At 37.9% G+C, this 126,114-nt stretch overlaps 2 protein-coding genes across 2 annotated transcripts; one reads left to right on the plus strand and one right to left on the minus strand.

The window, feature by feature from the left end:
• Window positions 1-15,995: 15,995 nt before the first annotated feature.
• On the minus strand, window positions 15,996-34,767 carry LOC139731504 (uncharacterized). The gene is made up of 6 exons (XM_071642388.1): window positions 34,731-34,767; window positions 26,559-26,777; window positions 23,713-23,931; window positions 20,858-21,076; window positions 19,347-19,649; window positions 15,996-16,276 (listed from the first exon to the last, which is right to left on the minus strand). The coding sequence occupies exons 1-6, from the start codon at window positions 34,765-34,767 to the stop codon at window positions 16,149-16,151; spliced, it is 1,125 nt and encodes a 374-aa protein (XP_071498489.1). The 3' UTR covers window positions 15,996-16,148.
• A 16,393-nt stretch (window positions 34,768-51,160) lies between these two features.
• Window positions 51,161-89,122, plus strand: LOC139731491 (structural maintenance of chromosomes protein 2-like). Its single transcript, XM_071642375.1, has 24 exons — window positions 51,161-51,370; window positions 54,406-54,555; window positions 55,948-56,070; window positions 57,780-57,818; window positions 58,710-58,820; window positions 59,807-60,022; window positions 61,229-61,441; window positions 63,924-64,113; window positions 65,016-65,191; window positions 68,076-68,194; window positions 68,856-68,994; window positions 70,220-70,366; window positions 71,382-71,504; window positions 72,189-72,270; window positions 72,938-73,073; window positions 74,408-74,532; window positions 74,981-75,174; window positions 76,748-76,891; window positions 77,480-77,674; window positions 78,446-78,646; window positions 80,059-80,184; window positions 80,904-81,055; window positions 82,084-82,231; window positions 88,639-89,122. The coding sequence occupies exons 1-24, from the start codon at window positions 51,203-51,205 to the stop codon at window positions 88,861-88,863; spliced, it is 3,642 nt and encodes a 1,213-aa protein (XP_071498476.1). The 5' UTR covers window positions 51,161-51,202; the 3' UTR covers window positions 88,864-89,122.
• Window positions 89,123-126,114: the final 36,992 nt, after the last annotated feature.

Here is a 126,114-nt window from a genome sequence, read left to right on the forward strand (position 1 = left end):
TTGTGCACTGCGAACTCATCTTTGCATGAAACATATGGTCGTAGCTCTGGTTTTGTCCAGTTCTCATGCTTCTGTGTAGTGACTGCATGCATCAGAGCTTGCATTGTGTCATCGTTTGCTGTTGCTTCTCTGACTTCGTCTATGGTCATTGCTTTCGGCACGGCATTTTCACAGACATAGTTCAGGTACTCGTCTGTCTTCCTGGCGAATTCATCAGACCTTGGATGTCTGCTTAGGAAGTCAGCGGGGTTTTCGTCATCTCGCCCCCTCTGGTAGATCAGGGTGCTGTTGTAGGGCATCAATCTCAAACGCCATCTCTCTATCCTTGCTGACATGGGCGTCTGCTTCTGGAAGATTCTGAGTAGTGGTTTGTGATCTGTGATCACCTTGAACTGGGCCCCATAGAGATAGAGATGGAGTGTTCTACTCCCCAGACAACAGCTAGCATCTCTCGTTCTGTCTGTGAGTATCTGCTTTCTGTGTCAGACAATGATCTGCTGGCATATGCGATTGGCTGTTGTTTCTGACACAAGATTGCTCCAAGCCCAACCGGGCTTGCATCAACGATCAGTTCAGTGGGTTGGCTTGGGTCGAAGTACGGCATTATCTTTCAAGGTGTTTGTGAGAGCTCTCTTCAGTTTGTCAAATGCCTCTGATTCCTTTTCTTCCCATTTCCAGGCAGTGTCTTGATGTGTGAGTGGTCTCAGCGGTGCAGTGATTGTTGCATAGTCTGGTATGAATCGGGAGATGTACACCGCAAGACCAAGTAGGGACTTTACCTCCTTAGCATTTGTTGGTGCCTCAGCATTGACGATGGCTGCCACCTTCTTTGGATCTGGGCTTAGTCCTTTCTCACTGAACATGTGACCATAGAACTTGACTTCACTGTGTGAGAACCTGCATTTGTCTGGGTTCAGTCGAACATTGTATTTCTGGAGACGATCTAAGACTGCTTTCAGGTGTTTGTCATGGTCAGCTTGTGTTTTGCCATACACAATGATGTCGTCAGACACATTCTTAACTCCTTCCAGGCCTGAGAGGAGTTCTGCAACTGCGGATTGGAATATCTCTGAAGCTGCATTCACACCAAACATGAGGCGTTTGTATCTTCTTAGTCCCACATGTGTACTGAAGGTAGTGATGTACCTGCTTGACTCGTCCAGCTCAAACTGATGATAACCAGCAGTCAGGTCCAGTGTGCTGAACACGCAGGAGCCGTTCATGTCCTCGATCAATTCGTCTAGGGTAGGCATTGGATACCGTTCCCGCTTGATGGCTTTATTGGCTTCCCTCATGTCGACGCAGATCCTGACTTGGCCTGTTGATTTGGGGACAACCACGATGGGGCTCACCCACGGAGTTGGTCCATCAATCTTTTCAATGATGTCCAGCTGTTCAAGTCGAAGAAGTTCCTTCTCCACATCTTTCCGTGTGTGAAAAGGTATTCGTCTGTGCTTCTGTTGTTTGGGTTGAACAGATTCATCAATGTGCAGCTTGATTTTCCTGTCTTTCACCTTCCCTATACCCTCAAACATGTCAGGGTATTGTGACTGAATGTCATCGGTCGTCAAGTGATGATCTGAAACCTGGTGAATTGTGATTAGGTTCAGTTTATTCGCCGTTGCATAGCTGAGGAGATTCCCCTTGGCCTGGACGACATGGAAGTCTGCAAAACAGGACGCAGTTTCCGAGTGCAGTTCTACACGAATCACGCCTTTCACTGGCAAGGGTGTGTTTGAGCCGTAGGCATACAACTGGGATGTGGGTCTGGACATTGGCAAGGATTGCTTGCTTCCAAGCTTCTGATAAGTTTCTTCATCTAGGATGTTCACAGTCGTGCCAGAGTCGATTACAGCCTTTATCTTGGTTGGCCCAGCAAAAACCTCGGTCATAGGTAGATGATTCAGGTGATACGCTACCATCTGTCTGTCACCAACAGTGAACGTGTATTGGTCATCAGAAGATTCCGATTCCGCTACCTGATTGACCCTCTTAGACTTATGTTTGTTCACCTTCCTGTCTCCATATGTCCTCCTTGCATTGTTCTGCTTCCGTTTTGAGTGGCAGACTCGCTCAAAGTGACCAAACTTGTGACATAGCCTGCATTCTTGTCCTGTGGCTGGACAAGTATCCTTGTGCGGGTACGGGCCTCCACAAAAGTAGCATGTTGCATGCGAGTCCCTATTCCTGGACTGACTACGGCCCCTCGAATGAGATCTCTGCCCTTTCTTGCTTCGGAAATTAGAGCGAACAGCATTAACATCGTCTGCATGGTCACCTGCTTGCATCTGCTCGAGATTATTCCCATTGCTATGGAAGGTTGAATTGACAGTAGGCCTAGATCTACTCCCTTCTAGTATGTGTGCCTGCTGCTCACTGGCCTCAAGGGAACGACCGGTTTCGAGTAACTGTTGCAAGGTTAGGTCTTCTCCTTTGCAGAGGGCCTGTCGCCGTAACCGTGGAGATGAACCATTCATGATTATCTGGACCATGATTTCACGATCAGCATTGTGAAATTTGCAATTCTGGGCAAGTTGGCGGAGACGTGTGACAAAATGGTCTATCGATTCATTTGCTTCTTGCTTGGCCTGACGAAAAATGTATGCCTCATACAGAGAATTGGACTTGGGGCTGAAATATTTATTCAATGCAGCTACAGCTTTGTCATAGTCGGATTCTTGGCCAACGTCTTGCAAAGTGTCAAAAATCTCATCCACTTTCGGACCTGCATAGTGCAGAAGTGCTCTCTTTCTCTTAGGATCTGATACGCCCATAGCAACCATCAATCGCTCAAAACGGCCAAGCCACTTACCCCAGTCCCATTGTTGTGGCCCTGGATTCTGGTCGATTTCCACAAAGGGTGGGAAGGCAGGGAGTCCCAGCTGACTCATCGTGGTAGAGCTGCTGATGAACGACTATCACCTCACAGTGAAAACTCCATCTACACACCGCTGATAACGGGAATGCACGGTAGACTGTTTACATGTATGGCTATGGGTTGCGTACTGTACTATGTAGACCGTACGTAGCTACGCGGTGTAGGCCTACCGCAATACACGTACAACGTCAGGCACAGTTCAGTTGCATGTAACTACAGTAGGGCCTACTAGTGGGGTAGCTTAGTGAAATTATCGTGACACGGCGGACAAAAGCATGATTTTTTCACCAAAGGTACTTCATGATGTACCTTCTCAAAAAATAGGGTGCTCCAAAAAAATTGATGCCGGGAAGGAGGTCAGAGGTCAAAGGTCAATGACCTTTATTTGTGAAATAGGTTTTTTGGCTATTTCTCACGTCAGGAATATCCAATCTGGATAAAACTTGGCAGGTAGAATATTGAGAACAAGTAAAATGTTTTGACTGAATTTGGAGTGAATTTTCCTAAGGTCAAAGGTCAAAGGTCAATGAACTTTTTCTAAAAATAATGTTTTTGTTTAGTTCTCCAGGTAGGAAGATTCACTTTTCACAAAATTTGATATGAACGTTATATAGAAGGTACCAAGAGTATAAAGCACGGGTCAAATATAATTGTTGATTTGTACGTTGCCATGGCAACCAAAAACTAGGGTTTTTAGTTGAAGTTAGTTACAGGAGGCTATTTTTCAGTTTGGAAGAGATTCCATTTGAATAGGTACAACTGATCGACGGGATGTATAGAGGTTTGAAATACTTTTGATTAGTGTTAAGTGGTATGTTGCCATGGCAACTACATATATAGATTTTGGTTAAACTTAAAGAAAACTTTAGAACGTCCGTGAATTTGAAGAGATTTCCATCACGGTTGGTATAATTGATAAACAAAAAGTCGCCAGACAAAGATTTTTCACCTTCATAGCATGTGGGTTGAGTGAATGCAGCAACAATAAAAGAACACATCAGTGAGAGTTTGAGGAAAATTGGACAATCCGTTCTAAAGTTATGAATTTTTGAAGTTTCTGCTCAGTCGAGGCTGGATGAGAAGACTACTGTACCTTGTAATGTCACATGTGTACAACGATATAAAGAATGAATAAAGAAAATTCAACATATTTTCACTTTAAAAAGGATACTCGACTTCTTTTTCAGAAGGCAGGGGGATTAATATTACCCTTAATATATGTCAGTAGCAAGTCAAAGAAATGTGAACTTTATAAAAAAAAAGTATGGTTTTGTGAAATTCTCTTTTTATTTTCCTTACAATGTGCACATGTGACATCATACACTGCAGTAGTCTTTTCATCCAGCCGCGACTGTGCAGACATTTTAAAAAATCTTAACTTTTGAACGGATTGTACGATTTTTTCCAAGCTTTCTGTGATGTGTCCTACTTATATTGTTGTATTCACTCAATCCACGTGCGCATGAAGGTGGACTTGTCCTTGAAGGACAGATTCTGAAAGAGCAGACTCTAAGCTTTAAAATGATGTATCACTCAATTCAATGGATTCCCCTAACCTATCTGAATGATAATACCGGTTCTGAAAAGAAAGCACACACTCTGGATAAGTATGAACTGAGAAAAGAGGCTGCATTGTCTATTTTAGCGTTTAATCTTTACCAAGCTGTCTCATGTCATTATGTTCGTCTTTTCTTCCCCCCTCAAATTTTCATTCGAGTTTGTCATTATTAATTTTGATGATAAGAATGATGCCACAAGGCATTGTTTCGTAAAAATGCTTCAACTGCGCCTTCAGGTCCAAAATCTACATCAATATATATAATTTTCCTGATCTCCTCAACATTTTTCCAAAAATAAAGCATACACCTTTTATGCATTGAGTGCTCCTTTTTGTGGACAATTAAAGGCAAAAACCCAGAATTAGTGCTTGAAAATTATTCTTAAGTGTGAGTTACGGATAGAAAGAACCTCTGTAAAAAAAAAAAATGAATCTGTATAATCAATGTTAAGTATTGTTAATAACACAAAATGTGAACAATATTTTTTATAATAACATGTTTCCAGACTAAACTATCCGCATTTATGCTTTAATGAGAAAAATACTGATATCTCCTTATATGTTTGCTTTGATTGCAAAAACTGTATATGGTAGGATGTCTTGTGATACAACAGGGGGGGGGGGTATTTCATGAAGCAGTTTGGTCGGATATTTTTCTGACAAACTGTTACAAACTACAGAAATCCTTGCATCTGATTGGCAGAGAGCAAATTTGTCCGACAACTTGTCGGACAAAATGCTTCATGAAATGCCCCCAGACCTACACATATTATTCATGAAATGTGATATCCTGAAATTTTTTTTCAAGTCACTCTCCCAAAAGTATACATAGGACCTTTAAGTTTTTCTTGTGTTTGTTCCTGGCAGATTACTAGTACACTAACGCTCCAATCCATGGTGACCTAACGGGAATTAAGGAAATTAAAATAAATATACTGAAAACCAAAACTACAGATACCGATAACTTTCTTCTCTCCCCACCCCACCCCTTCTTTTTGGTTTCTTGATATACTAGTAGATCTAGCTGACTTTGATAATTGTCATTATGTAACATCATCTTCAATTGACAAGGCGATAAAACTTAACAATCATAATTATGCTGCTGGATTAATGGGGTTAGTTAAACTATTGTTGTTTTTAATGTACCATACTTTTTCCTCCTATCAATCACAATATGTATTTTGGGTGGAATGTATTTTGACATAAAGCATCATTGAATCAACCGCCTTTGGGGTCGGGAATTTTGTCATTATATTGTGATTTAGATTCTGCTCTATGCCGATTTTGTTTTATTTTTATCAACTTTGTAAACTTCCCATAGACTTCATTCACCAGCCAACTACATCCCACCCCCTTTGGATAATGTGCACCAATCAAACATTGCTTTTACTTTTGAAAAACATGTCTATACATAGCTATCAGACCAAAAATATTCAAACGCTTTGATTCTTTATGAGTGAAATTACAAATATTAACATATATTCAAAAATATTCAAATTGTCTAAATTCAACTTCATCTGTAAAAACAAACTTTTACCCTTTTTGAACATTTGAATAACCCCCATAAGAAATAAGAAACATATAGAGAGGAGAAGTGCGGACTATAAAAAAATTCTTACGGGATCCGGGTAATCCCTGCGCTAATATGGAATTCACACAATCTTGGAGGAAATGGGTTAAATTTGTTTGGAAATATGTAGGGCAATACCCAAAAAACCTAAGTTCTCAATGGAATGTGCAGCTCTTCTACTGGTAAACTAGTGGTACTGGGAGAAAAAATGAGCTGTGACATACGTCCTACACCTGGTTCAGTCATTACCCAAGATTTAAAGTATGTGAGCCAGAGTCACATTTCACTCTTTGCCATTTCTCTACAGGAGGTAGACAGTACTAAAAAAAATCCTTTACCAGAAATAATATCAAATCATTTAATGAAAAGATGCTTAAGAAAACTGGACTGTTCCAACACACCTCCCTCAGGTCTGCAACACAGACTAAACCACCTGTTACCATAGGAAAACCAGTAAAAACGGTGTATTATTGTAAACATGCACATAATATGTCGTATTAAGGGTCTGAATTTTAAGACTAGCAACCATGTACATTGCATTGCATTGTACAGAAACCTGGCGAATGCCCTGTGTATAGTCTTTGAATTCAGACATTATTGTTATGTACAAATTAAGGGTATTTTCTCATTTTTTCTGTGAGCAGATTTCTTGGAGCACCCCCTAATTTTGATCCTCATATATATTCAAATGTCTGAGGAAAAAATCACACTTTTGTCCGGCGTGTCACGATTATCAGTATATTTGTCATTAAGCCACCCCACTATACGTCCGAAGCAGATCAACATATCTCGCTCGAAACGATCGGTAGTTACACCAGTTCAGAATGACAGTAAATGGAATTCAGTGTCATTTTCCGTAATTTACCTCGTCGCCATTTGTAGCAATCACTCTCATTCACGCGACACAGTCACAGGAGAACACGATACACATCTTTTGGGGAATAACATCCACATCGGCCTGTCACTTTATTCCGGCCATGTTAATCCTTCTCTGCATGACCCCGTCTTGACATAGCTGGCGCTATAACAACACTACAGTAAGTAATTGAACCTGCAGACAAAATTAATGACGATTATTATTATAATACATGGTCATGACTACAAACCTCATGCACATACAAATACAAATGAAACATACACGGGACTTCTCTACATACAAAACTAGAGAGGGGCCGTCAAAGGCGGCAGACCCACGCCTGAAGTACAAAGTCGGGGTAAACATAATGTGCATTCGGTCATCTACCAGAATTCGGTCACTTAATTGCCAGTGTGCTTTATCACCAGCCAGTGAGTTCTACCAAAGATCGTACACTGAGGTGTACGATCTTTGGTTCTACAGTCACATCACACGCAAAGTCACATCATTTCACATACGGTAACACTCATTCACAATAGGAAAGTCCTTTAGTCTCCTCCAAAAATCCATCGAATATCCAAAATTCCACCGTCAAAAGTGCAGAATCGGAACTTTTCCAAGCGCACGCGAATTAAGTCCAGTTTTAAGAGTATTGTCTACGCGACGGGTCGCCGAAAAAGCGCTGAAAATCGAGAAATACGCCGTTTTCTTGCGGGATATTTTGATTATAGCAAGCCGAGAGTGTGATGATATCAAAGGTCGTATGAGTGTACGATCTTTGATGGTATCCACAAAAGTGCAAAAAAAAAAACAAAATTTACGTACCCCCCAGGCAATTACCCCTATGATTAGTGTCTACGGGAATTATTCAATGCAAGGGTTGAATGCAATGTCTAACTGCACCAGCATTCGGTCACTAACGAGCGCCGCAACGTCCCCGATGCAATTTTGCACCAACAGTGTAGAGCGCGATGCATTGTCAGCGGCCTTGCACACGCATTGACATTGAGCGCGCATATCGTGCAGTGTGACTGCGACCGAGCAAATGCTCCTCCAACGAAAAAAACAATCAATGTTAATTTGAAAAACCATCAAAATACGGGCCAGTTTGTGACGACGGAGAACGAACTTTCATAAACCTAGAAGGACATAGTCCCTCAAATAGGCCTAAACGTAAATTTCGGAATTCTTACGAACATTTGAGCAGCGAAGTCGGATCGTTTGGGAGTTTATGTGTTCGTATGGTAGCGCAAAATCGCAAAGTGAGAAACGGGAAATTTTCGGAGTGGTCACTATATCATGGGGTCAAAACTTCAAGGTCACACAGAATTTGCAAGGGTCAACCGATTATCACCAAAATCTAATCGATTCTTTCCTGCCATTATCCAAACATCCCCTGAACATTTCGTGCAAATCCGTTTACCCGTTCTCTTGTTATCTTGTACACAAACAAACAAACAAACAAACAAACAAACAAACAAACAAAAAAACAAACAAACAAAAACAAACAAACAAACAAACAAACAAACAAACAAACAAACATACGGAACCCTTTACATAACCCCCTGCCGATTTTCATCGGCGTGGGTAATAAAAATAGGATAAAGGTCGTTGAGTATAAGAGGAGAGAGGATAGGAAGCTTCACGCGTGTCTTTAGTGAGGAGCTATATTAATTCTTGAAGATTTTTTGGGAAGAATCAAACATATTGAATAGAAAATAAGATATGAATTATAAAAATATGAGTAAAAACAAATTAGCAAGTCTGTGTGAGGTGTTGAGCAGCTCTCCGTTGGGGTTGTTTATACACAAATTCATCTATGTTCATATTTCTTCCGAGAAAAAAAAATCTGTTCTTGACTTATAATTTACTATAAGAGTAACACGTTTTTGCGTGTCCTCCTCTATGGATAAGTTCTGTCTTTGCCAAAATATTTGATAAAAATGAAAAACGGGGATTTTTTTTTTTTGCCATACCACCAAAAAACACCCAAACAAACAAACACAACAACAACAACAACAACAACAAACAACTACACACTGTCATGACAGTCTAATCCGTTTTGCGTTATTACTTTTTTTTTTGTTCCATCACAGACGGCAGCCAAAATCAAGAGTATACTATCATTACTACGAAACAAAACTTCTCGAATGTGCTTACACCAAGAGGCGGGAAACTAAGGTGAAGGGCGGCCATAAATTTCTGACGGAGAGGAGAATGTACGCGAGATGGGCGGCAGAACGCAACGTCACTTTTCGTGCGCCGGAGTGGCCGAAAAGTGCCTTCAACGTCACAGCTAAATTCAGCTCCCCGTACCTCAGTGTCTACCGAAAAGCCAAAGCAGACGGGACGTTCGACACCGCCAATGCTGATTCAGAGAGGGACAATGAGCTCGACATAATGGTCCATGTTCGACAACCGATTTTCCGCAAAGGTGGGAAATTTAAGCACAAGATTCCGACGCGTCTGATAAAGAGAAAAACGCAACATTAGAAGGCGTTTGGACGTTGGGTTAGATACCTGACGATGAAAAACCTCAAACGCATGCTCCTCCCATGATTAGAATATACACAGCAGCAACTGGCTTTACGATTTACGTCTTCTCTGTAGAGGAAGGGAATCGAAGTAGCCCGTCGTCGTCGTTGTTGTCGTCGTCATCTGCGACGGCGGCGGCGTTGTTGCAGTTGGTGCTTTGCTTTGTGTTTCGGGTAACAGTGATGTCTCTGTTCTGGGAAACACCAAAGTGTATCAAATTACATATACATACATGTATCAAAGGCCACTGCGCTCTCAACGAGAGGATTCCGGATTCGAGCCCTGACACTTGGACACCACGACCGGTGTCCTTTGCGCATGACACTTCGTCTACTATGTTATACAATACAAGGTTCCTCTCTGTTCAGGTGTGTGAATGACGTACCCGACTTGGCGCACCACGCACCCGGCATAATTCGACGTGTTCAAATAATTCATTTGAGTATATCATGATATTGACAGCACAATAAGGATGGCGAAAGCACTATCAGCTGATACACTAACAATTTATAAAGTAAAGTTAGTTAATGCATTAAAAAGTTATTCTTTTTTTCTCATGAAGTAAAGTCTTTTGATACCTAAAACATGTTTAACCCGATATCACAATGTTCTTCTGGTTATCGTAAGTCCAGAATCAAGACCTACACTTTGGAAACACGTTTCTCACTTCATCGTGTATTTCGTTGTCATATTGACATAAGAGTCTGCAAGTCCTGGGGGGTGTTTCACAAAGCCGTTCTTACAGTTAAGGAGGACCGACTGGTGATCAGTTCTTTATGTGCTATACTTATGAGAATCGCAGTAATTTAGCACAAGAACTGATCACCAGTCGGTCTTAAGTCCTTCTTAACTTTAAAAACGGCTTTGTGAAACCCCCCCCCCCCCCCCCGAACCACGCGTGTGCGTAAAGAGCTGATAGATCTACTTGACCTAACACATCAAACAATGTATTTATTCGATGATTTGTGACTACTGGTTGAATTTGTGTGTACGAAGCATTCACTGTTCATATAATGCTCAGTCGTGTTGTGCAATATAAAATTTCGCACATAATAACGGGGAATCAATGTTCTACTTCTTCTATAATCTTCAAAGGGCTATAAATTAAATGCAGCCTATCAGCAGCTCTTGGCTACGAATTAAAGGGAGGAGCTACGGAATAATAAGAGCGTATAATATGTGCTTAATCAATTTCACGTACTAGTAAACCTGAATTATATGTTACTTATTGCCGTTTTCATTAATGTTATGCTATACCCGATTTATTTGAACATTCGTGATGCTTGGCATTTCATAGTGGATGACGTACATCTCGAAACAGAATGTCGCAATGTTGTATCACATGATTTAGTGAAAGTATTTTCATAGTAACACAAACCCCAATTTCTTTCTTTCTTTTTTGGTATCTTTTCACGAAAGTTATTTGGAAGCATCTCCATTCAATTCATTGCATGATCTGCTCGGGAAGTGTTGCTGCGTCTTATGTATTTCCAGCAATGCGTACAAAAACATGCTCTGCTTTATGAAACATGTTGTTTCGGTGCTAACATGTCACAAATTACTAGACTTAAATCTACAACAATGGTTATTCATCTTTTTTCGTAGTCTAAAATGTTAATTATATTGCGAGGAAACTTCCACTCTATGAGTGGATGTATCATTTGCCAAAGGTTGGTAACACGAAAGTGTTTTCCCAGAGGAGACCATGATATTTTCATATACATGTGAGAAAAGGGGGGGGGGATGGATATGGTCCTAAATTCGACTATCCGATATAATATTATACAGATTGCCTTTAAGATGATGAAATGTAACTCTTGACATCCCCGCGGGAGTTATATGTTTTCCCCAAAATATTGTCTCGAGAGGAAAATGTAACTCCCAAGGGACTCGACTGTCTAGTGTTATATTACTGTGATATCCAAAGCAATATGTTATACCATGTGCATGGTATACATAAAAACATGCACATAATTTCATCTAGCCCCGTTGGCAGCAGGTCAAGTTCCTGAAGAATATTGCCAGATGTGATGTCGCTGCTTCCAGTACAATTAACGACTTCGATCCTCACTGCATTGGTCACGTGATTGCATCAGTACTGATCATCGACCATGTATTATGTACAGACCAGATACTATACAATCTAATACATGTGATGTGTATAGGGCCTACATAATGAGAGCTCGCTTATGGTGATTTTATGATATTATTGGTATGCAAACTTATTGTTTTGGTACAATCTATATATTGGATCATACTGTAAATGGCTTGTATATTATGTACTTTGTTTGACTGTAAAATTATTTTGCTATGTTGAAGAATTCTGAAAGGAAAGGATCGAGACAAAAGTTATGAACTTGTTCCAAGGGCCTGTGATAATTTTCCACCACGTGAGGTGTGAGAGGTCTTTGTATAACTGCATGTTGATCTAGAAAGAGGTGGGCTGGTTGACAAATCCCTTATGGAACAGACACAGGTTCACACATTGTGATTTATGTGAAAATTTCAGAATTTCACATTATCTATATATGGAATTCGGACATTTTCACGTAAACCACATCGTGTGAACCTGTGTTAGTACGGGATAATTAAGAGAGAAACAATGTATGTATGTATATCATCGTGAGATTGGTACAGAAATTTTGTATGACATTGTATTTTTCCCCCATAGGGCTTTTTGTTATAAAACCAAAATGATACTTCTATACATATTTGTGTATAGCATTATAATAAAATTATTATTCATTACGTGCGCTCAGCAAAAAACAAAAAAACAAAAAACCAAAACAGAAAAAAGAAAGAAAGAAAGTAAATAATTATTCGAGTTCATAATTTTCATAAAAGATTTTGATGAAAATCAATGTATGATATAATATATTAAAGGTCATTTAATTGGCTATCAACCTAGTTATTCAATATTAAGGAAAACTTTACGCATGAGTGAACACATTTGTTTTTGTACTCCAAGGTACAAAAGTAAAAATAGCAGAAAGTGACATATCGTCTTTCATCTGCAATAATCATAACAAAAGACCAATTAAACACAATGAGAGACACATGAATGAAATAGCAAAAATAAGTTTTCGTTCTCTTTATCTCTTTATAACCTCAAACAAAACCAAAGTTGGAAACTTAAGGGGGGAAACTAAGAATTTTCTGTCAACTCAAGCTTCAAATGACATAGGGAGTAAGGGCACAAAGCTGTTTATTTCATTCATTCAATTTAGTAATTGAAGAATTCATGAGACAAACTCAAGAGCCAAATATAACTTACAATTTTCCTAATTTGAGAAATTAATTCAAAATCCTATCATTTTTGTTAATATTGCTTCTTCTCTCGTTTCATTTGAATTGGATTTGACAGAAAATTCTTCATTTTCCTCCATTTTTTAAGCCTTTATTGATCTTTAGAGCTTCAAAGGTATTATAAAGATCATAGGTATATTTTTGCCACTGAATTCATGTTTTTTAATTGTGTTAAATTTGTTTTTTTTTCCCTATTGTTACATGGAAGAGTATTCACGCATGAGTGACAACTTTTTTTTTTTACTTTTGTGGCTTGGAAGAGAAAAAGAAAAGTATTCACTCATGCGTAAAGTTTCTCTTTTTATCGACTTACGAAGCTGATAGTCAATCAAATTACCTTTCATGTGGTATATAACATAATACATTGATATTTAGCCAAAAAAGTTATGAGAAATATAAACTCGAAAAAGTGTTTTCTTTCTATTTCTATTTATTCAATTTTTTTTTTTTTGCTGAGTGTATAACAGAAAAACCCTCTTTCTGGACTCCAAGTTGTAGTACATGGTTAATAATCAAATGCAAACATGATGTCACTGATTATACAGTTTTCACTGATACACAAACACACACACACACATACACACACGTATACATAATATCACAGTCATCTGCAATCTATCACACACTAACGTGCACTAAGATATGCAAAGATACTTCTCTCCCTCTGCTCTATATACTATTAGTTATTGATATTTCTCTGAAGTTCAAATGTCGATTAATTTTTAACCTCAAGCCATGCACCAGCTCGTTTGCAGTTTTCTAACTGACTTTGTGCATTTCAGTGATCTGTAGGTAAAGTGACTATGTATAGCTGCTACATCAGTTCAACATCCAATATAAACAACGACGATCTCATCGCTTAAAGTGCAATTCCACTCAGAACAAAGTTTATTGCTGTGCATCACCCAAACGCTGACGTTGTTGCTCAACGTTAACGAAACTGAAGAGAATGTTTTTAAAGCGATAGATGTGAAGAGTTTGTTTGCAAAAACTGATATAAGTCCATTTTTGAAGATTTTGAAGTACCGTCTCAGTCATAAAGTACAAAATACATGTAATACCTTTTAAATGCTATATTGGTCACTACATATTATAAAGGTACATTTTTAAGTTATGGTCAAAAGAAGCAAAAAATTTCTTATTTTCTTTATTTTTCTTGACCTTTAATCGCAAATAAGATTATCCCCATTTGGCAAATATGGACTTATCGGTTTTTGCGAACAAACACTTCATGTATACACAGAACATCACCTTTTATTGTGGACAGATGGGCAGAGCTATGTCTACAATATGAATTAAAAAAAAAAACTATACCTTTTTTTTTGTTTTAACGGAAGGCAGATTCGCTTCTTACGAAAATTTAGCTAGTCTCAGAATGTCAAAGACGGTATTGCAACTCACAAACTACATGTAGGCCCTACTACCAAACAAAGAGACAAGTGTTCTTATTTCTTCCTTGAGATAAGTGAATGAACCATAAATCTTGTAAACACGGTACAAACGATTCTTATGATAACAATGATTCTAAAAGTGACATCCTTTGCCATCTTTGTTAATTCTTTTTTTCTTTTTTTTTTGAATTATGCAGTTCAAAGTTCATCACAATACTTAAAAAAGGAATAACATCACTCTTTAATTCTCTTTTCATGATTTGCGATTTTTTTTTCTAGTTCGTCAAAATAGATTTTCAAGAGCAAAGAAAAAGTGCAAGAATGTCATATTATAATGTGCTTGAAACTACTGTGTACTAGATATAAAAAAGATGTGCTATGCATCCAGTAACATTTATATCATTTTAAAACTGCAAATATTTTCTTCAAAAGTTCTTACGCACACCAAACAAATGTAGTCGGTATGATCTGAAGTCCTACACATTTCATCGAATGTACAATTAACACAAACATAACCTGTCATCAGGTTTGTTTGTTTTTCTGAATGATTCTCAAAAAAGAAGAAGAAGAAGAAAGCCAAGTCGTGTGACGGAAATCAACGTTTTCCTGCAATATTATAATACAAAGAGAAAAAAACACACAAAACGTATGCTATGATCATATTATTGTCGAAATTAATCATTTGTATTTGAATGCCTAAAAAACGTTTGTGTGCCTGTGGCACCCCTGATTTTCTGTTGAACTCCTTATCTATACAAGGTTTGACATTAGCGGTGGCACAGTGTTCAGCGACCACCATACAATGTTCAAGATGAATTGCCATGTCTAAATCACAATTTCGAAGGAGCAAAACAATATTTACCAATCTTCGATATCCAACAAGAGGACCTTGCGGCCAAACTCCATGCAAAAAGAAAAAGAAAAGAAAAAGAAAACGGAACATATCTAAACGACTCTATTATCGATTATAGAATTTGTGACGAAACAACAATAAATCGCCTGTTTTCCTCGAAATAATTCAGTGCCAAGGTAGACGGTGTAAGCGATATCTCTTCTTTCCCGCAGAAGACTAGTGGCAATTCTACATTCTTTGTAATGCTAAACAATTATGCAGTAGGCCCTACAAGCCTACCTCTCTAAGAGTCGATTCCCAGAATTTTTGTAAATCAAAGTATTTACGTTTGTCAAGGTGGATTCACCAGTGCAAACGTAGAAAAAGTACAAGAATGTTATACAGGCTTATATGTTCTTGAAAAGTGCCGCGCTTCCTATGATTCATTATCTAACAGGTGTGCTTTAAAAACTACTAAGGTCATAAACTTAAAACCCGAGTTCTACCGTTGTTCGTAAGTTTCATGGGATAACTCTTCCCTGGAGGAGAAATTAAAGGCTCGCTATCACGTGACCCTATGCTTCAATAATCATTGTCGACATCATTACAGGCTCTTATCGTTTTTGATTGTATGATATGAGAGCGTGTATCTTATCTTCATTTCGTTATATTGATTTCTCGAAACACTTTCTTTTATTAACCACGGAGCAGATTTTTGTCGTTGAGAAAACAAAACAAGAACCATGGACCAAAGTTTACTTTGAGAGGCCTTTTCAGGAGGTTACAAGTCCTTTACATTCCCATAGGACAGTCAACTTGTCCATGCACGATAGCGAGTAAAACCTTCAATCGGCAAATTACTTAATTTTCAACAACGTGCAGTAAAACAAACGTCATAGTGTGCTATAAAAAATTCAAGAATATTGGGGCACTTCAGGGCCCCGTTTTATCGAAAGATATAATCAATTTCAGATTTCCTTAACACACAGTCTGCCATAGACTTATCATTGAAATCAACTATAAAATCAATTATAACTCTTCATAAAACAGGGCCCTGCAAAGTTTTTTTTTTCATGCATTAAGTGTTTGTGATTATAATATGAATGTATCTGTACATAATATTGCTATAAAGACTTAGTTGAAACTGTTATGCATGCCTAACAACACTTTCTGTTGATAGACTAGAAACTGCTTATTGCAGTGCAACCAGGATCGCGTTTGATCACACACAAACGGTGCGAGCTTGTTCATTTCCCTCCGCATTGTAACAGGCAAGAGCAATGAATTGTAGGACGCCATCAACCACCCTTACTGCCAGACATCTCCTGTTACTTGGGCTGTCCTGCAGGTCTGAGGAAGGAGGACAAATGGAAAGATTATCAGAATCACAAACAGGAATTTAGTTAAAAGATACTATACATTTATACGTCTCGAATAAAAACAAAAGAAATCATTCAAAGGCTTATATGTGTAATGGCTAACTTCAATAACAGATTAATCGATTTTCATTTCGTTTCTTCTTTATTCACCTCACGAATGCTAGAACAATTCAAAAACCCAAGTTCATTAAAATCAAATGAAACATGAACAATATACTATATTTAATAAAAATTTATGTAGAACTAGATGCAAATGATAATATGATATATATATATATATATAGATATATAGATATATGACACTGCACCTCAAAACCAACAAAATTCGCCAGAGATGGACTTTAGTAAAGGGCAGGTTCTGAAAGAGCAGACTTTGAACTTTAAAATGATGTTAAACTCAAATCAATGGACTCTCCTAACCTATCTAAATCATCAAAAAGAAAACCCATACTCTGGAAAAGTGTTTATAATGAGAAAAGAGGCTCTGAAGTTAAGGTCTGTTTAATCACACCAGGCGGTGAATTGGACAAAAACAGGATGTAAAACTCCGCAACAACAACAACAACAACAACAACATAAAAGGGATTATAAGATTAAGCCCAAAATTAATTGAGCATGCTCTATCAACAAATTCTATTCATGACTAATACCAACTTCCAAAGCAGTAGCTTAATTCTTTCAAAAACTATTAGAGTCGAAAGTAAAGAATGGTGTAAAAAGTTTTAAAGAAATTCTAATACCACTTCCAAAGCAGTATAGCTTCATTCTTTCAAAAATTATTAGAGTCGAAAGTGAAGAATGTGTCAAGGGTTTTTAAGAAATGAAAGGGGACCCTGGGACACATCTAATCACACTACCATTAGTCCACAAAAAGTTGATCTAGTAAACTGATCAAAACACAATTTCCAATTCATTTTATGATCCCCAAACTTTACCATAGGGTAGAAGAAATCTTGCTCTTTCAGAAATTATGAAAAACTTAAGATTGACCCATCTCACCTATTTTGAGTCCTCACACAAAACTTAAGAGCGTGCGACTTTTTGTTGGTGTTGCGATGCACGGCCATATCATATATGTATACACATATATGTTTATATATTTGATTGTTGAAGAATAAAAATCACACGCTTTTGAGAGGTGTTCAAAAGCACGGAGACCATCGTAGCCCCCGGAGACACCCACCAAATTGTCTTGCTTCCCAATTCACCAAGCCACAGAACGCAAGAAGCATCTACAGTCATTCCCACAACAAAATCATCACATTAACTACTCGTGTGCTACGGTATAACCCCCCCCCCCCCCGTGTGTGCCACACTATTCTGAGACAGCAACGTACGATCGCTTTTTGTAAACATTCTGTTTTTCAAAACCATATTATGACTTTTTTTTTAATAGAAACGTTCATGATATAGACATGCTTTGAGCGAAATTGGACTGAAAGATTTGCTGCCATGTCCATTTTTGTGACAAAGCTGTGATTACGCATTTCACTTCTCTAGTAAATGGTCATCTGCAGCACAGCAGTAGATATGCCATGTTCTTAGCCAGGTCGAGGATTCATGATTTATGTAGACACAATGATCCGCGACAGAAACTAGAAAAAAAACCACCTCTATGAAACACTACCTATATGCAAACACCAGACAAAGCAAGCTAGATGTTTGAGGAAGGAAATCGCGGGTGAAGCTTTCATCGTATAGTTAGGCCTTATTTATCGATTGGTTTGGGCAAGTTTGTGCGTTTGAGCAGAATATGCGAACTTGGAACGCCGTCGACTGAATCAGACGTGGTAACGTGGGACATAAAGAGTGAAATACTCTGTCCGCGTTCAGATGTCTTATCAGAGTTGCACTGTCCCCTTAACTCGGCGCAACGACAAAGATGGCAAATTAAAAAGAATAACCATGCAAACAGAACGTAAAACCGTCTAAAATAGAAAAAAAACAACCCAACAATTCAGAGCTCAAAACTTGACTGCCTGACCAGATCATTTCCACCCATGTTTATAGATTTCCATCGTATATCATATCATAGTTCCGGGTTCATGCCATCTGCATAATTAGACTCAAACATCGCTGGTGCGGCCGACCAGCCGTCTCGCACTTTCTATAGCCAACTGACAGTGCAATTTAATTGCTATGACGATCACAAAAACAAGCGCGCCATCTATTGTTCATAATGGGCTCAGAGAGTCTACCAATGTTAAAGAATCCCCTCCCCCTAAAAAAAAAAACAACAAAAACAAAAACAAAAAAATAGACAAATAATGAAACAATCCTTGATCCAGACGGTGATCCCGATCACTGTCAAAATTTGATAATGTATTTTTGTGTCACTCTCAAATCAGTATATAACTCTTTTTGAGCTATTTTGCAAAAGGCAAGCATAACAAAACTGACAAAAACACAACCTCCTTAAATGACGAAGGCAATTAACAAAATTTGCAACAATATGTCAAAAATATATACGTAGACAAAGACATGTAATAGTGATTATAATCCAGTATGTTCTACAATCAACTGTATCCATTTTATAATAAATGAAGATAAGTGAGAACAGTTTCCCATGAGTATTATCTGAATGATATTAAACATTCAATGGCAGCACATAGTGCGATCACAGGAAAATTGCATCCCCCAACCTCACAGTTGGACAGTACAGAAATGTCAGCAAAGATTCATGTTATAATCACTTCCATACGACGCGGTATTATTCTTCTTAATAACAAGTGGGATATTAAATCTGCAATATCAGGATTCAGAAAATCATTGCGCAGTTTGTTAAAAAAAAGAATCTATACAAACTTATAAATCAATTACTGTCCCTCGTCATATCAGTACATCGGTCATTCTCGTAATGGCTATGTCGCTTTTATGCTTCTAATATTTGAACATGACTTTTGATATCAAATCTTATAGTAGGACTAATAAGTTTTAACCTTATCTCTCCTCCCCATTCTATGCAAGACTATATTTGGCATTTTCGCTTTTAACTTGAAAATATAGGCCTACACTATTAAAATATGAATAAGTGCACGTACTATTAGGAAATTGTGTTGCGAAGAAACTGACACTTCCTAACGGAATATTGCCTCTAGGAGGATACCAGCATCGCCAGTCACCGTCTCGCACAAAGTATTGCCAATCCCAAGATATCTGCTCCCATGACCAGCAACACGCGCAGCCCAACCAGATGAGGTCGTGATCACCACACTGGTTTCTCACTGCGTTCACTATGTCGAGGACGTAAGACTGGTTGACAGGGAGCGGCAGGATTTTCCCGTCTGTACCGCACCTCCCAATGGATCGTATCTCCCTCTCGCAGGTGATTTCAAAGGAGCTTGCTGAAAGAGCAACAAACAAGCAAACAACACTAACAAAGACAAGTACAAATCACGGTAATGATGATATTAGAAATTCAACAAACGAATAAGCAGTTCCCAGTCAATCATTACTCGGGACGGTTAATTGAACACAGTTTTGTATCATGCTTTCTGTAGAATGGGGGGGGGGGCGTGTTTGTGCATTTAAATTGTATTTGTATGATGAATGTCTTGACTGCATTCGTTGCTAGCACCACGAGATATCCTTCATATTATCCAAACACAACTTTGATATGAAAATGCAGTTTCATCATTATACTAAGTCTTTATCTTTCACATCCTTTTGAATACCTGTTCCATTATTTACATACCAAAGGAATTGACTTTAATGATTCTTCACATACTCTCTTTAACATTCACTAAAGGACGGTAAACAACATCTACTGTATATAAATTTGCATTTGCAAGGCACTTTCATTGGGTATAGTATCAAATGTTTTGAACATAAATCATAATAAAAGTATGTCTCTACCAGTATCCAGTGTTAGTAAGGTATATATATATCTATATATATATATATATCTCTCTCTCTATATATATATATATATATATATATATGATATACACATTATTTGTCATTTGGTGCACGTAAAACTATAGTAATATACTGAAAATTGAGAGAGAAAAAAAACTGTGAACTTTTTTTGGAAGACCATGCGTTTTTGTGGAGGCATACCATTCGCCATAACGACATTTCTAGTGTTCATTTATACCAATATGACCTTTTTTGTGATGTATATCTGTAATATTTAATGTCAAATAGTTTTTGAAACTCAATCAATTCATGTTGAGAAACCCAACAAGCTCATGCTTAAGTAAGCTAGGTTATTAGGCCCTACATGGCTTGTAATTATTCTTTTATTTAACACTGTTTAATATTTTTCATCATTAATACAGCATTTTCGTCATATTGATGGTTAATTTCAACAAATTTATTTTCAAAATGTCGTTTACGGGTTTTGTAAAACGAACAATTTCAGTTTTGAAGCTGCATGTTCCTGTTTTATTGTGAATAAACCTATATTGAATTGAATTGAATTGAATGAATTGAATTGAATTGTAAAATAACCCCAAAACAATCCAGTGTTGAACATTCAGATGAAATCTGCTGTTCGGTCACAGATGTATCAATGTACCCTATATATATATATATACCATCCGTACAGTACCTGTCTCCTGACTGGTTGTCTGAACAGTCGACGTCCTCTCCGTCGTCGACCTGGAGTGAGTACTTGGCCTTATCCCGTCGGGAGTGGTTTCAGACACCACTGTCGTAGTGGACGATACACGAGGAATCTCTGTCTGTGCTGGATAAGACGTGCTCTTCTCATCAGTGACCCCAGCTGACCCAACGCGTGTAGACTCTTGTGAGGCGTTTGTCGGTGTACCTCGTTGGGAAATACAGTAAGAGTTAGTCTTATCAGTAGCTGACAATTTCACATGTGTGTGTGTGTGTGTGTGCGTGTGTGTGTGCGTGTGTAGGTGCGTGTGTGTGTGCGTGTGTGTGTGTATGTGTGTGTGTGTGTGTTGTGTGTGTGTGTTTTAACAAACTCACAAAAAATGCTCTCCTCTAAATTGTCTATAAGTATAGCACAATAGATAAAGGTAAATTATTATGGTCAGCAAAAACTTGGAATAAACTTGTGTTCATGATGAGAAACTGTTTATCATGGTGCTTACTCAGAAATGCATTTAATTGAAAAACAACAACGAACAATCAATTTTATGAAATTCTTCCTTCGAGATGTTTTCGTTGTGTGAAAACTGTGTGAAACTTTGCTCTAAGTTTCCTTATGGCATTGGGCGAAACCCCTAGTCTCCTGGCCACCTCCTTAATCGGAACCCCATGCAGCTTCAAGGAAAGCTGTAGCTCTCCCTCTTTCAAAAATTTGCAAATGCGGCATGATGCAAAATGGCCATAGGCACATTAATGTCTTATGTGATCGACCCAAATTGGAATTAAAAAGCACATGGCTTCGACCAACATTTTCATGTTGAACAGGCCTATTGTATAAAAAAGTATGCATAACATCCGTCTGACAGGGAAGCACATTGTACCTGAAGAAATTCCTGAGAATTACATAACAACTTAAAAAGGTCATTTGCTAACTTAAATAGGAAACGTACACAATATGCTTCATCATTACCGTTATTGTGTATATATCACCTCAAGTGCAACCTTTTCCCCCATGCATTTTGACATAAAATGCATTTTTTCACACCAATAATGATATCTGGTGGCATTGATATGCAATTCACGTTATGAGTAATAAAATTCCCTATCCATTCCCGCTTGAATTATGAACATTGGTAAAATACTTTTTAAGATATATCCAAACATGCTATAAGGGGAACTTACTTTTTTGGTTGAGTGTATATACATTATACATTGTATACATAATATATTTATATATATATATATCGCACTGAATATAAATAATGAAGGAGCTACACTGGTGCTGTAAATGGTCGAGACCCCTTCTCGCAGTCTCTCTCTCTCTCTCTCTCTCTCTCTCTCTCTATATATATATATATATATATATAGAGAGAGAGAGAGAGAGAGAGAGAGAGAGAGGACAATTAAAAGAGACTCGGACAAACAGATACTAGGTTTCAACTGATTGACAAATTGCCCTACATCGACGTAAATAAGCACTGAATTGATCAGTATTTTAGTATAGTAGCCATGATAAAATATCATGGGCGTACATACTCGAGCAGGATTCATGTACGCCCATGATTTTTATCATGGCTACTACTAAAACACTGATCAATGGATCGTATCTCCCTCTCGCAGGTGATTTCAAAGGAGTTTGCTGAAAGAGCAACAAACAAGCAAACAACACTAACAAAGACAAGTACAAATCACGGTAATGATGATATTAGAAATTCAACAAACAAATAAGCAGTTCCCAGTCAATCATTACTCGGGACGGTTAATTGAACACAGTTTTGTATCATGCTTTCTGTAGAATGGGGGGGGGGGCGTGTTTGTGCATTTAAATTGTGTTTGTATGATGAATGTCTTGACTGCTTTCGTTGCTAGCACCACGAGATATCCTTCATATTATCCAAACACAACTTTGATATGAAAATGCAGTTTCATCATTATACTAAGTCTTTATCTTTCACATCCTTTTGAATACCTGTTCCATTATTTACATACCAAAGGAATTGACTTTAATGATTCTTCACATACTCTCTTTAACATTCACTAAAGGACGGTAAACAACATCTACTGTATATAAATTTGCATTTGCAAGGCACTTTCATTGGGTATAGTATCAAATGTTTTGAACATAAATCATAATAAAAGTATGTCTCTACCAGTATCCAGTGTTAGTAAGGTATATATATATCTATATATATATATCTATATATATATATATATATATATATATATATATATATATGATATACACATTATTTGTCATTTGGTGCACGTAAAACTATAGTAATATACTGAAAATTGAGAGAGAAAAAAAACTGTGAACTTTTTTTGGAAGACCATGCGTTTTTGTGGAGGCATACCATTCGCCATAACGACATTTCTAGTGTTCATTTATACCAATATGACCTTTTTTGTGATGTATATCTGTAATATTTAATGTCAAATAGTTTTTGAAACTCAATCAATTCATGTTGAGAAACCCAACAAGCTCATGCTTAAGTAAGCTAGGTTATTAGGCCCTACATGGCTTGTAATTATTCTTTTATTTAACACTGTTTAATATTTTTCATCATTAATACAGCATTTTCGTCATATTGATGGTTAATTTCAACAAATTTATTTTCAAAATGTCGTTTACGGGTTTTGTAAAACGAACAATTTCAGTTTTGAAGCTGCATGTTCCTGTTTTATTGTGAATAAACCTATATTGAATTGAATTGAATTGAATGAATTGAATTGAATTGTAAAATAACCCCAAAACAATCCAGTGTTGAACATTCAGATGAAATCTGCTGTTCGGTCACAGATGTATCAATGTACCCTATATATATATATATACCATCCGTACAGTACCTGTCTCCTGACTGGTTGTCTGAACAGTCGACGTCCTCTCCGTCGTCGACCTGGAGTGAGTACTTGGCCTTATCCCGTCGGGAGTGGTTTCAGACACCACTGTCGTAGTGGACGATACACGAGGAATCTCTGTCTGTGCTGGATAAGACGTGCTCTTCTCATCAGTGACCCCAGCTGACCCAACGCGTGTAGACTCTTGTGAGGCGTTTGTCGGTGTACCTCGTTGGGAAATACAGTAAGAGTTAGTCTTATCAGTAGCTGACAATTTCACATGTGTGTGTGTGTGTGTGTGCGTGTGTGTGTGCGTATGTAGGTGCGTGTGTGTGTGCGTGTGTGTGTGTATGTGTGTGTGTGTGTGTTGTGTGTGTGTGTTTTAACAAACTCACAAAAAATGCTCTCCTCTAAATTGTCTATAAGTATAGATAGCACAATAGATAAAGGTAAATTATTATGGTCAGCAAAAACTTGGAATAAACTTGTGTTCATGATGAGAAACTGTTTATCATGGTGCTTACTCAGAAATGCATTTAATTGAAAAACAACAACGAACAATCAATTTTATGAAATTCTTCCTTCGAGATGTTTTCGTTGTGTGAAAACTGTGTGAAACTTTGCTCTAAGTTTCCTTATGGCATTGGGCGAAACCCCTAGTCTCCTGGCCACCTCCTTAATCGGAACCCCATGCAGCTTCAAGGAAAGCTGTAGCTCTCCCTCTTTCAAAAATTTGCAAATGCGGCATGATGCAAAATGGCCATAGGCACATTAATGTCTTATGTGATCGACCCAAATTGGAATTAAAAAGCACATGGCTTCGACCAACATTTTCATGTTGAACAGGCCTATTGTATAAAAAAGTATGCATAACATCCGTCTGACAGGGAAGCACATTGTACCTGAAGAAATTCCTGAGAATTACATAACAACTTAAAAAGGTCATTTGCTAACTTAAATAGGAAACGTACACAATATGCTTCATCATTACCGTTATTGTGTATATATCACCTCAAGTGCAACCTTTTCCCCCATGCATTTTGACATAAAATGCATTTTTTCACACCAATAATGATATCTGGTGGCATTGATATGCAATTCACGTTATGAGTAATAAAATTCCCTATCCATTCCCGCTTGAATTATGAACATTGGTAAAATACTTTTTAAGATATATCCAAACATGCTATAAGGGGAACTTACTTTTTTGGTTGAGTGTATATACATTATACATTGTATACATAATATATTTATATATATATATATCGCACTGAATATAAATAATGAAGGAGCTACACTGGTGCTGTAAATGGTCGAGACCCCTTCTCGCAGTCTCTCTCTCTCTCTCTCTCTCTCTCTCTCTATATATATATATATATATATATATATAGAGAGAGAGAGAGAGAGAGAGAGGACAATTAAAAGAGACTCGGACAAACAGATACTAGGTTTCAACTGATTGACAAATTGCCCTACATCGACGTAAATAAGCACTGAATTGATCAGTATTTTAGTATAGTAGCCATGATAAAATATCATGGGCGTACATACTCGAGCAGGATTCATGTACGCCCATGATTTTTATCATGGCTACTACTAAAACACTGATCAATGGATCGTATCTCCCTCTCGCAGGTGATTTCAAAGGAGTTTGCTGAAAGAGCAACAAACAAGCAAACAACACTAACAAAGACAAGTACAAATCACGGTAATGATGATATTAGAAATTCAACAAACAAATAAGCAGTTCCCAGTCAATCATTACTCGGGACGGTTAATTGAACACAGTTTTGTATCATGCTTTCTGTAGAATGGGGGGGGGGGGGGCGTGTTTGTGCATTTAAATTGTGTTTGTATGATGAATGTCTTGACTGCTTTCGTTGCTAGCACCACGAGATATCCTTCATATTATCCAAACACAACTTTGATATGAAAATGCAGTTTCATCATTATACTAAGTCTTTATCTTTCACATCCTTTTGAATACCTGTTCCATTATTTACATACCAAAGGAATTGACTTTAATGATTCTTCACATACTCTCTTTAACATTCACTAAAGGACGGTAAACAACATCTACTGTATATAAATTTGCATTTGCAAGGCACTTTCATTGGGTATAGTATCAAATGTTTTGAACATAAATCATAATAAAAGTATGTCTCTACCAGTATCCAGTGTTAGTAAGGTATATATATATATATATATATATATATATATATATTTATATATATATATATGATATACGCATTATTTGTCATTTGGTGCACGTAAAACTATAGTAATATACTGAAAATTGAGAGAGAGAAAAAACTGTGGACTTTTTTGGAAGGCCATGCGTTTTTGTGGAGGCGTACCATTCGCCATAACGACATTTCTAGTGTTCATTTATACCAATATGACCTTTTTTTGTGATGTATATCTGTAATATTTAATGTCAAATAGTTTTTGAAACTCAATCAATTCATGTTGAAAAACCCAACAAGCTCATGCTTAAGTAAGCTAGGTTATTAGGCCCTACATGGCTTGTAATTATTCTTTTATTTAACACTGTTTAATATTTTTCATCATTAATACAGCGTTTTCGTCATATTGATGGTTAATTTCAACAAATTTATTTTCAAAATGTCGTTTACGGGTTTTGTAAAACGAACAATTTCAGTTTTTAAGCTGCATGTTCCTGTTTTATCGTGAATAAACCTATATTGAATTGAATTGAATTGAATGAATTGAATTGAATTGTAAAATAACCCCAAAACAATCCAGTGTTGATCATTCAGATGAAATCTGCTGTTCGGTCACAGATGTATCAATGTACCCTATATATATATATATATATACCATCCGTACAGTACCTGTCTCCTGACTGGTTCTCTGAACAGTCGACGTCCTCTCCGTCGTCGACCTGGAGTGAGTACTTGGCCTTATCCCGTCGGGAGTGGTTTCAGACACCACTGTCGTAGTGGACGATACACGAGGAATCTCTGTCTGTGCTGGATAAGACGTGCTCTTCTCATCAGTGACCCCAGCTGACCCAACGCGTGTAGACTCTTGTGAGGCGTTTGTCGGTGTACCTCGTTGGGAAATACAGTAAGAGTTAGTCTTATCAGTAGCTGACAATTTCACATGTGTGTGTGTGTGTGTGTGCGTGTGTGTGCGTGTGTAGGTGCGTGTGTGTGTGCGTGTGTGTGTGTATGTGTGTGTGTGTGTGTGTGTTGTGTGTGTGTGTTTTAACAAACTCACAAAAAATGCTCTCCTCTAAATTGTCTATAAGTATAGCACAATAGATAAAGGTAAATTATTATGGTCAGCAAAAACTTGGAATAAACTTGTGTTCATGATGAGAAACTGTTTATCATGGTGCTTACTCAGAAATGCATTTAATTGAAAAACAACAACGAACAATCAATTTTATGAAATTCTTCCTTCGAGATGTTTTCGTTGTGTGAAAACTGTGTGAAACTTTGCTCTACGTTTCCTTATGGCATTGGGCGAAACCCCTAGTCTCCTGGCCACCTCCTTAACCGGAACCCCATGCAGCTTCAAGGAAAGCTGTAGCTCTCCCTCTTTCAAAAATTTGCAAATGCGGCATGATGCAAAATGGCCATAGGCACATTAATGTGATCGACCCAAATTGGAATTAAAAAGCACATGGCTTCGACCAACATTTTCATGTTGAAAAGGCCTATTGTATAAAAAAGTATGCATAACATCCGTCTGACAGGGAAGCACATTGTACCTGAAGAAATTCCTGAGAATTACATAACAACTTAAAAAGGTCATTTGCTAACTTAAATAGGAAACGTACACAATATGCTTCATCATTACCGTTATTGTGTATATATCACCTCAAGTGCAACCTTTTCCCCCATGCATTTTGACATAAAATGCATTTTTTCACACCAATAATGATATCTGGTGGCATTGATATGCAATTCACGTTATGAGTAATAAAATTCCCTATCCATTCCCGCTTGAATTATGAACATTGGTAAAATACTTTTTAAGATATATCCAAACATGCTATAAGGGGAACTTACTTTTTTGGTTGAGTGTATATACATTATACATTGTATATATATATATATATATATATATATATATATATATTCATATATATATATATTTATATACATGTATATATATATATATATATATATATCGCACTGAATATAAATAATGAAGGAGCTACACTGGTGCTGTAAATGGTCGAGACCCCTTCTCGCAGTCTCTCTCTCTCTCTCTCTCTCTCTCTCTCTATATATATATATATATATATATATATATGTATATATATATGTATATATATATAGAGAGAGAGAGAGAATAGAGAGAGAGAGAGAGAGAGAGAGAGGATAATTAAAAGAGACTCGGACAAACAGATACTAGGTTTCAACTGATTGACAAATTGCCCTACATCGACGTAAATAAGCACTGAATTGATCAGTATCTTAGTAGTAGCCATGATAAAATATCATGGGCGTACATACTCGAGCAGGATTCATGTACGCCCATGATTTTTATCATGGCTACTACTAAAACACTGATCAATTCAGTGCTTATTAACGTCGATATGGGGAGATTTGTCAATCAATCGCAATGAAAACATCTCGACGAAAGAATTTCATGAATTTGAACAAACAACCAAGCTCAAACCCGCAAAGAAAAAGAAGTACTTAAAGTCAAAGTTACAAATTCTTATTTTTTTACAAAATAATAATAAAATGATATTACATGTAACATGAGGCATCATAAGTGAACATGCGAATTGTCATAATGGCCTAAGTAGAAGAAGTTGAAGGTCGTATAGTCATGATTGCAATACTTGTATGTTAAGATAATTTATCACTGAAAGAAAAAAGAAATAGGTTTCTTCTTACGATAGAGACATGAATCCCCGCTAAACCCTTCAGCACAGTCAGAGTGGCAATGGAAGTTAGTCTCCGTTTCCTCACATACGCCATTCTTGCACGGTTCCCGTAAGCAATCTGTTTCGTATAGTAGTAATACAAAACTGAATTGAGCTGAATTGAATATTGAATTGAATGGAATTAAACTTAAACACACTAATGCATAAGCATGCGCTCAAATTGAATAATGTATAAAGACGAAATACATATTATTCATGATATAGATATCTATGTAGGCCTATACATAATTATGTATAGGCATGTGTAAGTATATGTGCTTATGTGTGTGTGTGTGTGTGTGTGTGTGTATGTACGTATGGTATTTTGTTTGCTTTATTTTTCTTCCAATTTCATACATAGATAAAGATTCATTTCAGTAATATCACATAAAATATCAGTTAACAGATTACAATGATTACATGATTCAAAGAAGGAAAATAAATGTGTAAATTAATTCCATTAAAAGAATTATTGTATTATCAAATTTCCAAATAATTACCTCAGAAGTTATGCGGAAGGACTGCCACTCAAAACGTGGCAGCCAAGAAAACCTATTAACATAATATGTAAATGTATCATATACCATCAATGGTATTGGATTGGATTGGAGTTATTTATTCAATACTCCATAAAAAAATCATACAAACAAACAGAGAAAATACACAACATATTAGTATAAATACATTACATTCAAATTCATGTCGTCAAGTGTGTATAAAGTAACTGACATGTCTGCAACGGATACAAAATATAAACTTCAACACACACACACACACACACACACACACAAAATATGAAGCATTAGGAACTTGGCAGGAAAGCGGAGCCTTATATTGTATGAGGTAGTGTATCATTCATGCGTGTGAAAGTGTATCTATCGGACCTTGGAAGGACAAAAAGATCTGTCGATTTGAGACAGAACAGATATAAAGCGAAAAAAAAAAAAGGAAACTCAAATCTGCCATAATATATTAAAGCTGCAGGACAGCGGCTGATGGTAACGTTAAGCTCATTAGGAAAGCTTACAATCCATTTAGCAATGCTATACACTCTTTAAATCAATATGAATTTTTACCTTTCGATATAATTTTGTCAAATTGTTGCACAGCAGTGAAAACTAATAAGCACCTACTTAAGCCAACTCGACGAGATGAATTCAATGATTATACACTCCACTCGGTAATGTCAGCATTATCACCGTCAGGTTTACCTGGAATTCGACAAGTCCATTCTTCAGGCTCAGCGCGCATCCCAGGATTGCCATGGCAACTCTTGCGGGAGACAGTTCCCGGTAGATTAATAACCTTTGGGATGAGTTGGATTTGGTCGCCGTTGAATGATACGGTCAAGCACCGGGTGTTCGTTGGAAAAGTGTAGTTTACATTGTACTTGTTCCAGTGTTCACCATGTACTGGAAACGCAAGATAAATTCGTTCCGTTATTGCTGAATTTATAATGAAAGAACAATTCAACCCATAAATACCCAAAGGAGTTCTCAGTACGTTTATTTGCTGACAGCATACGGTCATGTCTTGCACAAGTCACAATATAAGGATAATATAGCTGCAGATAAGCCCTCAAATATTGGAATGATATAGATTTACAGAATGGTATGATAAATCTTTCTTTCAAACACGTGCTCACTCAATTTCTGACCCCTCCCCTCACTCCCGCCCCTGGAGATCTCCCTTATCCCCTCTCTCGTTCCACTTAATCCATCCTCTTCCTGTTATAGCAACCCAACTTTAACTTATTACATTAGATACATTTGGTACTGCTTTGTTATGTTGTTGTTGGATTTTTTTGTTGTTGTTGCAAAGCTAATGCATGAAAACATTGCAGCGCTACATATTCTAAGTACAACTATCTCGTGCTTTTGGGAACACTTTCAAATTATGCCATCAGGTCAATGATTTTAAGCCAAACTATTGTGCGCTAACCTATCTTGCGAAGAAATACTGAAACTATACTTGTGAGGCTTTCATCACACTTTAGGTTTTTGATATCAAAGGTAAGACAACGCGAAGTTCTAAAATGAGACTTTTCATTCCTTATCTTTCTTGAATTGTTTATTTTATCATAATATACACAATATAACATTTCCCACAAAATAAAGAACATTTTGGCAAAGATAAGTAACAACAGAGGTTGACTTAAAGTAAAAAGGGGCGTATTGAGAGCAAAACAAACAAACAAAAAGAGAAAAAAAAACATGCGCATAGTTGATCACATAACGTGATACAGGTTGTATCATATAAACGGACGGAATAAAAAGCAAATGCTAACTTTCATTTGAGTAAAAGGTTATTATTGTTCTGAAAAGTTTCAAATTTACCTGATCAAAAAAGAATATGATAAGATATGTGTTATCTTCGTACAAAATTATAATCATAATCCCACTCCTTGTCATTCCGGCATTTGATATAGTATTATACAATCTAAAATAATTATGGTAAGTGTTATACTTAATAATCTAAAAAAGTTTATAGCATTACCCATTATGGCGCTGACAAACAGTACAAGAACCGGAAGGCTAGTCCGCTGAAAGAAAGAGGAAATAAAATGGACAATGCCCGCAAACAGCAGTGACTGAAGAAAATCAAAATTTGTCGTACTAAGGCTAATATACGGTCACAACGCAAAGGGCGGCTTCCGGCCGATTTGTAGCTTGCTCTTTCGCTGCTATAGAATTTAGCCATTTCCCAACGATTTTTGGAAAAGTCGAGCAGGCTGTAACACCCCCGCCGATGCGATGCCCGAGCGATCCTCTGTTGATATCCTGTCGGTCTCCGGTCGATTTTAGGTCAGTTGGTCACCGGTCGATTTTAGGTCAAAACTTGGTAAAATAGGGGGATATTCTCCGCGTAGAGTCTGAGCAATCACCGAGTGGTGACCTACCACATAGCAACTGGAACATCTCCCACCCCGTTCGGCTACCAGCCTATTTTTGAGAAATCGGCCGGCTGTCTGCAAGTGATGAGTGGGACATCTGCCAGTGTCCCGTCGGCGTATCGGCCAGCTCCGCCGAAAATTTCTCACGAGCTACTTGGGAATATAATAATGTGACTTACCTTAATTGGCCCCAACAACATTCGCGTAGCTTTGCATTTAACAAGGCAACGAGGTCTCCGATGCTCCTGATTCTACCTCAACGACTACCACAGTGAGGTTCACATGCCCAGCACTTTTGTGAAAACATGAACACATAAAAACCTCTATACCAATAATCAATTAACAACTTTTTTTTTGTTCTGATTTATTCTCCTAAAGATAGAGTTTATTCTTCATAACGATAAAACTCGAAGTAAAGTATTTTAGAACTTAATTACGAACTATCAATCGCAGTTGTGAAACAGAAGATAAATAGGTATAACACGCATGGGAAATGAAATAGAAAGGAAAAGAAAACCAAGATTTAAAAAAAAAAATGCATACTCACTCCTAGATTAGGATGTGCCAAAATACTTTTGCTTTGCTACTCTGTACTTAAACTTCATTCATTGTTCCTTCTTCCTAATGAATTTTAATCATCATTATCCACACATCTTTAAGTAATTACGCCTTCATTCATAAATATACACCTCGAAGTAAAAGATTTAAGAACTAGATAACGAACTATCAACCGCAGTTGTGAATTTTTAGATATTAGTATAACTAATAGGTAGAAAATAGGAAATCAGATAGAAAGGAAAAGAAAACCAAGATAAAAAAGTACACTCACTCCTATATCAAAATGTTCCAAAATACCATTTCTTTGCTACTCTATAGGGCCTACTTATACTTTATCTACTTTGTCTTCTTCCTATACTGAATTCTAAATTATGCGGGCTAACTCTGTTAAAGGGAAGCAGTCCTGAGATTTTCACTGTACTGATAATTAAGAAGAGTAAAAAATATAACCTTTCACCAATTTATACGCGTGGACATCAAAAATTGTCTCCGTACGCGATTTTTAAAAAATAATTCCTGCAAGCGATCGTGTAAGAGCCTACCAAAAGGTGCAACGTCATTGATGCCCTACTCTCAAGTTGACAGCCGTGCCTCAGAAAACCAATATAAGTATTCAAAATGATCATATCTGATTTTTTCATAAAGTGTGACAATATGTCGTTTTATTATTTCAAACAAAATATTTCAAGCTTATTTATATATACAATTGATATAAAAATAAATAGCAAACATGTACTTATAACTAGCTAGGGAGCGTACACATGACGAGCAGAACACCGCTGGAAAGAGTTGTGCATCGATGACGTATGACTCTCCGCCAAGACTTACTCATTAGCATATTCACCATGCAGAGTCACACTTTTTCAACCAAAATGTACGAGCTTATTTGGTGATTTGAAAGTTTGTTTTTGGTGAAAGTAGTTCATTGGAGGTACCAACAACAGCATATATATCTTTTTTAAATTTCGTGAGGACTGCGTCCCTTTAAAAGTCTCATATACTAGAAGTTGCAGCTATAGCTGTTTAATCTTTCAGGGGGAGAAGATGGTGGGGGTTTTCTCGTTTCTGTCTTCCTTCGACCTCTTCCGATAGCCCTGGCTTCTCTTTTACCTCTTGTCTCTTGTTGTTCTTCTGTGCTTTTGTACTTTTCACTTCTATTATTTTGATCTCTATAAATCACAAGTCGGAAACCGACTCAATTAGGTTGGGGTCCCTGGGGTTGCCGTCGGGACATCACCGAGCGTATTTCGGACTGTGAGTGTAAACTTGACGGTCGCTATATACTAGAACTTGAACTCCGCGGTAAGACTTCACCGAGCAGTGGCCTAAAAATCAGTGGTGCCTTGCCGAAACTTGCTACCCCCCGCCCCCCCCCCCCCCCAAAAAAAAAAACCCAACAAAAACAAATGCAAAAAAACAAAAACAAAAACAAAAAACAAGCAAACAAAAAAACAAACAACCAAAAAACTAAAAAATAAAAAAATAAAAAAACTCGCCGCCCGGCAGGCGAGCAAGCTGACTTTTTTTTTTTAGGGTGTGACCGTAGCCACTGGTGTCCTATATCAAATAACGGTATCAATACTATATTAAGCTTAAGGTCGTCTTTTCATATATAACCTGTTGGATTTACTCCTTTTCTCCAATATTTTGAAAATGACAAAAAAAACCCACTAACAACAATAGCGACAACAATAACAAGAAGAAGAAGAAGAAGAAGCAAATCACGTTATTTTTTCGTTGGTCGTATTGATCTCGGTTCAATATATAATTTTGTATCAAAAAGTCATACAGTCTTTTATAAACAAGACTAGAAAGAATACAGATAGGACAGCGATTCGAGACAAGAGAGGAGTCATCTTTCTTGTATATTGGAACAACTTTTATTGGCAATTCGGAAATTCAGAAATATGCCAGTTGAGGTGTCATTATACTCTGTGACAACAATTTGTTTTGAAAAGAGACTTCCTCATCATGCTCATTTCATCACAACCATTTGTATAACTTTGTTTTAATGAATGTACAGTGTAAATTTTCTCACTATAATCTCTTTGTTGGAAAAATAATGAATTATCATTGATGTGCCTGAATACTACGAAAATATGTATACGTACGATAATTTTTTAAAGCTTGAATAGGACCTACATTAGCAAAGTACTCACTAAAACCAAGGAGGTTCAAGAGATGGAGTAACAACAGTGTTATTCCCTTTGATACCATGTTTGATGCCGCCAATAAGAAATATTTGAAGTATGATAGGATAGGAAGACAATTGATTTATGTGGCATTGCATCATGACTCGTCACTCTCAAAGGAAGATGTGTCTTCATGATGGTAATTACTTTTTGCTGTCCTTTCTTATGAAACATGAGCGGTACATAAAGGTACAGACACAGGCAGGTGACAGAGATGTGCGAATAAAGATTCCACAAAAATTGATCATCTCAATGCTCGGAAAGACGGCGGCATCAAACCCCGATCATCATAGTCACAAATGCATCTGTGGAATTCTTTTCATCAAAAGAAAACCAACAACTGTTTGAATGTTAACAGCCAGTTTGAACTCCATTTCTCAAAACCTCCTTGCGAAAACAGAGTGCGCCATCTCTATTATGGAGCGTTTGTCGGTCATATGTATCATTTGAAATATTTAAACCTTCTTTTGCTTACCAATAGCCTCATTAACAACCTTCCTAGTGGCTGACATGTTTCCAGTAGCATTTTTAAAGGCTTCCGTAAAATACACTCTCTGGGAAAGCACGATAATTTGCGGCAGTTTATTCTATAATATGATTGATATCAACTAACATTATAATCATTATGATATTGTAACCTATATTTATATCAAATTTCTTGTCTTAATGGAAAGAAAAAAAAATCCTCTGTTATTAAAGGATTATTTTTTCAATTGTTCGGTATCTGCCCAGAATGCCCCGAATGCCTCCCAAATCCAACCGAATTCCATCCGAATACACCTCGAATGTGGCCCGAATGAAATTCGTCGGGGCCACATTCGGGAGTATTTTTGAGGTTATTCGGCTGGTTTTGAACATTATTTTCAAACGAGCCGAATCCCTCCACGATTGTTCCAGAATCTCTCCCGAATTCGTGTATTCGGGTGGAATCGCAGCTGATTCGATCAGCTCCGGTGTAACCGAGGCTTAACATTTTGTATAAGAATACAAGTACTATGTGTTGTCAAAATAATGGGTAAATGATCAGAAACATCACTTTTCAAAGACCAGATTTCGAATAATCTGCATCAATATTAGTGAAATATTATTACTCAAGGCTTGTAAACTGCACGCAAAATATTACAAGATTTATTCTTAAAACATTATCTTGATTCAAAAGATCAATATTAGACAATGTCAGAATATCCCATCAAGTACACAATTCATCTTTGATTTATTGATTGACCAGCTCTAATAAAACAGTAAATTATCCAAGAATAAATTGCAATCTGTGTGAGGAGGTCTGTAATATACATTGTAGTACACAAATATTACTTTTTTTCAATTCTTATTAATTTCAACACTCGTGCAATCGAATTCATTTCCGTTGTACTTCAACATAATAAGGCTTTACTTTAAACGATATTAAGTATGATTGGAACAGCAGGGCAACTTTGCCTCCTCGTCTGCATTTTCTATCAGAACGGACAACAGAATATCTATCAATGTTATATAAAGGGGGAGATTTGTAACTGAAATCTACATGTCTATCGCAGGCGACAATAATTGTATATTTTCGTACTTTCTTTAAAGACTGCGAGCATTGACGTGCAATACAATGAAAGAATGCTCATTAATATTAGATTTTGAATTCAACTAGTCAGGTAAAGTATACCAACATTGGACATTTTTACCCATATTTGAAAATAAGAACTACATATGGGCCATGACATGACCATCAGCTTTTGCTGTATTGCTGAAAGAAGAGAAGAAGAGAAGGAAAATAGCAAATTATAAAGTGTAGGCTGTTACCAAAGTACCCTCGTGAGTGTAGTGGCCGCATTGGACAATGTGGATCTGACAGGAAAGATCATTGTCATAAACATGTACGGCCTATGTATATATATCAGACGTCAAATTGTATATTTGCAAGAAGTTTATATACACAATACATACATCATACATAATATGATATTTGGCATAACTACACGTTGATTTTCACATTTTTCGTGGTCTAGACTTAGAGGTTGACAGAACAGAAAAGTTGAGAGGTGCATGAGTGCTCGGAGAAAGATAGAAATAGACATAAATGATATGATTGTGACACAATGAATCAAACAAGAGTAAAACCAAATGATTGACTTGCATATATTGGCCTTAGAAAGGATTACACAAAGACTTAGACTTACCATTGTTGTTTTTCATTCAATAAGATGCACAGGAATATACACACGTTGCTTGATTTATTACAAAAGGCAAAATAAAACGCATTTGATTCAATGAATTTCTTCACTTTGATGATACGAAAAGATTATCGATCACGTTTCTCGAGTTGCTGTTCTGAGCGATGTCATATTTCGATATGCTTGATGAGCTGACTGAAGTGATGACTTCATTAGTTCCTGGTCACGCCTCACCAGCTGCCTAAAGGTCGTGTCACACTAGCCTTGCGTGCGACTTGCAAAGAACAATTTTGACTACCCGGAGGTCCCCGTAGATGATCCGCACATGACAGTACCTAGCATGTATCTCAAAAGTAGTCGCCCGGAGGTGCGCACGCATATTTTTTGCCCGCAACCGTGTTTATGTCCCGTCACACCTTTACGGGCAAGCTACTCGGTTGCGTGTAGGGATTTTCTAGCATACCGGACATTCCTGAGGGCGGAAAAGGATTTGTGCGAGTCAGCGCATGTGTCCTACTTGCTGGACGCGTTATACTTGCGAGTATACTGTGTGACCTTTGTACCAGTCGCGTGGGGGCTGACAACTCAGTGAAGGAATTCCTCTACTGGAATGGCTGAAATCTCACAGAATTTCATTATCTTGGCTGCATACGGGACTGCGAAGTACCTGCGTGGGAATTGCCTGGGAAGTACTGCCGCTAAGGGTCTCCTACTGGCGTTCTGCGTGAAGCATCCATCTCTGTCCATATAGTCCAGTCAAAATATGGAATGACCCATAATTGCAACAGAAACCATTCCACATGCATTTAACGTTGAAGAGCTTTCAAAACAACATATTAAAATTTCCCTAAAATTCGAGTGGTGGATCAAAGCCTAATTTGCATAAATTCAAAATGGCCGCCATAAAACTTATTTATGCTTATATCTTGGGACATAGAACCCATAGAAAGTCAGTTCTTGTGTCTAAACCTATGTTTTTTAGGTCAAGGGGTACAGTTATGACATCAGTAATAACTTTAAAGTATCTATATGTACATAATTTGCATAAATTCACATATAAATGCATTCAAAATGGCCGCCATAATGGCCTTTTAATATCTCCGTACATAAAAACTGTAGAAAGTAAATTTTGGCGTCTATATTTATGTTTTTCACGTCAATATACAATCATGATGTCAGTTGTAACTCAAAAAGCATTCCTACATACATAATTTGCATATATATGCATATAATTATATGCAAATAGCTGCCAAATGGCTTGTACATGCCCCTATCTCTGATTATTTCATCCGTAAGTGGTTCCCTTTGTGTCTCTTATCTTCACTGCCGGGAATAATTGCTGCAGTACATACATTCAATAGTAAGTCAATGAAAATCTGCATAAATATACATATAGATATGATTATTCAAATCACTAGTATGAATACATTTCTGCTTTTAGGATATACATGCAGCCTGCACAATGTTGATTGTGATGCCTGTATCTATTAATTCAAGGGCAAAGAACATTTACATTTTACAATCTTATAATGAACATCCTTACACCTAGTTGCATGAATTTCCATGAATTTACAAGTAATTTAGGCCTACTCTACCACCCATGCGGATTTCCTCAAATAAAGCCTCTGGACAGTAATCAATGTAAACAGCGTTGAATACAACCGATTTTCATTTAACTTTGACTTCAAATTAACTTCCAAGTGTCCCCAATAGGTACAGAAAAATTGAAATCTTTGAATTGTATAATGCATATTTGTAAGTACAAAATACTTTTTTTTTTTGCAAGGAGGAGGGTACATCAATTCATAATGAGTATGTTTATCTATGAGTCTATATACAAAAGTTACATGAGTTTGGTATACAATGTAGTAGATGTTTTGGTCATATTTTGGTGCCTTGGTCACTCAATGACTTTCTGAACAAGAGACCCATGGGTTCAGAGCTCACCTGAGTATCTCAAGTTTACCTTCCATGCCAGTCTTGCAGACTGTTACCTAGGTAGAACACATCAAAGTTGGAAGCCTTTAAAGATCTCCAGGGCCCAGGGAGACATGACATCCTTATGTTTTTATTCCACGACACTGGCAAAAACACCTGCAAGGTCTGTAGAAAATGTGATCATGCGTTTCCAAAAAGATCAAAACTTACAACTGGTCCCTAATGAATTAGGTATGGCAGCGACCAAACCGGAGCACTCCTGGATCTGCCATGAAACATTTGAAAGTACCTTCTACAGTATAGGGTACCTGTAATCATGGCCTTTATCCTTTTACCCATTTCTGATTCTAGAGGGGAAAAAATGCTTTCAAAAATTCCCTAATTTCGGGGATATTGGGGATCTTGGAGTCAACATGGGGTTCATGATACTCATGTGACTAAATAATATGATATTCTATCACCTGCAAAGTTCGGTAGAAAAAAGAAATGACCACACTTTTCGTGAAGATGAAAGTGTGAAAATTGGTCCCTAATTTAGTACAAGCCCAAAGGGGATCATCCCTGAATCTGTCATAAACAATCTTACGAGTCCATTCACTGATGTACTTACTCAAAGCACTTCTGCTTTAAATATACGTTCTAGAAGTAGATACTCTAACGCCATTTCTTTCAGTGGTTGATGGGCCGCTTTCAGACTGTTTTCTCAAAATTTCCCGGTCTCCCTCCAGAGTTTGTAGTTATCCCGCTCTACATAGCGCTCTCTCTCTCTCTCTCTCTCTCTCTCAAGATTTTTTTTTTTTTTTTTTTTTTTTTTGCACATGTCACAATTCAACACCCAGGAGTCATACAGCCCATGAGCTTGACACTAAACAAAATATTCAAGGCCCATGAGTCTGACACTAGGCAATAAAAAAGAGCCCACGAGTCCGACACAACGCAAACAAGGCTCTTAAGTTTGACACAGATTATTAAAGCAAAGAAGACCAAAGACCCTTTTTTCAATGCTGACCTCAATGACTCGTGGGAAACCCCAAATGTTTAAAGCAGGAGAACAGATACAGGGATGATCCCCTTCGGATAGAACCAAATTAGGATCATCTTCGGATATGTATATATTTTTTCTTTTTTAGAGGGGGGGGGGGGGGGTCTACACCGCTGAGGGTACTTTCAAGTGTTTCATGGCAGATTCAGGGGTGTCCCCTTTAGGCCGCAGCCAGGAATAATTTATTGAGGACCAGTTTTACGTTGTGATCTTCTTTTTGGAAACACGTATGATCACATTTTTATACACTTTTGACAAGTGTTTTCGCCAGTGTCATAGAATAAAAACATATGGATGTCATGTCTCCCTGGGCCCTGGAGGTCTCCAAAGGCTTCCAACTTTGATGTGTTCTACCTAGGTAACAGTCTGCAAGACTGCATGGAAGGTAAACTTGAGATACTCAGGTGAGCTCTGAACCCATGGGTCTCTTGTTCAGAAAGTCATTGAGTGACCAAGGCACCAAAATATGATAAAAACAATTTCCACACCAAACTCATGTAACTTTTGTTTATCAACTCATGGATAAACTTTCTCATAATGAATTATTCATGTACTCTCCCTCTTCAAAAAAAAAAAATATTGCATGTATGCATTAAACATTAAGGCAAATTCTCACATTGTATGCAAATATGAGATGTTTTAAACAATTCAAAGATTTCAATTTTTGTGTACCTATTGAGCACACTTGGAAGCTAATTTGGAGTTAAAGTTAAGTGACAATTAGTTCCGTTTGATACTGCTTAAATTGATTAATGCTCAGAGGCTTTATTTTGGGAAATTATGGGTGGTACAGTACTTGCAAATTCATGCAACTAGGCCCTATATACATATATAAGATAATCATTCAATCAATCAATCAATCAATCAATTATAGTTTATTTCCAATCAACGAAAATCAAAAACATAGTACAATGTATACATGTCATTAAATGATATTGTTCAAACGTTTGCAAAAGATTCTTGTAATATACTAGACAAATTATAGAACAAAATATATGTACAATAATTAGGAGGAACACTGTATAAATACTACGTGGGCGAGCGCAAAATAAATTCGATTTTGGAAAATAGTGATCTACTAAAAAGCAAAGCTTGTCGGACGTGGATCGCTCGATAAATAATGGGTAAATTATATACTATTATATCATTAAGGTTGTTATGTTAATGTTCTTTGCCCAACATTGTATGTATATATATATATGAAAAAAGGAAGTGTATTTAAATATTCACCTCTTTTCCCTGATACAATTCAAAATGAAAATATACTATTTTGTGCATACATAAGTTAAACTACATCTCTTGCTCAAAAGACAAATTGGGCAATTCTTGATATACAGAAATTCAGGAGACCATCGTCATAAGCAAGCACTTGACGACGACAATGGCCTCAGAAATGATTATCTAAACAATACAACATTGTAGGAATATAAGTCACCACTTACTGATTGGCGATAAGGAGAAAGGGAGGGAAGAATGAGGGGAAAAAGTGCAATAATTATATGTATATTAATGCAAATTTTTCATTGACTTACTCCTAAATGTTGGTACTGCAGCAATTACTCCTGGCAGTGAAGATAAGAGACACAAAGAGACCAACTTACAAATGAAATAATCGGGCATGCACAAACATATAATTATATGCATATATATACAAATTATGTGTGTAGGAATCATGCTTTTTGAGTTACAACTGACATCATGATTGTGTATATTGACGGTAAAAACATAAATATAGATGCCACAATTTATTTTCTACAGGTTTTATGTACGGAGATATTAAAAGGCCATTATGGCGGCCATTTTGAATGCATTCATATGCAAATTTATGCAAATTATGTACAAATAAATACTTTTAAGTTATTACTGATGTCATATACTCCTTGACCTAAAAAACATAGGTTTAGACACAAAAACTGACTTTCGATGGGCTCTACATCCCAAGATATAAGCATAAATAGGTTTTATGACGGCCATTTTGAATTTATGCAAATTAGGCAATAATCCACCACTCGAATTTTAGGGAACTTTTAATATCAGGTTCGAGTTTCTTCAGTTTGTCTCCCTCTACAAATGAATATTTGTTAAGATCGCAACTTTAGATTAGATTAGATTTCTTCCATCAAAATGAAAAAAAAAATAAAATTGTATTCAGTTAAATGTGGTTGGGGACCCCTCCTTTATGGGGAAGATTTTAAGATTTTAAGACCTGAAATTCAGAGATCTGTTTCAAAATTTGTTTTGGAAACGTTCGATTTTTTTTTCTTCAAAGGACCCCTGAAATCCAAATGCATGTTGATTTGTGTTGACTTCTGATACCCTCAACATCACTTTTGCGGTGAAACGAATATCTAGAAACAGTCCATATACTTTTAACGGTTTTTCTTCTATTTTTCTTCAGATTACGTGGGAACGCCCCCCAAAAATCCTTCCAAACCAACATTCCTCAGATGATCTCATCTGTCAATCATTGCTAAAGTTATGAAATGTTTAACAAAAGACATTGGAATGCACTTTCCCTCGACTCAGCATAACTTACATGTTTCTGTGATATTAATGTGACTAACAAAAGACAGGGAATATGCTTCATGGAACTAAGGATATGTGCATGTACTGCCTGACTGATTTCCTTGGGTAACGGGGTCAACGGACAAGGTCAATTCGTCAAAATTTCACGATATCCCTCATATCTATGCAACGCCCAAAGGTATTTCGTGAAACATGCATTTTATATTACCCAATAGAGAATCTCTAGGAATGTTTTTAGGCAAAAGGTCAAAGGTTACAAGGTCAAAGGTCATTTTGCAATTGTACATTTCTCTTCTTCCTTATTATCTCGGAAGTGGCTCAAGATTTCATTAGTGATTCTCTTGCGAATTTTAGGGTCATGTGTCAAAGATCAAGGGTCAAAGGCCAGCTTAAAATGCTAAAGTTTTACCATGCAATGCAAATTATGCTTTTTCTCCATACCTAAATGATTGATCAATGCATAAACTTATAAGGGTCAAAGGTCAAGCAAAAATCCTTAAGGTTTATTTGGTAAATGTGGTAAGAAACAGTACTCCCGGAATAGGGGAATATCTGTAGTCGTCGTAAATAATTACAATTTATAAAGCTTGTTTAGTGTTCTTGACAAATTGACAAGTTCAGAGACATCTCATTATGCCTCGGAACCATTTGCCATGAAAATTGGTTTGTTCCAAAAGGCAAAATGCACTTAAATCGACATTACGAAAGCTTAATCCGATGATGGAATGATTTATTGATGAGTTATTGCTTTGGGCGATGCCAGGTGCGTGCATGGTTGATGAGCTGACTGAAGTTTGACCTTTTGTGGCAATGACAGTCATGGTTTCACGGCCAAAGACTTGTTATAAACAATGGCGAAAAGCAATCATACTGTGTCCATATGAAGGTGACTCTGTGTGTGTGTGTGTGTGTGTGTGTGTGTGTGTGTGTGTTTGTTTGTTTGTGTGTGTGTAAATCTGTTTTTACAATTTAATTATGTTAATATTTCTTTACTTGTCTGTGTTTTTATCTCTCTTATTATTCTCTATTTTTTGGGCTTTGTTCAGATGGTAAAACATGGAGAGACAACATAAAGACGGGGAAACAAAGGAAAAAAACAGAAAATCGCGAGCAGCCAAACTGACTCAGCAACACTATAATATTTTACGCAAGACAACTGCTATGAAAGGAAGCTTCCTGAGATTTGTCACTATTTTATTCGTTATTGTTCTTATCAGAATGGCTCTTATTCAAATCTAATGCCACTCTGATATTGTTTTTCTTCGCAGCTTGTCTATTAAACATCAGGTACTATATGTAACTCCAGGTCGTAACACTGATTGTCAGTTTCACACTGTTACTAAGTCTCGATCCCAATGGCATGTTAGTGGCTACGAGTCAAAGAGGAAGAATCAGCTACGGAAATTTAGAAGATGTTCACAATGATCAGAATCATCCAGTACTCTCCGTTTAATCCAGTAGTGTCGTTCAGAGCACTTCTTCTCTCTTAAGCGAAGTATCCGATCAGCCAGAAAACGTGTTTCACTCTTCTTACAGCTACCACACACCAATTATGCACCTATTTACACCACATTATACAGCATGCACAATGTCACTATATCAGGCACAGCTCGTTTAAAGTTTTGTAATATAGCCTTAGCACAAATCTCAATATCGTCTAGTAATGGTTTCAACGAAAATAAATCTAAAGAGATTATAATATTTTGTTATCCGGTAATTTTTTTTATAACATGCATCGGAACTGTTTGTTCACTTTTTATCGATAGCGGAGTACCGGATTAAGTAGTACCCGATAATGTGGAGACTACTGTATTTCCATGATGGATGTATCAACAACGAAGTCGTGCATGTTCTATTTCTGACAGCTCTTTCGACGAGTATGTTTGAATTCTTATTATTTGTATTATAATTTTAATGAATCTGAAATGGGTAATTCATTTCATAATCTTTGATTATTTATGAATTCAAGTTTTCTGTGTATTTCTTAATGTGAAATAGAAAATAAATGAATAAACACACAAACAAACAAACAAAACGCCGACACTCGGGTCATTTACGTTATTTCGAAATGCACAAAATCCTAAAAGTTTGTTGTTATTCCATCGGTGGAATGTAACAGTTATGAAACTTGGTTAATCTGAAAATGAAGAACTCGTGTACTATCAAATCTTCGGAATTACGAACCTTGTGTCGTTTTCGGATGACAAACCTTTGAATTAATAGTGATAGTATAATGTGAGCTCAGGACCGACAAGTTTTAGATCTCATGTGTAATATGATAATACGTAGATGTTTTTACTTCGGTAATACAACATACAGGGAAAGTGGTAGAAGAGGTATAGGCCCTACGCCATAATCTGTTGGTTTCTCATGATTAATTCGTGGCCGCTAGAAGCCGATTGCGGAACCTTCGGCCTGACGCGCGGGCAGAACGAGATGAATGGCATTGGTAGGCCTACCTCATTTAGCACTTTCATTTCAACAAATTAATTGGCAAAAGGTGTTTGTAATACCACTCTGTTGTGCATTATTCCTGCTGTTATAGTTGGTCAGACCGTCAATGTAGGACGATTTTCCATCTTTGCTTGTCAGTCGTTTTCTCCTACAGACGTATCTAATTTATCCCTCTCAGATTTGAGGGGGAAAAAGTTTTGCCCTTTATAGGTTCTCATCATCGTTGCGTTTGAAGTGCTGTAGAGAATATTGACTTTTGTTTGATCAGGGAGGTGAGAAGAGGCAACTTCAAAATATTGCATTTACAGGTGTGGATGTGGAGGTGGGTGGTATGGGATTTTTCGGGCTTCTTCTTTTTTTTCTTTAGTTTGTTTGTTTGCTTGCTTGCCAGCGGATTTTGGAAAGAGAATGGGCAGAATAATTTGAAACGCTTTTGTTCTTTATAATGATGATAATAATGATAATAATAATAATGATAATAATAATAATAGAATAATAATAATAATAATAATAATAACGATAATGATAATGATAATAATAATAATTGTTATTAGGCCTATCATTATCATTTTATTAATATCATTATTGTTATTATTATCATTATCGTTATTATCATTATCAATATTATTGTCAATATCATTATGTGTTTCTTTTCAGTCGATTTTGCACAAGAGCTGCAGCAAATATTGTGAAGACCTACCTGTCTTGGTTTGTTTTGTTTGTTTGTCACGATCCATCGTCATGGGATCAACCCCGCACTCCCAGGCCTCCCCGTTAGCAAAAAGCATGATTTTTATTTATTTATTTATTTATTTATCTATCTATCTATTTATTTATTTAATTACTTATCTATTTATTTATTAATCTACTAATTTATGTATGTATGTATGTATGTATGTATATTTATTTATTTATTTATTTATTCATTCATTCATTCATTTATTCATTTATTCATTTATTGCAAGTTCACACTATTCTTTCATAAAGCGGTGCATTATAAGCTGTTTTGCTTCTCACGCGCATTATGATTAATTCACATCCGCACGGAAGTGATTGCAAAACTTTCATCGTGACGCATCGTGATGCATTAGAGATTTCCATGATTACTTTCCAACTCACTGCATCCCCACATTAATAAACCCACCAGAATAAACAACACCCATAGTAAAACATTAATAGATAATATATTGTCTAATGTTATTACTGAAACCTGCACGAACGGCATTCTTTATTCAGATATATCCGATCATCTACTGATTTTTATGATTAACGATAAATCTGCAACAACCCCAATACGCCGCCAACCCAAACAATACTTGAAAATGCATAGAAATGAAACACCACAAGATATTGATTCATTGAATCAAGATTTATTTGAAGAACAATGGAATGACGTCTTTGAACTCCAAGATGTTAATTCTTCTTATGAAATTGTTTTACAAAAACTTTTAGATTATTATGATAAACATATTCCTCTAACTACCAAAAGAAATGGAAGGAAAAGAGCCCGTCAACCATGGATTACTCAAGGTCTTATACATTCCATTCTTACTCGAAACCGTCTTTATAAAATATCTCTGTGAAAACCCACTCCTGAAAATGTGAAAAGGTGTAAAACATATAGAAACAAACTAAATACTTTAATTCGAGTTTCACGTAAATCATATATTTCAAATAAACTCGAATCTAACAAGGATGATAAAAGTGCTCTATGGCGGACTGTTAATGAAATGTTCAAAAAGAATTCTACGGAATGTCCTGATAGTATTACTCATAATGATAATGTCATTACCAATCCCGACCAAATTGCAAATATTTTTAACAATTTTTTTTTAAATGTTGGTCCTTCTTTAGCAGCATCTATTCCCATGATATCAAAAAATATAAAGAATATTTATCTGAAAGTAATCAAATTCTTTTTTTTTACTCCAATTAATGAATCTGAAATTATTGATACTGTTCGATCTCTGAAATGTAGTAAATCCTGTGCGCCTGATAATTTAAGGGTGAATTTGTTGAAAAAAATAATTTACCCCCTTGCAGCCCCTCTCACCAATATATTTAATCTATCCCTACTTAATGGCAAGTATCCAGACTCTTTTAAAATCGCCAAAGTTATCCCCATCTATAAAAGAGAAAATCCATCAATGGTGAAAAATTATAGACCCATCTCATTGTTGCCTGTTTTATCGAAAATTTTAGAAAAAGTAGTTTACAAGCGTCTTTACTAGTTTATGATTGAAAATGATATATTGAATGCGAATCAGTTTGGTTTTAGGAAAGGATTTTCTGCTGATTATGCTATAATCAAATCTGTCGACAAAATTATTGATGCGCTTACTAAAAAAGAACACATAATTGGAGTTTTTATGGATCTTAGTAAGGCATTTTGACACTATTGATCATGACATTTTACTTGAAAAATTACATAATCACGGCGTCAGAGGGATTACTTTGTCATGGTTCAGAAGTTATCTAAGTCATCGCAAATATGTTGTATCTAAATCTAGTCACTCATTATATTCTAACGTGTCATGTGGTGTCCCTCAGGGATCTATCCTCGGGCCCCTATACTTTTTTTTGATTTACATTAATGACATTATCAATTCCTCCCCCCGTTTGAACTTCATCTTATTTGCAGACGACACTAACGTTTTTTACTCTCACAAGGATATTGCAACACTGACTGATACACTTAATATGGAATTAGGCAAGTAATAAGTAATAAGCTTTCATCGAATATTGATAAGACATGTTTTATACATTTTCATACTCTTCAATAATATTCCAACCCACCCTTCCTAAAAGTATTTATATTGATGATATAAACATTGCTGAGAAACATTCAACCAAGTTTCTAGGAGTGACCCGAGATAGCAATCTAACTTGGAATACTCATGTCCAGAATATTACTACAGCAATAATTATCTAAAACAACTGGTGTTTTAAGGAGAATAAAGTATTTAATTAATTATCAAATTTTAATAATATTATATAACACGTTATTTTTACCATATGTAATGTACTGCAATATTGTGTGGGGCAACTGTAGCAAAACTAAATTAAACACAATTTTTATTTTTCAGAAAAAGGCTCTTCGTATATGCACACACTCAAATTTCTTGGCTCACACTGATCACATATTTTATCGCCTATTGAAAAACTCTAAAGGCCCATGATATTCATAACTGCCTTATTTATGTATAAACACACTCGAAATTTATTACCATTTTTTCATAATGCCTTAGTAACCAATGACCATATTCACTCATACCCAACCCGTCGTTCCCATGATTTTCATTTGAGTAATCCAAAGCTTCTATACTTGCTCAAAGGTCGATCAGACATCACGGTCCGGATACTATGGAACACTCTTCCTGAGGAGTTGAAACAATGTGCCTCCTTGTTTTCATTCAAAGCAAACGAGTAAATAAAGAAGCACATTTTATTACAGTATACTTCAAATACGAATTAAAAACAAATAATTCATATGATTAATGTTGGTCTCCCAAATAGCAACATCGCATATCGTTCCCTCTTCCAGCAAACCAATTCTATTATTCTACATTCCAGCATATCTGCCCTTGTGCACATTCTAGCACTTGCACGCACATCCACCACCATCACACATCAGAGTTTAGTTTCCCCTGCATCTTCGCAGTAGAATTTGTGTTGTATTGTATAATATTGTATTGTATTGTTATCGACACTAGTATACTTCCCTACCTTTTCCTCCGGCCGGCCATCTTTTCAAGCTATGCTTACAATGGCGGCCCTCTCCATTATCGCTCCAATTATGAATTATAATGAGATAAAAGGCATGTATACATTATTAATACGTTGACAAACCATGCGCCATTAGAATGTCTAATAGTCACCATTTTGCATTTTTAATGGACGGCAACTATTCTGATCTCGCTGCCAATTGGTTTAGCCTGTAAATGTCAGGGCTGAACAATATTTCAGGGGCGGATCAAGGAATTCCGTAATGGGGAGGCGCCTTTACAAAATTAACGGAGGGCGCACGAACCCAACCCATTTTTTTCTTTTTATTTCTATTCTTTTAAACAAAAAATAAAGAGGGGGCGCGCTCCCGGCGCGCCCTATATCTCTAGATCCGCCGCTGAATTTCATCCATTTTTTTTTTTTTTTTTTTAAGACTCACATTCTGTTTTGCTTGACAGTTGTTTTCTCCGACTTTTGTTAATCTAATCTCAAGTGATAAAAGTGAAAAGCATTTCTCCCTTGTGAATTTTCTCCGCATCGTTCAAAGCGCATCATTGGATAATTAATACACATTGAAGACTAGTCCGCAGTGTAACCCGGCAGGTGTTAATGGAAAACGTGTATAACAAAATCAGCTCGTCCCAATCGGTCACAGTGTTGATATTACTCTCTAAAAAAATCGAGTGAAAATATTCACTCTTAAAAGAGTGAATACAAAAAGAGTGAATTTTGAGTGAAAATGGAGTGAATTTTGAGTGAAAATGTTCATTTTCACTCATTTTGGAGTGACCTCAGGGATCACTCCAAGATTTTGGAGTGATCCCTGAAGTCACTCTAAAACGAGTGAAAATGAACATTTTCACTCAAAATTCACTCCATTTTCACTCTAAATTCACTCTTTTTGTATTCACTCTTTTAAGAGTGAATATTTTCACTCGATTTTTTTATTTTTTTATTTTTTAGAGAGAGTAGCTTCAAGAATCAAGCTGCACCGAGATAGCACTCATTTCTCAATCATTCCTGCTAACCAACCAGTTTATTCAGGGAAATATCAATCCGAGTAGAGTCCGGTAAGTTATCCATAATAATCAAAGTAGAGTAATAAAGAAACACAAACAAGACAACATTTTCAATGGAAGCTAACAAACAATACGATAGCCAAGTTTCATATTGACTTATAGGTGTCCTACACGCAAAGTTCTTCTAGATTATTTCTTGCGAGAAAAAAAAATGCAAAAGAAAGAAGGCAAAATTACATCAGTATTACGCCACATGGACTAGGGCCTACGTGTATGTGACGCGGAATCAAACGGAGAAAGGATGAATAGTCCCGAAGGCGTGCCATAGTCCACATTGCTTGCCGACTTCGTTCTTCTCATTGGCTTCATGAATCTTCACTTCTCTCCTCAATGATTTTACAACCTTCAACTCCTCCCTCTTACCCTTTGATCCCTTCCATTTCATCTTTGTCCTCCCAATTACGATATCCGAACATCTTACTTGATTCTCACTCTAGCCATCATCCTTACCACTCACTGACTCTCTCTCTACCGCCCGTCAGGATAACGATCAACTTCCAACCCATTACGGTCCCCCAGTCTTCATTTCTTTATCCTTCTTACAACCCCCATATGTTGCTTCTCTCCTCAATTCTCCTCTTTCTAGACTCTTCTTCTGCCAAGCAACAACGCGGGTAAGGACTACCAACAAATAATAAGTTATGTCCTAGACTTGCAATGCTATAAGAGAGGGAGAAAGAAATCTGAGTAATCTGCGTAAAAAAAAAAATTCTGGTAATAACTGTATGATTGATTTAGCGTGGGCTTAGTGTACTAGTATCTATAGCAGACATAATATTTATAAGGCAAGGCATATATAGTAGGGGCAAGCATGGTGTCACCGGACACCATGGTATTACCGGACACGCACATTTTTGCGTACTAATGACATTCTGTACGCGCGAGACTTCGTAGATTAGCCTCACAGAACTTTGTGTGGACCGAAATCGCAAAGAACGCCACATAAAAATGTAAAAACACGAAAAAATTCACATTTTACCTCAAATTTATAGTTGAGTGACCCGCACCTCGTTTATAGTTAATATTTATGCATGTTTGAATCACATTTCGCGACTGAAATTCTATGAAATCCCACTCACATACAGGAAAAATGCTGAAGATTCTATTAGAACCAAAAGTTCACTGATCAATATCGGAAAAATTGTAGCTATCGTCCTCAAACGCGAACGATGCGGAATAGTTGTGCGCTAAGGGGCACGAAACTCATCACCCGCGCGTGCAGCTCCCATAGACAAAGCACGTATACTCTAACCAGTTGTCGAATTCTCACAAGGTTTTATTGCGTGAACTGTTCGAAATGGTCAAGACAGACATTTTACTGTAAAATACGAAATTTGAGCTTCATTTGCAGATTTTTTTGTGTGTCATCCGCTCGGTGAGAATGTGTACGGTGATTTGTGGGATGAATTGTGATTCTGGTGCAAGGATTAGGTGCGAAAGACCTCGATTATTCGATTACGAAAATAGCGTCCGGTAATACAATGCGATTTTGCACCGCGCTAAAAACCACTATTTTTAGAGGGGTATGTTTGAAGCATATTTTCTAAAAACTGGAATGAAGAAATGACGTAAGTTGGCTGAATTCGTAATTTCCATGAGTCTGTGAATAAGTGGTGTTGTTTTTAGCCGAAATTTCATTCTATGAGTACGGAATTCAAAGCCACAAAGAAAAGCGTCCGGTAATAGGATGTTCCACCCTATGCCTCCACATAATTATATACGTACGCGTTTTTTTTTTTTTGAATGCTTTGAAAGGCGGTCAATTATTCAAAAAAATAATGCGCAAGTATAATTACTATGGCTGACACTAGACAGACACGACACGCTGTGTAATTTGCATTTTGTCGGTCGCTGGTTTGCATACATCGTCAAACCAGAGTCTGGGGATAACGATCGTACGAGACTAGGTCCAAAGAAAAAACTGATTTGCGCATGCGCACAGTTCAACCGCCAAATCTGTTTCTGCTTTGAACGCAGCGAAGTTCCACTGCGTTCTATGCTTTAATTTACACTTTCCATCATGTATATTAAGGAAATAATCATCGACGGCTTCAAATCCTATGCTCAAAGGACTGAGATTAAAGGATTTGACCCACTCTTCAACGCAATCACTGGCTTGAACGGCTCTGGAAAATCAAACATCCTCGATTCGATATGTTTTCTCCTTGGAATATCAAATTTAACACAGGTGGGACTAACGATTATGGACATGGTTGCTGTGTGCTCACGCAGTACCGGTATTTTGTTGAATGAAGCCGATGGCGATGCAGTGTTGTTGTTCATGTAGGCATCTAGTATCTATATCGTGATTCCTAAATGGTTCTGTTGTTAACGGCGTACAGTACAGTGCCGAAAGAAAGAATAAACTCCTTTCCTAACTGGAACAATTTCGTACATTTTGAACACAATTCTAATCTATCATGCTATGCACATGATGCACATGCACGAGAGTGGTTCTTGTATGTCGCACGACTCGTAGGCCCAAAACGGTGGCCGAAGTCTTAACATACTGGAAGTAAAGTAACCATTGATTTAGTTACTCGTACTCTAACTATACAAGGCCCATTCACTGTACATGGTACGTCTGTTTTCGCATAGCGTAGTAACAGCGTCTGGTCGGGCTACTCGTACTCAGTCGTAGGCTCCAATAACCCAATCCAAAACGGTGGTTAACGTTACTTACTTAGGCCTACATAACATAACGGCTGGTCGCCCGTACCGTTTAACCTTCACAGCAATTCAGCTTTACTGCCTTTACAGTCGCAGCAGACGGGTGCAATTAACTCACTGACACTGTTTTCATTTTGACCTGACCTCGCTTTCCTCTTGAATGAACACATTTCGCACGAAAACCGCTAGGAAAGTGTCACACTCACAGCAAAACTGCTGTAACTTTACTGTTAGTGTTAACTTCCTTTTAATTCAACTAATTGATTTGATTACCTACCTGAATTACTTACGATGATGCCCAGTAAGTTGAAAAACTTAATACTAGTACTACTACGTAATAGTACACGTAGAAGGCCATTCAAAGGATTTAAAGGACAAGTTCACCTTCATAGACATGTGGGTTGAGTGAACAATGGTGAATGCAGCAATACATCATAAATAGTAGAACACATCAATGAGAGTTTGAGGAAAATCGCACAATCCGTTCAAAAGTTAAGAATTTTTGAAGTTTTCTGCTCAGTCACGGCTGGATGAGAAGACTACTATAGCTTGTGATGTCACATGAGTACAACTATATAAAGAAAGCATAAAGAAAATTCAAGATATTCTCACTTTTCTCACATAATAAAAGAACACTCGACTTCTCTCTTTCAAAAGTCAGGGGGAATGATATTACCCCTAACATAAAGGTCAATAGCACAATCAGAGTATGCAATTGTGTAACAGGGTAAAAATGAAAACACTTGGTGAAAATGCTTTTTTTGTTGTTTGTTGTAGCTGAGTGTTCAAATTTACATTACATGTAAAGAAAGAGTCAAAATTTTGCATTAAACTGCGCATAGATTAGCATTTGAATTAGGGGTGTCGAATTACATTGAAATGACTAATATATTGGAAAAATTCATTTAAAAAAAGGAGAATGTTTTTTTCATCTGATATTGCTGTTAGATATTCCTGATAAATATCCCTTTCATTCACCACCAGCACATAGCCATGACATATCACAAATTATATGAATAAATTTCATATTTTCACTTCTCGAAATGTATGATCAATTTTGTAGGCATTATTTTGAATTCAAATAAAACCACTTTTACATATTTTATCATATTTCACTTTTGCCAAAGAGTGAAGAGGCGAAACTTTCAGGAATAGGTAACAGACATGTAGTGCCATTATTACAAATTTTAATGAAATTAGGGCTGGTACTTTGGAAGATACGATATTTTTCATCAAAAAATTATCTGTACAGCTTGACCTTGAATGTGCGCACAGTGTTTGGATCAATTCTCATATTTGTTAAAACAGATAGAAGAATGAATGTGAGATTTATGATGACTTGAGTTGATATCCAAGCTGTGACACTCAAACAATGACATATCAAGCCAAAATACTATGTTTATGCTTATGATATCTTTAGAAATTGAACAAGCATTGAAATATGAACACTGAACACTTATCATATGACCTTCTAACTGCGACCAGCCCCAACTGTACACGGAGCGTCCCGGGTTTAATGACCTTCATGCAGTATAACATGGGCATGTATCGCACTTTTTTATGCTCAGCAGTTTGTAAAAATATAAAAAAATAAGTTCCTATTGCTCAAATTTGCTCAAATTTTCACACAACAGATTTCTACATATGTACAATTCATGGTTAAAAAAACAATGATATTCAATGAGGGGAAAAGATTCTTTAAAGTAGTCAAATTAGGATGGGTACCTCACTGAAAATACTGAAAAACGGCTGCACTTATTTTCCTCAGCATTTAAATATGGCTCAAATCTAAAAACAGGCTGAACATTTATTGGCAAACAGTGCACCATAATTAATAAGCCTATTTGCTAAATCTTAGAATTCAGAATAACGGTATAAGATGATTAAATTTTATATTTATTTATTTTAGACGTGGGTGCCGTCCTGTATCATAATATTTATTTTTCTATGTTTAGTAGGACCGATCTAGTTTTGCTTGGTTTTTTTTTTCGGGCCACCAAAAAATAAAGGCCCGATCGGGCCACCAAAATAAATTTAGTGTGGAGCCTTGGCCTGCATCAGTGTGGATAAAGTGTCTTGCTGAAGGGCACATATCGGGCACACCGCTCCAGCTCTCGGCTCCAGAGTAGACGACACACATGTACATTATACATAGTACGCGTGGTGTAACTGTAAGTCGATTTTTTTTTCGACTTACGCACAAGTCGAAACTCGCCTAAGTCGATGTGTTTTGCCCAGTCCCGAGAAGATCGACTGTAAGTCCAGACAAAGGAGTTTTCTATATTTCATAGTTTGAGGCGTACCTACATCTGTACCCTACATTTTACCTCCTGATTTCAGATTAGGTCTTATATATCATAATTAAATTCTTTATTTTTTTGTCTATTAGTTTTGTACGCATGCAACATTACAATTAGAATTGTATACGTAGACTTCTACATTTGGATATTTTTACCCCATTCAATTCAAAACTGTCCTAACAAAAAATGATATTGTAATATTTGCTCAGTCTCTTATGTGTAGTCTTATTACTGAACTGCATTGTTGCCATAGGTGAGAGCTGGCAGCCTACAAGAACTTGTGTACAAAGGGGGACAGGCTGGTGTTACCAAGGCAACAGTGACGATCATCTTCGACAACCGCAACAAGAAGCAGAGTCCCGTGGGCTATGAGAGCTTCGATGAAATCACTGTCTCCAGACAGGTCAGTAACTAAAACTTTTTGTGACAAACGCAAACAGAAAAACTGACCAGAAATGAACATTATTGTCCCCCGCCGAACGAGTTCGAGCAGGGGACTATGAAACGGGCTCCGTACGTGTGTGTGTCTGTGCTTCCGTCCGTGCGTCCGTCTGTGCGTCCGTCCGTGTGTGCGTCCGTGTGTGATCAAAATGTTCAATTTGCTACTTCTCTGTCATTTATGAGCCAATTTTGATTCTATTTGCTATATATGATAGCACTACATGGGAGCTTTGAAACTTCTACACAGAATTTCAGTCGTGACCTTTGACCTTGACCTTTGACCTATATTGTACATTTTGCTACAAAATGCTACTCCTTCGCCATTTCTAACCCGATTTCGATTCGGTTTGCTTTATGTGATGGCACTAGGTGAGGGCTTCAAAACTTCTACACAGAATTTTGACTTTTGACTTCTTTGACCTTTGACCTTGATTTTTGACCTATATTGTACATTTTGCTACAAAATGCTACTCCTTCGCCATTTCTAACCCGATTTTGATTCCGTTTGCTTTATGTGATGGCACTAGGTGAGGGCTTCAAAACTTCTAAACAGAATTTTGACCTTTGACTTCTTTGACCTTTGACCTTGATTGTTGACTTATATTGCACATTTTGCTACAAAATGCTACTTCCGGCGGGGACATATACACGTTACGCACCGCGTAATTTCTACTTTTCCTTGTTTATTAGTGGAAATTTGAGCAAAGAAAATGGGATCCCAATGGAATCCCATTTTCTTTGCTCAATTTTCCACTTTTGTGTTAGAGTGTGCTACATATATGTGGACCATGTTCAGCTTAGAACTTCTGCACAGAATTACCTTCAATCTTGTCTGTCAAATACGCAGAGTGAAGATGTTTCTCCTCAGTGTACAGATGTGAATTTTCATGTGTTGGTTCATATGGCATGTGGCTGTAATTAAACATGGTATACAAATTCATATGATCATCAGTTGCATTACATATACATTGTACATGTGTACAGTGTATGTAATACACATCGCGACATGATGCATTGAAACTGTCTTAGGCTTTTAAATCATAATTTCTTTGTTGTTTTGTTCTCATTAAGTATCTTTCATAGCTTAATGGATTCCTACTAAACAAGGATGAAACAGAGGTGACTTGCTGTTCAAATTGGATTCCCACCGCAACATCTTACAACAGTTCAATGTAGTGCAATGCATACCACCTCACCACCTGTTACATGTATGTGTATTGAACGAACTGTGTAAGATTTTGGACCTTTACAATTGCCTAATACTGTCTTTTAATCAAATTATTTTAGAATGTTGCATACATGAATTGATTAAATGTTGCTAGATATCTTCGATGTTGACGTATGTTGTACGCAGGTTGTCATTGGAGGCAGAAATAAGTACCTGATCAATGGCAGCAATGCCAACAACAGCCGAGTCCAGGACCTCTTCTGCAGCGTGCAGCTCAACGTCAACAACCCACACTTCCTTATCATGCAGGTTGGTCCTACCCTGTATAGAGACCTAGTCTGGTGCTAACTTGATACTATTTCTAGGCTGTTAGACTTGTCGCTGTTTGCTCTTTGAACATCTTTTTTTTGTTCTGCTGAAAAGTCCTTTCTTTTCTAGAAACTTACCTCCTACCTTGTATTTGAAATTGAGATGCCTTCCGGTAAAAAAGTTACTGGAAGTCACTTACCGTATACGCTATAATTTTCGTGTACATAAATTTTCGCGAATTGCTGCTGTCACACATTTTCGCGAGTGGTTAAATTCGCGATTGGGGGACCAGAGAAAATATGAAGTGGCAAAGAAAGTGTGAATTTCAACTTACCAGCAAATAAGAATGATACTAGTTATACACTGCATGAAAAAAACTTACCAAACTCTGCGAACTAGTAAGTTAGAATTCAACATTTTTGAAGTGATGAAGTCCATTGTGCTAGATTTCTGACGAGTGGTCCCCTTGCAATAATGGATTGGCTCTCCACAGTATTCGTAAGTAGATGTGGACGTGCTATACATGTATGTATAAACAAGCTTTGATAGCCAGTATGGTCTGTTCGGTAAGCCGTGACATGGTATAGTAGTACTGAAATGTTTGTATCATCAAAGCAAGGGATTCAATTTGGAAGGTGATATTTTCGCGTGTTGTTAATTTCGCGAATAGCTCTCGGCTCGCGAAATTCGCGAAAATGAAACCCCCGCGAAATATACATGTACAATGTAGCGTACACTTTTGTATACAGTATACTTGCTGGGCCCTATCTTATAAAACTTGTGATAGAAATCAATAAATCACAAATCTCTTGAAAGCTGCAATCAATTGCAACCTGTGATTGATCGATAGATTGTAGTTCTCCGTCTTAATTTCAATCATAACTTTTTATTAGATGGATTTGCTTTCAATCGTAAAGTTGTGATTGATTTGAATCAATCACAAGTCTTTATAAGACGGGGCCCTGGTCTTTGCTATCTGTATTCAGTCAACAGGGTCTAGGGGTCATAGACCCTCCTACATATATTACCATAACTTGTTACTCATGTTTGCTTAAATCAAGGATACAGGATCACCTGTTGCATTTTATATGATCCACTTTTCAAAGACAAATATCCAAGACTGAAGAGGGAGAAATTCCAAGACTCAGAATGATTATATCTGTGAAGATTTTTAAGAAAGTAATGATCTGTAATCCATAATTCTTACATTGCTTTGTTTGCTGTTTGGCACACACACTGGAATGCTTTCTGTGTCGATAGGCACAGACATCTCAAAACTTATATTGTCAATGATTAGATATTACCTAACTCAGAGCTCGACACTAACGGTGGCCCGGGGCCACCAAAAACGCACGTTGGGTCCCCAAAATTTCAGAAATGAAGAATGTGGTGGCCTGATCGGGCCACCAAAAAAGGTCGGATGTTTGCCTTTGGGCCACCAAAAATAAAAGTTAGTGTGGAGCCCTGCCTAACTCATCTACTCCCTTTTGTGTCAACATGGCCTTTTGTTTGGACTGAGGCATATTGCGCTCCTGAATGGCCTTGTTAATCACAACTAGGTGTAGTTTAGAGGATTTTTAATATTGAATCCTAAACAATGAAAAAGCTTGGTAGGCTGTTAAGCTACAGTGTAGGTGCTTGGTCATATGAAAAGTTATTCTTAGTGTGTTCAATTCACTCTTAACATCCTTTGTGTTTTGTTGTTGCAGGGTCGAATAACCAAGGTGCTGAACATGAAGCCGCCTGAAGTGAGTTGCCATGAAATTACTTGATAAATTTTGTCAGGTGCCCGTGCATTGGCCGCTAATGCAATACAATTGCGTTAGCGGCCAATGCACGGGCACCCGACGATTTGTTCTTCATGATTTTTTTTATATACATGTGGGTGTGTGTGTGTGTGTTTGTGTATGTTTGTTTACTACCCCATTATGCAGGACATTTTAATAATGCACTCCAGATGTGCTCTAAACTATAAGAACAGTGGAAGAGGCTCTGAAATGCTCTTAAAGTTGTGCCCTCTCGAGGCTAGGTTCAAGAGAGCTCCTGAAGCAGTATAAACTCTGCATAAATGGTCACATACGATTAGAAGTTTGCGGAAGTGGTGTGTTGCTTGTGCTGGAGAAACAGTTCGTGTGTTTTAGTTTCCCTTCTCTCGCAAAGGTTACCATTACAATTATTCCTTTCTCAGCCACTTCATGTCTAGTCGTGATTGACTGTGACTCTCTGTATGAACAAACTCAAGGGGCATAAAGTCAAAGCATTTCAAGAGCACTCCTGTGCCAAGCTTCTTGTATAAATGGAATTGTAAAGATGCCAACTGTTACTTTATTGCAGTATGATTATTGTATTGTTTTTTGGCTAAAGACACTGTAGCTTTCTACAGAAAGTACTGTCTTTCCTGAATTGTATTTCTGAGTACTGTATGTCTGTGGCAGGAAAGTTAAAGTATGTTTTTTCTGTCAAAAGTATGCTTTTTCAGCTCTCAGCATACTGTAATGCTGTGTGCAAGATTGGCATTCCTGGGTATAAGATTTCATATTTGGAACCTCATATAATACAGAAGTTTGTCTTTCAGTGACAGTTTCGACCGTGATTTTTATAGCATTACATTGTATATCTTCCATTCTCTTTGAAACTAGATTCTGTCTATGATTGAGGAGGCTGCGGGAACCAGGATGTATGAGAACAAGAAAGCTTCGGCTCAGAAGACAATTGAGAAAAAGGATGCCAAGCTTAAGGAAATAGAATCGGTAATTGTTGGTGTGTGTGTGTGTGTGTTTGTGAAGCCTGAGCTGGGATACTTTGGGTTGATATGTGCTATGAGTGCACTGATTGCAAACATTTTGTTGTCATGTGTTACCACGATTCAATTAAATGTCAGCAAACAGACCAAATCAGAAATATCACAGATAAATGTAACTTTGCATAGATAAGTTGCCATGACAGTGCACTCTTCCATGTGAAAGACCTTGAAAAAATTACTGCAAAAAGTCTCTTGCTCTGTCATTAATCCCTCTTTACAAAAAAAAAACAATGAAAATGCACTTCACACTGAATAATAGAAGTAATGAATACACCATATATTTTGTAAGTATGATATTTTGCGAATTGGAACTTGTAAGATAATTTTTTCGAGTTTGTGCATTCAAAATCAAGATCCTCAATGACAGGATGAGCAATCAATGCTATTACTTTTCAGAAGAAATGTTAGTGTGATTTTCAACCTTGGAATGATATGCAGTGTGCGCGTGTTACAGGAGGCAATAACTTTCCAAGTTTTTAATTTGGCAAATGTCTGTCGACTAGCCAAAAAGTAAATACACCACAAAATGTACAGCATACACAGCAGATGATGCTTATGTGACACATGGACCAGCAGTTGCTTCTTTTTGTAACACTTAATATGAGTTAACAATTTCCTCTCTTTACGGGTTTCTTACAGCTTTGATGCTTTCTGCTCTCTAAGTGTCCTTTTTGGGGGGGGGGGGGTGGGGTGGGATGGGAATATGGGATTCCAATGTCAGATCCTTTTTGTGATGAGATCAGGAAAAAAAACAAAAGCAATACATCTTTAACAACCAGTACATCGGGTAGAATTGTTACATCATAATTCATATGATATCTGCTAATCCTCTAAGTTAATGAAAGATATGAAACTAGCAATTGGTAAAAAGATATACTTTCTATGTCAATTCATCAACCTTCCCCTCCCTCCAACCATACCAACTTGACCCAGGTCCTGAACGAAGAGATCACCCCGACCCTGACCAGGCTGAACGAGGAGCGGTCCTCGTACCTGGAGTACCAGAAGGTGTTGCGGGAGCTGGACCACCTGACCAAGCTCCATGTGGCCTACCAGTTTGTCTCTGCCGAGAAGCTGTCCAAGGAGTCTGAGCAGGACCTTGCCAAGGTGGCCGAGGAGACCAATGCCCTGCGGGAGAGGCTCCGAGAGGTAAAATCTTGGGACAATCACGACCTTGAGCCCCAGAATAATGACTTCTACTGTAGAAGGGGATATTTTCGCTTGAGTATTTTTTTGCACTTGGCCGAGTCCTTGTTTTTGATTCAGGAATGATTACTGGAACATGCGGCATGCAAAAAAAAAAATTGTGTGCTTTTATTTTCAGGCTACCTACTGGTTGCGCGAAATGTGCGAAGATTTCCACACTGCGAAAATTTCCACTTTTACTCCTGTTTTATTCCTGCTTATGTTTTGTTCCTGTTTATTCCTGTTAAGATCAAGTTAAACCACTTTACTTATTTTAACTATATTTATGCAGTCAAGAAAGTAACAAGAAAAGGATGCTTGTAACATTGATTGAATTTATTGCATTGTGTCTGTTGAACTTCTCTCTGAATGCTGATCCTTAACTGTCTGAACTATAAATCAGAAACTACCTACCAATCCAAAGGAGGATCGGACTATTCTGTACGTGTAGCCAACATACTATTTGAGTGTTGCAGAAATGATCCTCAAAACAATAGGGGAAATGCATAAGCCTCTCTGCTGAAATGAATACTTTAGGGCCAGAAATTTTTTGCATATTTTTGTAGCTAATGCTGATTGACAAATTACTCTGCATTGACATAAATAAGCACTGAATTGATCAGTGTTTAGTAGTAGCCATGAGCACACATACTCAAGCAGGATGCGAACCTACGACCTCCTGATCTCCCGACAGGCGTCATCTCCCCTAGACCACTGAGCTTCTGATCAACTGCAAGTGCTGGTTCTAATCCTTACAGCATGCAGCGGGTACTGCATAATCATTCAAATTTATAAAATCCTTCTGTCAAGAAGTTTTTATTGCAACTGATTGACAAATTGCCCTGCATTGTTGTATGATTTCTGTCATCATGGTTACTATACTAAACACTAATCAATTCAGTGGTAATTTATGTCAATGCAGGGCAAATGCAATAAAAACATCTTGACGGAAGAATTTGAATACTCGAGACTGTCTCAATTTTTGCATGGAACCAAGATTTGCAAAGTTAGAATGCATACGAAAGAGTTTGTCCACACAATAGATTGAATGCCAGTTGGGCATTTCGCCAAAGTTTCATGCCGTGAATGTTTCTAGCGTTAACAGTAGACACTGTTATGCACCGCCACATGTACGCAGTCCTCTCCAAATTCCGGTTCTATTCCATGCAGATCGACGATAAAGTGACAAATCTGACAGATGCCATCAAGGAGCTGGAGAAGGAGAGGGACGTGGAGGCGGGCGGAGTCATGCAGGCCATCGAGAAGCGGCTGGTGGAGGCCCAGAACGCCGACACCAAGCTCCAGAGCTCCCTGCAGCACCAGAAGGAAACCATGGCCAAGGAGAAGAAGAACAAGAAGGGGATCGAGAAGAGCTACCAAGAGGTGAGGGGTCAAATCAAAAAGCAGGTGTTGGCTCGACATGCTTGATTTGATTGGATTTATTTATTCTCTGTATGGCGTTGCTTTGCAGTTCTGTCAATATCTAGCAAAATCATCAAACATCATAATTTCAAGATTGAATGCTGGTGATAGCGCAACTTAAGAATTGATGCAATCTTATGTGAAGGAACTAAAATCTTGACACTTGGCTGCATATTAGACTTTGGCCGTCTTAGTTTGGCAGTGCTGACTGAAGAATGTTCTTAAATTAAACAACAGTATAAAAACTACAAAAGCACTCTGAGAGCGCAGACCTCCGCCAAGCATGCAGCTCATTTCCACCACTGATCTTGTTCTTCCATAGAGATATCAGTGATTTCCTCCCATATAGATACGTACCGCCCGATTTCCTAATATAGAAGCCTTTGTTACGTCACAAACCCTCAGCTGCACGGTGCGCCTCGCCCTAGCAGAAACTAGAGCACGCACTTTAGTGCGCACATGCAAACCTCAAATACGCGCAGCCTGAACTCCCAAGTTCATTGACCCTACTTGCCAAAATATCAAAAATCCTTCATAAATTCCCCCAAAGTTCTCGGATCACTGCCAAAAGTTAATCGTTTGTTACTTGTGTCATTCTCAACCTTTCCTGCAAGTTTCATCCCAATCCGTTCTCTACTTTTTGAGTTATTTTGCACACGGACAAACGAACTAACGAACTAACAAACAAACCAACGGTAACGAAAACATAACCTCCTCCCTTGGCGGAGGTAATAAGCCGAGAGGAGCAAACGTTACACTAAAGGATGACACGAGAAATTTCACTCTGTTTATTTTCTGCTAGATAACTCTCTTCTTTGCCAGCATCAGTGATAAGTCAACCATTCTAGGCCCATTGTAGCATGTGCATTCCGCTGTATCTTATGTTCATATAAAGCGGGCAAAACTTTGCTTCATGACAGGAGGACACAACAAATGTAGCTGTTTCTCAGTTCTTCTATCTTAACTAGATCATTTGTGTGTCAGCACTTATTGATAAAAATTTCTAGGCTACACTGGCCCTGAATGCAGTACATTTGCATGCTAATTTATCTCACAATGCCATGGCAGCAGACTTTGGTGGAGATCTTTAGATTTTCCCTGTGTGAAGGGGGGATGTGAAAAAAGATCATTCTGTTTCATAGTTCAATACTTGATTAGGTCAGTTGTGTACCATTTCTAACAGGTTGAGAGATTCCAGGCCACATTTCTACATACTACTATATCCCCCACTTTCATCCTAGCAAAGACAAAGATCGCTACAAGTCTCCATAATTGCATTTGATGCATCATGCATTACCCCGGGGTACCACGTTGTGTAGCACCACCTCATGTCCACTCGAGGACAGCCGCAGAGAAATGCATGCACTGTGTGTGCCTGTCTACAGTCATTCCCATGCCACTGCATGTGATACTATGCATGCATGGTATGCTGTGCTGGCAATATAGCATGTGCTTCAATGCAGTGCAGTCCAGTGGCTAGTGCGCGCTAGCTCCAGCACCAAAATAATTTTCCACTTTTTGGTACCCAGGGTTCAACCTTAAAAAAAAAAGATAATTCAACAAAATGGTTGATTTTTATTTGGTACCCCGGGATACCATTTGTGACCCGCTACAACAAAAAGGTCCTAAAGTCGCGCACGGTCGAAGCCGTGAAAATCAAGTTTGAAGTCAGAGCATCACAATTGGTCAAAACTTACGATTTTCTGATTTTGACATATTATTGGAGTCTGACATGTCTTCTATCATCTGTCGAAATTTTGAAGCAAAATGATGAAAGGAAAGACCCAAAAATAGCGTTTTTCTGGGCTATGTTTTTTGGCGTTTCAATGAAGCAGAAACTGGTTCGAAAATTTGGATTGAGCGCCACAGATAGGCTCCGCCCCTAACAACGACTGGAGTGATCTCATTGGTCAGTTTGCTGCTTGCCGCTAACCGAAGCGTGAAGCTCGCACACTGCCAAGTCGACTGGAGCGTGCGGGCGGGGTGCGCTATGCCCAGCCGCTTCTCCTGGCATCCTGGTCACTGATTGGTCGGAGAGGAGACCGCCGACGCTGTGCTTGAATGAGCATTTCGGGGGTTGCTGGGGTTTACCTTCTATTGTCCGTAGGTGAAAACTAACTTGCGTGTCCCTTGATCGCGACTGCGTCGCAAGGAAAACTTTCAGGGCGCTTTTTTCGAAACGGTGATTTCCCAGACGTCTCGACATGCTCTCTTTTAAACATCGATATCTCCGCAGCCGATTATTTTCATAACATGAGTTATATATCAATTTAAAGCAGAAAGATTAGGGAATATTGTCATGCAATTTTCAAATAATCGACCTCGCCCGACTTTAGGATCATTTTGTTGTAGCGGGTCACATTTATGTCATCATATTCACAAAAAAAGTGAATGTAGCAATTTATGTGATCCTATAAACCCTCTTCATATGTCCAATCCACAGGATCAAGCCACACTGAAAGCCAAGGAGAAGGAGATTGAGAAGCTCAGTGGAGGGTACGCCAAGCTGGAAGAGAAATGCAAGCAGCAGCAGGAGGGTGTGGCCGCAGCACAGAAGCACTTCCAGGCCGTGTCGGCCGGACTGTCCAGCAGCGATGACGGGGAGGACAAGACTCTGGCCGATCAGTTGATGGGTGAGTCTCCTGTCCACTTTCAATGTTATTTAGATAGTCAGGGCCTAATGGTCATCTTGTCATTGTTATGATATGAATTCAGTTGGTTCTACTACAATCTTTTGAATACTTACTACTTAGTATCCTCAACCAAGGATTCTATTTAAGACTACCGTTGTGATTTCAGGCAAATACAGTGGACTCCCGTGATAGGGAAGTATCGGGACCGGCAGTTTTCTTTACTTATATCAAAATTTCGTCATAACTGAACAATTAAACAATAAAAAACAAAGAGCGGATAGTTTTGCAGCCTGAATTTTTTCTTTGTCGTAACCGGAATTTCATTATAACCGTGTTTCGGGGGGGGGGGGGGGGGGGGGGATGCGCTGTGGTATAGTGGATGCACCCAGTGCTGACAACCTTGGACAAAATGTTTTTATCCACCACGTTCCTCTTGATCCAGGTGTATGAATTGATATCTGGCAACACTAGGGTAACAATGATATGGCAGGGACCTCTGGTACAGCAGTGGCAACACTGAAGAGGCTACCCTGGATTAAGAAGACATCATTATTATTATTATAATTGTTATAATGAAATAATGATAATGATGATGATGATGATGATGATGATGATGATGATTATTTTATTATTATTATTACATGTATTATTATTATTATTTTGTTATTATTATTATTATTATTATTATTATTGTTGTTATTATTATTATTATTACTACTACTACTATTACTATTACTATTACTACTACTGTTACTATTACTACTATTACTACTACTATTATTATTATTATTACTACTTCTACTACTACTACTACTACTACTACTACTACTACTACTACTACTACTATTACTATTACTATTACTACTATTACTACTATTACTATTACTACCATACTATTCCAGCATGCAAGTCTGAGATGAAGGAGGCTGAGACGAACCTGAAGCAGGCCCAGAGCACACTGAAGAGGGACCAGAGTGAGCTGAAGAAGAAGCAGGCAGAGCTGAAGAAGACTGAGAAGGAGTACGAGAGGGACAAGACCAACCTGGATGCAATCCTCAAGAGTAAAGCCAAACTGGAGGTGAGTGCTGTGGGAAATAAAACCACTAAAGTAAAGATCACGAAACCATGACCTTTGATATCATGCATTTACCCATCCAGTTTTTTTTTTTTTTTTTTTTTTTTTTTTTTTTTTTTTTTTTTTTTGTGGGGGGGGGGGGCATCTTTGCTTGTTTTCATTTTAACTCGTTGAGGACGAGTCTGGAGTATACTCAGGCAAGTGCCTATTGGAAATACATATTGTAGCAAAATCAGCCTGTCCTCGACAGGATAACTTTTACTTCAAGATTTTAGTGAAATCTAACTTTAGTGTATGCTGGTATCCAAATTGAATTAGATATCAAAAAGAATTGTGAATATTTTCTTCAGTATCAATGAAACATTTAAAGTCATTTTTGATAATCATTTTCCAAAGATTACATGACTGTCCACCCGAACACAAATCCAACAGCCAGGTTCAGTCTTCTGACAGGATTTAGCCATCCTCTTAGTGGGATTCTTCGGCTGCAATTTTTAATTTTTTTTTGATAATGGCAAGATGACTCCAATTTTCACAAAATACTGCATACAGTGTAATATGCTTAAATTACAAGTTCACCTTTATATACAATATGAAGAAAATATAAAGAAAATTCAACATATTTTCACCTTTCTCACATAATGAAAGAGCACTTGACTTGCATCATCACAAATTGAGGGAATGTGTACCTTTTTCAAAGGATGAAATTTTGTAAAATTCTCTATATTTTCCTTATATTGTTGTACGACATAAACTGTAGTAGTCTTCTCATCCAGCAGTGACTGCGCAGAAACTGTAAAAATTTGTAACTTGTGAAGGGATTGTCTGATTTTTCCTCAAACTTTCACTGATGTGTTCTACTAATATAAATGCATTCTCTCAATTTACATGTATATAAAAGTGATGTTGTCCCTTAAAGGGATGGTATAGGTTTTGTTGTCCGAGTAAAAGGTTGGAATAAAACCCATTCAAACCATTTTTGTTATTGTTGATATTTTAACCATTTCAACACCAATATTCAAAACCAATTACAAGATATGAAAGAGTGTACATTTTTAAGAGGAATTCAAAGTTTATTTGATGAAAATCGGTTTTGAAATGGTTGATATCCAAACAGTGGCGTATCTAGGCAAAACGGCGCCCGGGGCGAGCGCGAAAATTGCGCCCCTAATTTCTGAAAAAGTGTTCAACCCCAACCACATCCCGGTAGGGACTTTAAACAAAGTACACATGATATGCTTTTTCAAGCACTTAAAAGGGGGTCTTTTGAGGGTGATATAAATGTAATGAATTTTGATAAATTATGGCGAGCGAGCGCAGCGAGCGAGCCTAAAATTTTATGTTTCAGCTTACAAAACATGGAATTCTCGTCATTTTTTTGCTCATCAAATCTTACAATTCTAATCAATAGTGACGGCCTTATAGATAAATTTATACCAACAAACTGAGGACTTAAAAAAATACTCTAAATTAGTATGCGCGAGTGAGCCGAAATTTGTATATTTCCGCGTCATCATCACGTTTTGTTCTTATCTTCTTTTTTTGATAAATTTTGGCGAGCGAGCACAGCGAGCGAGCCGAAATTTTTTGTATTTTAGCTTACAAAACATGGAATTCTTGTCATTTTTTTGCTTATTAAATCTTACAATTCCAATCAAGATATAGTGACGACCTTATAGATAACGATTTATACCAACAAACTGAGCACTTATAATACTCTAAATTAGTACGAGCGAGTGAGCCGAAACTTGTATATTTCCGCATCATCATTACGTTTTGTTCTTATCTTTTTTGATTTTTTTTGCGCCCCCCCCCCCCACGTATGTTCGAATCCGTTGGCGTCCTCTTTTGATCCAATCGGCGATCACTTCAGAACGAATGAAATCGCAGCCGCTGCTCCGTGTAACAATTTTCCTGCTGAATATAAAATGACATGTGTGAACACAATAGACATTGTCATTTTGTCCGCGTCATCGTCACGTTTTGTTCTTATGTTCTTCTCTTTCTTTTTTTGGATAAATTTTGGCGAGTGTTTGGCGAGCGAGCGCAGCGAGCGAGCCGAAAATTTTTGTACTTCAGCTTACAAAACATGGAATTCTTGTCATTTTTTGCTTATTAAATCTCACAATTCTAATCAAGATATAGTGACGGCCTTATAGATAACGATTTATACCAACAAACTGTAGACTTAAAAAAAATACTCTAAATTGTACGAGCGAGTGAGCCGAAATTTGTATATTTCCGCGTCATCATTACGTTTTGTTCTTATCTTGCTTGATTTTTTTTCTGCCCCCCCCCCCATGTTCGAAACCGTTGGCGCCTTCTTTTGATCCAATTGGCGATAGCTTCAAAACGAAAGAAATTGCAGCCGCTGCTCCGTGAAACATATTGCCTGCAAGATATAAAATGACATGTGTGAACACAATAGACATTGTCATTTTACAGCGTCATAATCACGTTTTGTTCTTACCTTCTTTTTTTATATAAAGTTTGGCGAGCGAGCGCAGCGAGCGAGCCGAAAATTTTTGTATTTCAGCTGACAGAACATGGAATTCTTGTGTGAACACAATAAACATTGTCATTATGTCCGTGTGATCATCATGTTTTGTTTTTATCTTGTTTGATTTGGTTTTCTTTTTTTCTTCTTCTTCTTCTTCGTTTTTTTTTTTTCGTTTTTTGCGCCCCCAAGGAGTGGCGCCCGGGGCACGTGCCCCCCTTGCCCCCCCCTAGATACGCCACTGTATCCAAAAAGTGGTCCTAAATAAAAGGTGGGACCCACCTTTTATTAGGACCACAACCAAAACTATACCATCCCTTTAACTGTAGTCAAGAGCCAAACAAGGACACAGTAAGAGGCTAACTTGTGATTGTAATGTATGTCTGTCAGGGAGAGATGAAGAAACTTGGCTTCGAAGACGGCCGGGAGGACGACCTGGAGAACCAGCACAAAACACACTCTGCTAAGGTAGATGCCCTCTCCGACAAGGTCAATGCACTCACATCAAGGTAAGCATGATGGGCTGAAAGTCACAATACTTTAGGCCCCCAGACTTTGCTTAGTGGACAAACAGAATGAAAGGCAGTCGTTTTTGTTTTGATGAAGTACCTTGTTATCACCAGAGCTATCGTAAAGAATCTCTTTGTAGGTGTAACCATGCGAGAACGAACTGATTTGGTGTGGTTAAGGGGTCAAATGTCACAAGATCAAGGTCAAAGGTCAGTGTTTTACACTTCAAGTGATAAAGTAGGCAATTCAGTGAATGATGCTACAATGAGCTGCAATAAAACAGTATGTTTTTGCCTTTTTGAGCATAGATCTGTTAAAAATGAATTGAGGTCAACTTCTTAGCCCCTTGACTTTATTTCATTGATGTTGGTAATGTGTAGGTATATCTCTGTTGTTTGATCTTCCATCATATTCAGAGACTTTATTTGCAGGATGTCATTGACAATAATCAATGTCTTGTTGCTGTGACCAATTGTTTCTTGGTATGTCTATGATCATCATGCTTTGTTAGTATTCCGTTAAGGTAGTTTCTTTTGTAGTTATGCTTTGTTGATATCAAATTCTTATCTTCAATGAATGTACAACTTTAGTGTATACTACATCCAGCATATAAGAATCCTTTCCATCACAATTCTTCCACGACAATCCTTCTGGTTTCAGATTTCCCAGCCTGCAGTTTGAGTACAAGGATCCCGAGAAGAACTTTGACCGCTCCAAAGTGCATGGCCTGGTGGCGAGACTAGTCAAAATCAAAGACGTCAAGTATGCCACCTCCTTAGAGGTTGCTGCAGGTCGAAAGGTCAGCGTCAGATGTGTATCCAATGTACTTTATTCATCTATTGAAGACAAGTTCATGTTCATAGGCTTTAGAAGAAAAAAAATGTATTTATCATTAGTGTTAAGATATCTGACAGGTTAATACCGGACACAAATTCACAAACTTTTATAGTTAGAACACAACAAAAATGTTTAACCTGTTGAGGAGGAGTCCTGAGTATACTCAGGCAGGTGTGTATTGGAAATGCGTGTTATAGCAAAATGAGTCAGTCCTCAAAGGGGTAACGTCGGGGTAAAATTCTTTGCAGTTTATCACATGGGTTATCCCTAGCTAGTCACTTCCTCAATATATTCCTCTATATATTCCTCAGTATATTCCTCAATATATTCCTCTGATTTCAATTTTGGTTTTATATCACCATGTAGTGCTCCAAAGATAAGAATTCTCATTATGGTAGTCCTAAATCATGTTGAATTCTTTTATTCTACATTCTAGCAGATTTTTCTATGGGAAGAGTGATATGTGAAGTAATGTTCCTATTCTTTGCCTCATAATCAGTGAACTTTGATATGATTGTCTGTATGTAATTTACAATATGTAAAGCACTTAAACATTTCTAGTTGATAAAATGCATTGAGAACATTCTCTTTAAATTGTGTGCAATGCATTGCCAGTGATAATGACAAAATATACAGGCAACCCCTGTTATACCAAAGTCCTTGGGACTGCCAGTTTTCTTTGGTTATTTCCAAATTTAGTGAGAGCTAAACAATAAAGTTGATAAAGATAATGTCTTCAGGTCCCCAAATTATTGTCTATGTCATACAGACAATGCTTTAGAGACCAGACTTTTCACTTCATATGTGACATAGATTTTGTTAAAGCTGTGTTCATTATAACAGAAATGCACTGTATACTTTAAAGCAAAATATTTTCGCTGCATGAAATTTTTGTGAATAGGAGCCAGCGGCCTATTTTGCGGCATGACATTTTTGCGAATTGCAACTATTATTCAAGGCATATAGTGTAAGCGAGAACTATCGTGTGCATTTTAATTTTGTGAATCTTGGCTCTCGTGAAATTCACATAATTTAAATGCACGCGAACATTTCTGGTCTTACAGTAATGGTGTAATCATCCCAGAGCAGTAACTCTCCACTCCACCAGCCTTGATATACAATTTTCACTTGCAAATTTTACCAATTTTACAAATGTCAATTTGACCGTTCTTACCTGCTGGCCACAGCTCTACAATGTGGTTGTCGATACTGAGATGACGGGAAAGAAACTCTTGCAGAAGGGCGAGCTGAAACGTCGTTACACCATCATTCCCCTCAACAAGATTTCGGCCAGGTCCATCTCTAGTGACACCATCAAGGCTGCGGAGAACCTGGTCAGTGTGAATGTCTTTGTGTTCGTCTTGTAGGCAGATTTGAGGCCCAAAGCATGTCCTGTATTATGAAGTTTGTCCATATTTCACCCCCCCCCCCTGAAAAAAAAAAAAAAAATCTTTTTCCAGCTGTCAACCCTATATGAAAATTCTATTTTCCAAAAGTGACACTCTGTTGCTCAGGTAGGGAGAGAGTATCACAAAATATATGATTATTTAGTGACAGTAAGGGCCATCTGTAGGAGAATATTACTAACTTCAAATCATCTTTAATTCCTTGTGTTGAGCTGCTTTGATTGTAGCTTAATTTTTCTTTATGGTGGAATTCCTGGGGTATTTTTTTTTTTTGGGGGGGGAGGGGAGAGGAAATAGCTTGACATTCTTATAATGTATGAAATGATAAGAAATATTGTTTGGGTTTGTGTAATAGAAATTATTCAGAGTCATTGTATGTCTGGTAAATATTTTCAGAGAGGAAAACAATTTTTCTGTGTACTGAACCTCAAAAGAAATGTTACCTCGGATGCAAGAACACAAAGAAATCTGTTACTAATGGAAATGCTTTGGGAATTAACATATTTCAAATGTTTTGAGAGCAGAAACCTTTGACTCCTAATTGTTTTGTATAGTGACTGGTCAGTGACAGTGATAATGATATTATCATGTTCTGTTGTTTTGCACAATCCTTGTGAAATATGTTTGATGTGTGTTTCAGAGGATCTGAAGATATTCATCTGCACTTTCTTCGACTGTGTTTTTCTCAGTTTACCAGTGAATAAAATCTGTATAGCGCTGTATGATTCAATTTTTACGTAAAATGAATGATAATGGATTGCTGCTGCACATAGTAATGATTTTGGTAACTTTGGGACCTCCTGTTATGCTTTGCTAGAATTAGTTGTTGTTGATGGGTTCATTTGGTTTTTTTTTTTCAGACAGTTGCTAGGATGAAAATCGTTTCCGTAATTATGCTGAGGTATACTATAAAATGGTTGGCCTTGTTTTTTACGTGATTTAGGTCGGCAAGGACAATGTGAGAACGGCGCTGACCCTGGTCGGCTACGAGAAAGATGTGCAGGCTGCCATGGAGTTTGTATTTGGTGCGAGCTTTGTCTGCAACGATATGGCTCATGCCAAGAAGGTGAGGGCTTTGTTTGTTTTGTTTTGTTGACTTTGATTTGTTTCTGTCAGTCAGTAAGTAGCAGTTGTCACTCTCTTTACCATTACTTGTTCGCAATATGTGAAAACCAGATCTTTTGACACTTCTCATGGCTTCCCTTCTCCTCCCCTTTCCAACCTTAGTCCTACTCTAATTCAACACCCAGCAGGAACTGTGTCACAGTTTTATTTGAAATTATTAACAGTTGCCACAGTAATGACCATGTTAGACACAAAAGATATTTTGCATTCTAGCCACTTCCATGGTAGCTGCATTGTTGCTACCTACATTCATGCAAACATTTTAGTGCAATGGGTCCTGGGTTTATAGTCCGTGTGAGGAGTAAGGTTTTATTTTAGGTATCATCTGATGAGAGTTGCCTGTAAAGCCCACAATGCTTTGGAAGTAATTTCATGTTTTAACTTTAACAATTTTTAACAAATGACTGTTTCAATATTTGGTCACCATATACACAGCATGCCACGAATCCACATGTTACTGCAGTTTGCTTGAATACCACCAAGTCATCTCATGTATGATGGGGAAATTATGATAATGACGATGATGGTGGTAATAATGACGATGATGATGGTAATAATAACAGGTATGATGATGATAATGATGGTGCTACTTTCATTTCTTAAAATATATTCTCTAAAAACACAGGTCACATTTGACCCCAAGGTGAGGTCAAGGACAGTGACCCTTGCTGGTGACACCTTTGACCCCTCTGGAACTCTGACAGGAGGTGAGACTAAGAATAGGGACAGTGTAGCCAGTTCTTACAGGACGTAGCCTTTGACTGCTAAGCATAATGGGATGTTTTAAATGAACAGGAAGAAGTTTCAAAGTAACTCAGTAGCACTTGATGATGAATATTACAAGATGGGCTGTCCATTCTCATTTTAATTGCACCGTCACATTTGCTCGAAATATTGCGCGCTTTTCCAACTGGAAGATGCCAGTAGCATTCAAAGAAAGGAGGGAAAAAAAATGAAAGTTAATCTCTCACTTCCACATGTACAGAATTATGAATTGCAGACAAGTTAAATCAATCCAGTGCAGACTGCAAATCTTTAAATGCAGTTATACTTACTGGTATGTCATACAGGCTCCACATGTCATGTGTTATCGAGTATCATCTGGATCCCATTTCACATAGAGATATATGAAATTTCTGTGAGTTAATGTGTTTGCAGTTAACATGGTAGCAACCAAAACACAGCTAATTTCTTGTCAGCCAGCTACTACCGTGGAAACTGCAAATTTGTTTTGAATTGCACTATGAAATGTGACCAACCACACCCACCCTCGTAAAAAAAAAGACTACCCCCCCAAAAAAAAAAAAATAAAATAAAACTTCCTTGCATCAACTAACCGATAAATTGATGAACGCTGTTTGATATTGTCTGCAGGTTCCCGTGGCAACAACTCCTCTGTCCTGCGCAAGCTGAGCGAGCTCCAGGAAGCGGAGGCGGCCCTCGCGGAGGAGCAACGGAAGCTGGATGCTGTGAAGAAGGAACTCGCCACACTGAGAGGATCGGCCGACAAGTGAGAGAGATTCGTATTTTTATTAGTCCCAAGATTGCATCGATTGACAAATTATCTAAAAAAAAATGAAAATCAGTCTTTCTTGCAATGGGATTTTGCTGAAAGTTGTATGTTACTTTCACATTCAAATGCAGGGCTAGATTTTGATGATAATGACATCGTCGCCTCCTCTAATATCCATGTTTTGTTTCGACCAACATCTCTATTTATTTTGGTGAAAATTGGAAACTTTTAACCCTAACTAGGCCGGGCTATTTAGGTAGACGATAGAGCCGGGGGGGCCTGCCAGGCCCCCCTCCAGATCTCGGCCGTCGACCGCGTGACCGCAACGAAAATTGGCACACACATTGCCTATGATGTAATCTACAGTACCATGAAGTTAATTTTTTCAAAAATTATCATTTACACTAAATTATGCTAATTTATGCATAATGATGCATGAAATCAAACAATTTGGTATAAATCACTAAATAAAGCTCAAAACAGGCACATTTTTTGTGTAAATATTCTTTTTAGTGTCCTTAGCAAATGTAAGAGAAAAAAATTGCGCAATCAGAAAAAATTTCCTAAGTATTTTATTGTTTTTTGAATTTCTTATATATTTCCATGTTTTTTCGACTTTATGTTTTTCATTGTTTTTTCGATGAAATTTGTCCGCGACATTGTTCCGAACAAGAAAATGTGTTATTAATTGATTTTAATTGATAAAACCCCAAAATATTCATGCTTTTATGAAATTTGCCTATAAACACAGTTTGCATTGAAATTGTACACGAATTCACGTTTTTGAGCAATTTTTAGTCTGACATGCATGTGCATATTTATGCGCAACTTCGGAACCGCTCACCCGGGCATCGCAAATTTGGTGTCAAAAGATGCGGGAAACTCGAAAGAAAAAAGTCATGAAACGTCGCGGCAATCGCTTCTCGCGATAGCCATACATCGCGCGAAACATCGACTCCCAAGGTCATTGACCCTACCCCTCAAAATATCAAAAATCCTTCATAAATTCCCCCAAAATTCTCGGATCACTACCAAAATTGAATTGTTTGTTACTTGTGTAATTCTCAACCTTTCCTGCAAGTTTCATCCAAATCCGTGCACAACTTTTTTGAGTTACAAATTTTGCACACGGACAAACAAACTAACAAACAAACAAACCAACGGTAATGAAAACATAACCTCCTCCCTTGGCGGAGGTAATAAAGTTTAATTGAATATACATTATGAAAAGAGGTTACAGAGTTCAGAACACATTACTTTGGTAAACTTGATAGTGAAGTACGTTGGACTGCCCTCTGTATAACATTCATCATATGTGGTATCTCCCACAGGTTCCGAACTCTAAAGGAGCAGTACGACCTGAAGGTCCACGAGGCCCATCTCCTGGAGGAGAGGTTGAAGCAGGGCACCCACCACACCAAGCTGGAGGAGATTAATGAGCTCCAGGCATCTTTCAGTAAGTGTATCATTCTCTCTTCTCTTTTTCTTCTTCTTTTTCTTGACTTTGTGTGTGTGTGTGTGTGTGTGTGTGTGTGTGTGTTTGTCTTTGCAAGGAAGATTGCTCCTGATTCTAACTGTTGGACAGCATACTGTCATGGATGGTGATGACATCACCTTGCAACTGTACCATTAGTCTGTAGACTTAAAAAAAAACAGTGAAAAGAAATTGTCATAATGTAGCAAATGTAACACCCCTTTGAGAAAGTCCACTTATGTGAAATCAGTACAGGCGACTCCTGTTAGAACAAAGTCCTCCTGACCAAATGTTTACTTTGTTGTAATAGGAACTTTGTTACAATTGTGTTCCTTGTAACTGGAGTGTGTTGTACAACTCTAGACTAGAACATCATTTGAAGTTTCTCCATATGTTAACAATTTCCATAATAACCATGATCTCTTCGCAGAGGAGCAAGAGACGATGATCATTGAGGCGAAGACCAAGCATGCCGAGATGCAGGACAGGGCAAAGACCCTGGAGGAGAAAATCAAGAATGCGGCGGCTGTGAGGGAGCGGGAGCTGAAGGCGGCCGAGCAGGAGGTGACCAAGGCCAAGAAGAAAGCTGAGGAGGCCAGCAAAGATATGAAGACAAAACAGCAGGTGAGGGAGATAAGTCCTTTTTGGTTTGATTTTGTGATAAGTTCTTTGTTTCTGTCCTTGTCTCTATCATGTATTGGAAGCGAGACATGTAGGAGTCACTTTTCCGTCATCAGTGGTGATTGCGGCATTGTCAACTATTTTGTGCACTCTCTCTAACTTTCTGCAGCTTTGATCAATGACCCTGAACTGGCAACACATTTACTGTAAAAGTGGAAATTTTCGCGGTGTTGAAATTTTCAGGCATTTTGTGCAACCTGAAACTAGCACGATAATAAAAACACACAATTTTTTTTTGCTCCTGTATGTTCCAGTAGTTGATGTCCTGATTACACAGAATTAAAAACACTTGAACTTCTTCTTGCCCGGCCAAGCACGAAAAATTAGTCACACAAAAATATCCACTTTTACGGTACACAACGCTGCACACTGGCACTGGTACGTCGGTCCCTGACCAGTAAAAATCACTGTTGGACCAGTGATTTTTTTCAGGAATGGACCAGTAAAAGGTGGAAAAACTGGCACCCTACTGGTCTGACAGACAGGTTGGACCAGTAGAAAAAATGGGTTAGTGGGCAGCCCTGCAGTACATATATCAAATATGCTGGACATGTTCAAATATTGAGTAAGTTGGACAAGGTCAAATGTCAAAATGTCAATAAACTTTCCCTGATAAGCACTGTACTCCCAGTATTGTGGTGTATTCTCAATAACCTCCTACAGATTTGAGCTATGACTGCCTAGCTCACACCACAGGTACATAACCTAAAGATGCCAGTCAAATATCAAAGAATGTGGGTAAAGTCAAAAGGCCAAAATATCAATAACCCTTCCTGATTTAAGCGGCATGTGCTCTCGATAGCTGTGATCAAGAGCTATGACCACAAAACTCAAACCACAGGTACACTACCTTAACCCTAATCCCACCGGGTTTTTTGAGGGACTTGGCCCCCCATTCAGATCTCGGTCATGGATTGCGCGATCCTCGCGAAAATTTGCACTAAAGTAAAGGCCAATGTAATCTACAAGACTGTATAGTTAGGTTTTTCAAATTTTAATAGCGTGGGAGTAGGGTTAAGGTGCCTGTCAAGTTCAATATTAAGTCAGACATGGCCAAAGGTCAAAAGGTCAATGAACCTCATTGACTAACAGGATAATCACAAATGTGATATGTGGGTGAGACATAGCTTGCTGTTTGCCTTTTTTTGGTCATTGCATTCATTATTCTTTTCTCTTAGAGTGATTCTTTAATTGTACTGTAAAAGTGGAAATTTGTGCACATTTCATGCAACATGAAACTAGTGTGAACATATGCACAGGAATATTTTTGCCGTTTATGAGTAACATTTGATCTCTTTGATTCTGTAGAATTAGAAACGTGTACCCTGCTAGTCGCTAAAAAAAAGGAAAAAAAAGAAAAGACTTTCCTCTTTTGCAGTATTTTTATTCACAGGGCATTATTGGATCCCTTCATTTCACAGGAACTTTGTAAACCTTGTTAAGTCTTCTTTCCTTGGACACTCAATGCACTCACCCTTTATATATTCATTTGATTTTTCTTTCATTTGTTATTCAGGAGTTAAACAGTCTCAAGTATGAGGTGGAAAACTTGAAACAGGAGCTGTCCAAGTATGATGACCAACTGGCCGCCAGTGACCAGGCCATCGAGGCTCTACAGCAGCAGCTGGACGAACTGGACAAACAGGCCCAAGAGTCCAAGGTAGGGAAATTGACCAATTTAGTGAACTCATGCCGCTGCTCATCACTCAGGGACTGAATATTCCTGACATCTGGCTGAAACTTCAATGCAAAAATGGCCATGCAATATATATGTTGCATGACAGGTTGTTGTTTATTTCTGTACAAAGTAGCTGATGTGACATCAAATTCAAAATGGCTATTTTCAATATTGAGCACATTTCAAAGGAGATAATACCTTTGTTTTTTTTTTCATTCTGCTGTAATCATTGTCCTAACAGCAATCTGATGTACATGTGATGTCATTTATTTTATAGGCGGTCTTCCCATTCTGCACAGAGTTGCTCATCCATTATTGTGTGTTGATGTATGGATTTGGGATTCATATAGGTAGAGTTTTATTTGTCTCTTTATTCATATGATATTTCTATGTATGTTTGCATGATGCATGATTTATTGTTTGCCTCTATATTCATTTATTAGTTTTTTCCAAGCATATTTTGTTTTGTGTACAAATGATATATGTTCGTTTACATACCTTTTGATCCATTCCTGTATGCATTTATTCATTCACTATGCCATCGATTTAATTTGTTATGATGTGAAACAGAATGCAGTGAAGGAGGCCAAGAAGGAGCTGGAGAAACAGAAGGGAAAGCTGAGGGAGAAGAACCAGGACATTCAGGCACGGACGGCCGAGAGGGAGGCGCTGAAGGAGGAGGACCAGAAGACCCAGCTGGTCATCAAGGAGAACGAGCACCGGGCAGCCAAGATCCAGCGGGACAGCAAGGACGCCGCCCACAGGGTGAGACTAATCAGAGGGGAACCCCCCCCCCCCCCCCCCCCCCCGTTCTGTCTGATATGCTGTAAAAGCTGATATTTTCACATACAGATATTTCTGCAAATGAGGAGATCACAGACATTTTCAATGGATGTTGTTATTACGAATTGACAACGGGGCTATCATATGTGCACTAATGCCTGTCCGTTTACTCCACAAATTTAATGCGATCAAGATTGCTTGTTGTTAAATTCTTGTCCAACTGTGATTTGCAAAATTCACAATTAAATCCTCGCTGGAATAACAGCATTTACGGTATATATCTCCGCTTGTTTTGTGTGTTATATAACTCTCCTTGTTCCATCCAGAATATATCTCCCCCTACTGTACTTATTCTTCGTGTTATTCTTTTTATGTACATGTGTTGTGTGTGTGTTTCTATTTTGGATCTGTTTCTTGTGTTTCGCTCTGTGCTTAGCTCTTATGAAATGAATCATTATGAAAGTAAGTACACTCCAGCATTCAGGTATAATGTCCTCGCATTATAAGTTGGCAGTTAGCTCTTCCTTCACAGGAGATGAGGTAACATTTTTCAGTTGTAACAGGTTGCACCAAAAGTTGACATATGTACAATATCGGTAGGGCTGTTTTCACACAGACCAGAAATTTATTCAGTCAGTCAACATACCAAAAGTTATCACTGTGCTTTACATGTATATTTCTGTCTATCTCTCAATCGCTCTCTCTATCTCTTTCCATCCGTGCCAAACTGTTACCCTTTCTTCATCATTGCAGGTCGAGGCTCTGATGAACAAGTACGAGTGGATAGCTGCGGAGCGTCAGTTCTTCGGCCAGCCCAACACAGCGTATGACTTCGCCAGCTCTGATCCGCGGGAGAGCGGGCGTCGTCTGCAGAAGCTGCAGGAGACCAAGGAGAAGCTAGGCAAGAGTGTCAACATGAGAGCCATGAACATGCTCAGCAAGGCCGAGGAAAAGGTACCGTACGCCTCAAATATTTCACGAGGTTTTTATTTTTTTGCATATTTCGCGAGTTGGATGCTACTGTAACATGATATATTCACGGCATGTATTTTTCGCAAATTGGAGCTGTCGGCCTTTTTTGCGGTATGAAATTTTCACGAACTGCCACTGGCATTCAGTGCATATAGTGTAGACAAGAACTTTCGCGTGCATTTTTATGTTGCGAATCTTGGCGCTCGCAAAATTCGCGAAATTAAAATGCATGCGAACATTCCTCGTTTACAGTATTCGCGACTTTAAACGCACACAAAAATATTGACTCTGATCCCATCATGAATGTGACGTGCACACAAAAATATCTCCGTTTAGTACAGAGACTCCATCCCCAAGCACCTTCTGATCTGGAGATTCTCCCGCCTGAAACCCCAAGCAAACGGGAGACTCCAACTTGGTGTGCGCGAAGGGCACCTCACGAGCGCGAACTTCCTTGCGGTCTAGGGTTCTAGATGCTCTCTCGCGCTTTCCAAGGCTCATTTTTCAACATACAATGAAATTAAGTGAGAAATCATTTTAAGCGGGAGAAATCAAATCTCAAGTGGGAGAACGGGAGATTCTGCAAAAATGGGCTTTCGGCGGGAGATCTCCCGTCGAAAGCGGGAGAGTTGGAGTCTCTGTTAGTAGGGTAGTCCATGATCGCGAATTCAACCACTCGCGAAATCGTCGGGAGGTCCTGATATGTGAAAAATCTAGACTCGCTAAATATATGGCGTATCCAGTACATTGTCACTGTATTATTGACCCCCTTCTACAGGAAACTCCAATCATGACAACTTCCCTGGCCTCAGCACTTCTTTTTTGATATCAAAATTTTGATATAACCGAAGTTAATTTTGTGCCTTCGACCATAAGGATAATAATTTTAAGACCCGAATTTTGACTTTGTTGTAATGAACTTTCATTGTAAGTATGTTTGTTGTAACAGAAACTCCTTGTGGGATGGTGCATCCCTTGCTATCAAGACATTGGGGGGGGGGGGGGCTATCAGCCCTTCCCCATTCCCCCAACAGCCTACCAAAATGACTGAAAAAAACCCCCCAACTTTGTAAATGTTGAAAATGCTCACAACATCTAGTGCATTAACTCTGCTGTTTTTCAAAGAATGATGCTGCAGCTCATGAATATTGTTTGTAGAATTAGTAGTAGTAGTAGTGGTAGTGAAAGTGGTAGAGGTAGTAGTGATGGTTGTAGTAAATAGTTGTAGTAGTAGTGGTGATGCTGTACCAATGTCTTATTTCCTTCATATCTAAAAAGATTACCAGATTTTAGGACTCCTACCTCTTGCAATACAACAATAGTTCAGACGTCAAGTGTGGTTGCTCGTTCGATCAATAAGTGAAGATGAATATCTCTGATTGTATGTACTACAGTACAACGACCTGATGAAGAAGAAACGCATTGTGGAGAACGACAAGCAGAAGATCATGGACACCATCAAGGAACTGGACGAGAAGAAGAACGAGGCTTTGAAGAAGGCTTGGCAGCAGGTCAACAAGGTAAGACACCCACCACGCATCATTCTCCTCCTCATCCTCTTTTTATTATCCTCTTCTTTTTCTTCCTTTCTCACTTTTTCCTTCCTTCTGTTCTTTCCTGTGCATCTTTCCTCATCTTTCTTTCTTATGTCCCATCTTATCCTTTGTTTTCCACTTTAAAGGAAACCCAAACCCAAGAGAAATGTGGATGGAGTGAAAGCAGCAACATTTCTAGAACACATCAGTGAAAGTTTGAGGACAGTCGATGCAAAAGTTATTAATTTTTAAAGTTTTGGTGTTGGAACCACTAGATGAGGAGACTACTAGAGGTTATGATGTCATGTGTTGACAACAATATAAAGAAAATATAAAGGGAATTCCAATTGGGAAGGGAATTGTACTATGCATCAAAATTGTTTTTCTTTTTTTCTGCCAGTAAAACAAAATTCATACCAAGTTTTATCTTGTGCAAACACATGCTGAGTAATGTGTCCTGTTGATGTGTTGTTTGTCCTGGTAGATAGGAAGCGTAAAATACTTTGGAAATGTTTGTGTGGCGTTGTCCTGGAAGAGCAGCTTTCCTGCATATTCTGTCCTGATTACATTGTATTCAAAACAATTTCAGACCATTTTTTTTTCTTTTTTGGTCATATTCCCCATAACCAAAACCATGAGTGGGTTTTCTCAAAACCACAAACCAATAACTACAATAATGTTTCACTTTTTTTTTTCTTTCCAAGGACTTTGGTTCCATCTTTTCCACGCTCCTGCCTGGGACTTCGGCCAAGTTGACTCCCCCAGAGGGCATGAACATCCTGGATGGGCTGGAGGTGAAAGTGGCCTTCGGAGATGTGTGGAAGGAGAGTCTGCAGGAACTCAGCGGAGGTCAAAGGTCGGTGCCCTTTGTCTTTCTTAATTCTTCAAGGTGGATTAGAGGTCACCTAGCATATTTTGAGAGTATAATCATGTAGTGTCGGCCTTTTGTTTTGAGAAATAATCTATTCTCTGGTGTGGTGATTATTATTATGACTATTTGTTGGGCATTTCAACATAAAATACAAATAGAAAGTCATATGACATGATATGAAGAATGTGGTGATTCTAGGTGCATACTGCTGGTTGCCAGGGGAGAAAAAGGCAAACTTAATCACCAAGGCTCTCACATCATTCAAATCTTATAAATTTGACTTAGAATGAACTGAGTTAACTTGGTAACTCAATGCTTTTTTTTTTAATCTGTGGGATTCAGGTCTTGAAAGCATTTTATAGTGGTCTTTCTATTTGTGACATATTTGTTTGCTCAACTTGTGTGTTCCAGATTCATCCATTGATTGGTCCTTTTCTGTAGTTAATCAGTGCTATGATATAAGCAAGCCCAATATATTTTGATAGCTATGTTCCCTTTTTAATTAATCTCTTTAAAAATTTGCTGCATATTACTTGAAGTTCTCTACCTGATTGTAATCTCATGCTGATCAAAGGCTTCTTAGCCTTCTGTTCATCTATCCAGCTGTTAATCCATTTATTTGCCGACTGTCTGTCCTCAATCTTTCCCCTTGCCCCAGTGTTGTTTTCTACTAATTTATCTTTCTAAGCTGTTGAGCCATGTATTTACTCATCCAGTGATCCTTGATCTAGCCACATATTAATCTGTCCTATTCTTAATCCGTCTCATGACCTATCCTTGATCTGCCCGAGTACCCGCTTGGTCTGTTTACTGTTCTGTCTGTATGTTTAGCTATCCCACTTGTTAATCCGTATGCTTATCTTTTCATATATCTTCCTGCATTGAAAGTTGGAAAGGTATGTCAGTCACCTGACTATTTACATGACCAGTCACCTGACTATTCACATGACCAGTCACCTGACTGTTGCTGTGGCATTCAACCACTGTCACACACGTGCTTGAACTCCCTGCAGGTCTCTGGTGGCCCTCTCCCTCATCCTCTCCCTCCTGCTCTTCAAGCCGGCTCCTCTCTACATCCTGGACGAGGTGGACGCCGCCCTGGATCTCTCCCACACCCAGAACATTGGTCAGATGCTTCGTACCCACTTCAGGCATTCTCAGGTAGGTGTCTAATACCGCCCTCTGTTGTCAACGTGTGCGATTTCTCACACACACAGTAACGAACAAGAATGAATCTGTAGTGTAAGATCTTGGGATCACTTTATTTTTGTACTTTATTAATTTAGACTGTCATGGGTCTTGAGGCGATATTTTGTGTTAGCTGTGTATGTATGTGTGTATTGGTGCTTGTTCGTGTGTGTTTTGAATGGTGTGTGTCGGTCAGTCAGTCATTCTGTTCATACCCCTATGTGAAATGTATTTCTATCTCAGCATCTCAGAATTTTCTTGCATCTAGGATTTTGATTAGATGCTTAGCTCCCACTTGACACATTTTGAGGTTTCTGTCTCCCGTTCTTCAGGCACAGTTGAAGATGATGACCTTTATATATGATAATCAGGGATATGAGGGTTCAGAACTTCATCTGATTTCAGATTTTTATTTCACGCTGCCCAAAACCCACTTTTCAGACTTTTTGGCAAATCAAATGCATCAAAATGTTCACAGTTGAATGCACTTCAGACTTTTTTTTTCATATATTTCAGATTTTTTCAGATTTTTTTTTTCTACAAGTACTCCCACACCTCTGGGGAGTGGAGCTGTTAAGTCTCAATATTTCATAATGCATTTTTTTCATAAATGCACCTTATTCTTTATGGAACTGTAAACTGTGTGTATGAGTCTGTTATCTGTTTTTCCATCTATCTTTTTACTTCGTGTATTACTGCCTGAATACATGACAATTCCATTGAGGAATTTGAGTTGTAAAGCAAAAACAGAAAAAAAACAGCTATAAAATTCTTTAAAAAGCTGTATTGGATGAATCAATCAGAGTTAACATGAACTTTGTCCCGGCACCAAGGGTCAAAGGTGAGTGAACTCTGCCTGACAATACTGCTTTTCACCAGAACCAGATGGATAAGTAGATAATCAGAAAGAGATACGGTGTATGTAGATGCAGTTTTTTGAAGGGATTTGTCAGAGGACAAAGGTCAAAGGTGTGTCACGTGGACAGCTTCTTTATCTCAGTAACTCATTTACTCTAGGGTGGATAGTGATAACACTTTTTCAGCACTCAGACTGTCTGCTCTCGGAAAATCTGATGATAACTGCAGGGGGGGGTGGGGATTGGGTGAGAATGTGTCGGCAATTGTTCGGGTTGACCATACCTCTGTCTGCCAAGATTTTGCAAACAGAGCAACAGTATCTTACAAAAGTTAGGGACATATGGAAAGAGTAACTCAACTTATTGTACAGGTGTAATTTTGAATGATTCACCTTTTGACCATTCATTGTCAATAAGTATAACATGATGCCTCAACAAGAAATCAGTGGAAATGAAGTGCAGAATGATTATACAGGCGACCCCTGTTGTAACAAGGTTCTCTGGACTGCTGTTTTCTTTTGTCATGTCAAAATTCTGCTATAGCTGAACAGTAGAGTACATAAAGATATTAGATGATCATCTCAGAACTTGAATTTTTACTTCGTTGTAACAAGAGTTTTGTCAGAACTGTGTTTGTTATGATGGGAGTGCACTGTACCAGTTGTGATCATGGCATACTTTGGTGTGTGGGTCAATGACAATATTTGGGCAAGTTAACCCTATTCCCACCAGGGGGTATTTGGCCCCCCCCCCCCCCTCCCCTCGACGTTTCGCGTGATTATTCCGCAACGCGTGATGCTCTCACCGCGACATTTTATGACTTTTTTCTTTCAAGTATCGTGCATACCATTTTGAAGCCACGCCCCTTTGAAAAAAATTCGTTGACTCAAAAATTGCTCAAAAACATGATTTTGTGTACAAATCCATTGTGTTTTTGCAATTAATTCATATGAAAATGAATATTTTGACTTTCAATGGCTGATAATGATTTGTTTTAGCCTGATTATGCTCTAAAAAGAGGGGGGGGGGCCCTCGGAGGCCCTCCCCCCCCCCCCCCGGCCTAGTTAGGGTTAAAAGCATTTTGCATAAAACTTGAATCACCATAAGACATGATAGATTATGGTGAATCAGTTATTCATCCCCCCCCCCCCCCCAAACTAAAACACACAACAACAACAACAAATCAGTTGTCATATTTTCAAGGCTTGGATGGTAGTAACTTGTTTGTATTGTAGGTCATCTCTATTTAAAACTTCAACTGTGATAGTAATGCATGTAGAAGGTTGACACAACTTTTGCTCCTTTGACAATTGCTCCTGTCTTATTTCTCCAAGAACTTGGGGTAAGGGTTAGGGTTGTGATAGGGTTTTAGGTTTAGTTGGATGTGAGGATTGGGATTAGGGTTAGGGTTTGTTTGTGGGTAGAATTTATGTTTGGGTTGATAGCGTGCAGATATTTTATGGCAGCAGTTGCCACAGCAGCAGTATATATGTCATGGAACCATGAAGATGAGCTTGTTTTACATGCAAAAATGGCCAGCACTGGAAAAGTTGAAGAATGGAAGCAGCTTGACCATCAACGTCCTGACCCATTTTTGACCGTAACAGTGAATTAACATTCAATAGAAGTTTGTAGATGCAATGCACATTTTAACTGGGCTAGTATTTACAGTATCCATCATTTCTCACAATCAATGTTGCGTACAACAGACCTGGTTTCTGTGTAACACAATTTGGGGTTAATGTACTTCTTGTTCATTTTTTTTTCTCTTCAGTGCACAATGCTATATGTCACTGCACAGAAATACCTGGTTAAAGTTATTTGTCAATTTATTTACTAGTGTGGTGATGAGTGTAGGATGTGGGAAAGGAAGACGGAATTATTCAAACCTCCTGCAGGGGGAAAAGAGAAAATGAAATGTTTATCGCCCCTGTTTAATGGGTTGAAGGCCAATATATCAGTGTCACTGTGAAAAAAAAAAAAAAAATTATAAAAAATCATCATGAACAAAGGGTGTAAGTAAGTATCTTAGTGATAGTAATGCGAATATGATAAGCACTTCTTCGGACTTGGCTGCTTGCAAATCAAATGATCAAATCTCAGAAAATTCACCCTTAGTCCTTCTTTTGTTTCTTTTTTTTTTCTTTCTCTATTTCTTTTTTTTTTTCAACATGAATCGGCAGATTGATTAGGTTACACAGTGCATGTCATGGGCTCCTTTGTTTGGTAATTGATGCTCTCATTGTTAATCACTTTTTTGTTGTTGAAAGATAAATTGATCATATATCATCACCAAACAGTGGGAGCACAGTGGCTACTTTGTGTCAAGGGCAAGCCATATATTAGAGTGATATGTACTCTTCATGAAAAAGGAACAATAGACGCCACACACTAATGGGGAAATGTGGCACACATTAAACGCCATATATCTCAACTGTTGCATCCTGTTGTGGCCATGTCGGTTTACAAACAATTATCCCGCTGGCCCACGAGATGTGTGTGCAAGTGCATTCAAGTCGTTTGCATCCAATTGGTAAAAGGCAGTTACAAATGAGTACAATGGTGACCCCAAGCCTTGCCTGGTAGAAACCTGCCTGATATGTAGCAAAGTCTAAAGTAGGCAAAATAGCTCCCAGCTGGGGCAAGAGAATGGGAAGAGAGTGGGTGGGTCTTTTTACGTGGGTCCTTCTTTTCCACTAACGCAATTATTTTGAACAATTAGTTCCACAATCATATGCATTTTTTGTTGTAATACATTGTACGTTTTGTTTTCATTGAATTTGTACGACAACAAACGTGTGTTATTGGAAATAAAACTTCATTTGAATTTGAATTGGGGAGGGGGGAGGGTTGGGCTTGGTGAAACACATTGATATGCATTAGGACATGAAACATCCATGACTTACTGTATGCAGACTTGTCTGTAGGCAGAGAATGGTAGCTAGTACAGATTGCTCTAGTGCAGGCTTAAGTGTGCTTCACTGGTGGTTATTTAACCAAGTAAATTGGGGCAGGTCGAGTTTGATAATGTACTGAAATGTATGGATATTTTCTTTCTTTTATGAATTATCAGGCAGAAAGCTGTTCCTTTTGAGTGCAAGTCAGAAAATGTGGGATCTTCAGAACAGTAGAGTCTGTTATGGCAGCCAGGAAACTTGCCTCAGGCTCCACCTACAAAGCAACAACTAACACATGCAAAGTTGATCCTAGTTACTGGAATATATTCAGTACGAACAGCTGATAGTTGAATGACATTATACTTGTACTTGGTTCTCAGAGCATAATAAAATTGGGGAGGGCATACGAGTGGGGGGGGGGGGAGGACATTATGAGTGATGTTCACACAAAACATCGGCACTAGCGAATTATTTGGACAAGTTTACTCATCTTGTAACTTGTGCTTGACCTCAGCAGTGTAGTTCTATGGACTCTGGATAAGGAGGACTTGAGTCTTGTTGGCTGAGATTATTAAACCATGGTTCAAGGGTGCCAGTCAAGATTGCTCGTTGGTCTGCCCTACATTGTTCATTTTATTTCACATCCTTCGTAGGGATAGGGGATGAAGTGGGTATGACTTCAACAAACGGTAGATGATCAAGGTTCAGATAAAAGCTGACCTTTATGTGATTTGCCACCCCAGATCTTGCTTGGGTTTGACTGTTTGTTGCACGTTCCAAACTGACATCATGATAGTATGCAAAGAGATGTCTTAATTTCAGCGGTGAGCCCTTACATTAAAACCACATTCATTCCTTGTGAAATTTCATAAAAATTATGAAAATTAGGTAATTTTGCATATTTGGGTCTCACGCTAGAGGGAATCATTCCCCTATGGGGAAGTGCCATAATTTGTGCAAACTATGATCCCTTCTCTCTATTGATGATTCCTTCCAAGGTTAGTCAAAAACCAGCCTCTGATTTTCAAGAAGAAGATGAAAATTTGAAAAAGTTTGCTCATGACAGACGTAGGATGGTAACCGATCACAACAGCTCAATGGCTCAAGTGAACTAAAAAAAAAATGAGATTTAACGTTGACTGAAGCATATTTTAGATGAAAAATTATTTAATTGAAATTAAGGGCATTCACTCAAAAGATGCATTTATGTTACAGTTGAATTACGGAGATCTTTATGTAACTTTTAAGGTCTTCTGTTTATTTTCCTAAATCATTTATTTGAAGCAGGAGTGCATACAGTCCCACCCATGTGGGACTATTCTTTTTCTCTGTTTTGATTTTGGGAGCCATAAGCAGGAAGACAACCCATTGACAATTGAACAGCTATCACGATCATGGACGATAAACAAGAGATAGGCTTGGGAAGGCCCTCAACAGCTGTGATAACAATTCCCCTCCAACCCCTCGAACAAATCGTCCTCGTGATGAAAATCCTAGGTGTGTCAAGCACATTACTGCTGACTGAATAAGTAGCTACTCTGTCTCTGGACAATCACAAGCTCGCACATGGCTCTGAGGCGTGCTGTCAGAAAGTTTATCGAGGGGCGCCCTGTCCCACTTCTGATTGACGTCAATGTCCTTGGGTTAGGTGATACGCAGTGATTACCCGCTGATATTTCAGCCGATACTGCTGCCTCACATGAGGACACCGCAATCTATTGATCTGAGTAGTTTTGTACACAGAGACACCGAAGACAAAGCCGAATACAATAGGCATTGTACCTTCTCTCAAAATCTGCTTCGGCTCTTAACCCGTTGAAGACTGGTCTCCAAGTATTTTTGGACTGGTGGAAATGGAAAACGCCTGTTTATTATAGGAAAAAAAAATCAGTCCGTCTTCAATGGATCAATTTCGATTGAAGTATTCGGAACTTGTGCACATACCCAGAATGCTGGAAGACTAATTTTTTTTGCCAGATTGCTGGAAGACTAATTTTTTTTCCTTTTTTTTTTTTGCCAGATTGCTGGAAGACTAATTTTTTTTCCTTTTTTTTTTTTTTGGCCCACTACAGTCCCTGGTTGCATCACTCTTTGAGTTACAGGAGTCAGGAAGTAGCTAGATGCCCAAAGTACATAGGACATTCTTTCCCTTCCCCTTAGCTAGGTCACTGTTAGATACAGAGTCAGAAGAATGGCCTAAATCATTCTGTTAATTTACTGTCAAGATGAGATTTACAAAACGATGTTTAATTGACTGCATGTGAGCAGTCATTCTGAAAATAGTCTCACCAATGCATAATTCTGTTCAGAAGGCAACCAAAAATGGAGCAAATTGTCAGTTTCAGTTGACATTATCCCCCTTGGTACATACATGTAGTAACCCCTGGTACAAAAAAGACATATGCCAAAGAATCCAGCTGAGAACAAGAAGAATCTTAACACTGTATAGAGTTTATGTCATACGTAATCTTGTTGTTTGTGATGAACAGTATTCTTTAGAAAATAGAACCCACGTGGGATTGAGGTGCAACCATGTGTTACTGCATAACATCAGCATATTTCTTCATAATGGGGAAAAAAAATTACAACACATTCTTGTCTTCTTGTGCTCTCCTTCACTAAACAGTTCATTGTGGTGTCCCTGAAGGATGGCATGTTCAACAACGCCAATGTCCTCTTCAAGACCAAGTTTGTGGACGGTGTCTCCACGGTGACCCGCTACACCCAGCAGCAGTCTGCGGCACCAGCCTCCGCCCCCTCCGCCCCATTCCCCCGCGCCAAGGGAACCAACACCAAAAAGACATCGGCCAAGAAGGCACGAACGGAGCCTCTGGCAGAGAAAGCGCACTGAAGCAGCCCGCAAGAATTTTGCCATTGACCTGTACATATGTGACATGCTGTGCACTTTGGATTGCTTACTTCAGCTTTCCTCCAAGGACGTACCAATGTACATACAGTCCTCCACGCATCAGATAAATTTCCTGTAGACCGAAGAAAGATCTCTGTTAAAGCCAGAGCTGGATGTGAGAAGAAGTCACCCACACCACTCTGACAGGGGTGTTTGGGGACTCGTCATGGAAGGACGAATTTTGCAGACTGTTTGGTGCAGTGCTATCTGCATATCGAGTCTGGCCAACTCTGCTCCAATGGGTAACAATATGGCGGCATGATGCGTTGGCAGGCAAGCATGCAACGAAGGAATGCACGCCATGTTGCAACCAGCTAAAACCAAGTTGGCCAAGCTTTATGTATACATAAGTAGGTGGCTCTGGTTTGGTGTATATATTTGCTTTGATACCATGTGTAAAATCAAATGCATCACGTAGCATTGTTCAATATCAAAGAGAGAATATCACTGCATAGAGAACAAAGCATATAAATAGTAGACAAACAGTTTAGTGTACTCTTACTCCTTTTTTTTCCCACTACGGTTAAACATGCCACGGTCAATTCCATCCGTACAATATATGAATTATAATTCACATAATTTAATTTGCATGTTTTAACTGTCTGTCACTGGCCCAGTGACTTTTGGTGAAATGCATTTTGGCAGTCTTTGACTGGAGTTGGCACAGCTAAGGCAAGTTACAGTATCTCATCAACTTGATGGTAATTCCCGTTATCAAACAACAAAGTCCTCGGGACTGGCAGTTTTCTTTTGTTTCATGAAAATTTTGTTAAAGCAGAACAGTAGAAGTATCAGTATAGAGAAATATAGGTAATTTTGGGGCCTGAATTTTTTACTTCATTGTAACGAGAATTATGTTACAACTGTGTTCATTGTAACAGGAGTGCACTGTGCACTGGAAGCTTAAAGGGGATGGCTAGTAACTGATCAGTGGGAATCAGTGGGAATGCTGAAGGATGATTGTTCCATTCCTTGTGGGATTCATTTAAGAGTACAGTGGAAACTCGATATAACGAGATGGTCGGGACCGAGTCGTTTTCCTCGTTATAGCCGATATCTCGTTATATCAGTAGGCATAAAAGAAAGCATAACATAAAGACATTAATTTGCACATGTGGGACTACCCATCATCTTTCAATCAATACTGATAACTTGGTAATGTGTGTGAGGTAATTACTCACCTTTATGGGTAAGAAGATGTTTTTTCACCAATGAAATCCGATATCAAGAATGTTTTTCTTATCAATTGTAGATGTTTGAATTTGTAAATCTAAACTGCTTGCGATTGTGTGAAGATCGTCTGTGGATTGGTGTGTGGTTACGGTATGGGTGTGTGTTCTGTGTGGAAAGCTTGAATATGGTCTGCACAATGCTGTGTGTGTGTGTGTGTGTGTGACACATTCTGTATGTACATTATGACTGCGTGTGTGTGAAGATGGGGAATTCCCTACGTAGAAAGCCAATCACAGCATCAGATTGCCTCACACTAACTGGTCTTGCTAAACGTCATGATGATGTCATGTATACGGCCGTCCCACCACATTTTCTGCGTGTATCAGTGCGCCCACACACACACATACACGTACAACATGCGGTGCTAGCTGTAGAGTGAACTGAAGAAAATATGTGTGTACAAGACAGTTTTTGGCGCATCGAGCTTTACAATCTCGGAACATGATAGCACAGGCGAAGTAAAGCTTTACCCGAAGACATTTTGCTTTACCTTGCTATATCAGGTTTGATTGGCTATGTTTTTCTTTGTTTGGAAATCACAAAATTTATCTCGTTATAGCAGTTATTTCGTTATAGCCGATCTCGCTATAAGAGTAGCATTTTACATAGACTTGTGTGGAAGGAAATTTGGGACCGGGAAAATTTCCTCGTAATAACCGATATCTCGTTATAGCAGTGTTCGTTATACCGAGTTTCCCCTGTACATTATATATCTATTGTTGTGTGAAAATTATTTGCTTCAGAATGATCTCATATTCAAGTAATGTGCAGTTTAATGTTTCCAGGTGAGCGTGCCTGGTCAGTGACGGGGCATTAATCTGCACATTACTTGAATATGAGACCATTCTGAAGCAAATAATTTTCACACAACAATAGATATATAATGTACTCTTAAATGAATCACACAAGGATTGGAACAATCGTCCCTCAGCATTCCCACTGATTCCCACTGATCGGTTACTAGCCATCCCCTTTAAGTAAGATATGATCTCTGACTGTGTTCACTCTTCTGTAGACCCGTTGCACAGTTACAAATAAAGCTTTAAGTAAGTTTTCTATATGCAAACTGATTAAGCACAAGATGACAGATATGTTTAAAGAATAAGGAAGAAAGAGCTAGAGACTTTAAGATGTATATAACAATGTTTCAACATGAAAAATTGATGAGTAACTATGAATTGATAAGAAATAACATGATAAAAATAGTAAAACACAGCAATCTTTCTCTGTCCAACTGTGATAAGTAGCTCTATTTTATGCAATGAGGCAATTATTTTCAAAAGATGCTTTGATGAATCGCTACCATTTGCTGATGATAAGTGAGGATGTGGAGGGATTTATGACGTGTAAATATTTGTACATAGAATTTGACAAGTAGGTAAGAGATGCTTAATGGGAGATTATATCAACTACTGATAAATGCATGTGTACAGTATTCGGTGTCATTGCTCCATAAACTTTGGCCAAGTGTACAAGACACTCTCCTCACAATGAATGCTATCTAGACCTCCGGCATGACTTCACTTGTGATCAGCTCGGACTTATCATTTCCCAAAATATTTATAGAGATGCCGCAAACATTGTTTGAATTCTCTTTGAGGGGGAATATAATGAGACGACATCAATATGGGAAGGGGTGTCTGTCTTCCAAAGCCCTCTCATACAATGTAACAATCAGGGACAACATACTTTGCCATACTTTTTTTCTTTTTATGGAGAAACATATGTGTACATGTATATCCCCTTTGTGAAAATTTGACAGCCAGCAACGATGTTAGAGATCGGCAAACTTTTCGGTAATCCTACAGCGAGAGAAAGAGATAATGGAGTCTATCCCTGTCAAAACATGTTGCCAATAATACTGCTGGTTTTGATAACTACCTGGAAAACAAACATTGCTCCAAACTATGTGGGTGAACCTCCGTGACACCGTTTTGCTGACTCAGAGAGTGAACTTTTTTTTTGTCTTTCTTTTTCGTTTTGCTTTGACTTGGGGTAAAAATGTACAATGTATCACAAGGCACAGAGCAAGCTGGTACCAGGTACGGGGTTATGTCTCATAAACTAGTAACAGAGATATTCTAACTCTCTTCATGTGGTACAATTGCAGTAGCCCTACTTTCCAAGGTTTTTGAAGTCAACATCAAATTTTCATCGTAGGACAAATTTGCTGCTAATCCAGGCATGGGATCTGCTCAAGTTCAAATTAAAATGTATTCAGATTTGTCTGTGAGATTTTTCATCAGTATCTCCTGTATAAAGTTAACTTTCCACAGTCCCTTTTTGTTCAAAATGGCCTACTTTTCATGTATTAACATTGCGTTGTGGCTTTGAAGTAAAAACTTGCAAATAAATGTGCAAGAGTTATTTCAAGTTGCAATCAGATTGTATTTTTTTTCATATAACCACACTTGTTTTGCAATCAAGTTCTTTCACTTTCACATGTAATTATGTTGCATTGCCCTTCATTTCTTTTTTTTTTTTCGCTGTACTGATACCCAGTCCTGTGTTTCATTTGCTTGCATATTTCTGGGGATACAGTTGGGTAAGTTATTGAAAAATGCATTATACAACATGTATATATAAAAAAAAAAATTGGAAGTCATAGTACTGGATCAAACTTTTACAGATGCAGAAGTGTGTCGTGTTTTAGACTTGAACTGTAAAAAGTAAAAAACGTGTATAAAGTACTGTATCATTTACATTTGTGCTGTTGCATTTGTGTCGTGTTTCTTGTGTCTGTGTGTGATAGAAAGAGTGAGAAACTAAAAGAAAAAGAAGGAAAGAGAAATGTGATCCATAACTCCAGCCAAACATAACACAGAACTTTCATTTCATGGGACTTGTTTATTATGCTGAGGCAATCTTGCAAAAGAAATGCCAGTTTGTGATGATAGATACAACTTTGTATCGGGTCACCAGCGTTCTATTCATTAGTCGGTCTTTTGATACTCCTTTTCCTGAAATCTTTGTCATGTTTGCCAAAGCCAGACAATGGCATTCTCTGCGGAGTCCATGACATGGTCCTTGGGACCTTGATATTTTTTGCAGTGTCCTCCAAAGATGGGCTCACTAGTCCCACATGTTTGTGTATGCGTTAGCACTGAATTTGATAACTTTTTGAGTGCACCACCACCAACTGTAATCATTCAGTCTCGTCAAGTCAGAAATCTTCCTCTATACATGTACTTTTCCCTTTTGTAAGCACCCAGAAACATCTTGTTCCAAGTTTCACAACTGGTCTCGTTTCCAACAGAATAACTTGTTTCATCACTGATGGCTAACTTTTCGAGGCGATTCACATCAAAGAAAAGCGTTCTTGTTTGTTCAGTATGTGCGGGGCTCCTCAGATAATACCACTTGTCACATGTTCATTTGACAAGAAGTGAGCGGCAGTTGTGCGATTATCTTTTGCGATGCCAAACGCGGAGATACAGTGGGCCAAATTTGGTCGCAGAAGCATCCTCACGGCTGATAAGTGGAAGTCAAACAGGTTGAAGAAGTCATCATGTGTGCCCGATCAAAGGCTGCTAATCCCACTTATCTGGGTTGCTGTTTGGTCAATCATGATCTGCGTTGACAAGTGTTCTTCGTTGCGTGATAACAGTTATCACCCCCACGACCTGCTTGTTGCCGTAGCATGGAGCTGGAGCGATAAATTCAACTCCTGCTCTAACTGTTTCCAAATGCCAAGATGGTGCATACCTTCTTTGATGACTTGTACATACAACCTGTAAGTGTATAAGCGGTGAACTTTACAGAGTTTTCATTTTTATGGATTTCATGAGGGGACATATATTTGACAGCCAGAATAGGACTGGGAAAGGTGGTGACATATGGCCTTACTCTGTCAATGTGAAACATTCTAATCCTTTCATCCGTTCTGCAAAACACATGGCAAAACATGTCCAATTCAATCCAATCCAATCAAGCCAATCCAATCCAATCCAATGCCAATTCAGGCAACAAGATATAAATGTATCTGATTGATAACTGGGCTCAGAATTTAACTTCATTTCATCTGAAATTGTGTTATAACGATGTTTGTTATGACATAGTGTATTGTACAGTGCACTGTACAATGCAATGCAATGCAATGCAATGCAATGCAATGCAGTTATACACCTGTCAGAGAAACAACACGTTTGTGTAAGCAGCGATTCTACCAACACACCCAATATTTATGAGCGTTGAAAGGCGAGATGTGTAACACATTACAAAACGCTATTTTGCCCACTTGTCAATCATAATCATATATGCAATCAGGCCAGTGTTGAAATAGCAGGGTATGTTTTTTAGGCATGTGCCCACACTTTTGTCACAAAGCAATGCTGAGTGGCCTTGGAGTGTGGGTATGTTGGTTTCTAGCATCCACACTTGTTTAACCCTCTTTGCACCAATGAGTGAAATACTGTATGCACAAATTTCACATACATATTGTACATGCCTATGTACAAGAAATCAATGTGGCACACAGAGAGTTATAGGGACTGTACAGTTCTGGTTGAGGTGAGGATTTAGCTTTTAACGTTTTGCGAGATATTCAGAAACCTCTCTATGAGATGTCAAAGAGCATGCAATTCTAAGGGGTATCAAAAGTTTATTTGATGAAAATCAGTTTTGAAATGGCTGAGATATCCAAAAACAAGGAGAAACAAAGAGATCCTAATAAAAGTCGTGGCCTGTCGCCTTTTATTATTATCATCACTTTTTTTGGATATCTCAGCCATTTGAAAATCAATTTTCATGAAATAAAAGTTGAATCCTTCTTAAAATTACAAGACCGTACATGCTCTTTCATATTTCATAAGAGGTTTCTCATAATCTCACTTAGGAATGTTATAAACCTGAATCCCCACCTAAACCAGAACTGTACAGTCCCTTTAAACATAATTTTCCTGCATTACTTGACTGCCCCCCCATTGCTCTCCTGTGTTTAGACCTACATTCATGTCATTTAAAATGCAATCAAACCTGTCTTAATGACCAAATGTCTATAGCAGCCACTTGTCATTTACAACCACTATAAAAGACAATTCCATCCGAGAGAAAAAGGATGTTAACGAACTCGTCTACAGCGGCCACCTGAATATAACTGCCTCTTTTTTTCTTTTTTCTTTTTTTGTCTCACTTCGGTGGCCCCTATAGACAGGTTTGACTGTACCACCAAACAATACCGGTAATGATCAAGTGACATCGCATGATATCCGTCCTACAGTGAAAGAAACGAAAGTTGAACTCCTGCAAGTAAACATGTATATTTGCACTGCACCATGATTAACTTCTAGGTCTGAAAGTATACATATACACTTTAAAGGAAACCAAAACCCACAGAGAAATGTGGATTGAGTGAAAGCAGCAACATTTAGTAGAACACATCGGTGAAAGTTTGAGGAAAATCAGACAATCAATGCAAAAGTTTTGAATTTTTAAAGTTTTGGTGTTGGAACCGCTGGGTAAGGAGACTACTAGAGGTTATGACATCATATTGTGTGGACAACAATATAAAGAAAATATAAAGGGAATTCCACAAAAATTCATTTTTCATGAAAATCACACATTCCATCAACTTGATACTGAAATATGTTAAGGGTAGCCATTATTCCCCCTGCTTTCTGAAAGCAGTTACTCAAGTGTTCTTTCATTATGTTAGAAAAGTGAATTTTTGTGGAATTCCCTTTATATTTTTTTTATATTGTCCATACCCTCTAGTAGTCTCCTCATCCAGCGGTTCCAACACCAAGACTTTAAAAATTCATAACTTTTGCATCGATTGTCCGATTTTCCTCAAACTTTCATTGATGTGTTGTACTAATGTTGCTGCTTACAATCATCAATCCACATTTCTTTTTGGGTTTGGTTTCCTTTAACAGACAGGAGAAGAAAAAGGGGAAAAAATGATTTAAAAACGAAATACAGTGTACCAATACATGCACTGACATGTTCTCTAAGGACCAGAAGGGGTCAAAGTCACAACAAAGAAAAGAAAAAACCTTGACACATATTCAGAAAAAAAAAATACATTGTACTATTAAATCCATGCTTATGTGGGATTACCCTATCCAGACGAAATACTTCGGTCTAGTCTATGCTCATGTAAGTAATCATGCATATACTAGATGATAATTGAAGTGAACTAAAAACAGTTACACTTACCTAAAGTGAACAAAACTTATATAAATTTATCACAAAACTGTATACAGTGTATATGATGTGTCGATATGTTACCCTCCAAGACCAGTAACTTTTGTTTCAGGAATGAACCTGTAAAAAATTGAAAAACTGGGTACTAACTGGTCTGACGGACAGGTCAAACCATTGAAATGACAATTGGTCAGTGTGCAGCCCTGATTAAAGGAGAGAACATGCAATTGCAATTGCAGGGGGATTTGGGTGGAAATCTGATATTTGGAACTTGTTGGAAAATAACTTGACATCTGAAGTACTGGTCACCTGAAAAATACAAAATGAGGAAATCAATGCTTGGGGTTTTATCAGATGCTTGTGGCAGAGGGTAATATCCGACACCTGAAGTAATAGTAACTTAACGAAATACACACATTAGGAAATCACTGTTTAGGGGTTAAATCAGGAGTTTGTGGCAAGGGGTAATATCTGACATCTGAATTACTGGTAACTTACGAAATACCAAAACTAGGAAATCCCCGCTTGGGGGTTTTATCAGGCGTTTGTGGCAAGGGATAATATCTAACATCCGAAGTACTGGTAACTTACAAAATACCAAAATTAGGAAATCACTGCTTGGGGGTTTCACAGGGTGTTTGTGGCAAGGGGTAACATGTGGAATGTTATCTCACTGAACTGTGAAAGAGTAGTTGAGAAATGAATGCAAACTGGTGTACCAGTAGGAAAATTGTATAAAATGCACAGAGTGGGAGCCTGGTAGTACAAAGGAGTCTGGTATTCCAGACGATTTTCATAATTTCACATCATGTAGTACATAAATCGACAGTTCCATATATTGATTTGTGTAAGTTATTGTGGTCCTTGAGCAGAGAAACCAATACTCTGAAAAATCAATTACTGTAAAAGTGGAAATTTTCGCCGTGTTGAAAGTTTCGCGCATTCTATGCAACCAGAAACTAGCACGGAAATAAAAGCATGCGTATATTTTTGCTTGACATACATGTTACTGGTGCGTGATGTCTTGATTCCGCAGAATTAAAAACACTCAAAACTCTTCTTACCCGGCTAAGCGCAAAAAATTAGTCACATGAAAATATCCACTTTTACAGTACATTGAATAGTGTTAATGACACAATAGGAGTCTCACGTACATGTACAATATATTTCAGAAATGTAGCAGTGCAATTCCCTTACAATACCGCTTGCTTAACAAGTTCACCAATGTAAAATCTATGCATGCCTTCTATGCATCTTCTTTTGTTCTGCTTCCGTGAGCTCTAACTCATGCAGTCTTATGGTGAGGCTGCCATGTCATCATCCTTGTTTATTGCAATTTGTTATAAATTTTTGAAAACATTCTTATTCCTCATCCCAATCATGAATTCTGAAACTCTGTACTGGTACTCGGTATAACTAATTTATAGTTGTTCAAATGTAAAAGTCTGAAAATCATCCGGAAGTCTCCCTTAAAGGGGTGGTACAGTATTGGTGGAGATGAGAATTGGGCTTTTAACTTTTTGCGAGATACCAAGAAAACGCTTATGATATATAGTACAGAGCATACCATTTTAAGAGGAATTCAAAGTTTATTTGATGAAAATTGCGTTTGGAATGACAGAAACATCCAAAAACGTAGTAAAACAAAGCGATCGTAATAAAGTGTGGGTCCCACACTGTATTAGAATCACTCTTTTTGGGATATCTCAGCCATTTCAAAACCAATTTTCATCAAATAAATGTTGAATTTCTCATAAAATTACATGCTCTTTCATATTTCATAAGAGGTTTCTCATTATCTCACCAAAAAAATGTTAGAAACTTGAAATTAGGTCTCAACCAAAACTGTACGATCCCTTTAATTGCAAACAATAGGGCCTACTTGTTTGTATTCAGGTAGCACCGGCAGGAAACTGTGCCAGGAACTCTCAAGTGCAGTGGATTTGGATCACAATCCATTTGCTGCGATTTCCTCCGTGGTAATCTCCTGGAAAAATGTTGAGTCCCTATGACTTGTGGTCGCTAATGAAGGTTAAAATGCTGTCTAGCTTCTACTGAATTGTATGCATTTGAAAAACTTTACAATGTACTTCTGAACCTAGTGCTGAACCTCGAAGTACTTTCTAAATGATGACACTTCACTTGTAATTGGAGTAGGCAATGTGTGCTTCATGTGAGGTTGAAATGTTTCCCCGCAAACAGTTATCTGAAATAGAAAAATGATCACTTCATTTTTTTCCCCTTTAATATTATGTCAGTGCTCAAGGAGTCCAGGATTGTTCTTGATTTGCCTATGTCAAATTAAATCATAGCCACAGATTGAGTACTGTGCCATGTTTTGCCATGCATGTGCACAGCCAGCTCTGCACACTCATCAAAGTCTTGTATCTGCTAAAGATTAAGTAAATTCTTGGGCATGAATGTGAAGAGTGTTTTAATTACATCATGAAATTCACAAATTATTGCCTGCAGACATCTAAGCTTGTCCTTTAATCTCAACAGCCTTGACTAATTACATGGTGTAGGTGATCCGAGTATCCTCTCGGATCACCTATCGTATCTGTATGGATTCTTAATTGATTGTAGAATTGATTGCATTTGATGCATTTGTAATACTACTGTAAAAGTGGATATTTTCGCGCGAGTAATTTTTCGCGCTCAGCCAGGTTAGATGAATTTTGCATGTTTTATTAAATTCTGAGGAATCAGGACATTAACTACTGGAACATATGGCTTGCAAAAACATTTGTGTGCTTTTTTATTTTCGTGCTATCTTCTGGTTGTGCGAAATGCCTGAAAATTTTCACACCGTGAAAATTTCCACTTTGTATGATGGATACACAAGTACCTTAATAGAAGATCGAAACATTGGTCTCTTGCTAAAAATAGGTATGATGTCGTAAATACTGCATGTAACAGCCTCTATGTTTTGATCAAAATGGGACAAAGGCATCTGTTTGTCTTGCTTTGGTGTATGTGTGTGTGTGTGTGTGTGTGTGTGCGTGTGTGTGTGTGCGTGTGAGTATGCGTGTGTGCTTTTTTTTTTTTTTTTTTTTTTTTTTACATTAATAAAAAAGACAATTGCCTGGTTATAGTAGTTATGGAGATGGGGGGGGGGGGGGGGGGGGAGAGAGAAATTCCGGCTCAGAGGTCCTCTTTATTCTGATTTTCCATTGTATTTTGCACTGTGCTAATTGATCCCTTCACAATGGTTGCATCGAAGTTCATCTTTCATAACACTTCACACTGCACTTTGGCATGGGCTGAATTAAGCAGCACAACTACCACAGGATGCACTAACAGAACATAACAGACAGCTCTTCACACAATATCCTCCCTTTTTCTCCAAAACGTCACATGACGAGAGAGGAAATTGGTACCAAATGTCACAGGATTTGGCTCAAAACTGGCTACAGGATTTGGCTGGGAGGATCGAAAGTATCTCAGTTTCCTCTTCCTCAGAGTTTCTGTCTAGAGTTTATCTAAGTGGTGAGGTAAATGTTCCTTTGTTTTTAGATCTTGGATTGAAATTTGAGACGGTTGTCTGTCAACCTCATGAGCTTTAGATTCATGATCAGCTATATTGAAACTGAAAATATGCCATCTTCTGAAAAATTTCAATCCTCCTTGGAAGCAAATCAATATGTGTCCACACCACACTGACACTTAGTCATGTATGGACGTGATGCTGATGACGGCGATGTCTGGTTAACATTCCGAAAATTCTGAAGATTCTGAAGAAAGAACACTTCTCTTTTTATACATGTATTATGTATGTATACACTATTTTTGTTGTTGTTTTGTCTATTAAGTCTACAGTACTACCAAGAGCACAGCAATAAAGGTTTCCTACAAAGATGAATTAGAAACTTATTAGTGAAGAATTTATTTTCATTTTTAACTGCAAATCATTTACCACAAAAATACATTGTATCTAAATCAATATACAAACCATACAAGCCTATGCACTGTCATCATTCGACAGTGTACCATGCACTGCATACCAACACTGGTGCAAATCAAAATACCCAAATGGATATATTTACCTAGCAAGCATGAAGAATCCATTACCAACGATGAACCTTCATCGATAGTAACTACTAGGTAATCCAAACAAGTAGCAACCCCAGTGAGTTGGACACATGTACAGTTGATGTAAGCCAATTGTATTCAGAACAGACCTGCTGGAATACTGGAGGATCGTTTTGACCAATTTAGAGAGGTCCATATTAATGCAAACACAAAGTGCACAGTGTAACTGCACTACTTGTCCAACACTGTTGTTATAACAATACATATGTATTAGTAAATGAAAAGAATAAGGATTTGCAGTTATTTGCACCTTTTCGAGGGTACTTCCATTCGTGCCCTAACAAAGGCCATCAATGCCCAAATGCACCATGAATGACCCCTGTATTAAACAATGTCATGTAGTACCATACGTTTCCTTCCTCCAGCTTCTTATTCCACATTGAAGTTCCCTTTCGGTTAAATGTCAAAGACACAATTGACCACCACTTCTTTCATTCTGAACAATTGGTTTATCTCCTCTGACAGTCTGTGCTAAATTTCTATGCTCATTTCCTGAGCCCTGGTAAATTGATGAAAATAAAACTGTTACCAAAGACAAACAACTGATTTCGGTCCAAGTTAAAAAAGTTATTATCTGGAACACACTGTTTTTTATCTATTCTGAACCACTGATAGTTAATGCATTCCCTTTGGATCAACATAACTCAATAAAAAAATCACAAAAAGTAACCAACCGACATGAATAAGAGACAACAACTATGAGTGAGGCTACAAACCAGCTCTAGATGGCGGTACCTAGTGGTCAAAATTTTGCTGCTCACATTACCGAACTGAGTCTAATCAATTAATGTACACTGTTAGTCTTTATTCATCCTATTGAGCGTGACCTGGATGAATTGGTCCTAACATTAACTAGAAACTGTACGAAAAATTGCTTTCTTCCATACCACTGTGAGATACAAAAACAGAGACTTTCTTTCAAATTTGCCCTGGCTATTTCTAATGCACACGTTAGGGCTTTAATTCCATGCTGTAACAAGATGTGTAGAACACACAGAAATTCTTCACAGTGAGAAAAGTTCTGAATACTGAACTCAGTGAAAAAGGAGTGTGGTCTCTGCTGTTAAATGTGCGACCCCGTCAAGACCCATGCAGCAAGTCAAAGCATGTATATAATTATCATATCGATAACAATGGACAATGGGTGTGTGAGTAGGTGTGTGTTTCCAATATAAACGTACAGTGCTGTTTTACCCCCCAAATCAACCTACTGACCCATGGATGGGTCCATTGTACGGCTGTAGAGAAGGCCAAATGTTTTGTAAATACAATGTAAATGTGGCCTGGTCCTCATGGTACCAATTTGTTCATTTCCACATTTTATCACCTTCACACACATCTCTCACTTCAGACATCACACTCTTTTCTCAGAAGGGTGTGATATTGTAAAACCAGAAATCTTCGCTGCATGAAACTTTCGCAAATTGGAACCAGCGGCCTTTTTCATGGCATGAAACTTTCGTGAATAGCTAACCATGAAAACATGACAATACTACTTTTTCAAGTAATAAAGGCATCCGTTGAAAACACACTGCTGGTAGATATAACACAAAACAAACCTGAATGCGCATTACTAAATACTGGCATTTAAAAAACAAAACAAAACAATGAATGGGCATTAGTAGTATGCGTACTAGTACAATACTTGTATGGTGTGCAGCATTGTACTGGCATTCAATTACATGTAATTGTGTAGACAAAACTTTTGCATGAATTTCTCTTTTGCCAATCTTGGCTCCTTGTGAAATACCCAGAAGTTTCATGCACACAGAAATTTCTGGCTTTACAGTAAATGAAATACACTAACAGCACAAGTTTCTTTCACATATTAATTTGTGTGGTTATTTTTCATTCTGGTGCTTCATGATGTAGCAGCAACAAAATAATAATAATAATAATAATAATAATAATGATAATAATGATGATGATGATGATGATGATGATGATAATAATAATAATAATAATAATAATGATAATAATAATAATAATAATAATAATAATAATAATAATAATAATAATAATAATAATAATAATAATAATAATAATAATAATAATAATAATAATGATAATCCAACAACTTAATCAAAACAACCACTGGAGCTGTCGGGGTACAGTACAGTCAATTTTACCCAAACTTCTGATGTACTGGACGACAATGCACTATGTGCAATCCAAACAATCCAAAATAATATCACAACTGGTTGTAATTACCATAACATTTTTCTCATCTCAGTCTCATCCAAAAAAAATATATATATATTTCCAACTTGCACACACCCATATTCTTATATTTCTGCTTCTTAACTACTGAAACATATGTGATATCTGCTGAAAATACACACAGCATCATGATCTCTTCATATTTATGCCAGCACTTTTATGCAAAAGGCAGTATAGTATAATTTGTTATTTAGTATACAAGTGGTTTTGGGAGACATATAATTACTGGTACTCTGAAAGTTGTGAAACAGAAGGTAAAGACTCAGTAAAAGTTCAATTAAAGAATTCACTAAACAAGTTCAGACAGATACTTTGCAGATTACAACCATTTGAATTTTGATGAGTCACATCATATAAATATATATATCCTTACAGTAAAACATCACTCATTTCAAATATGTCTAATTGAAATTTATTCATAAATTCCTAAGATATGTCAAGGACAATGAAATGTGTCAAACACCATTTCAAGTACCCTCAAAATGCTATAACAGCCATTGCTATAATAGTCACCAAAATGATGCTTCTGTTTTCCTAACTTTTATTATTCATTATGTTTACTTGTGGCACATTTTCTCTTGAATTAAACCTTCCATGAGCATCGTGTATAGAGTAGCAGAAACTGTTGCTGTGTTTGTCTGGCTGTGTCATGATTTCATACAGCATGACATGATGGAGGCAGGGCTTTTATCAACAAATGTCGCATTGTTAGCCATATCGGCACTTCATTAGAAAACTTACTCCAGCCTTCAGAGTTTTCTGCCGAAATACAATAGGGAGCTTTAGATTTGATGGGCGGACGTTTGAGACGACGCTTGAGCTGGACCTTCTCCTCTTCCCTGCTAAAAAGTGGCTTTAGATTACACTGAGATACAACTTATAAAAAATAAACTGGCGCCCCCATATGATCAGTGCATCAAGTAGCTCTCTACAGGGTGAATTGAGCAGACATAAAATAGCCCAGAACGTGAAGTGAAAACTCAGGCACGCAAGCTATAAATAGATCGTGTCTGATACTTGATTCTGCGCATGCCCAGACCAGGCTTTTTTCCCCGTGAACGTCCCCGTCACAAAAATCTAAAGCTCCCTATTGTCTAAAAGAGGGGAGCAGTTCCTTTTTCCATGGAGACGGACTAAAATCTTACCACACAGCATTCTGGCTTTGGCTGCGAAGAGCTTCCAGCATACAAGGTAAACTCTTATGATGTGGATGTTGGATGGACGCAAGAAGCTCTATTCTTTGGTGAGATTTTGCAATCCGCGTCACAGAGCAGCCCAACACAACGCTGACTACCACATGATCGCTGCTGCCTTTCACCGTTGCTAGTCCCACACTTGTACCATCTCTACCACTAGCGGTGATCCAGCGCTAGGCGGGTAACGTCTGTTATGGATGTCCACCGGCATCCAGGTCCTGTCACACTCTGCAATGAGCATACCTGAAAATGATACAAAATGCAAAATAGTGTAAAAGTTGAAATTTTCGCGCATTTTGCGCAACGAGAAACTAGCGCAAAAATAAAAGCATGCGAATATTTTTGCCTCCAATATGTTCAAATACTTGATGTCTTGATTCCGCGGAATTAAAATCATGCTACCGTAAACTCTTCCCAGCTGGCCGAGCGCGAAAAATTAGTTGTGCGAAAATATCCACTTTTACAGTACACAGCAATAGGGGTATGGGTGGATAGACAGATATGGGAGACAGAATAACAGGATAGTAGCACTAATTGATTAAATCATTTGAAATGCTTCTCAAACTCACACTAATGCTTTCTGAAAGGTCTAAATCAACATGATGAGATTAGCACATTGAATCCTTACTTTTTCTGTAATATTCGCTATCTGTTTGAAGTACATGCATATCAATCAATAATAAAGCTTTCCTCCATGAGTGAAATAGAACCATTTGACAAAAATTTTGAGTGTGTGTGTGTGTGTGCGTGTGTATGTGTATGTGTCAGTCTGTCTGTCCATCTGCTTGTGTGGAGGTGTTCAAGTATGATGATGAAACAATTACACATAATGCAACTATTCCTAGATTCACCTAAGAAACATTTGATGATTTACTAGCATTGTAATCACACTGTTTAACAAATGGTTTTTAAAAGAACATAACTTTTTTTGTTGCGGTTGAACTCTTTCAATTTCAATGCCTCCAAGGCCCCCCCCCTCGACGTTTCGCGTAATGTATCGCTATCGCGAGAAGCTATCGCCGCGACATTTCATGACTTTTTTCTTTCGAGTCTCCCGCATCTTTTGACACCAAATTTGCGATGGGCGCACAGTTCCGAAGTTGCGCATAAATATGCACGTGCATGTCAGACCAAAAATTGCTCAAAAACGTGAATTCATGTACAATTTCAATGCAAACAGTGTTTACAGGAAAATTTCATAAAAGCATGATTATTTTGGGCTTTTATTGATCAAAATCAATTAATAACATATTTTCTTGTTCGGAACAATGTCGCGGACAAATTTCATCGAAAAAACAATGAAAAACATAAAGTTGAAAAAACACGGAAATACAGAAGAAATAAAAAAAACAATAAAATACTAAGGAAATTTTTTCTGATTGCGCAATTTTTTTCTCTTACATTTGCTAAGGACACTAAAAAGAATATTTACACAAAAGATGTGCCTGTTTTGAGCTTTATTTAGTGATTTATACCAAATTGTCTGATTTCATGCATCATTATGCATAAATTAGCATAATTTAGTGTAAATGATAATTTTTGAAAAAATTAACTTCATGGTACTATAGATTACATCATAGGCAATGTGTGTGCCAATTTTTGTCGCGATCGCGCGGTCGACGGCCGAGATCTGGAGGTGGGGCCTGGGAGGCCCCCTCCCCCCCCCCCCCCCCCCCCCCCCCCCCGGCTCTGTCATCTACCTAAATAGCCCGGCCTAGTTAGGGTTAAGGATGAGCTGCTTTACTACAACACGTTTCCCGTAGACACCTGCCTGAGTACACTCAGGACTAGTCTTCAACAGGTTAATGTAGATTGACATGTTCACCAGAATAAAGGTGGTGTTCCATTGGGCGTTGCTACACAAATTCTTTTCACATGATTCACTGGCATTTTAGAGGGTCTACCTTGTGTACAAAAAAGTACCACGTAAAATTCCACAATTATTTGATACACAATAAAGTGAATAACAAAGATAAAAAAAAAATATAACACAATTAACAACAAAGGAAAATAAATTTACACAAGAGTCATCAGCAAATACCTGCACATCTCTTGGAAATACACACTTAACAGATGTGCTATGAAAGGAATAAGTTAGTTTACTCTATCAAACAGGAGACACCAGCTGTTTACACCTTACCCTCATTCCATGCACTTTGATGTGTAATGACCTACCAGTATATATCCAAAATCTTATGTAATCCTGTATTGGGTTCAGTTTTGTCCAGCTGATAATTCTCCTTGAATATTGTAAACAGGCTTTCTCTTTACCATTATCTTTATATTTACAAGATCTGCATGCAATCCCTCCAGCATGTGATGCCCACAACTTCTGTTTTTAGAGGTGAATACATAAAACCCAAACATACTGAATGAGACGATGGAAATACAGATAACTTCTTGTTGAATATCAGAATAGAATGAGATTAAAAACTTGGGCTGTTTTTCATCAGAATGTATGTGATTTAAGTGACACATTCTGGCAGCAGCTTCTAAACTAGAAATATACTTCACTTACACACTCCTCTGACATGTTTTTTGTTTTTGATTTTACAAAGTGTCATTAATATAGCATTCTATAGAAAGAGCACACCTGTATATAAGATGGACCATGACTATCATGTTCTTGAAAACTTTGCAAAACACAAGTCCATGGACACACCTTTCGTGTTAAGCTAAAAAAAAAACAAACCCCAAAACAAACAAACAAACAAACAAACAAACAAACAAACAAACAAACAAACAAACAAACAAACAAACAAAATAACATCATAAGTCATTTAATGTACACCGAAAATGACTTTCCTCAAAACTTTGCTGTACTCACTCCTAAAGCTCATCGGTCAATCTTGTTGATGTTCTTCAGGTTTTTCTTCACCCAGCACCCCTTGAAGGAGTTGCTCCTGACGTCAATTTCTCCTTCCTCAAGCTGTTCATCACAAAAGTATCATTCGATAGAAAGAATGTTTTACACGTTTGGTTGTCTCAGTTGTTTTACAACATTCAAGTTTTGAATTTGATAGAATAAGAATAAATGCAAATGCAGCAATTTTCCTGGCATTACGAAAAAATGTGCACGCTAAGGCTGATTTATGTGGTATCATCTTTGGTATGGTGCACACTCCAACAATTATGTACATAAAACATGACAACAGACTAATTACACTGTACCTCCGCCAAGGGAGGAGGTTATGTTTTCGTTACCGTTGGTTTGTTAGTTTGTCCGTGTGCAAAGTAACTAAAAAAGTAGTTGACGGATTGGGATTAAGCTTGCAGGAAAGGTTGAGAATGACACAAGTCACAAACGATTAACTTTTGGTAGTGTAGTGATCCGAGAATTCTGGGGGAATTTATGAAGCATTTTTCATATTTTGGCAGGTAGGGTCAATGGACTTGGCAGTTCAGGCTGCGCGTATTTGAGGTTTGCAAGCGCGTACACAAGTGCGTGCTCTAGTTTCTGCTAGGGCGAGGCGCGCCATGCAGCTGAGGGTTTATGACGTAAAAAGGCTTCTACATTCTATATTGGGAAATCGGGCGATTTTTCAGCATGTGTGTGGAAATTATTGATCTCTATAGAGCCCATAGAGCTTTTCCCCAGTGGTGGAGGGGAGAAATATATCTTAGGGAAGAGCAAGATCATTGGTGGAAAGTAGTCTCTTGGCGGAGGTCTGCGCTGTCATAGTGCTTTTTCTAGTTAGAAATGTTATTCATATGACCAATAACCTAGTTATCTTGACAAAGCTTGCAGAATTATTAAAAAGGTAACAAAGAAAACTACAAAAAGAAGGTAATTTGGCTCAAAACTGCAAAGTTTGATGTACATAGCAACATGCTGTCACACTTCCAAAGTCTAGAAATGTTTTGAATTTCAAGGCTTTTCGCTTTTTAGGATGTATGGTTCATATCAGTGTTTTGAATTGACCTATAGTGTTTAATATACTGTAAAACCAGAAATTTTCATGTGCATGAAACTTGTGTGAATTCTGCAAGAAGCCAACATTTGAGAAAGTAAAATGTATGAAAGCGTTCAACAAATCTATGCATTTCCAGAACATGTTGTACTACATCTCGTAATTTTTTCATGGTCAGCAACTTGCGAAAGTTTTAATGCTGTGAAAATGGTTGTCGGCTCCAGTTCACAAAACGTGAATGATTATACTTTTACAGTATGTATACTGATTCCTGCACATTTGACTACGAACATAAGATAAATATCCTGGTATCTACACACATCTAGTTGCCAACGTTTTCACTTTCTCTGTAGTATGAGTATCATTTTTGTTGGACTCATCAAGTACCATTTCAAAGCACAGTCTGAAAAATTAAAACAGGGCCACCACCATCACAAAACTGATTAATTAGTGACTTCATCAGGTCTTCGTGGTCAAATGTCATTTCTAATATATGATAACTCCCCTTATTTTGGGGATTTGCAGACATAGGTCACTGATCTATATTTCTCTCTTGAACAAGAGTTCATTTAAATGTAATAAGAACACAAATTAAAAATATCTTGCCAAAATACATGGTGTACCGGTACTGTACTTTTTAGTCACCTTTGCCCCCACCCCTTTCTAAGGAGAAGAGGATGAAAGGGAAAACACTATCTTCCACAGTTCAAGCACATCAATCCTTCAACAATATTCCCACCCTCACCTAATGCAAGTTAGCAATGCAGGATTTTTGTGGATTATATGAGTTGTTGGATTTTTTTTTTACACACTCTTACTTCATCAAATGCGTACAGCTCGTCATAGCACTCTGGCGATATGCAAGTTCTGATGCACTTTGTCAGTCCGAGTCCACTCCGCAAGGAACACTCTGGGCTCTTCTCACAGCGAGTGTTTTCTCGCCGAAAGATATTTTCCTGTTGTGAGCGCATATAAGACAAGGTAAATACAGACTACACCACACACTGGCCTAAGCATGAATGCAACATCTGACTATTTGAAGATGATGCAGTGTGTATGGAATTTATTCTACACCTGAGCAGGGGCCATGATTTCTGGTGTAAAACAGACACATTTTTTATGTCAAATGATACAACACTCTTCCAGGCTTTAAAAAAAAAAAATGAATATCTTGTACAGGTACAGTAAGAATCTTCTAACACAGATTTTCCAGTATTGCACACTTTGGTTTTCAAACAATAATAGTACCATACTTTCAAAGTGCATACCAGCTTTAAATGTCATCTCCTAACTATTAAGTTTACTGCATGACACTGATTACCAAGTGTCAAGTGTTGTATGAAAGACCTAAAATACAACTTACCAGACCTGTTCTTATGGCATCCAATGACCCCTTGCTATTCTCTATAACATGAGACACTTTTTTTTTTTTTTTGGTAGTATTTTTTTTTTATTGATACTTAATAGGAGGATTCATTCGTTAGAATGTGAAGTTAAGCTTCTCTACTTGGGCAAAATAGCTAGTAAAAATAGCACGAAAAAAAAATAGCCTAGTAAAAGTAGCAAGCAAAATAGCAAGTAAATACAAACTCTGTAGCTAACTTAGGCCAGTGTGCTACCTCAAATTAGCTTTCTATGAGCTGCTGCTGGGATCACTTATTCACAAGGATCAAGTGTGTGTGGCATCATCTCTTAAATGTGCTATTATTACTTTTTTTTTAACTTTTGCATGTGTCATACAAGATCTACAAGAACTTTTTAAAGGTCAACATTGTGCAACTTCCCTTGGCCTCTGGCTCTGGCCTCTCATGATCTCAGTCTTTGAAATGTGAGCAAAGCAACCAGACATGTTCTTGGAATTGGATGTTCATGATGGTCAAGGCTAACATCTTATTCTTACAGTCTCAAAAAATTAACATCATAAGCATTCCTCGAATTCATGAAATTCTTCCGTCGAGATTTTTTCATTGCAACTGATTGACAAATTGCCCCACATCGACGTAAATAAGCACTGAATTGATCAGTTGAATTATCACCTCCATCCACGTAAATTTAACCAGTACCGCTGCGCTGATTCCACAAACGTGAAAGTTGATATATGGGACTACAATAAAGGGCTTGGAGGAAAACAAACTTACCGTCCGGGGTTTCTTCTTGTAGTGATACCGGTTGAATTGAAACATAAGTTTCGAGCTAACGCAATCTAAACATATCACGAGAACAATCGCAATTACAGCTAAATTTCTGAATGCCATCATCACTTCCTCACATAAGTGTCGTGATTCTCTTGACCCAACCGTGTATTGCGGTACACATACAGCTGTCGAATTAGCAATGAATGGGCAACAAGCACGCGGCATATCAACCCATGATATACCCTGACCTATAACGTTTTGAATGAATAGGGAATTAGAAGGAAATATGATGGCTTTTTGAATACCAGTGAATGACATTCATTGGTATTGGTTTGAAAGCAACGCTCTGGTTATTTCATACATGAGACACTAACGGTTCCAAACAAGTAATAATATATGTAGAGATTGTTCGCAAAAACCGATAAGTCCATTTTTGAAGATTTTGAAGTACGGTCTCTGTCATAAAGTACAAAATAATACCTTTCAAATGATGTATTGGTCACTACATATAAAGGTACATTTTTTAAGTTATGGTCAAAAGAAGCAACATTTTTCTTATCATTCTCTCTATTTTTCTTGACCTTTATTCGCAAATATCTCCATTTGGCAAATATGGACTTATCGGTTTTTTACTAACAAACTCTTCATATATTGTATTTAGGGTTATGTTGAAAATTATGTCATTAGCTTAAGAAAAAAAAATGGAATGGGGAGAGAGCTACCAGGAAAATACAGAGGAATCAAATTGGGCAATGTACCACTTAATGATTTTGGCTGTATTATAATATTGAGACATAATAACGCCCTTGGTTTAAACGAGTTTTGTTCAAGATATAGAAAGTATTCCATGTAATAGGTCCTCCAGAGACGCTCATCCATCTTTTTTCTTTAATGTCCAGAGATACCTCCACTTTGACAAAGTTTGATAATCTTTATAACGAAGAAAGCATGTGATAATGACAAAATCCATATAGTCATTGTTTATTTCTTTACTTTTTGAATTTTGTGAACTTTTGTAAAGTTCTATATCGACACGGCATTAGATTTCAAAGGAAGCATCCAAATTTTGCATTGATCGCATTCATGAAATACAAAACGAAGATCGCCTATATATGATGACTGGAAACAGAACCAAACTTAATCTAGATTTCATAAATTGACCCCTCCCCGAGACATCACATTGAACTCTTGGCAGGCTCAGGATCGGATAGGTTGAATGGTCCCCTGTAAGTCTTTGACTTAAATTTACTGGGTGTCACCATAACAGATAATTCAGGTAATAATTCAGAGAAATTGAATAAACTCGATGTCATCTCAAGAAATGGTCTTTTTCTTATTGAAGATGTAGGACCTCAAACTTAATTTTGCACTTTTTAACCCCCTCAATGAGAAACTTGGATCCATGTCAGGCGCCTTTATCAATATGCTCCTTCGTTAAATGTAGTAACTGTGCACTTTTGTGACATTTTGTAAATTTATGTTGTTTTATTTCAAATGTTGCATATAATTATATGTTGATGAAAACAAGACAAAAAAATCAGACTGCAGCTCTAAATGTATGTACTCCAACCGTTTACAAATTTATAACCTTTTTTTAACACTTTCCACCTTCCTCATGCATGTTTTCTAAAAATTAATAATGACGATTAATTACATGTTTTATCATATCATGACTTTCTATCTGGCTTGCTAGAAACCCCGCGTCTAAAGTAAAAGGTCTTTCATAGACATTAAGTGAGTACGACGTTTTTGACGTTTTCCATCAATAGGGGTGCGGTTTTTTCCTTCCATTTCCCTTTATTAACCATGTTATGGGGTCCTTTTTTCACACATTCTGACATTCTCTGCTATATGGGAACTCTTGTAAATTAAATGTATATATGATTAAATCTGACAGTGGCATGTGTTCATCTGATTTCCTTATTATTTATTAAGAATTGTACTTGGTGTAATAACAAAATATACGCATTTGTTTAGGGATTTGAACCAACTATACGAAATACGTCATTGAGTGTAGATGTGATGTTCCCCTGGTGACGACATTTAGAGATGCAAATTTAATGTATATATTTATGCTGTATAATATACTCAGGCTGAAATAGACCATGATATTAATGGGCTCATATCGTTAATAACATTACTACACTGTAAAAACATCGGTGTTAGATTTAACACCACGGGTGTTAAATCTAACACCGATCAAACTTCAATAAAGGACCACACCCACAGGTATTAAAAATGCACTATGATGGTGTTGAAAAGTGTTCACCTGACACTTCGTGGTGTTAATTTGACATCGTACCTGGTGTTATTTTGACACTGTACTGGTGTTAATTCAAAAATGACACCACATGGTGTTGATTTGATATTTGTTGGTGTTAATATCAACGGTTTAACACCCGTCCAGCTTCAATAAGAGACCACACCAGCTGGTGTTACTTTGGTGTAAATTTATTTTCACATTTTTTCAAAAATCTAGTATTTTAATGTAAAATTCTTGATCGTCCTGTTTAAATTAAAAATCAACAAGAAGTGCAGTTACTAAGAAACTCTTCAAATAACAGTTTAAAATTTGGAAATGACACCCGGAGGTGTTGATTTAACACCATAAACGAGCACCGAAAATTTAACACCAGCTCGGTGTTCACTATTCAACACCGGACTTTTTGCAGTGTATCATTATTATTCAACTTGCAGTTAACAAAAAGGTGGACACTTCGGGCCCTCGTGCACGATCCCCATGAACAATACGTAACCACAAATTGCTGATACAAGTGCCGATAGCTGTTTGATATTTCCGCTACTTATTTCAATAATCCCTCTTTCAGGAAGTTCATTACATGGAGGCTGGCAAGCAGTAGTCTTCCTGATTGACAGCATGACCGTTACCCCCCCCCCCCCCCCCCAAAAAAAAAAAGGATTTATGCAAATTTTATTCAAACTTTTTATTAACCCAGTGATATCGCGAAAGCTTGGCCGATTTTGTTTTCCTTGTATTCTTCCTTTTCCTCCTCCTTTTCCTTTTCTTCTGAAAACTTATTTCATCATACGCATGTATTTATTCGTATATATGTACTAAAACATGTGTCTGTAGTCATGTATGAATGTGGACCATGGAGCAACGATCTGTGAGCAGACTTCATTCTAAAATTCATTTGAAATGAGTATTAGTGTACTTAGTGATGAAGATAATCGTGGTGATGATGACGATGATAGTTCAGTTCAATTGAGATTTCTAGTCCATTCTTTTACAAAAAAGTAAAAATACAAACATTACATTGTACAATGATTACATTTCTAGAAAATACATGATGAAATATCATAAAGTATGATAAACTATAATTTTCATTAAATAACCAAACTATCAAAACACATTTGAAGATTACAATACTTATCATCGAGTTTATGAAATTAATAACAATCATCATCATTAATGGCAGACATCCTCCTCCTCCTCCTCCTCCTCCTCATCATCATCATCATCATCATCATCATCGTCACGATCATCATCATCATCATCACGATCATCTCTAGACCTGATCAATTCAGCGAGCCAGCATAATCTGATCCGATTGATTTATTGATTAGGTTTCATTCTGCAAGACAGTGAAAGAAATAGAGGGAGAGAGACAAAATCGAAGAGGTAGGGGAGGAATCCAAGGAAGCATAAAAAATGAAACATGGAGGTCCCGTTTCACGATAAGCACATTATAAACGGATGGACAATGGACGGAAGTGTAGGAGTATATGTGTTCTTCCGTTCGTTACGCCTTCGTTTTGTCAGGGAAATCCTCAATACTGGTTTGTATTAAAATTTGACTCTGAAAGTGCATTGAACCGCTATACTTCACAGAATAACCACAGATACCAACTTCAGTAGAAGTTCTGCTAACTTCATCCTTGCATGATACTACAGCATAACTTATTATTACATTATGCACACATGATTATAACCACTATGTCTTCGTCGTAATTTCTGATATGCACACATCTTTCAAACACACGCTAAAAACAAGCACAGACACACACGCACACATGCAAGAGCACATAAAGTGAGTTTGCTACAAATAGGCGTATTATCGGTTCTTTGTTTGGTTGTTCCAGCCCAGCTTTGCAGAATCTTTCAAACACACGCTAAAAACAAGCACAGACACACACGCACACATGCAAGAGCACATAAAGTGAGTTTGCTACAAATAGGCGTATTATCGGTTCTTTGTTTGGTTGTTCCAGCCCAGCTTTGCAGAAAGTTTGCTGCTGATAAGATGTTGTTGTCAGTCACTCAACTGGTCTTTCCGAAGGGCCAGTGACGTTCAAGGGCAGAGTGAAAGTTTACCGTCAAAAAGTTCGTCGCTGCACACATAGTCTATTTGTTAAGACCCTATTCTGTTGTTTGTTTAAAGCGGTACCGGTATACGATCGCAAGTTTGTTGTTTTGTCTGATCCGGGTGTCTGATCAATTTACTGCCAAGATCTTTACAATGATCCTTGTGATTTTTATTTAGATATCTAATATGGATATATGCATGCATAATCGAGTGTGTATTCTCAGCGTTATTGTGACTATGATAGCAATAACGTATGTAATTATGACTACACTGGTTTTTATAATGTCAACTAGAATCGTCGATTTGGCGCCAAAAACTCATGGAGCACAAAAACCATCGATCATGCTGTACTTATCGAACTCCTCTTTAACCTCTTTTTTTTCACTTTTTCTTTTTCTTCTCTTTTATTTCTTTTTCCCTTTGTACCTTGATACTAGCTTTCATATCGTTTCGTCATTATTACTTTGTGTCCTATCTCCATTGATTGCATGCAAATTCACACCGGTATTGTTTCATGGAACCTGCGTTTACAAGCTTTGCTTTTGCGGTTCCATCATTATTATTTCACAAGTTATAGAGAATTGTCTTATGTACATTATGTATGCTGACACACTTTCTATTCATGACCCGACTTATAACATATTTTGTATCTTGCTTGGTTTGTATTCTTTTTTTTTTTGGGGGGGGGATGTATTTTGATGTCAAGTGAAATATGAAAATAAACGTGCTGGAACTGTTCACTGTGTCTCGAGTGCAAGACCAGTGCAGTTTCAGTTATTCAATTCAATTCAACAATCACCTGATGGGGGTCACGTGTTATCCCGATAACAACATACGACTGTTTGTCAAGACTATCGTCACCAGCTGATCCGAACAAAGCTTGTTTGGTGTTGTTGTTGTAAGACTGCGAAAGGCGAAAGAGAGGAGGGAGATTGCCAGCAAATGGAACAGCCCTGACACTCAATAGCATTGTATGCTAATGATTCCTAAATAAACAGAATGGTTGATTTAGCACGGGAGAGGGACCCTGTTGCTACCTACCCGCGGACTCCTAAATCACCCAAGTGTGGTAAGAGTTCGTGTGATGTCATTTGCGCTGAAAAAAAGGAGAGAAAAAACAACAACTTGACAATTCATATTATTCGGTTTTAGAGAGAGCAGTGCAGTTACCACGATATAGTCATGTGCATACTGTAGCAGACGACAGAATGGGTATGGTAGGTCCTATCGTCAATTAGGAAAACGAAGTCCCCGATCCTGCTTTTGTAATGATCCTCATTTTGGTGTCCTAATTGTAAATGTCGTGAAACTACACCACTGACTGCCTCTCTTTTGCCTCTCTTCTTTTCTTCCTTCTTTTCTCTTTGGTGTTAGATGTTTCTATCAATCTCCTGTATATCTCTCGTGTGCTTTTTTTCTCTCTCTCTCTTCTCCACGCATCACTATACTTATGTTTTATAATTTGTGCTTTATAATTTGTTGTTATTTTCGCTTATATGCGCTATCCGAAGAAGTAAACCAAAACAGCAACATACAGGGGTATAAACGTTAGTTTGTTCCTTTCGCTCTATGCATAACATATAACTGTGTAAAAACGTATAATTATGTAAAAATTATGATGCTTTTTTTAACCTATTATATAAACTTATAAACCTGATTAGTAATCACCTAAAGACAAGGGTATGGTTGATCCTATTTTATCGAAATAAACCCAAATAGCAATAAACGACATGGGTATAAACATTAGTTCGTTCCTTACTCATTGTGCATAGCATGTACGTATAAAGATATATGATAATCATATAAGAATTATTTATGCTTATATGTATCAAGATACTTTGCTTATATAAACTTATAAACCTTATCAGTCATGACATAAAGACAAGGATGGTTGATCCTATTTTATCATAGGGATTAATAGAAGACACTCTGATGCAACAGAAAATAAGATGTATGATAGGCCTATGCCTTAATGCAACAGAAAATAAGATGTGTCATAGGCCTATGCGTTATAACTAAATTTTCCAACCGAGAATACACGGTTTCGAGATGGGATGTATGTACATGTATATCGAGCAACGAAGGCCATACAAATCCATGCATGCAGCATGCAGGAATGACCAACATTGTATCGGGTTGATTATCGCAATGACTAAAATCGAAAGCATAAAAAGCAACAACCTATATACACACCACAAAAGCGATACGCTTGTCATCGAGGTACACTGTACAATCATCTAGCCTCTTTAAACAAAGTTAAAGACTTTAACAGCAAAGAAATAAATCAGCAGTTCACTTCTTTCAACTCAAATCCCCAAAATGGCATTATATTATGAAGACTGAAACCAATACATGTATAATTATCTACACGCGTGAAAAGCATTTTCCTGTATATCTATACATAGAAAGAGGGTCGCTGGAACGCGTTGTCTCTTTTAATAGGCTTGATAAACATCTTCATTTCCCAGATAAATACTTAGTAACTAAACTTTGAGCCAGAAAAATTATGTTATCAATTAGAGTAACACAAACTTCAGATATATAGTACATTCACAAAATAATTGTCAAATAGGTGAAACTGGTTTACAGAAGAGAATTTCTTGCAAACGTGAAAGAAGTTTGAAAATAACTCTGTCTAAGAACAGTCCTAAGATAGCAGGAAACAAAGCCCTTTGTGCAATGGAGACAGACCCCAGCGCTGCCCAGGGAGATGGCACCCACCGCTGCCCTGATCTTCCCGGATAACCTTAATTCCACGGATAACCTTCCACCCGTGAACTGTATCATTTTGAAGGAAGTAACTCAAGGTGATTACCAGCTGATGGTCATCGTCCCTTTTTGTTTCGCCCATCACGTGAACGCTGAGAGAACAATGGCACACCTTTTCTGGCATCAGTTATCATCAGGATTAACCCATTGACGTATACGGCAGCATGAAACATACTGTATGTCATCTGTAAACTAAGGGGCAAAATCCCGAAGCAAAAGGGGCATTGTTACGTGACTTTCCAAGGCTCTGCGGTATATAGGTTATGATGTTGTTGCAGGGATTCCAAACAGAATCTCAAAACAGGAAAGATGCATTCATCGCTTGCACAGGAAACTTTTACATTGTAATCCGCAGACAATCCATGTGAAGGATGTATGTAAAAAAAAGTGTGAACATGTGTTCAACAACAATTTGATGTTGCTGTAATGTCCAAAGGCATCGTGGCTTGACCTTCAATGATCTTAATGCACAATCCGTAATTTGAATGGACTTTGTGGAAATCGAGAGAGCTAGCAAACGAAGAATCTGGAAAAGAAAATATAACAGTAGAGGAAATTCAATGGCAGATGAAGAGTTTATTAGGTAGATACACACACACACACACACACACATCAATATATATATATACAGTATATATATATATATATATATGTATATATATATATATATATATATATTTGGTTTTATCATAGTGATAGGTATGATGTGCAGTTATAAAAAGAGAGCGAGCATCAACAACTAATCAACATAAACACAATATTTGCCTCAAGTATTGTTGATATCGTCTATAATTTTGAATGAAATGCACACCTTGAATTCAAGAATTTGACGGTTCAAGCTGAAGTTATAGACCGTAGACTATAACTGTTTTTTTTTTTTTCACATTACACCATTTGACAGCAATGGGATGAACTCAGTATTACCTCATCCTTATCAAATCACTGATGACATTACACCGAAAGAACTGTATAATTTCCCTTGTCCTTTATTGACTCTTCTTGTCTTTCGTTGTCTGTGTTGATGTTGTAATCGGATGGAGATTATTCTAAAAATCTCCCAGTTGAACCTTGGTCGAGTGTAAATACAAACGGTCGAGATTGAACAGTCATTGAAACTCGATTGTTTAACTTTGTGCAAAACCTCCCTGCGGGGTGATAACCGATTTCTTTGTCAAGAAAATATTAGACGTTTAAAATCACCAAACCACGATGACCTTGATTTCCTTCAAGTACCTCAGATCTCACGAAACAAACTCAAAACAGAAGGTATGTTTGTTATGAATAAGTATTGAAGGATATGATGGAAATGGCCTGTTATATACATGTATATAATTATATCATCGATTATCAGCGGACTCGTTAGGCTAAAAAAAGAGAAAGAAAGAAAAGAAAATGAGATAGAGCTGTAATGTAAAAAGTTAACCACCAACTTCTATAGGCATGCAGGAATGGTACGAGAGACGTTGATTCAGATGACACAATATCAGCCCAAGATGTAAAGGGCGTGATATATTTACGGTGAGCTGGAATTAGCACGTTATAGATTTCTTTGCTATATCAGTTTGCCGTGTTGACCAAAAAAGCAAAAGTAAAAACAAACAAAGATACAAGATGATCACTAGCTAGAATATATGACTTTACAACTCGAAAATGTCGATTTGACAATGGGCTTAAAGGGATAGTACAGTATTGGTGGAGATGACAATTGGGCGGTTAACTTTTTGCGAGATACCAAGAAAACACTCATGATATAGTACAGAGCATACCATTTTAAGAGGAATTCAAAGTTTATTTGATGAAAATCGGGTTTGGAATGACTGAAACCTCCAAAAACAAAGTAAAACAAAGCGATCGTTAGAAAGTGTGGGTCCCACACTTTATTAGAATGGCTCTTTTTTGGATATCTCAGTCTTTTCAAAACCAATTTTCATCAAATAAACGTTGAATTCCTCATAGAATTACATGCTCTGTCATATTTCATAAGAGATTTTTCATTATCTCACCAAAAAATGTTAGAAACCTGAAATCAGGTCCCGACCAAAACTGTACGATCCCTTTAATTGGTTCTCACGTATACAGGCTGAACACCCCCCCCCCCCTCTTCATTTTCATGCTGCTGTAATGTGTGTTCTCAGTTGTAGCCTTCTTTGGGTCAAAGAAAACTTAGCTACAATGCCTTTTAATGAGAAAAGACAACATTGTCATAAATAATGTCAGAATGATTATGATAATATGTGTACACAGGGAGAAAAAGAATAGATAGCACAATTCCATTATGTGCATGAACCGCAGTGAAGGGTATAGAATTTTCTTCTTTAATATTTCTTTCCTTGCAATCTCGAATCTGATGCAATCCAATGCAGGTCTTGTCTTGGATATTGTATTACTTAGACGAATAGTTTGGGAAACGACTCCACAGATATAGACATGCCAAATCTGTGACAAAAATGCTTGATATATATATAACAGTCATTGCTCAAATCGACAATGACAATGGGAAAAGGTGAAATCTCACCAAGGTTGGACTTGTACTTAAATACCTCAAATCAGAGCAGGGACCGGAAATAGACTGATATCTAAACGAACAACAGTTGTTCGTTTAGACAGTTACTGTCAATATACCCGCGTTTGCCCAGCTGACAATACAAGTATTGGTTAGCGTCAATTTGTTATCTTTTGTTTGTGTATTTTTGTTTGTAACAACATGCAATACTTCTCTGTATTTACTGCAATACTGAGATATATGAGAGGAATAAATTGAAGTGATGATTCTATATATACAGTTTGAACATTGTTCACAGTAAGAATGTGGGTCTCATTCTGTTTCTGCTGCATTGGATACACGCCACGTCCATTAAATCCCAACGATATCAGTCATTTCAACTTTTTACAGAATAAAACACAAAATCAACTGTGCCTCAAATGGATTGTTATTTCGTTGTTGTGTTTACAATATAAACTTTCCGAGTGTCGATAATGCCTGATTTCGATAGACGGTCAAATGAGTCAAATTAAAAACCCAAAGGTGTCTGTATACATAATACATGAGTGAGCCGATATAGCTTATCTATATCATCTATATCTAGATTCATGTTTGTTGATGGAATGCGCTTTCATGAAGATTGTTGAAAAGTAATGATGTCCTGCTATATATAATAATCATATCTGTTGATACTGAGATCATATATAACGTAGAATTTTGTTGTCAGCATCCTGCTTGCTTGCCACAAGGACATCAGCTCCGCTCATGAATATCTGACTGTAAAAGGAAAGATATAAATAAATAAAGATAGATTTGTCAAAAAGTTTTGCATTTCCATATTCAATCGCTAGGTTACCTTAATGGCATAAGATGTTGCATGATATTTCTGAAGTACACAAACCAAAGCAAGACGGGATGATTTATATTCATCACTTCATCTAATTTGCACATTATGCTAATACTAACCAACGTGCGAATAGCGTGGTTCTGGTCTATTTCTCCATAGCGGAGAGAAGCAGAAATAAAAGACAAATCCGCGACATAAAGCAATTAAAAAAGGAAATAAGTATACCAAAGAATTGCTTTCAATCAAGTCTTACGGTAATACACTACATTGTTCTTTTTTTTTTGCAAAGAAATGAAAAACTATATAACCAGTTGCGGATCCAGGGGGAAGCGCACCGGGTGTCCCCCTTGTTTTTTGTTAAAACAAAAGAAATAAAAAGAAAACAAATGGGGAGGGGGTGCGTGCGCCCCCTTTAGCGCGCCCCCTTATTTCATTTTTGTTAAAACAAAAGAAATAAAAAGAAAAAAGTGGGTGGTGGTGCGTGCGCCCCCCCCTTTAATTTTGTAAAGGCGCCCCCTCTTTACGGAATTCCTGGATCCGCCCCTGATAACCCCACGTATCTACCGAGAATAACGTTTGGATTTTTTTTTTTTTTTTTGGGGGGGGGGGGGAGGAGGGGATGAGGGTCTGAATAATGGAAATCTCGTCTTCTTGCCTTCTCGAACCCAAGAAGTCGAGAAGACGAGATCTCACAACTCGTTTTCTCGTCTTTTCAGACCCGAGAAGTCGGGAAGACGAGATCTCTCAACTCGTTTTCTCGGGCCCGAGAACTCGAGAAGACGAGATCTCACAACTCGTTTTCTTGTCTTCTCGGACCCGAGAACTCGAGAAGACGAGATTTCACAACTCGTTTTCTTACCTTCTCGTCTTCCTGAGTTCTCAGGTTCGAGAAGACAAGATCTCACAACTCGTTTTCTCGTCTTTTCACACCCGAGAACTCGAGAAGACGTACGGGATCTCAAGACTCATTTTCTCGTCTTTTCGGACCCGAGAACTCGAGAAGACGAGATCTCACAGCTCGTTTTCTCGTCTTCTCGGACCCGAGAACTCGAGAAGACGAGATCTCACAACTCGTTTTCTTGTCTTCTCGGACCCGAGAACTCGGGAACGAGATCTCACTACTCGTTTTCTTATCTTCTCGGATCCGAGAACTCGGGAAGACGAGATCTCACAACTCATTTTCTTGTTTTCTCGGACCCGTGAAACGGGAGGACGAGATCACACAACTCGTTTTCTTGTCTGTTCTGATCCGAGAACTCGAGAAGACGAGATCTCAAGACTCATTTTCTCGTCTTCTCGGACCCGAGAACTCGGGAAGACGAGATCTCACAACTCGTTTTCTTGCCTTCTCGGACCCGAGAACTCGAGAAGACGAGATTCCACAACTCGTTTTCTTATCTTCTCGTCTTCCCGAGTTCTCGGGTTCGAGAAAACAAGATCTCACAACTCGTTTTCTCGTCTTTTCGGACCCGAGAACTCGAGAAGACGAGATCTCACAACTCGTTTTCTTGCCTTCTCGGACCCGAGAACTCGAGAAGACGAGATCTTGGGTCTCGCCATCTCGCCCCTGCTTGTATCACTCAAATACATGGACAATGTGAGAACAAAGAAACACTTCTATTGGGACATGTGATTAAGGTTTAATTGGTTATACCAAGGAGGTTTAAGAGATGGAGTTCCAACTGGCTGTAATTATTCAAACAGCTGCCAATTTTCTATTGATGCACAAAAGAATTCCACAGGTGCACTTGTGCCTTTGATGATCAGGCTTCCATGCCACCGTCTTTTTGAGCAATCTGAAGATTCATTTTAAACTCTAACATTAAATTGTCTATATTCTGCTTGTTTATTTCAAGTGTCAAATAGAATGAATTTTCTCTTAATGATAAAGCATATGAACAAAAGTAAATCCCGTCCAAGATTATGTGCAAAAATGTAAACCTGAGCTGTATGTCGTGAAAATATTTGAAACTGTACTCTCACTACAAAGCCGATTTTATCATCTTTCCGATTGCTTCCGACAAATGAAACTGATATGGTATAATTTTCGAGTATAGTTCTTTATTCATTTATATGTTAGATTAGTGTGAGGTCATGTAAAAACGAGTAATTTTGGTTTTCATTTCATCAATTTTTGTACAATTTTTATTCGCACACCCCCGTGCCTGTACTATTAATGTGCCGCTTGTTGGGACGGCGAAAAGCAATTACCATCATAAAGACATATCTTCCTTTGAGGATGACGAGTCATGATGCAATGCCACATGAATCAATTGTCTTCCTATCTGTGAGGCAGCTCCAGTTTAGCACATACTTCAAATATTTCTGAGTGGCGGCATGAAACGATGGGATCAAAGGGAATGAGACTGTTGTTACTCCATTTCTCAGACCTCCTTGGTTATACACATAATAAATGGGTACAAAATGTAATGTGTGCCAAAAATCTCATCATTCTAGTTGACTGATTATAAGAGCACTGAAGTTGAATATCCATGCTACATTATTCAATGCGCACACTGGCTAAATGCATTTTACAGATGGTCACACATGCAGCTGAGTCCATGCGTCTCTCCACCTCTGAAAGGGGAAAAGTTTGCTGCGAAAGTTTGTTCACCCGCGAGGGAGTCCGAGAAGTGAAAGGAACGAACTTGATCCATGCTTCTTGCAACGGCACCCCAATAAGTTTGTTGACCTTCAGTTGTTGTTGGGTTTTCTGTTGATATTTTTTTCTTCGTCAGAGCCAACTGAGAGTGCTGGCGATTCTGTGCCTGCGGTGTGTGGTTTGCAGTCGGTGTTTTTCTTTTTTTTTTTTAATATCACAGGCTATTCAATTCAAATCGAGCTTGACCAACTTACTTGCTCGTTTGTTTGTTTGTTTTTTTAATTTTTAAGTAGAGATCTTTAGTACCATTATGACGCAGCTTTACAAGGTACTCTGATTGTAGATGTGCCTATATTTCAATGCATGGCTTGATTCGCGCCGTTATCACCAAGGAGTGACTGGAGAAAAAAGAATAACTACGTCTCGCAATTTGTGTACATTGTTTTATTTCAAGACATTACCGCACATCAGTGATGTCTTCTCCTTAAATCATACCCCCCCCCCCATACATCATCAAAAGCTCGATGCACTTTATGACGTCCAAGAATAAAGTTGTCTGACATGGAGCACGACCTGACCGCATGTATTGTCTGGGTATGTTTTACTTGTCCCTGCTATATCCAGGGATGCTTTTTCACCTAGAACAGATCATTGCGATCAAAAAGGTTCTTTTTTTTCATTTTCAGCGGCGAAATAGCTATTCACGTTTATGTTTTTGTACCATGCACGTGCAGGTCGGAGGAGACCCATGCATTGATTGGTGAACAGGCAGAGCGCGCTTTGCCTGCATCTGGTTGCACAATAGACCTTTATCGTCACGTGCAAGAACGGCCTTTCACTTGACCTACAAGCTGTTATAGCAGCGAGATTCCAAGGGACTGGAAAGTCTGCGGAAAGAAACAGCGTCAACAGTCTCCCTTATAGCATGGAGGTCTACCTCCATGCTTATAGCATATCCTCCGTTATATCGTCGTGGCGTGGTATAGACACACATTCATACACACACACACACACACACACACACACACACACACACACACACACCCACTTACGCACATACAAAATGCACACATACAGGGACATTGCACATAGAATTGTATTGTGCACATACATGGTGAGGGTTATGAGTGAAGACTGTTACCTCCTTGGAAGAACCAGGTAGGTGTCTCTCACCTCCCTCCATGGAAGAACCAGATGACTATTCCAAAGGATGTATTTACGAAAGTCTGTTCTTCGTTTCACGGTCAGTGGGTAAATAGAGCGCAAAACAACAAATAAATAAACAAACGAACCAATGAACGAACGAACACATAAACTTCGCACTGCATGGTTGTGGTACGTGTGCGGAAAAAACAAAATCGCGTTGAGACGCAGGCCGATTCATGGCAATTAGATTACTGATGTATTAACATTATGACGTGGATGAAAAAAACTCATCTTACACAATCATAACCATCTTCTGTCCTGGTATATAGCAGTTGGCGTCCAACATGGTCCTTGGTTCTGATATTATATGCAGCATATCAAGGAGGGTATAATCCACACGACCAACAAAGGTATTTATCTGTTCGGGTATATTCGGGTTGTGTTGGATATCTAGTTGTCCGTGCCATAACTGAGTATGGGCCTACATTATGTATATATTTTTTCTTTTCTCTTTTTTTCATCTCAAACCCATAAAGAGGCTGCAAGAAGTAAAAAATAAAGGACCCAAAACAACAAAAAGAACCAGGAGGGTAATAGCTGTCAGTATGTGACTGCAGATGCAGCCCCAAAAACAGATGGAATATATTTTTGCTCTGTGTTGACAATTCAACAACCGCAAAAGCAACACTACCGTCAAAGAGGAGATTGCTAACGCCGTATGGAGAAAACTCGTATTTGTCACATGCTGTTGATGTCTTTGCTTTATGGTTTTAATAACATTTTTTTTTCGCGAGTTATGATACCATACAGGGGTGATAGACAGGGGCTTTGCACCCAAAAATTTGCTTTCTGTGTGGGATCGCATCAGGGAGGGCCACCTCCCGGGTCGCGTACTGGAAAGGGAGTCATTTTTGTTCGGTCCCCGGGTTACATTATTTCCTGCCACCTGCATCACATTGAATGTATTCCAAAACATCAGTGCACAGTTCAAGGCGAAATAAAGGGGAGTTTTCCCCAAAAAATACTACATCGTGGAATCAACGCATGCAGAGATATCCATCTCTCAAAATTCGCGACTGTTAAAATTTTAGTTGATAATCATGCATGCGCCGCCCTGTAATAGATGGGAGCTCTATACATCAATTCGTGATGTTACAGGGGTAGAATGGTCGTAAAAAATAAAGCAACAACAACAACAACAACAACACACGCTAATCTTATCTACGACACCCAAAGAACACTTGACCTTTGTTCCTCCAGAAGACATAGAAATGATAATCTTCAATTCAATTCAATTCAATTCAATTCAATTCAATTCAATTCATTTCAATTCAATTCAATTCAATTCAATTCAATTCAATTCAATCCAATCAAATTCAATTCAACTTTATTTTCTAATTGATATGAAACAGCTAGGTGAAGGGAGTGCGTAAAGCCTTTTCATAAAAATGACGATTTATGAAGTTTCCTGTACATTTTCTATTCATAGCTTATACTATTTTGACATCACACATTGTCGACCAATTCCCACCTAGAGAAATTCATTAATTTTGGATGGATGGTCCGATTTTCCATAACTTTCACTGAGTATACGTCACCTATCTTTCGGCATTCGATCTCTATGAAGTACACATACAACTGTACTAAAATCATGTTGGAAAGTCAGGCTATAACGTAAGAACTATAATATACATGAAAATCCCTTGGGGACGTTATCGTTATAGCCAATTATTATGTACACAATATCTTACTTAAAAGCTGATGATGAAAACAATATACTTGCAGTAACCGTTCTATCATGTGTTTCAATCCTGAAGTCTCGAACTTCTGCCATGTGTGCTCACGTTATAAACCACAAGAGCAACAAACAGTCTAGAGCTAATGAAGATAGTCTGAGATCCAGGTCTTTAAATCAAAGTTACTGAGGCTTGAAACAAAACAGATTTGGTATTCTGTATTTTATCGGTGTAGTTTTGACACGGTGTGTCAAAGGATGCTGCTTGCCAGGTATAGATAGTCAGTTCATTCCAGATTAGTTCACTGTTTCTCCAAACAACGAGAAGAAACAAGCATGAGCGAAATTCAAGAC

This window comes from Diadema antillarum, unplaced genomic scaffold (genome assembly GCF_040938485.1).
Source record: "Diadema antillarum isolate AM-2024a unplaced genomic scaffold, OU_Dant_1.0 seq00000376_RagTag, whole genome shotgun sequence".
Classification (NCBI taxonomy): Eukaryota; Metazoa; Echinodermata; class Echinoidea; order Diadematoida; family Diadematidae; genus Diadema; species Diadema antillarum.

Bases quoted from the DNA above. Each gene is read 5' to 3' on its own strand.
- LOC139731504 (XM_071642388.1), bottom strand. From the start codon at position 34,767: ATGTCAGCCACTAGGAAGGTTGTTAATGAGGCTATTG. The intron at 23,932-26,558 runs GTACTGTACGGA...TTTCCCAACGAG, and splicing joins GAGAACCAGTCAGGAGACAG to GTACACCGACAAACGCCTCA. The intron at 16,277-19,346 runs GTACGTGCACTT...CTCCTTCCTCAG, and splicing joins CGCAACACAATTTCCTAATA to ACCTGCAGGACAGCCCAAGT.
- LOC139731491 (XM_071642375.1), top strand. From the start codon at position 51,203: ATGTATATTAAGGAAATAATCATCGACGGCTTCAAATCCTATGCTCAA. The intron at 60,023-61,228 runs GTAAAATCTTGG...TATTCCATGCAG, and splicing joins TGCGGGAGAGGCTCCGAGAG to ATCGACGATAAAGTGACAAA. The intron at 64,114-65,015 runs GTGAGTCTCCTG...ATACTATTCCAG, and splicing joins TCTGGCCGATCAGTTGATGG to CATGCAAGTCTGAGATGAAG.